The sequence below is a fragment of the Aquila chrysaetos genome, chromosome 15, assembly GCF_900496995.4.
Source record: "Aquila chrysaetos chrysaetos chromosome 15, bAquChr1.4, whole genome shotgun sequence".
NCBI lineage: Eukaryota > Metazoa > Chordata > Aves > Accipitriformes > Accipitridae > Aquila > Aquila chrysaetos.
Genome location: NC_044018.1, coordinates 18,721,177 through 18,865,355, shown reverse-complemented (window position 1 = coordinate 18,865,355; position 144,179 = coordinate 18,721,177). Strand labels below are relative to the sequence as shown.

The window sequence follows — 144,179 nt, the reverse complement described above, 5'->3', positions numbered from 1 at the left end:
TTTACATGGTTGAAAAACAGACAGACAATGTAACACAAAAAAAGTAAAGTGATCATGCCAGCAGTAGGATAATTCACTTTTTTCTTAGGATTTTATTCCGCACGATGTTTGGGATCATACCTAAACAACTGTCAGTCATTAAGCTCTATACTCTAACCCAATTATACTAAGGCAAACCTGAACAAGAGGCTCAGGCGTTAGGTAACTTGGCAACCTGTTTCTTTTTCCTCTATTCTCGAAGTCTTTTTTACAGACTCATGCTGCTCAATACTGGTCTTAAAGCTCATCACTTCCATCACTTTCCCTCCACTTCAGGAGTGTGTTTTCAAAGCAAATTACCTGCACTTACTGTACTTTGGCTTATAATGTGGGAAAATCTTTGAGCACAAAACCGGCCCCCCTTTTACATAAAATAAAACAAACCTGGAAGATGTGGCGAAGAAGCATACCTCAGGTGCTGTGAGAGCCAGGAAGTATTCATTCAACCCGATTAGAGCTAGTACAAAGTAACCACCCCCAAAATGTATATGGGACAGATGCGGGGTCCTCTGCACCATCTGTTTTGCTCTGCAAATACTGTCCTGCTTGGCTGCAACACTTGGTAATGACTGAAGAAGTCAACATTTTATGTGCTTTGGTGTCCAGCTGTAGATGCCAAAATTAGATATTAAAAAAAAAAAAAAAAATCACCCTGGCTTTGCAGATGTGGCTACTAAAGATGTGAAAAAAATAAAGTATGAAAAATATGCTTTGTCCACACACAAGTGACTAAGCTCAACAAAGGGAATTTTATGGGAAAAACATTATGGCTTCTAATGCATAAGAAATCAGACCCTATAACCTTACAATCCCTCTGGTCTTAAAAGTTATGAATCTATTTAAAATACCACTTCTCATTATACTATTGTTGTTAACACACATGTGCCTGGGGTTCTACAGGTGGGCCAAAAAAATCCAGGGCGAATAATAACTATTTCCAGAGAACAGTCAAAACTGTCCTCGTATCAACAGAAATGTATTGGCGGGTAGTGCTTGCAACATTGACTCTGGCTGGGTACTTTGAAAGCATTATGATATTTTCTATTGCTGTCGAAGATACTACTTACAGGGATACACAAATACCTTGGCCAGAGCCTTGTTATGGCAGAGACTCCCAAATGCACAGTCCCTGCCTCAAAGATCCTCCAATTCAAGAAAGAAGATGTGGTCAGACTGGACAAAGGCCACGGTAGATATTTCAGCAGCTGTCCAAAATGCCACAAGTCTTTGGAGAAAAAGCTTCCAGGACTTTTTTTAGGCTGTACTTCATGCCTTCTCTGTAACCTGCTAATCCTTCCTTCTTGAAGGATTTGAGGCAAGCTGGGATATCAAGAAGAAAATGAAAATACATTGCATTTATATACACACCAGTATCCTTAATTATGTAGCATTTGGTATTCATCCCTCCTTGCTGTCTTGCTAAAAATAGTTCTAGTTATCCTCTCAAAACCCAGAAGCAGGGTCATGAAGCTTGGGACCTAAGCACACAAAAAGATTAACCAATATGAACAAATTCTAATACACTACTCGCTAATTTGAGTAGTATTTTATCCAACAAATAATTTCTCTGATCAATAAGGCATATTTTTTTTAATGAATAATGAACCAGCATGAAAAGTGAAAGGACTAAAGACCCCAGACTCTACCAGTGATGCTATTTATGGAATAGATATTATTAATCAGGACTAACAGCGATGGAATGGATCTTGGAGTGAATACTTGAAGTAATTACTCTGTTACCCAGAAAATTATTCCCCAAAGCATAGGAAGGACAAAAGATATGTTGATTTTTATTTTAAATTTTAATTATGTGTATTTTAGCTGTCTTTTCTCTGCCAGGTGAATCTCTGTCTTCTTCCTATGAAAGCTATGATATCATGTAGCAGCTATTACACAGTAGTTGCTATTTTTCACAAAATCCCAGCTGTTTCATTGTAAGAATAAAAAGATATTGGGTACCTACCAATTAAATAAATGGAATTGCCATTTTCATTTATTGCAATAGCCAGTTTGACTTGTATTCATAATGTTTTTTGTTAATGTAGATAAAATTACAGTACTGGCAAGCAAGAGTAGAGTGTTTTTATGAGCAGAATATGTGTGTTAAAATATTCAGTCTTTTCAGCAGATTTACAGCTGTTTTGGTTTCAAAATGCAAGTTTTGAATAATCGGTAATGTGCTGGTGTCTCCTACCTGTCCACAGACATAAGATCCCCTACCCCTCTGCTTATCTTCTGGGTTTTGGTGCATAATGATCAATAAGAGGGAGGGTTCTATGGGCATATTTTCCCACCTACTTCCTATTCCTGCTCTCCAGTTAAAATGTTGAATACAATTATAAACCCATTAAGCAGTGTTAAAATGCACTAATATCAGAGTGCTCTTTTTCAAAACTGTATCACTTTACAGCAGAGCCACATCTTTCTTTAGTGTACGTCAGGAAGGCTTACAGAAAGCAGATATAATCAGCTACAGCATTTTTAAAAAAAATACTTCCTGCAGAGAATGAAACGCATCACAGTTTCTGTTACCTACACAAATTCTACCATAAGAAAAAGAAAGATGTAAAATAGTTTTTAATTTGTTGCATTTAGTATCAAAATGTGATGCTATCTCAAAGAGGCCATAAATGTCTTAATGCCAAGCTCAGAGACTCCATGCACGGAGGTTTGGGACAGATGCATCGGTTCCTGGCAGAGGACGTGTTTGGAGAGTAAGGCAAGCAAGTCTGTGAATGGGTCAGCGGGTCTTGAAGCAGGAAGGAAGGTGCAAACATGGCCTTGTGCTCAGTCATGTGCTTGATGTCCAGTCCAGGAGCCTCGACAGCTTAAGGATGGCTTTTAAGGAAAGGACAATATTCAAAAACCAAAGGCCCTTTCAACAGAGCATCCCAAAACTGAGTCTCCTGTACCTTTGAATATATATGCCCTTGAGGAAGGTAAGCGTGACTAGCAAGGAGGAGTGGGGCAGAGAGACTGTGGTGAGAACATCCTCCTCCCCAAGGCGATGCTGACCCGGTGCGAGAGCGCTCCACGCACCCGGCGGTGGCACCTGGGTGCCGGGGTGCTTGCCTTGCTACACGCCAAGCCCTTCTCATGAAGAAATGACCAAAATGCGTTAAGCTAAAATGAACTCTATCTGAACTGACTATTTAAAGTCTGAATTAGACTTTCCCCAAGGGGCTGTAGTGTGCTTCTGAACAACAATAGTAAGAGCAACAGTTAGGCTTACAATGCTGAGCCACAACCAGAAAACTCAGCTTTTCGTTAATTAGAAACATACCCCTTCAGCAAAATTGCAGACAGAGGCAAGAAGCAAACACAAAGAAAGTAAAACTATAAAGCAAAGAAGCAACTAATAATTTAATGCACTTTAGCTTTGTGTTGTCTGTTTGCCCCCCTCTGAAATGTTTATACAGGTTCATTGCACTAATATCCAAATATCCTTGAATGCAGATTGCCTCAGAGTACCTCATGTCAGGCAAAGAAAAGATGGTTATCTCCATTTCACAGGTTGAGAACTGAGGCGGGAGAAGCCCATGATCCAAACAAGAATGAGTGCCCCAGAAAGGCAAAATCTCCCAAAAGTGCCCTAGACACTGACTGGCTTTGTTATGCTTCATGACTATCACTGGTAGAGATAAAATAAATCCTACTTGGGTACTGAATTGGTTTAAGGTCACAGAATTTGGGTGAATTCTGTAAATAATAAATAATGGATTTTTATTTGCCCTCTCACTTTTACAGCCCTTAAAATGCATTCACTTTCCATTTTCAATATTTTCTATGCAATTCTGAAAACTAGGAGAGAGAGACATATAATGCATATAATATATATTATACATAATATATATCATATGTATTTAATGAAAGATTATATTCTTATGCAAGAATGCAATGCAAGCAACTAGAAATTAAAATAATGTAATTGTACATCTACATATATAAATAGTATAAGTAGAAATGAATTAATTTTTATCTATTCCTCTGTGTGTTTATATATGCATGCATATGTGTATTCTGACCTTGTAAAAAAGAAATCTATGAAAGTTGGCAGCAGTCTTTTGGATACAGGTGAATGAAATGACATTTGAGGTAATTAGAGAAAAAAACCCCAACTAATCAGCAACTCATCATAAAAATGAGTTTGCATTAATGTAAAGATAATGTAAAAAATGGGAAAAAAATAAAGCCAATGCACAAAAAAAAAAAAAAAAATCCCGCCTCCCTTTCTGTGCCTCCGCCTCTCTCTCTGCAGATGCGCCATTCCCACCCCTCCTGCCATGCCCTTGGCGGGCAGGCTGGGCAGCACAGCTCCCTGCCCAGGACCTCCTGCCCTCCCAGCTCTCCCCGGCCCCTCTCCCGGGACCGCGGGGCTCTGGAAGTTGCCCCTCGCAGGCTGAGGGAGGCAGGAGGCACTAGGAGGAGCAGAAGGGGCTTCAGATCTCCGTCCTCTGCTCTCCAGACTCTCTGGCCAATCCCTCGACAAGAGACCCTTACTTCAAACAGATTTAAATAGCCGCTTTCCAGGTGTCTCCCAGCTGGCTGGTAACCCAATATCCTAAGGGTTCATGTACCTATTTTTCTTAAATTTCCTCAACTTCCCTTTCCTCTGCATCAACATCTGGCATCAACCTAACCACAAGCTCGAATACCTCTTCGACTCTGTTTAGGCCTATTTTTCATTAGCAGTCAGGCTGTTTTTTAAAATCACAGTCATTGTAAGCATATTTTCATAGCAGTCAAATCTCATAGGCCTTGCTGAAGGCAGGATTTTATTACTCTTTCTACATGATTAAGATTGCTTATGTCATTCATGGATCACCAAAGAAAAAAAATCAAAACTTTGCTTCTGCATTAATTTCAGTAGACTTAAACTGAAACTGGGATAAACATAGCTTGTTATGTCACGACATCTCAGAGAAGTGCGCTAATTTCAAAGTACTGCGAGTAGTGAATAGGCACAAATGCCAACCAGAAGCAGTAACCTAACTGCAGTTTCTATTCTTCCATTTCAGCATAACTTTGACAGTGCAGATTTCTGTAACTAATGCAATCATTTCTGATGGCAGGTGATAGCAAAATATCCTAGCAAATACTTAGCTTATTTTTATTTTTTTTCTAAGAGAGCTTTGACGGGTTGCAGACTACAGACAGTTGGTTTAACAACACTATTGAAAAGTCTGGGGTGATGCACACAGCTTCTGTGGGAGGAGGATATAAAGGAGAAAAACATCCTGATAGTTGATGGTAACAAATCTGGACTCGATTCTAACAGTACGAGCTAGGGGCAAAGCATCTCTGTTAATTGTACCTCAGTTACCCAGATGTTAAAACATATTACTCCTCTTCGGGTAAGATACATCCACTTACGATGGGAAGCATACAGTGACTGTCTCAGAATTAAATAGAAGTGTATTAACATAGACACAGCATGACATCATTAGTGTAAATTGGTAAAACAAATGCTTTTGCCAAGATTTTTAGAAGTGATTAATGGTTCTGGATGACTTCTAAGCGCTTTGCTTTAAATCCTTTTAAAAAGACTCATTTTCTAAAGGTGAGAGCTCAGTGTGAGAGTAAGTCCCTTTTAACATATCTGAAGATGAGCACTGTGCTTGAGCTGAGTTTTCCAGAGCCACTATCTGTGAAAATGCTGATGTTACTCCTGGTTCTTCCTGAAAAGTATTATATGAATGTTTGCTGTTATTTAGTTACACAGATTCAAACTTACTATATTCAAACAAGAAGTAAGTCAAGTTTTCCAATTTGTTTGAAGATCTCAAAAACAATTAATATGAGGTTATCATCAATAAAATTCAGTGATGCTTTCAAGACATATTTTAGGGCCGCTGATCTTACGTGTTCAAGTCAGACAATTATTTCTTTCCCATGAATTGAAGAGTCTGTTATTGCTCTTCTTTGAAGTCAACGGGAGTTTTATCACCATCTTCAAGGATGGGCAAATTAGAGCCCAAATTTGCATCTGGAACTATGTACAGTAGGGTGTTCAAGTGGCATACAACTTGTCACCACAATTATAGTAATTTTAATCAACCTTATTTACTGTTTGCTTCTCTGAGACTTCCAGGAGAATTTGTTCAACTGCACTTCAGTGTTAATATCTCTCTACCCTTTCTGTTTTACAAGTCATGCTTTTATTCTGTCATTCCTGCTGCAGCTGAACCAGAGCATTTTAATAAACCTCTTGTTACCCACATCTTCTATCCATATGTCATTGACTTAAGCAGAGCAGTTTGTCAGGTTAATATTTTATACATTTTGTATTTAGACTATTACTTAGCTGATCCATAACAGGGGATTATAGTCAGGGATAGGAATATTGAGTGGCTTTTTTTTTTTTTCCCACGTGCCTGTCTCCAAGACAACTAGATGGCTGTATTTAAAAGAGCACAAAGACCAGAACGAGTAGCTCATCCAAGTCTTTTAGCAAGTGAATGCTCTGTGGTTTTGCATTTTCAGGCAGGCCTTTCACTCTATCCCCCTGACATCTTTTAGCTCGGGCTCCAATGGGTGGGAACTCCAACTGGTAGCCCAGCTGATAATTGCAGATATTAAGCTGCTGCTAGTGTAACTCCAGTTCCCTTTTGTTTCTGGTTTTATCTAGTCTAGCTGGAGAGTTTCACTACTGACAGTCATATTTAAAAGACACTTTTCCTTTTTCCCCTTTCAGTCGGGGATGGTGATTATTAGGTACATCCTCCCTCCAGTTCAGCCTGCTTGCAGTGATTTTGCAAAGTACACACTAGCTTATGCTTTCCTCCTGGATTTTACAAAAAAATAAAATAAGCATAAATAAATAACATGTGGCCATAACAAAAGATCCCTGGCAAGCATAAATTAGCAATAGAAAATGCCCGCCAGCCCTGCAGGCAGTCCTCATGCTGTAGTCTCAGACAGACCACTAGCAGCTAAGCAGGGGCTGCAGCTCACTTTTAACCAACCATGATCCAGCATTAATCTGAATCTGCTTCTGAAGTTCGGCTCAGCACTCCCTAGGTTTCCTCTCCCTCCTTGGCTCTGTCGGGAATAACACCGTGCACTGGAAATGCAATGTCTGAGTGGTCAAGCTTCATTGCTTCCATGTATATTTTTTGGCCTGATAATTACATTAAGGATGTAAAATATGTAACGTAAGGTTCCTGTGAGAATTTGCCCCTGAGCAAAGTGCTATCATGTGTCGGGGGGGTTTCAAAGTGTGTTCAATGTAAAACCCCAAACCTGTCCAAACAACATATTTAGATGGGCACTCTAAGAAAGATTGTGCTGTTCAGCTTTAGGCAAAGCTTGCTGCAGCTCCTGCAGATAGCTGGTTGCAATGTATGTGCGGGTGCCAATTTTTATTAAGACTGTTTCATTCCTTTGAACATGAGAGGCACAAACTTTTATGATTCAGATAACCTTTCAGGGGTTTCATATTCCAGAAGGATAATATCTTTGTATGGACTCAAAAAAAACCAGCAAGCCATTTCCATCCTCTCCCTAAAATGATTTATCTTGCTTCATTTCAGACAACTCCTTCTGTACTTAACCTCTTTGTGAGCTCCACATTACCAAATTCCTCGAAGGGGAGAGCAGAGTACTCCAGTCAAAATTCAAACAAGATTTCATGTCCTGGCACTTCTGAAATTACACATCCACTTCATATCAGTTAATCTAGCTGTGAAGGTAAACTCCTGCTGTTGGATCCAGATTGCAGACACCTTACCGGTATGAATCTTGACTGTAAATATTCCTATAAAAGGAATTGTTGTCTTAATGTGATTTGCAGGGAAAGTGAAGTAGTGGCAAGCCTCAGTCCAGTATTTTGGTGCAGCAAACTGAAAGACTGAGTCCTTTTTAAGGCTCAGATGGTGTTCTTCAGAAAGTCTTAGAAAGCTAAAACACATTAATTAAATTGCCAATAAATTAATTAATAAATGTAAATGTATGAAAAGTGTGTCCTACCAGCCATTCTCCCAAGCTTTTCTTTCTTTTCACAGCTAACATTAGCAGATATAAATCAGCACCATTTAAGTGCACTAGCAGCAATAAAATGGTTTTGGGTGGTTAAGATGAAACAATGAAATTGTCCCATCAGAATCTGGTTTTGACAGAAAATACATTTTGTAAATAGGTATCTTCCATCCTGTTTTCCATAGAAGTATTGTTTTTTCTCACATATATGCAGTAAAATCTGCATATCAAAAAGATGTTCCTTCAAACAAAATCTTTCAACCTCACTTTAAAGGGGAACAAAGATTTTAAGGAAATCCTGGGAATAATAAACAAACATCAAAAAAATACAAAATTCCTCCCATTTCTCTGACATCATTCAGTTTGGGAATAAAAATATCCCCAACCTTTAGGCTGGTTCATTAAAAAATAAGCATATGAAAGCAGGCCAATTTTTCCCATTTCCACCAGCTTCTGTTTCAGACTCTTATCCAAAGGAATGCAGTTCTCTTCTGGTTCAGCAGAAAATAGGGAAGCTGAAACCAAACCAGAAAATAACCTGAGGCAGGGAAAAAGGAGATAAAACTGATGCAGAAAATAAATTAAAAAAAAAATTTAAAAGACAGGAAAAGATTGTGCCTGCCTTTTCCATCTTCACTCAAGATATAAAATAGGGAAAGTGAGTAAAATAAAGGAGATGAAGGGAAATAATGGGGGAGGCTTTAGTTAAGTTTTCTCAATGATCCCTAGTGCACACAATGGACAGGGCTGAGCTCAGCAATTCAGAATCAGGATGGGGCAGGAGATGGGCTGTTCCTTAGAGAGTCACGGTCCTTTGGGGGTGTTCTTGGACTTGGACAGAAAACAAAAATTTTGAGGTGCAGCCTCATCCAGCCTCATCCACTTTCTCATCCAGTGGAGGATGAGAAAGGCTGGGAGATCTTTTTTCCCCACCACTGTTGCTCACCATTTGTCCATGGTGATGACCTATGGAGCTGCCTGAAATTGCCATGGACCACAAGGATTACAAGCATGACAGACTTCCAGATGAATCTTGCAGTAAAGGAGATCTTCTCTGCACTGCTTATTATTTTTCCAAATTCTAAGCATCTCTAGGGACATGGCCTTCATCATCTACACAAGAAAATATTTTGAAGCCCTTTCCCTCTTTTACGTGGAGCTCTGAATATATATGTCATTAAACTTGGCCCAATTTAAGTCAATGGACAAAATCCCTTGTTTTTCAGAACAGTTGGGATATAAAGATATATGCATACGCACACATCTTTTTTCTTCCAGATCAGCAGTAAGAAAATATTTTTGGTATCAAGCACCACCATTTTTATTACCCTGTTTTCCTTTTTCTCACTTTTACAAAGAGGTGGAAGGATTGTTTTTTTCGTTACAAGATTTTACAGCTGGGATCAAGCTGAGTAAGGGAAAATTCAGACTGAATACTAAGTAAAACTTCCTGAAAGCAGAAGCTATTAGGCTGTGTAATAATATCCCAAGGGAAATGGAACAGCTCCATCAGTTGTGACATTTAAAACTAGACTGGGCAATGCACTAATAAATACTCTGTGGGGACGAGTCTGCATTGTCATAGGGGTGGATGAGGGGACCTACAAGGTCTTTTCCACATCTAATTTCTCCAACTCTGTGAAGCAGAAAAATGTGATGCAGTTGAAGAAGCTCAGAACTGGAACAGTGCTGAGAAACACAAAACATCAATTTCTTCTAGGACGAGCCTTTGCTGGTATAAACTGTTTTATAGTTCTGGAGCCCTGATCTCCAAATTCATTGTGGACAAAAATAAGGTTTCTGGTTTCACAAACTTGCATCACTGATATAGTCAATTCAGACCAAAAAGGTCTTTAGTGACATTTGCACTGCTCCCTTTTTTCCAGCTAGAATCTGCTCACATTGATCAATGGATCTGAACTTCTGCTATTCATATATACAGTGATTCACTGTATTATTTTAAATTAATTTATATTTTATGTGTAGAATTTTCCAATTGTGATATTAAATAACCATTACAGGGAGGAACACACTAAACCCTGGTGTTTTAAGTGCTAAGAGTCCCTTAAATATGGTAATTCTTGTTGTTTATCATATGACATATTCAATTGTTACTGTTCAACTTCAGCCTGAAAAAACTGTTTTGCTCCATGACCACTTTATGCAGCAACTTCTGCAGCTGTGACAGTTAAAAGCCTGGGAAGGATGCGACCAATGCACTGCCTTCTTTAGAGCTACCAGCCCTAACTACTTGCCAGCAAATTCATTCTACCCCAGTGACCCGCTGGTCAGAGTGGTGCTGAAGCACATCGCTCTGAATGACAAATGAGGAGAAACAAGGGTAGAGATGTAGCCAGTGGGTACACACCAAAAAAAGCTGCTCATTTATCATGAGATCTACTAGTCAACTCTTCTGCAAAGTATTTGAAGAAATGTGGCTGTAAGCTTGTTTCAATGATCAAAATTAAATAGCATCTTGAAATGGGAATGAAGTTTCCTCTAAAATAATAAATTATTCAAGATGATCTGCAATTCCTGCGTTCTGTGCATTCACACCTATTGAAAACATGAATGCAAAGAAATGACTGTTTCTATAGAGAAAATTAAGTATCTTACCTACCTTTAGAAGACATGGAAATAAAAAAGATCCCAGTAGTTTTTCTGTAAATTAGTTTCTGTCTTAAATCCTCCAGCTTTAAGATCTTCAGGTAGGCCTCTTTTAATCATTCATTAATACAGAAAAGTGTTTTATTCTAGTTCCTATTTAGGTGTAATAAATCTAAACTGTAACAGAAAAAGATTGAGAGATTGATTGATTTTGCTGTATTTATCAAAACAGTCAATCTAGTGCTGCAAGCACAGAGCATTAATCATCTGAGGGAACATAACCACAGCTTTGCCAGATCTGAACAGGCTGAAGCAGGGACAGCACTATTCCCAGTCCTTCCAGTGTAACAAATGTCACTCTGGAAAACTTGCTTCTTGCTAACTCTTTGCTAGGGATTAAGTTCCTTCTGTGCCTTGGAACTAATCGCTCACCAGTTTCAAGAAGTGTCCCAAAATACAGGATGACCTTACAAGCTTGATGGCAGAGTATCTTTCCTTTCTATGCCATTTTTTAGAGAGGTCTACCTGCACTTGAAATGTTCATGTTAACTGCAACGGATGCTGCTCAGGTCAAACTCAGACTTCTGGAAAGTCAAGTTCTCCAACAGCAGGTTCAAATATCTGTGAAGGACCTGATCCCACCACCACGTAAGCTTCCCTTTTTCCTTTTGTCATAAAGACTCATATTCAACATTCTCCCCATAAGAATACATAAAAGCTTCTGATCACCCACAAAGTGCTCTATCGGAATGCAGCAAAGAAAGCACCCCAGCCTTCAGGACCCTGACTGAAGAATATTTCTCATTTAAACTAAGGGGTGTAACTGCAGGTACATTGGTGACTATACTAGCAATGGAAGTATTGCACAGGAATAAATTAATCTTTCAGATAGTCAGGACTGCATGCAACAGACAAAAACTGTCATCTTAAACTGTACCCAAAAATCATCTTGATGGCAGTACATATCGTGGAGCAGAGATAAAACATGTTGTCCCTGTACAGGAGCCTTATCCAACAAGAAATGCCATTTTCAAATGTTCTTGCACTAAGCACCAGGGCAGCATATTATAGTAATCCATATTTGAGGTAATAAAAACATGTCACAAGCTCTACATCTTACAAGAAAAGCTCCAGTTTTCATGAAGTAACACATAATTAAAAGAAAAAAACTTGTCAACACTTACTACCTGAATATCCATGAAGCCGATAAAGGAGGTGGACAGACTGTATTTTTCCTTCAAGGAAACTTAACTGTAGTTGCACTCTTACCTATTTGGAAAAAATATGTCACTTCATATTTGAGTTCAGCTGTTCAGTGTAACTGGTGGCGGTAGTAGTAATATAGTAGGAACTGAATAATAATAATGCACAGGAAAAAAGAAATTAATCTTATCCAGAACTAGGGGGAGAGAGAGAAATGGAAATAGATGGAGAGATTTTTGAAAGAATATGTAATTAATTATCCATAATTTTTCTCACTATTTTACAGTACAAATAGCCAAAAAGGTTTATATAACCATACGATCAATGCTAATAAGCTTGTAAACTTGAGCACTGTAAAACATGGATTTGAATACATTAAATTCTACTTACATGTTTGACAGGATGCTAAAGTCTGGCTGTACTACATCTTGTTATGAATTCACACATTACTGTCGGTCAGAAAACCCTGACACTAACCTCCATTGCTAATTGTAATGGGTATGGGTTATGTTAATAATAAAATGTGCATGCTCGTTATTTTTCAGAGACAGACTGTGGAAAACAATTCCAAATCTAAAAATATGGCATCAAATGAATACATTTGCATTAGGAAAATATAACATCCAGGAAGGTTGAAGGAAACAGTTTCCAAAGCATTTGAAAGAAATTACAACTTCCACAACTGTAAATGTGAACTGCAATACAAAAGATCAAAGATTTCAGTGCTGTGTATTACCCACAGCTACACTGAACTTTTCACCTAGTAGCTGAATGACAATAAACCTGTTCTGAAGTCAGGTGTTCTTCCCAAAGCTTTCAAGCCAAAAGTTGCACAGAGCCGAAGTCTCACCTGAAAGCTGCAGTATCAAGTTAAGCTTTCAAGGCTCCTTTCCCGAAGAGGGAAGTGAAGCAGGGAATGTTGGTTTAGCCCTGTTTGTTTACAACATACAGAAGTTAAAAGATCAGGACTTAAAACCAAAACCTCACACTTTTCAGGTCTCATGATAAAAACAACCTGGAAAATGTTACATGTGTGCCAGAGGATTTTCATTCTACAGCATTTGTGGCTTATATTGTAAATGCTGCTACACTAATGCTGTCACCTTTCTGGTGATTATATTTTGGACTGCAGCTAGAGCAAAAGACATTAGCACTTGATAGAGGAAATAGCAAACATTGATTACAGCAGGCTTAAGGAAAAGAGTCAAGAAAAGATACAATAGTAGACTGATTCTGCAGACGGTCTCGAGAAATCATCTAGCCAATTCACCTGTCCCAAGGCAGGAGGTCATTCTCTTGTCACTCCTAGCCTATGCTTGCCTAACACATTCTTAAAAACCTTTGCTGGGTGCATATTCTTCAATCTTTCCAGCCCATTGCTTTTAATGCTGCACTGTTCCTAGAAAGTTTTTCCAAATGCTTAACCTTATCTCCCTTTTACTGTGTTTGCCAAAGACACAAAAAAATTGTTTTTTCTCTTTCTTTTTACAGCAACCTATTACACAGCTGAAAATTGTTAGCAGGCCTTTTTCAGATTAAGCAATCCCATTTATTTCAGGAAACTGCTGTATATCATGCAACATAGTCATAACTCTCATAATTTCTACTGCTCCCACCTGAACTCTCTGTGATGGGTACCTGTCTTTCTTGCGGTCCTGCTGCCAAATCTGAATAGTTCCTTGGCTGAAGTCTTAGCAGTTCTGCAGAGAGTACCAAGAGGATTTCATCGGTCTTACAGACTATGGATGCTTCTGTGTACTTTTACCCAAGATGATAGGTGAGCAGTTTAATCTAAGCTGAAATTAAAAAACGAAGCTGAAAGTTTTCTATCTGAAGTTAGAATCTGGATCTGATTTATCTCAGTGGATAACACTATCACTAAGAGAATGACCCTTTTTATTCTTCTGACATACAGAAAAAAATAAATGACACCATGGGTTATAAAAATCACATTAATTTTTTTTTCCAAGATGTGAACTCTCTGCTACACTTCATGAATGAGCTTTGAAAGACTGACGGATTACAACTGATCAGATTTGCCAAACCTGGTGATTTTCAGCGCAGGCTAAGTTTTAATACTCTAAGGTTTTATCTGTATTTGTATGCATTTCAGCACAATAAAAGCAGATCAGTGGATCAAAGCCCTTGCTGCTGAGGCCTCTGCATCTGCACCACATGTGGTCCAGGGCCTTTACTTTGGACTAAATTTAGTCTAGACTGAATATCACCACTACACATATGGTTTGAAGCTGTCCAAAGGCCCAGTCACTACTTTGGACCTTTATGACCCATCAGAGGTTGGAGCAGGCTTGGTGCATACCTTCAGCAGAGCTCCTTGTGTCCTTTCCTCCTGAAGGAATCTCATGAGCTTGCCCTGGAAACAGAACCAGTGTGCACTACGTGGAGCTGACCCGGGGTTTCACTTCAAAACCTCACTGCTCCACACCAGCTTGTTACTGGGGATGCAGCCCAGTCAGCTGAATCTGCAGTTAGGCAATTTCAATGTGTTTATTTCCAGAAATCTGAAAAAAGACACAGTAACAGCCAAATTTTCAAAGTACCTGTTTGTTCAGAAGGACTGCATGCCACTGAAAACTTGCTGCAAATTGCGTTTCTAATTTTGCTGCTGCTGAAGGCGAGGTAGCAGCTGAGGGGGAATCTTCCTGCCAGAGTTACCCTGGAATTGTAAACTTTGGAAGACTGACCCAAGATTTCCACATGTGGGAAGGAGTCTGAAAATCATGAAAAAAGCAGAGGTTACAAGCTCCTGACTGTGTGTGTGAGACTACAAGCTCCCAACAGCCCTAATTCAGCCTGGGGGTTCCTGGGGGTCTAACCTTCTTGCTAAAGATCCAGGAGCTACAGTCAAGTCAGATCTGGGGCTCATAAATTATCGAGTTTGCATCACATGCTGCCTCAAGGTCCTGGGTGTAGAGAGGATTTACCAGTGACCCAGTTGCAAGTCCTTGTCACAACACTGCAGATTTTTGAGCGAAGGAGTCCTTTGTGGGAAGGAAAAGTGAAAAAGCCCTTGCTCTACAGGCTCTACAGCTTCGGAAAAAATCACATTGAATGTAGGAGGTCTCAATGAAGAGTATCAGGTTGTCATTTTATAACAGAACATACCTTTCCAATTTTTTTTTTTTTAATTTGTGATTCTTTATGGGCTTCTAGAAGTATAGTAATAGTGGGAAAAAAAATTAAACAAAAATCACAGTCAGGCTCTGCATTTAAAACTGTTACTCTGGAATATTCCTAAAAGGACCCGAATTGTATATTCATACCATCCCTTTGCTACTTTAACTCCCCACCCGCATACAGTATGCCAAGCTGTTCCTGTGTAGTGATGTGTGCCTGCCTGTGTGCTGTATGTCTATATTAATACACAGGCACATATATATAAGAAATGGCTGTGACGGTTGCAGCCAGGGAAGGGAAGTTTTGTGCCTCCACAGAGCTCTGCGGGGAGGGACTGCTGAGAAATGGTCCAGAAGGTTCCTTATGACAGTCAAGTTCAGGAACTGAAATTAGCAAACTGCCATTTATGTAGTAGCAAAATGAATTATTCAATCTGCTGTGTGGACTGAAAGTCTAATTTTAAAAGTCTAGCTTGCCTAAGAAGCCCCATGTAAAACGTTCGTTAAATGTAAGGCGTAAGGCACTACTAAGTGTTAATGCATGGCTGGATATCTTGGGAAGGGTTGTCTGATACTAACTGCAGTGGCTAATCTTTCCCATAAATTATGGGTAACAGCTGAATGAGAATCCATTTCCTTGTTTTATAAATATTGTGGAAAACTTGCGGGTTTCCTCCTTATGCCTCATCCAGGACATTTTTGCGTGGACACCGCCGGGCTTCCCAGCCAGGTCAGTGCCTGGGGTGAAGGAGGCTGCCGCGGCCCTGGGGCCACATCCAGCTGCCCTGCAAGGAGGAAGAAATGCCCTGGAAATGCCCTCGACTGGACGCTGCGGACCGAAGGAGGAGGTATAGCCCCGCTCCGTCCTGGGGCCCCGCTCCATCCCTGTTCCCAGTGGCCAGGGCAGGCACAGGGGTCGCAGGTGTGAACCCATGGCCTGAGGGCGAGGGAGGCTGAGGGGACAAAGCTTCTCCCTCCCTCTAGGTTTGACTTTGACAAGACTTTACTGAGTGCACCTCAGCATCCCTTCTCACCGAAACTTCTCTCTAGCTCAGCATTTCCCCCTAAGACGCTCCACCTCGGTGCATCAGCATTTTTCTGACAGAAAAATATTTCCCTGAAAAATTTCTGACCGGCCAGTTACTAGCATGATCATCAGTAACAAGCCTCTCCAAGCCAGCGGTGATTATCTTTGTGCTTATCGGCTAGAGAAAGGGCTAATTTGTACATTGCATGGCAGTTTGTCCTCCAGACACTGAATATATGAAGCAGGACTTCAGTGGTTAGCAAAGCACCCTAGCTTGAAATTAAGGAAAGGTGACTTGTTTTAATGCACCTCTGTGACATAGGGGCCTTTTCATGTCATACTGTTGTCCTGTGGGAAATGCTGCGCAGGTCACCCACGAGCTCCTTCCCAGGCTAAAATCAGATTCAGCACTGTAAGAAAAAAGTGAAAGAAAAGAATAAAATACTGTACAGTACCTTCTGTTCTGGTTGGCTCTTTTTCAGTATGTAATGCCAATCTGAAATTACTAAAACCAAAATACTGTCATATGTCCACAGAATACAACTGATTCAGTCAATCAATTATTTTTCAAGTACATATATGCACATGTAAATAAACATTTAGATTATCCAGATGAGTAGCAGGCTCTGAAAGAATTTTGAAGACCTTAACTAAGAAACGTCCGCTGCAGTAAAAGCCACCAGATGTATGTGTGAGGTGCCCCGGTGAGATCAGGTTCAACCATCTTTAGTCTATTTGCTCATGAATAGCAAAGGAAGGAGATTTAAATCTTCATTGTTACTTCAGTAGAGTCTAATTAACTTCCCTGCTTCCTCCGAGAAAAACAACCACCCCCAGACAAACACACATGGATAACATCACCCAATATCCTGAAGAGCTTTGGGGATTTTCAATGATTTCAAAAGTGGGGTCGATTCTCTCTTTCCCTGCTCTCATCCCGCATCATGCATCTTAGGCAAACACCACAGGAAAAAAACAAGCAGGATGACATTCAGAGATGTTTGCAATGCTCGCAACTGCGAGGCGCAGAAGATAACTGTCAGAGATACACAATACTGCAGTGTGTGGTGGGTCATTAATTCTCTGGTCCTTAAGGTGAACGCTTTTCTTCCGTGATACGCTGCTGGCTCTGCTAACGAATTCCTGACTTCATTGCTGGCTGCCACTTACCACCGCCTTGTGCCAGCATCTGCTGTGCCAATTGAAAATACATCTCCATTTGAAGAGAACCAAACTGGGAGCTGAAAATACTTGCCTGAAAGCACAGTTTGGCACATTTAACTGTGCAGCTCAACACACGGGCCATGCTCCTTAAATCTGTTTTCTTTCTAATCTACTTTTGTGCCAGAAAGTATTCACCTGGAAGTCAGTGGTGCGTGAAAACATTCAAATCAGGCTGCTGCAAGGGATTTATAGACTGTTGCGTAGGGCAACTCATCAGAGAACTTGACCTCAGGCGTTACCACTGCAACTCCTCTTTCCTGCTCTCCACTGCTTCTTGTGCCCCAATAAGATCAGAAATCTTTGAGTTTTCAGTAGGGAAGGCCTCACATGTGGTCTTATATTTTACTGCTGTTAAGATCCTTGGCTGCCATAGAAAGAGCAGAGCTACATGAATGAAGCTAATTTTTAAAATATGATGAGTTTCATATTCCAGACCTAAAAAATAGCAATTCTGCTCATAGTGCTGGCTTAAACTTTACCATAGAAGTAGTTCTACAAGAAAAAAACAGCTCAGAAAGCAGAGTTTGTTGTATGATGATTCACAGAGGTGAATCTTAGGTTTTGTTTTTTTTTAAAATTCCACCCAGTTAAATTATCTTGACCTCAATATTCAAGCCTTTGCAGTTCCAGCAGGCTTTGACTATATGACTGATGTTTCGTTGTTACTCCCTTTTTATACTGCACAGCCACTATTAAAAACCAGAAGCAATCAAATGTCCAGTTCAGTAAAGCCTTGCTTCAACAAATTGGACATGCCCTTGTACCTGGTTATTCTGGTATTCTTCAAAATATATCTGCCTTAAGTCCCATCATGTTAGGCAGGGCCCAAAAGCCATACATGGGTACGTCTTGGCTGCAAAATCAATCCACATAACTATTGCACAAAAAGTGGGCCTGGGTCGAAATGACCACAGGGCTGTCAGCAGGAATTCGGCATGCTGAGAGCACGGCTGGTGGGCTGCGTCCCTCGGGGAACCTGTGCTGCGATTGCCTCCCATGGCAAAACCTGTTCACTATGTTTACATCCCTCCCGCCATCTCGTTCCTGCTTTAGCATCACAGATTTTTGCCTCCTCAGTTTTTCTGATGTAATTGCACATGGAGAAAAGCTGTAAGCTGGACCACAAGAGTGAGCTGCATTGAAACACAGTTATTTTCTAAAGTTTTTTCCAAAGAGGAGTAATTTTAAAAGTCCCATTTCCAGCAAAGCCCCACAGACAGTTGCAATAGCACAAATTACAATGTGGGGGTGGGAACGACAGATGGGGGAGGAATCTCGTCAGCCAGCTGCACCACCAAATTAAACAAAAAACTATACAAAGCTGCAGCCCCAGGCGCTTCTCCACCTGAACTTTTCATCACAGTGGCCCTGGAGCAGGAGTCAGTGCCAACTCCCCAGCCAGGTGCTCCTAACAACATGTAGGAACACAAGCTGAGGCACTTTGGGAATTTTCGGGCTGATCAGGAAGGTCCTAATAAGTTTCAGGCATCTCCAGGGTTAGGTAATACCAGAGAGAAGCTTTTGGCTTTCTGTGACATTAACTGGAGACAGGTGCCTACATTACGTGGGTGGAACGGGGAGATCTGGACCTTGATTTTTACCAGGCTGCCACTGAAATCAGTATTGAAACTTTTCATGATATCTCTCGAGCAGGATTATACCCTCGTTTTCATGGAAGGCCACATACCAGATGCCATGTAACACCCTTCTGATACATCAAGCACCCTCTTGACTGTTTTAAAAATTCCAGCTATAACTCCTAAAATTTCCTGGCAGCATGGTCCATTTCTTCTTTCCTTTTATTTTCTAATGGGTTTTTCGTTTGGTTTGGTATGTTTAGTTGGTTTGCTTGGGTTTTTTTCCTGAGAGAGGTGATTCTATACTTTTCTAGCAGAAACAGAAGGTTTTGTGATATGGACTGATATTTAAAAAAAAATAAAATTATCGTATTGGACTCTTTTTTTGCTGCATTTTCCAGGAGGTCCTTTGCGCAGGTGTTTCTATTTGGCTTCAGATATTTTCTAATAAGATATCTTTTGGAAGGGGTTATTTCTGTTGAAGTACATATTGAAATATTGTGAGCACTGACATCCTTCCTTCCTACTACCTAAATCTACCTAAACTTTTCCAATGACTTTAAGGGAAACCATTGATTGCCACTTCTGACAGTGAGAGTTGACCAGCCTTTCTCTGTAACTTAGTTTTTCACCTGTCATAGCAATGCCAAGTGTGGCTTTGACATATCAGAAAAGTGTGGAGAATGCCTCTGAAGCGCTGCTCACTTTCCTTCTAGAAAAACAAGCCCCCAAACAAGCCTGTGTGCCCACAGCAGCCTCCACAAGGCTTAGTGGAGTGCTCTGCTTGTGCTTTTCATAACTCCCCGTTTCTGCATTTCAGTCTGCTGATGGGGTGGTCTCCCTGCAGAACTTTCCTCCTCCCCTACCTTCAAACAACCACCATTTCTTGTTAGTGGCATTTCATCTACGTTTTGAATTCTTGTCTTTCTAATCCTTACCCTCATTGGAGTCAAAGCACAGACGTGTCTATAAAGATAAGAATTTCAAAACTTGAGTTACGCAAAGAGAACATTTTTGAAAGTCTAACTCTTGTGTTTCATGATTAAATGAGCTCTGAACTCTTTTGAGGACATGGGTAATTACATTGGTGGGTAAACGCTGAGTGCCTTTAAGAACTTGGACGAAGACTGGCGTAGAGGAAAAGAAACAATAATTTCTACATGAACAAATTTCTGTCAGTTGATTCTGGTCTCTACTTAGCAGTAGCCAGGAAAAAAAAAAAAAAGTTAAAAACAACTGAAAAAGAGAAGACAAGACAGGCAGAAAATTGTCAACCAACTCATGAATGTAAATCCTGTGCAACACATTGACTCACGCTTTTCCTGATATCCTCAATTCCTCTAAGATCATACCATTATGAAGGAGTAACTTTGATAAGTATAGACTAGCAGCTGCACATGTAATGAAAATCAGAGATAATTAATCATATCATTATTGCGTACCATGTATAATGCTTGATGCATTATTTAGGCAGGTAGAGATAGATTTTTAAGGCCAGAGGTGTCATTATAATTATGTAGTTTGACCTCCTGCTTGACTCAGTCAATACGATTTCACCCAGTAACTCCTTCTTTAGCACCAATGCCTGCTTGAACTGCAGTCTGTCTTTCAGCGAAGTCTCCGATCTGGTTGCAAAATCTCCATGTGATGGGCAGCCTACCTCATCCCAGCAAAAATCTCTTCCGTTTTCAGAGAGTAGCAAAAAAGTGTAAGACAAATCAAAAAGAAATCTGTGTTGAAAAAATGCAATGGCAATTGTTTTTTTTTTTTAAACAATGTTGAACACTACAGTTTTACCTGGAAAAACTTTTAAAGATAGTTTCATCTCGTTGGATTTTGTTAAGTAACCCTAAATTATTTCCTACATATCATTTAGAAAAAAAAAAAAAAATTTCCTTCTTTTGACTATTTGTCCATTTTGTCAGAGCTTTTGTGACTAAGTTTTTTTCTTTTGAATTTATTTTTTCCCTCACAAGACAGAAAACAATTTTTTGAGAACCTAGTTCTAGTGATTATTAATAGAATAATTAATCACAGAATAATTTCTTTTGGTAGGGACCTCAGGAAGTCATGAACAACCCACTGCTGTGATTAAAGAAAAAAAAGTAACAAACAAACCCTTTGTCTTTTTAGAATACAAATATATTTCATGACTGACGAAGTATTTCTTTTCATGTCTGTCTGCTACCATGCCTCCAAATTCAGAAGGTCAGAGTGGTTGTGGGACTACCTATGGAAATATAGGTCTGGAATCATTACATTAGAATTTGTGCCCTTCAATGGGGTGGATTATGGGAAATAATGGGAAATGGTCAGTTCAGTCTCTCTGTCTCATACTTGAAGAAACAGGCTCTCCCAGAAGGCTATGCAGAACCACAGCTGACCTATGGCTTCCAGAAAGCCATGGTTGACTGTCACAGTAACACAAGTGCCTGAGCCTTTATCCTCAGTTTTGATGGGATGAATCTAATCTATGTCCATAGCCTTTCTCCTGGAGCTGCAAGCATCTTGCCAGCTTGTGTTCCAAGTGAGGTACAAATGAATGAGACCCATGAGATTTTCCCCATGAGGGAAATTTTCCTGATGGTCAGGAAAATTCAGGTTTTAAATTTTAAATTTCAAAGTCCATTTTTTAAATTTCCTTCAAATTTCTGACCAGGCATCAGCTGAAATGTCTCTCAAATCATCTTAGATTTGAATGATCAGTTTAAAGGCAAAAGTTTCCCCAAAATTGTTATGATTCTACATGCATAGTATTTAAGTCGGTAAGGTCAAATAATTAATGTTTTTCACGTGTGCAATGCAAGAAAGCTATCAGAGACATCTATCTTCAATTCAGTAAAGTTATTACAAAGGATTATGTCATTGAATATATGAACATGCGTATGGCTTTCCAGCTGCATTGTGGGTAGCTTCTTTTGGTTAGCAGTGACTATTATAACATTGCCTTGATTATTAAAAATGGTGTTAACTCTATATTCACAGAACCGTATATAAATGCACTACCTCCTATCCAAGTATTCTTAAAAACAAATGGCTAAGCTTTGTTTTTCTCCTCGAGACAGATATCCCTACTTCAGCAAGGGATAAATGAAGCATGTTAGGGTTAACTGCAAAAGGTTAGCAGTGTCTCAAGAAGACAGAGGCAGGATTCTTCTGACCAAATATCAGAGATACAGTCACCTCTTGGGGGTGAGTCATTGCCTCCCAATACACATATCTGAGTTAAATCAAATGAATCACAATCAAAAAATACCTATTTCTTTCCATTGCTAAGATAACAAACTCAGATGCCTCCATTGTGGATAACAATGCTCAGTCAGATAAACCCCTCAGAAAAGACAGAATTTAATTTTTCTGGATCCTTGAAAAATACAATACCCACTGTGTCATTCTGCATTTTACAGTCATACATTTCCCGATGGTTACTTACACGTTTTTAAAAATTCAGCCAGATCACTTCCAATCCCCCTGGCACACCTCCCCTCTATGCTTCCTATGCATACCATGTAGAAGGCTTTAAGGTTTTCATCTGGTTTTTACATTTCAGCCGGCACTGCTTGAAATACCATGTTTGCATTTTTTTTTTCATTCGTATTCCTTTAATGTGCTGTCTTCATGTATGAGCTGGATGAGGAGCTGGGAGGCAGCACGCTTGCTTTCCTCTGCAGCTGCTCTTTGACTGGCTCCACAATGAGATGCCAGTCATGTGCGAGAGCACTGCAAGCCCCACGCTTCTCCTCTCTTGCTGATGCTTCTGTCCTGCTGCTGAGGTGACTCAAGGAACAGAAATGCCTGGCAAAAGCCTCAACCTCCAATATTATGCCTGTGCATTAGTATAGAGAAAAAAATATCTCTAGAATGCTGCTTACACATTTCAAAACTGATTTCATTTACTATTGCTTTTTTCCATCCTTTGGTTTCTGATCTACTGAATTTCACGATAAGATTGAAGCTTGCTTTTCAGAAACAGTGTGTATATGTTATTCGCTGCATTTGAAAAGCAGGTGTTCTCAAGCCAATCTGAATATTTTGAGCAAATCCCTGCTTTGAAATGCAAATGAATTTGCAATGTCTGCATAGTTTGAGATAAAGCAGTTAACAATGAAATAATCCTTGTTTTATGCAGTTCATTATTAAGAGACTACGACCAGGCCAACAATGTATTTGGAACATAATAGGGTCTTGCCAAACAGGTAGAGACTCATTATTCAAACTGAACACTTACAGTTACAGTGAGTCTGTTTTTTGAGGACTGCATAAAGTAGCACAATAAGCTGGGTATAATTTTTTGTGTTTGCCCCAAAACCTGGTGCGTAGGTACAGTCTAGCCTTATTCTAGAACCGAAGTCTCCCAGAAGGTGCTAAAATATTGTCGTGTGGAGAGTTTCTAGTAAATTTAGTTTTAAATGGGAAAAGGCTGCATTTCAGGGGAAGGTGACATTTTTAAATGAAAAGGAAGTTCCAAAACCATGCTATTTTCATGAGAAATTCTCTTGCTCTGAAAATTGGAGTCATTGACAATAAACACATAAGAAATACTCTCTAACTCTGCTAAGGTTTGCTTCTTTCATTCCGCCAGGCAATGTTTTTGGTTCGGGTTTAGCCTCCTGTGCTTAATGGGACCACGCTGATGTAGTAACTGCACACAAGTTCCCATGGCAGTTGGCATGGATGATGGGAGAAACAGGCCTGGAGTGCAAAATTAGTAGTTCACCAGTATAACAATACTGTGCAGTCCTTCACCTAAACAAAAATTGTGGCTAATGATCTTCTGCCATGCTGCTCTGTCTCTGCTGGGACTCCAGTGAAAGGGATAGCACTGAGCACCTTCAACACCCCTGTGCGCAGAGGAGACCGCCCCGCTGCGGGGTGCAGCCTTGCTCTGCAGGCGTGGGAATGACTTGGTGAGCTTCAGGCTGCGGGATGAGCTGTGGTGCGGAAAAAGAGGAGGCGTGTATTCCCAGAAAACAGACCCTTAGCCAGGGAACCCCACCGTTAGTAGCGCAACTGAAAAATAACTGAGGGGAGAAACCTGACTGTGGGCTACCCCTTCCCTTGTCTGAAATTTAAATTAGAAATGCACCCATTCTCCCATCCAGATATATCACATGTTAATTAACAGAGAACTAAGTCTAGATGAATAGGTGAGGGGAAAACTTTCTGAGTAGTTTGCAGGAAATGAAACTTTTTAACTTTTTTTTTTTTTTTTAACAGTAGATTGCTGTTATACCTCCTCATAACTCTACCGTAATTCTGTATGGCACTGTCATAAGTGAAGGGTTTGTTCGTTAGATTCTGTTTTATATTCTGGAGCTGTTTAGTCTTAGCTACTCAGTGTTGAGATGCTATACAATTATTTACTTGAACATAGCAGTTTACTTCCCATTAATGCATTTTTTTTGCTCAGTATGTTTTGATAACTTATATTCATGATCTCCAGACTGCTGAAAAGGAGGACTTCAGTTTTGCCTGTCTCTAATCACTGTAGTACATAATAACAGATGGCAGTATTCCTAAACTGCCTTATTCAACAAATGGTATGAGATCAGACATCTCAATGATTTCATTATCCCAAATAATAATAATTATTATTATCAGGCACTAAGAATGAATCTTCAACTTCATATGCTATAAACATCTTGACCTACATTTTCGGGATTGCTAGCAATTCTGGTTGCCTCCATTTATGAGTCTACAAAGAACAGACTCTAAAGACACCTGAGTTTCAGACCAGACTTAGGAACATATATTTGAAGATTAGATTGCTTTAAGGGATATTATGTTAGACTAGCAAAATTGCTAGTTGCTTTTTAACATGTAGGCTCTCATCGCTTAGCCTGGATCTTGTTCAGTTCAGGTATTGGTGGTTTTTTTCCTTACAGCTGCTAGAGATAGAAATATAAAATGAAAAATTTGCATAATGTTTCAGAAGAGCAAACAATCATTTTGTTCATGCTTTTATCATGATATATCTGAACTAGTTATGCTTAAAATGGAGGGGCTCATTTCTGTGCTCTCTCAAGACACAACCGAGCAGAGCAGCAGTGACAGAAGGAGAGGGAACACTTCCTCTCTGTGCTGACTCTTTCATTCTACTCCAGTAATATACTGTATTGCTGACCTGAGGAGACTTTGGGAGTCCAAAGGTTATTGGACTGCCATCAATATTGGATTTGAGGTCTCCTTCCCGGCTAAGAAACCAGGATTCAATAAAAGTTGAGCTCAGACCAGGTCTCTACTACGGCCTCTTGGGCTGGCAGACCAATTATTCTAGTTTAAATTGCAAAGCAGTCTCCTATTCTAATATTGATACATTTTGTGAGAGACAGAGTTTGCATTTTCTTTGTTCAGAATAACCTTTAAAATATGAAACAAAGGAATTACTTTAAAAAGATTCCCATTCATGAGCCACTTCTCAAATCATTATCTTGCTTCCTGACAGTACTAATGAGACCTAACATTCAATTTTTTTCAAGGTCTTGAAGACAGTGTCCTCATGTATTGCAGAAGGAAATAATCCCTTTTTTAAAAATTAATAAAGAAAAATTAACTTAACTTGTACAGGTGCTGTGTCAAAGTCCTTGTCTAGCTTTCAAGAATTTCAAAGCCAATCTTTTTAAATTTTATTTTAGCATATTTTCATCACTGATAGCAGAAGGAAAATAATTACATAGATATAGGAAAAAAGAGAGCTCAACGATGCTTCAAAAACATTTAAACCCAAGGTTTCTATCAATATTTCTTAAAGATGCTGCATATCCATGGAGCACACTGAGACAAGTAAGATCAGGTGAAAGGGTAGCATAACTGTCTGTAAACAACACTCTGATTAAAAAATCTTGAAGTCCATTCACCGTGCTGAATATGAAGATGGCTGTAAGGTGCTGGAAAAGCTTCAGGCATAATTCAGTTCCTGAAGGTTTATAATTAAGGCAGTCTACCAAACGAAGTCATGGTGCTGCCACGATTGCTGCATTGCATGCTAGGAATCATTCATGTTGGTCTTCTTATACAATATACATATAACAAAAGGAACAGGACTACCTAAATCATCAAATTTCAAATGAGTCATGCATGAGTAGTTTCAGATACTGTCAGTTTTGAGTGGTTTCTTTTTCCCTTCATTCAAGGAAGCCCTGGTGTCAGCTCTTTGCTCCACAGGTAGCAGACCCATGGCACTCCTCACTGAGGAGTGCTGTGGATGCAGGTAGCTCACAGGCTTTCAAGAGGAAACTGAACAACTGCTTGGAAGAGAGATCCATTGAGGGTAAGACAACAGACAAACTATAATGGGCTCAAGATACTCCCCAAATTTAAGAGTAGTCAGAAACTAGGAGAATATTAACAGACAGATTTATGTAGGCTCAGTCATTCTTATTCTTATTCTTATTCTTATTCTTATTCTTATTCTTATTCTTATTCTTATTCTTATTCTTATTCTTTCTTATTCTTATTCTTATTCTTATTCTTATTCTTTCCTTTTCTTGTTCTTATTCTTACTCTTCCTCAGGCATGTTTGTAGTCATTATTATTTTGTTATAATTATTCTAGTTTACAAACTGTAACTGATCACTTTTGTTATGTTGTCTACAAGCCTAGGAATACAATACATGGGTACCCATAAATAAAGACCATATTTTTTTGATCTTTGGATTAAGCTCTTCATTCTCTGAAAATCAGACACCCACTCCCTCTAGTGCAGTTGATGTTAAGGAAAGTATTAGTATTAGTAGGGATACCTGGTCTTGTAAAATCTAGCCAATGGGCATCTTCACAGTGTTAGTTGTCCAAACATGAGAAGGTTGGTTGTGTCCTCTCTATGTCATGACAAGTTCCTATGTAGCCCACCTCCACTTTGAGACAAGCAGGTTCATATCGACTCACAGTGCCAAGACTAGAGTCTACTCTGCTTTCCAAGCAGCCGTGCTCTGAGATGCTTTGAACACATGGTACCAACCTGGCACCTCAGAGGCTTCACATGCAAGATGATCCCTGGCAATAGCTGGGTACTGCTTCCAGCACTGCCTTCTTAGGGACAACCCCTTTGGCCACACAACAACTAAGCCTATAACACTTTCTGAGTTCTGCACGGTGCTCTTGACCAACATTCTTCTGCCCCTGCATTCAACAGCCTCTTCAAGTACAGGCAAGGTTCAAGTGTTGCATCCTGAACTTCTTCACTCTGTATATTTGAGTGGCCAGGCCCTGGAGCCACTCCTGAAGCTCCCCATGGCTCCCCCAACAACGCAGCCCGAGGAGCTCAGCTGCGCACAGGGGCGTGCAGCAACTAGAGCAGCTCCCCTGCCAAAAGGCTGCATGCCCCAGACGTGGGGGTGCCTGCAGTCAATAGCCACCATGGCACTGTTGTCTTCTGAGATTCAGACAGGACATGGGATTCAGCGAGCCCTTGGTCTGTAGCAGTACAACCATCCTAATATTTTTGTGGGTTTAGCTTCTGTTAGGCTTTGGCAATGGTTGACTCTGTTTTACCTTTCTTCTAACTCAGACAGAGTGTAAGACCATCCATTAGGAATCATGCCGCCCTACCAGTTCTCCAAATTTGCATCTGTCCCTGGCTTTTTAAAAGTCCCTTATGCTCTTCTGCACCTTACTATCAGCATGTGTTGGCACAGGAATTTAGGAGGGAACCCTTGGAGACAGTTTTTTGGAGTGTATGTGCCACAGAGGTTCCAACTGTAAACTGCTAGGGCCTCTATGGCTATCAGGCTTTCCTAAAAGGCACGGAAAGACCAAAGATGAAGATTGCATCCTTCAGTGTTTTTATGAATACACTAGCTTCTTTAAATGACAGAAGTTGTAATAAACATCCGGACAATAGATCTGTATTCTTTAATTGCCAGAGATCTTGTGAAAATCAGAAACAACAGGCAAAATACAATTTAAAAGTAGAATAATTGTGTAACATAATCAATCTTTGAAAAACCCTGCAGGGTAGCTGCTTACCAGAATTTTGTGTGTTCTTGATAAAAATGATAATTTTGGCATCTACTGCGTTAGCTATGTTTCTAATGTCACAGTAAAGAATGGAGTTTTCTAATTTGATAGTCTCTAGAACAATGGAGTGTTCGTCTTAGTTTTAAATATGTATCATATTCCAATGCTCCATAAAAGTCTATAGGCATCTCATCAGGTTAACTTATTACTATGTGTGCTGGTTTTGGCTGGCATAGAGTTAATTTTCTTCATAGTAGGTAGTATGAGGCTATGTTTTAGGTTTGTGCTGAAAACAGTGTTGATAACACAGGGATGTTTTCGTTACTGCTGAGCAGCGCTCACACAGAGCCAAGGGCTTTTCTGCTTCTCACCCCACCCCACCAGCGAGGAGGCTGGGGGGGCACAAGGAGTTGTGAGGGGACACAGCCGGGACAGCCGACCCCGACTGACCAAAGGGATATCCCACACCATAGGAGACCATGCTCAGCGTATAAAGCTGGGGGAAGAAGAAGGAAGGGGGGGACGTTCAGAGTGATGGCATTTGTCTTCCCAAGCCACCATTAGGCGTGATGGAGCCCTGCTTTCCTGGAGGTGGCTGAACACCTGCCTGCCCATGGGAAGCGGTGAATGAATTCCTGGGTTTGCTTCACTTGGGTGTGTGGCTTTTGCTTTACCTATTCAACTGTCTTTATCTCAACACATGAGTTTTCTCACCTTTACTCTTCTGATTCTCTCCCCCATCCCGCTGTGGGGAGGTGAGTGAGCAGCTGTGTGGGGCTTAGTTGCCGGCTGGGGTTAAACTATGACACTATGCTGTTATTGATTTGGATATTTTTACCTGGTCCCACTGTGGATCTTGATACTCTCTGAGATTTTAATGATGGAGTTTATGGTCACGCTTAGATTTATACAATTTTATAATTGTTGAGAGGCCTGGAAATGCTTACAGTATGTGAAGGTAAGCTCATGCATAAGTATTTGTAAACTGATGATATTTTGGAGTCAAAATATATCAGATTAGTTACATATTGCTTTGGTAACTTAGCTGAGATTCTGATCTAAAGATCATAAACTCCTGTTGACTGCCCTGAGCTGTGGCTCAGGTAAGGAGCTTGCAGACTTTTGCCAATAAAAATCACCTGCATAAACAAGCACAGAGAAACATAATGTAAGTCCAATTTAAGATGGTAAAGAATGTCTGTGAACAGTTTTAGGCTATGTTTCCATTCTTTTGGCAGAAGATCTGACTAAAAGGGTTTTGGTCTACCCGTCCCAGCTGTTTATTCTCATCTCCAAGGATGGCCACTTCTGCCCATGGAAAAGGTTGCCAAGGAGAGGAAAATACGGACCCTTTAGACTTGATCTGTCATCTACAAAGTGGAGTTTCAGAACACATCTGAAATTGTTTAGACAGATACAATTTTAGGTATGATTGATCAACCTTCTGAGATTTATTGTGTTTATGGAAATATTAGAACATCTTTTCTGATTTCCTGTACATTATAAGCTGCTATGGTTTACTTCTACACTTAATCCAGGAAGAGGTATTTGCCTAACATACTTCTCTTGGCCATTTATTTCAATGGTAATCAACCTGACTACTGAAAGTCTCTGCCTAATTTTTCTAATTTGAATTTACTTGACTTAAAATGTTCTATCATTGATTTTTGCTTTACCCTCCTTTCCCAGATTAAACTGTCTTTTAGGATTTATCATCTTCCCATGAAGATTTGTTTGCAATGAAATCAACCCACCTTGAGTCTTCCTTTCAATAAGCTAATCAGAATCATGGGTCTTGCAGAGCAAATGTCTCTGTTTGAATGCCTTGTTCTCATTGTTATTTATTATTCCACTAATCTTTGTGGAAAACTTTATCATTAGTAACTATATTTAGAATCACTGGCAAAGTTGTTCCATAGAACCAGCTTTGACACTGATCCTGGCAGAAGTCTACCAGTAAGGTCTCTCTTTGATGATGGTTTGCCATAGACAGCTACTTTTTCAAATGTCAACCAATTATTAATTCATTTACTGTGTGCCTTCTTGACATAATTTAATGCTATATTTCTTTTACCCAAGAAGTAAAAAATCCTGGCATAACTCTAAGCACATTATGTCTACATAGGTTCTTTGTCAACCAAACTTGTAATCTCATCAAAGAATGGATTCAGGTTTTTGTGACAAGACCTATTTTCCATTAGATCATGTTGGCTGGCATTAAATATATTCTGATCCTTTGATTCTTTATTAATTGAATTCCATACAACCCTTTCCATTATTCTGCTCTCACTGGTATCAGCGAACAGACTAGTAGTCACCTGAGCTATCCTGCTCACTGTCTTTGATAAAATACTGACTGTTTTTCGTACTTTTCATGAGAAACCTTCTGATATTTCTTCACTGAGACTCTTGCCAATTTTTCCTTCAATTTCAAGCTACTTAAACTCACTTTCTCTCTCCTAAGCGCTTGGTTGAAATCTGTTCAGCAATGTAAAGCAAAATGTAGTAAAAACACATTATATCTGACATTGCGTAAAAGCCACAAGAAATTGCAAACACTGCTTGACTTGCAAGGCAAAACAGAAGGTGGCAAGGTTGACCCGTAATGCCACCAACACTAGGAAAACTGTTGGCAGCACAGGCCTATTTTTTTGACTTCATAATGAAATCCCAAAAGAGGTCAATTTTGTGCTGTCTGGCTTCATTGCAAATGCTTCACACAACTCTATTGCTAATTCTCTACATGCCATTTCCATACTGCAAAGGATTTTCCAGGTTATGGACAGTGACCTCCATCAAATCTCCAATCCTAAAAGTAGGAAATCCATTTAGGTCTGGCCTACGTGAAGAAATTGGCCATCACAGTGATTTTATTCCAGAACAATTATTTATTCTGTTCACAACGCAGAGCAGAACAAAAATGATTTTTAGTCCAGAAGACAGCACTGTCCAAGAGCTGTAAGAGTGGCGCTTCCTTGCAAGAGCAGGGGCACCAGGAGCCGGGGAGGACAGTGAGGCCAGTGGGGTAGGGTATGCCCTGACCCTGGCCCCATCTCACAGCCCTCGGACAAGGTGGGCTGTCACAGTAACCCTGGTCACCCGAGAGCCCGGTGACATCCCGGCAAATCTGCAGTGGCAGGACTGGTCCAAGACCAAGCCAGGAAGCCAGGTGAGCAAGGCCAGGTCTAAATGAAGAAGGTGCCCACCGAGGCACAGCACGCCTCCACCATTCCTCAGGCAAGGACCAAGGTGAGGCCTGGGCAGCTCCTGAGCCGAGGCGGAGTGGCTCCAGACAAAGCTCCCCATAACCCTTTCTCTCGCTTAGCTTTTTTTTTTTTCCAGTGTTACGCAGCTGCATGGTATCGGAGCTGACCGTGCCAGAGGGTGTGAGGACGCGGGGCCTCCTGGTGAGCTCAGTGCTCTGGCGAATATTTGTACACCAGGCTATGCTATAACAGCCGTTGTGGAATATCTTGTTGTATGACAGACAGTTTCAATATCAAGGCAAAGTCTTACTTATTAGCTAGCTGACCTTCTTCTAATACTTTACTTCTGCCACTCTTTCAACGCAGATGTCTCAGTGAAGAAGAAGATTCTTTAGGTCAGTGCCCGTAGTTGTCTAATACTAGAAGAATTTAATGTGCCATGTCTAACTCTTGCTTGTGTAACGTGTGGCTGTGTCACTGGATTTCAGCCGAAACAAGGAACTATGTACTAGGGTCCAGAGCATCTCACCTAATAGTTTGTTGTAATGTATGTTGCGAAGGGAAGTTTTGATTGGGATTGCGAAATTTCACTACATTTTCTAAATCTGTTTTCTTAAGCATTCTGAGAAGCTCTGTTTTCATGTGAAACAGAAAAAGCAGTACTTAGCATGCTTCCAACAGGTTAAAAGTCCTTCTATCTTTCTCACTGGAAGATTCCAATTTCAGGAAATTAGTTCTCTACTAAAAAAAAAAAAAGTAAATATAACTTTGTAGCATAAAAGGATTTGTTAGAGACATACTGGGACGTGTTCAAGCCATTGTGAGTGATCCAGTTGTCAGAACTTAACAAGTTACCACTTGTCGTCTGAGCTACAATAATGGCTCATCTGCATGCTTCTTTTCCTTGCAAAAACCAAAGTGAAACCAAAGAGAAGTTTATGCTAATAGGTTTTATTTCACAAGTGCAGCAGGCACAAGGCAAGCAGCTCACATAGACTCATGTACTGTGGATGTCTGATAAGCAATAATTTGCTAACCTGCGGTAACTGAATTACTTGTAATTGTAAGAACATATGATATTATGTACATTTGATTTTATCAGTATATTGGAGTGTTATACTTATTCCAAACTCAGCAAGGTGACTTTAAGACAACCTAATTATTCAAAAGCTTCTGAACATGAGAGTTCAAAAGTGCTTTGGCATATTTCACATTTTACTGTGGTGAAAATTCTCATAAGCAGATGGTTCACTAACTTAAGATTCAGGGATATGTAGTAAAGCTTAGTGCTCCCAAACTCAAGTGACTGCATGAAGAAGTAGTGTTCTCTTGTGCCAATAGTAAATATTTTTCAGCAGCAGATTAGTTTTAACTCCATCAATTTTGGATTATCTGATTTGCTGGCAGTGACTTTCTAAATGTTTTTAGTGAGAAAATACACAAACACCTACTGAAGTCCTTCAAAAAGGCTCTAAATGCATATGAATTGTCCATTTGCCTTTCCTAAGGTCCTGTGTTTTCATTCAAATGGACTAGATACAGGCTTGTTTGTTTACTTAGATATGTGCCAAAACCTTGAAATTTGAGTCTATCAAGGTGAGAGCTTCTAAATACCAAAGAATCAACATTGCAGCAGGCTGCTTTCACGGTTCATGTATCTCCATGCAAGAGGAACAGGACACTTTAACAGCAGGCTATTCATTGAAGACCAAAAATATTTTCCGGAAAACAAATATTTTATAGATGTTTATACTGGGATGCTGAAGGGTCAATATCTTTCCCTCCTCATTCCATTGAGAATTCAAGTTCAGTCTGTCATGTTTAAAAGCCGTAATACAATTTGTCATTCCTAAACAGTACCCACCTGCATCTGCCTTTTTTCCTTTTTTTTTTTTTTTTTACTTGGAAACTCTAGAGCTAGTATAATACAATAATAATGTTCCTAATGATATTGTTCCTGGCTGTAATAGATAAGTGGTGAGCTAACCACTTTAGAACGGCTGTGTTGTATCACTGACACTGTCAAATCTGATTCTAACAGCTTAAATATACATGTCTTTTTCTTGCTGCATGTACATATATATATGCATATGTATATGTACATATATATACATAGTCACGTATATAAGTCAACATATATTAACTGAGGTACCATACTCTGTACATCTTTATCTACATATACATTACACGGGCACACAAAGTGAAACATATGTGTGATGAACAGATATATTCCTTCTACACACACAGCTTTGTTAATGCTGAGATAATGTTGATAAGGTCATACCTCATCACCAATACAAACTCACAAATAAGTAATCACTTAAAACATTCAACACCTCATCAGTTTTCTGCTTATCCCTTTTTTCTTTTTCCCTTCCGCTGCCAACAGCTCACATATCTATATTAGGCTTGACCACACCTCAAAAGTTTTGCCTTCACAACTGTGGAAGACAGAAGGATGATTTTTAATTTTTTAAATTTTTTACTAATATAAGCCATAGGCAACTCTCATTTTTCAAAGATCTGTGCCTCTTTTCTAGGTTTGAGGAGAGTAGGAGCTAAATGGTCTGTAGGAGCTAAATGGTCTGACTTTGTTTGATGTGATTCTTTCACTAGGAAGAGTCTATTAACAGCACCACCTTCAACTGTACAGCTAGGTATAAAAGAGGACAGCTCTCCATAGCCACAGCTACACCAGTAGAAACCGTAACAAAAGTGTGATTGTAACTGCATAAGTCACATCACACTAGTTTTCTTGTTTGGAGGTTGTTCTGGGGGTTTTGTCTGCTTTTTTTTTAAAACTGTATAAGAACTTATAGCTGCATAAATATGTCTATGTCAAAGGAGTAAAGCAAAAAGAAGTGTCAGTAAAATATTAAGACTTCATACAACTGCCTAAAATATTGTTCACATAATACCAATCACAGTATCAGAATCTCTGGCTATTTTCTTTGGGAGGGGAACACCATATTTAAATGAATATGGGGTTTAGACTTGTATGAGACTTCCTGGAGTCTAACACAGCCTTAAAAGTGTACTGGTATCAGAAGCCCTTGGGTTCTTTAAGAAAGAAAATAATATAGCTTCTCCTTCTCTCTCAGTAACCAGCATATAACACTAATTCAGCTAATAAACAAAACTGATGCCTAAGCTTTGATGAAGCTTATTTCTATGATTTCTTCATAGAAGAAGAGTGCAATTTTTACATCCCTGACGTAGATCATGTATTCACTATTTTTTTCCTTCTACATCACATCAATACACTGATTTAGAGCAGTGTGCACTACTCCAAACAGTAATTTGTTTGGAGCAACTACATCCTATATTATTATCAAGTCCCATGATTTCTAATCATTATGCATATGCAGTGATTAAGCGTGCCTGTTGGGAGGAAGGCATAACATAAGTTAGTATCTGTGGAAAAGAAGTTGACGGGGCTATGTGACATAGCCTGGGTGTGCAATAGGGTTCAGGATGAGCAGACTGACCCGCTTATTTCCTTGCTGTTTACACGTTGCTCTGATGAACAGAAAGTGTAAGTTAGCTGAGTTTTCTTATAAGTACTATATTAGGTGACCCACACATATACAAGCTAATAGAAAGCAGAATAGACCTACTGAATTCAAGGAAGATGAGGAAGTTATATCAGTTTTCACGTACAAAACATTACATACACACACACTTTGTAGGTTACTCAGAACTCCAGTGAAACATCCACTTGGGAGTCTGTACTATACCACTCTGAGGGAATAAAAGCCTTAAACAGGGATGTAGAACTTTTCTTTATTATTATTTATATAAAAAAACCATTTCCTAAGCAAGTGACTTCTTGAGTTAATACTTTACCATAAATATTGTGTCCCTGAAATCTTCATTTTTCTCCTTGCATCAGCTCCTTCTCCCCGCCCCCCTCGCGAAACAGTCAGCAGCGCAGGCTACAGCACATACCCAGCTGAACTTCTGCACTTCCTTTTAATAAGGACAGATATGCAGGGAACCAGAAACTGAGTAATCAGTTTACCCAGCTAGAGACAGGCACTCTTCTTGTCTGAGAAAAGCATGTTATTTGCTGAGGTAGGTATGGTATATCATCATTACCAGCATTATTTTAGACACAAATTTTTTACTTCCCTGGTGTTCCCATTTCTCATATATTTCACACAGCAAAGTCTCATATTTACAACGGTAAGCATTACACCCTACTTTAGAATACTTCTTACACTTTGTGCTTATCAATATTTTAAAATTATGTAGTCTGACTTTAGTGTAAAGATCACCAATGGTGAGTCACCTTGACTTGTAAGCAGCATTTTAAACAATATTCCAAGTGCAATAATGGGATCAGTGGGATAAATATAAAAATTTTTCACCATTTCCAGTAAGGATTTCATAAAGGCCTCTCTATGAATAAGTGATTAAGTCAATTTAAATTCATTAGCTGTATTTACGCTGTCTGTTTCCTTAATATTGAAAGAAAAATGCGTGGTGTAGAAGTCTATCTTTACGCCGAGAGTCAAGCCCCAGGCATTCCTTAGAGACTTTTTCTGGTATCTTGAGAAGACAGCACAGAAGGGTGTATCCGTGGCAGCAATTTGAAATTTGCACCCTCTGGCAGATCTCTTTCCATCCACCCACACTGGAATCATCATTTCCCAAAGTAGACATGCCATCGTACAAAGTATGATAAAGACACAGCAGCAAGACCAACAGCAGGGGTGGGGGGTGGGGGAAGACAAGAGAGCAAAAAACCCCACACAACATCCTCTGCCATTCACCATCAGAAATGTTGTCTGGGAAATTAATTGCTCAAATGCCACAAATGTTCATTGCTTGGTATTTAGGTGTGGCCTGAGCTATTTCTTATGAAAAGAATAGCAGCATAGTCTGCTCTCAGATAAGCTCATGCATATTCCTTAGTGGGAGGAAATTTGGGCTTGGTTTTCTCTTGATTTATATTGAGAAAGGCCAAGCTATAGAAGCAGGAAATTACACATAAGGGCACTGTATTTCGGTTTCCACATCCTGCCACAGGCTGAAAAGTCAAACTGTGTCTGAGTTTCTGGACCTTGGCTTACCACCCCTTGAAATGATGACATTATTATCTTTCTATACCATAAAATGGACAAAGTTTGAGATGCCCAGATGGTGAATGTCGGAGAACTGAGAAGTTGTTTTATGAAATTCCAGTGGCAGCTTACCTCTGTAAGAACAGAAAGGGCTCAGATTTTCCAAACTGAAAGCTGCCTACCATTCTATCTTAATTTCCATTTACTTTCCTTTATTTACACTTTAAGTGTGGTCAAAGATTGTCTCAAGTAATCTATTTTCTATACATCATCCAAAGGTGGCAGTTTTCCCCTGTGAGCTGAAAAACCCTTATTTATGTGGCTAGAAACATCTCCCCCAGAGCTGGTTATTGAGCAGGTATAGAAGAGTGATACTGACATTTTATTTGCAAAACTGTAGCTCAAGTATCTACTCAGATGCAAATGCCTGTGTTTGTGGTATTTTCCCCATGGTGCTAACCACCCAGCTGTGGAAGCAGTAGTGTTTGCCAGTTTGGATGCTGGTTTGCCCTGGCATGAAGAGCAGAGCCTGCACTCCTCTAGCTAATTTTAAACCCACAAGGTCCACTGAGATTGTAGTATTGATTCTTGGGTGTTAAAATAGAGTAGGATTAGAAGACTTTTTCTTTTGTCGGAATCTGAAAAATCAAAGTTTGAAATTACTTCCATGCTGAATTCTCATTACCTACATCTATTTTCACTTGTTGCATTTAACACAATTTATTTCCATCACATATATGAAAAAAAAAATGCTCTCTTAGGCATGCTTATGTGCTTATTCATGACTGAGGAATGACTTTATTCAGAATCTTTAGAATATTTTACATTGTTCTATCTAATCTCCTACTGAGATCAGTCAGGGTTTTAGACCACATCCTTAAAAAGCAGCACAGAAATAATCCCAGTTTCAAATGTCTGATAACTCATTACTGTGGTTGTCCATGCTTATAAATTCAAGGAAAGAAATAATGATTTGTCATGGGCATAGAGGCCACATTTCTTTTCAAGAGGCTTTCAGTGACTGAAACTTGCAACTCTTGCTGTAAATATAGCACACTAATTTAAGCAGTGTGTATGCTCTCCTGTTGACCCTTACTCCGAGATAGCCTATTAATACCTTTTCCGGAGTTCCCGTCAGGCCCTCGCAATGTGGTGGGCGGACAGCAGGTGGGCAGGGGTCGGGAATGCAGCCTCCTTCCCCAAAGCCCCCATCAGCCCAGCCCAGTGCAGCCCAGCTCAGCCCACTGGGGCGAAGCAAAGCAGGAGCGACCCGGGCGGCACCAGGCAGCGACACAGAGATGCTGGGCTCCCCTTCCCATGCTGCTGCTGCAGGAAGCAGAGCTCGTTTCTCTAGGTGCATCCAGGATGCTTTGGTACTAAATTAGTGAGCCCATCGGAGCCGACAAGCTATAGATTAATATTTCAATATAGGCTGAAAAGTTTACTTCCTTAAACTTCCCTCTTCTTTCTCCTGTCTCAGAGAAAGGTGGTGGTATGGATCAAACCCTAGCTGGGTTTTGTGTGGTTATGGAGGCTCCTCACTCAAGCTGAATAGTAGAGTTAAAACGTACCTCTGACAAGCTAAGGAACTGACTGTCCTTTAGGCTTGGGTGCTGACCAGGCGAGTATAGCAGAGAGTTCACAGTTTAGGCTAAAGAAGTCTTTCTGGCTCTCTAAAATGGGGTTTCTAAAAATAATGCGAAAAGAGACAGTGAGACAGTGTCATGTTGCTTGTTACTCTAGCCAGCTTACCAAGCTTTTCTACTTAAAAGTAATATTTTCACAATACCTTGAGTTAGTGTGTTACCATGCCAAAGCAGAGGAGTTCAGAGTGGCTGACAGCATTTCTGATTCCAGCTCTCACTTTGGCTCAGCATAGCTGTGAAGATGAAATCTCACTTTTCCAGAGAGCTGTAGCCCATTACGGCACATTGGGAATGCCTGCCAGTCGCTACCCTTGGCTAGGGGCATGTGTTACAAATGTTCTTGTATGTGACTTGCAGTAGGGATGTACAGAGGAGGGGTGTACGGTAGGGGTGTACAGAGGATCACTGAACACTCTCTGCTGGATTCTTCTTTTGTTGGTATTGCCTTTTTTTCAATGTTTTCACTAACGAGGCAGGGAGAAGGACAAGGAGGTCCTGATCTGACATCTGGAGCCTTGCTTTATACTCCTACCCAATAAACAGGGTATATGCTTTAGACAACAGAACCAATTATTTATGCTAAGAGCCAAACAAAAGAAGCCGGAGAGAGGGAGGAGGGAGGGCAAAATTTTAATATGAACAAATACTATCAATTATTTCCCTGTATTTAAGTCATCACTGTATCATTACTGCAAATTAATAATGATCAGGATATCTTTCCTGAGGCCTCTAATGATTGTTTTATGCAGGTAGGGAAACTAGCTGAGGCAAACGATGACATTTTCTCCTTGACTAATTCTGTTTGCAAGAATCATAACTATAAATATATTTCAACTCAGTGGTTTGCGCCAGAGATGCTGGAGGATGGCTAGGCTCCGGACTAGGAGGGAGAGCCCCAGCTGGTCGGCCGAGCTCCCAGCTGGCCGGCTGTGTGATCTTGGGAAAGGCACTTCACATCTGTTTTCTTCCCCCATTTCCTTTGCTTATCTAAGCACTAGTCTCACTGTATGTAACAGGGTGCCTCCTGTTCGGCCTCCCGTCGTTACAACAGAACAAACTTCAGCTTCCTCTCTCCAACCCCTCGCTTTCATTTGTATCTCTGTTTTCATGTTTAGGAAAACGTGCCCCCCCCGATCGCCAAGGGCGCGTGCTTCTGGCTGGGCGCCCACGCGATGCCCGTCGGTGGGCAGGGTGAAGAAGAACGGCAGGTCTCCTATTTACATGTGAACCTGGGACAAACGTAGGCACCCCGGAATGCCGTTCTGCCTGGAAGGTCCCGGTGACATCTGGCAACACCAGCAGTGGTGGGGCTGCTGGAGGAGCAGTGTACCCTGCGGCTTGTGCAGAGGCTCAGGCGTAAAGGGATTCCCTGTAAAACTGCTGCAGGCCTCTCACATCCGTCATTTCTCTGCGTGCGAGCCCAGAGGGACGCACTCTAACCTCAGTACTCTGAAGCCACTGAGTTTCATCCTCTTATCCCTATCTGCTCAGGCCTGAGAACCTGAGTAAGATGAAAGCATTTCAGAGGAACAAGACAGACGAAAGTTTCCATTAATGCCTCGTATCCTTGCAATAACAAGGAATCCATTAGAGAGCCTGTAGCAAATACATATACCAGTCCTCTCTCTTCAACATTTCCCACAGGCTGCGCAATTTCTTTCAGAAGCTGGATTAATGTGTGCCTGGTTTACAACAGTGTTTAAACTAATGGTGAATTCACCATCTTCATGGGAAGCAACAGCATGTTCTAATCTTTAATTACTTTCTCTGTTAAGAAATTGCTTCTTATTTCAAGATTGAATTTATTTAACTTCAGCTTCCAATCACTGGAAAGCTTCTGACTTACAAAAGGAAAAGCTTCCAGACACTGGCTGAAAGTTGAGGTTAGATAAATATACATTTGTCAGTAAGGCTGAAAGGCCCTTGCCTAATTATTTTCAGTTTCCAAGCATAAGTACGTATACACTGTGATCAAGTTACTTTTCATCCTTCTCTTCATCTAGCTGAACAGGCTGAGTTTATTTACCTCCTTATTTTCCAGTCTCTAATTTATTTGCCCATCCGTTGCCGAATTCATTATAGTATTTCCAGTGGACATCATATTTTGGTACTGGTGTAATGCAGTAGCTACAACTTAAGTGTAATGACCTATTTACACAAAATAATGATGCATTATTGTAACTGCTGATACCTAGACAACATCAACTTTTAGGTCAGTGATTAGCTTTTCAATGTTTGTCAATACCTAGATGTTTTAAAATATACTCTCTATGCCTTATCTTCTGCTTCCTTGTTCTCTCAACAAGAGACAGGACTGAGTTTGGAGGAAGACTTTTGGTTCTTGAGCTTTGAAAGTCTTCTACCGAGGGATGACTGCTATTTTACTTTCTGTTAAAGAAATTTTTTTAAGGCTATATACTGCTTGTATTGAGACTGATGTTATGAAGAATCTTATTCCTGAAGTGAATGTGTGCCACATAGTTTGGAAAATAAAATGGCCTTTTCAAGGTTGTTGGAATCACGTGCCCAAATGCAACTCTGATAAACTGCTGAAAATGGTTCCTTTATGTGGTACACTCTTATAAACAACTTCAATTTCTCATTCTTTTTTTTTTTTTTGCAATGGAGGATTAAGTCAGTTACAGGTAGGCATCACCAAAAGATTCCTAGAAGTGACATTAGTTATGCAGTGAGTTTGTGTACCAGCTTTTGGTTTCTAAAGTATTTGCCTTTTTTCTAATTTATAGTAGAAATGTTGTAAATGAAGACTTTTACCAGTTAAAATATTAATATTGGTACCCTCAATTCATTAGAGGTGAAAGCAAATGCAGACATTAATGGAAAAGTGGAAATACAGCCCCAAATGTATTATAAATTCTAAAAACTGGGCATAAGAGATTAATTTGGCAAAGCTCAGTGAATATTTTCAGTGAACACTGTGGATTAGTTAGTGCATGCAACAACTCTGCTAAAAAAATTGAGAAGCAACACCAGTCACTCTATAGGAAAGAAAATTTCCACATGGCCTTTTTTACCTTAATTCCACACTGTTGCTGTATCTCACACCATGGAATATTTAAGTATATGAACCCACCCCTGGAAGATTTCAAAACTTTTAGGGACTCTGGACTAAAAGTAGAACTGGACCCTACTTCAGAGCTCCATCTACAGAATTGAGCTACTTTTCTTATCTCCTAAGTAATTTACTCTTTATTAGTAGCATAATTTTTTAATGAAATAAAGGCCGTGTTCTGCTCGGCGCAGACCATACTGAGTGGAAATTAGGCAGAAGACTCAATTTATGTTTAGGGATTTTTTGCAAATTCTCTCTGCGTTCTTTTTCCAATATAATTTCTCCTCTTTTAAATAAGTGACAGTCTTTTGGGTTGGATTCACTATGCCTATCTTTAGCTGTCTAAAAATTAGTCCCCTAGTCTAAGTTTGATGTCTAAACTTCTTCTTACAACATTATTGTTAGATGATTAAAATTAGTTTTCAGCTAAGTGATCAAACACCCACCCTTCAAAGCCACCAGCAGAATCTTTTGGAATTGAGGAGTATCTTCAAGGGGGTCTTCTGTCTTCTCTTGCTCTCCAATACTGAGATGATCCTCTAAGAAGCAGTCAGATCCCTGCACAAGAAATCCAGTGACTTGAGGACTTGAAACACCAAAATCTATTCAGAAATAACAAAGGAAAAATGCAGTAGCAGTTCGGCTTAACAGTGCTGCAAAACACAAAATATCAAGTTTCTGATGCAATGTGAGCATGGCTATGAACAGCCAACTCTCCAGCATGTGCTCTGTAGACTATTTGCAGTAGTATTTGCTGTGTGAAATGAAGATGAATCATGGCAGCGAGTGAATTTATGTATGTTGCTGCTTAAAGGATAGGGCACCTTGAATGTGTTGCTACGTAAAAAGTTAGTCCATCAAGTAGTTAAATCATTTTCTTCCCCTTATTTAGTGCCTCTTACACACAAGAGAGCTCTTGCTCCTTCACCTTCTCCCCATACAGAACTTATTATGCACACATAGGCCCCTCATTCACTCCATATGCTCCATAGTGCTTTCCAAGAGAATTATAATAACGTGGTTCCAACTGTCATGCCAGTATAATTAACCCCTGGTCTTTTTACTGTATTTTGATACACTTGAAATATTACCTACACTTTAAAATCTCTGCACATTAAACAGGCCCTTCCTACAAGCATTTTTCCTTTCACTTTCTCTCGTTCATTTCAAAATAATCACCAACTTACCAATATGCTCAATTTGCAGAGTTAATGGAATCTCCAAGGACTCTTGAGGATCATCCCTTTCATTATTTTTCATCAAATAAATAAATCAAGGAGAGACATCAGAACGTCCTAGCACCTGCCCAGCGTGCCCATGCTGCGGAAGAGGGAGGGAATAAGCTTCTCCTAACACAGCTCCACAGTTCAAGAGGCTCCTCACTGGGTTTCTGGACACTGCTGCTCATAAATCTCCTGAAGCTGAATTTCCTGCTGCTGCTTGCAGTCTGCTCTTTTCTCTGATAATTCACTTCCAGAGTGCCATGCTCCCTGCCCTCTTCTCAGGTGGATCTGGGGGTCCTTCCCACCTTTCACTGGCGAGGACTTTAGCAATGCAAAAGGTGAATGCCAATTTCTCTTGGTCTGCTCAGTTTTTGCTTCTATTTTCATCTCATTCAGTCCTGTACTTTGGTAAATAGCGCATCTGCTGGAAGGGTAGTCAATGGTGCATGGTATTGGCATGTCTCCAAGTGGCAGCTTGGTGCCCACCACCAAGCAGTGGTAAGAAAAACGATGGCTCTTTTAATTGCACTGAATAAAGGAGCTCTGCTAAGTGCGGATTTGCTGTGTTAGGACCTCATTTCTTGTTACCACTTTTTCAGCTAGGCTTCTGTGCCGATAAAATTGCGTAGTGTAACACAAGGGTTCCCATATAGTGATTAGCAAAAATAGAAAAATAAAATACTTTTTAAAAAGCTAAAGAAGAAATAAACATGTTTCACTAGAGAAAAAAGAGGTGAAAAATAAGGAAAATCTAGTTTAATAACTCCATTCGTTAATTAAAGTAATAAATTTTTCATTTCTTTAAGTGAACAAAAATTATGCCAGATTACTTTATTCCAGTTGAGACAGCATTTAAAAGCACTAGTGAAAATGAGAATTTTAATAAACTGATGTACAAGTAACACAATTCCTGCCCTCAATTCCTCCTTTTAATTTGAAACATTACACAATGGGTGTATGTGACAAATAGTGAGAGGGGCAGGGGAAAGAGGAAATACATGCAACTTATTGAATGAGTTACAACTTGATGGCTCTAAGCCATTAAATAATTTTCACTGGAATAAATGGCATTGATTATTGACTTAGAATAATTCTGAGTAATTATGAAGCATGGACAGAAAATAGAGCAAGCGTTTTGCTGTTGCTTTTCTAAGATTGGCTCTTGGATGTTATCTCACTGCTTTTAGATGCCATTGAAGAAAACTAAAGCATCCTTGTCCTTAGAGCTCTGGAAGAAGGATGAGGTTGCCCTTTTGGTCTGACGACACTCTTAAAGAAGGAGATAAAAGGTTCCCCTATACCATCCATTATTTTGTTTTGTAAAGCTGGTTTGCTGGCTTCTATATAATAACACATTGAAAACAGCCTTTTGAATATAAAATCTTTTCTGGGAAAAGTTCAATTTTATTTTATTTTTTTTAAGGCAAAACTGTAAAACAAAATACTTTGGTTTTGGAGGCTTTCATTTTTATAAGTTGCCTGCTTTTCTCCTTTCGTGGTGTGCCATTTGCATTTGTCTTCTGCACTTTATTTTTGAGGCCAAGATGAAAAAGCAGAGAAAGAATTAATTAGAAAAAAACCTTTAGAAAGGGAAATTTTGAAAGCCAAACATGTAAACAGAAGCATGTTTACAGTTATTAGGTGGAAGATCTTTCCGTTGTTGCTCCTTGTATTGGGTGTTGGTGCCCAGGAGGAGGAGGAGTGCCGTGGCAGGTATTTCCCTGAAGCCTGTGGACGACCATGGTGGAACAGATATCCACACTATGGACCACAGAGGACCTCATGCCACAGCAGGTGGATGTGCCCCAAAGGAAGCTGCAGCCCATGGAGAACCTACACGGGAGCAGGTTTTTCCTGAAGGACTGCAGCCCACAGGGAACACCTGGACAGGAGCAGAGGAAAGGTGCGAGAGGGAAGGAGCAGCAGAGTGGAAGTGCTGTATACTGACTGTAACTCCTTGCACCCACCCTGTGCCCTTGGGGAAGGGAGAGGAGTCTGGACTTGAACCTGAGAAAGGAGGGAGAAAAGGTGTTGGTTTAATGCTTGCCTTTTTTTCTCACTACTGGCATCTATTTTAATTAACAATAAATTAACTTATTTTTCCCCAAGTTGAGTCTGGTTTGCCCATCATGGCAAATGTTAAGTGATCCCCCTGTCTTTATCTGGATTGAAGGACTTTCTCATCTTGTTTTCTCCTCCTATCCTGTTGAGGAGGGGGAGTGCTAGAGTGGCTGGATGGTTGTCTGGCCCTTGGCCAAGGTTAACCCGCCACACTCTGGTTTTTTTAAACAGTTTTGTTACTAAGTTTATATGTAAGACCATCCTGTGTGACAGGGAGGTGCCTGGTGCATCAGCATAGACACCCGTTTTTATGTCTCCCTTTTCATCCAGTCTTTTAATCTGCTCTAAGACTTCCTAGGCCCTGTTTGTTTAGTATTTAGAGATAAATCCACCAAAGGGCATAGATCTCTCAGGGCTCAGAACTGCCACTAGATTCTCAGTCCTAAGTAAGATGCTGGTTTTCCTACAATGCAAGGAAAGACTTAGCTATTAACAAACAGAAGTCACCGCAATGATGTGATGAATGGGGACACACCTAACCTAGATAACAAATCATGCCAAGAGGGATATGTCTTAAAATCTCAAACACAGTAGGATTGACCTGCCCAGACTTTAACTAAACAAATCCTGACAACATCTGCTCTGAGAAGGCCATTTATACTCTCTTTGTATTCCCAAAGGAGGGCAATTGGCACCTGTCAATGACAATCCATACCACCTATCCCAATCGCGTTTTACTCTCTCCACTAACTATTGAGAAAGTCCAGGTGACAAGCTTAGATTTGATGCCTAACATTTAGACTGCAAAAATAAGGTCAGAAGAATCCCAGCCCCACAGCTGTGAATATGCAATATGCTTAAATAGGCAAGAGGCTTCTTAGGGAAGACAGAGAGTCTTTGAAGATATGTCCAAAATCAGAAATATTGGCACTGGGGTGGGGACCTCTAAGTGTGAAGTACCCAGAAACTACTGACATAGAACGGCAAAGAAAGTAAGCCAAGGGTACCCTGGATTCCTCCCTAAGTGCTGATGGCCAGGGCAGAGTGGCAGTCAGATGTGAGGTTGTCTTTCCACCTATGCCTAACCAAGAGACTTTTTTTCCAAAGATGTCTTTTTTGTCACAGACATGTCTAAGTTTCATTACCCACAATGTAGTTTATTCAGGTCTACATCTGATGGAGGCCCAAACTTCAGCTGCCACAAAATGCAGCTGCATCCCCATGCGGAGGAGTCCCTTTGTGATATGGCTCCCTGCTCTTCTGGTCAATCTTTAGGTGCAGTCAAAAATGTTGGCCTTTAATTTGTAAATCCTTATAAAGTTTGAATCCTGACTTTTTGTCCCTTCAGCACTACAACTGAAAGCAAGTAAGGGATCATTGCCAAAATAGTGTAATGCAATTGGATCCAGCGTTTAGCAAACGAGCTAATGGCCTCAAGTCTAGGCTTGTTTTTGGAACCTGCCAGTGGTTCCTCTGAACAAGAAATCATACTAAGTTCCTACTATTTGGTAGTGTAAACAGGCCTTTAGAAACTTCAGGCCAAGTCCTCAGCTGGCAACATCAGCAAAGCATGGCTGAGCTCTCCTTTCAATGCAGACGAGATCCTCTACTAATGTCTCTCAAATTTAATTTTTTTTTCCTCCCTTGAAATTTCTGTCATGACTCCAATAGCAACACGTTCACTGAAACTTACAGTTCTCCAGCATCTGATACCAGCTGTCAGGCTGTGTTTCATCAGACTGAACTCTTTGTCCAAGTGCTACCAGCTGGCGTTGCTTCAGCCATCTGGGATCGCAGTACTCTAACCTACGGACTAATGCAGCTCCAGCCGAGTCAGGGCTCCCTATCCTTTCCACCAAGAGAATTTATTAGGAAAGTGAAGCGAAGCAAAAGCCGCTGCCCCTAATCAAAGCTTAAATCTTTCTAGTGTTCACAACCTTGGAACGTCCACTCCTATCAGAGGGAATTCAGTGCTTTGCAGTTCTCAGATGCTGGCTGCTAACTGTTGGCATCTTTTTGATTCCCAGACTCTGTTGTTGGGAAACACACTGTATAATGTACTCTGAGGACAGTGCAGCAAGGTTTCCTCTTTTTCCTGCCTCCCCATTTGTGGCTTCTTATGTAATTCAGTGTTATCCGTCACTTCCCAATCTGCACACTTCCACCCTGCAAACTTTCACAAACTCTCTACTCCTTCCTCCCACTTCTCCCTCACTTCCATTAATTATATGTCACACTCCTTCTCGAGCTTTATTTTATGCAACCACCGATCTCACTAAAATTATGTTAGGAGGCTCCAAAAGAGGAAACTTTGAAAAGCTGTATTTAAAATTACCACTGGCGGGGGGGGGGGGGAGGATAATCCTTTGATTCAGTATGTTTTGGACATCTGGCAATACGACAGACCTTCCCTTCCCCACCAAATTTTGATTCTTTATTTGATCTCATTAGTTAAATTCCTCTCGGTAATCTTACTATTGTTATTGACTGCCAGTAATATAATTGGCACTGTAGAAGAGCCTGGGAATTGCCATACTGGATCAAACCAGTGATCCATCTCTCCTAGTACCCTATCTCCAAGAGTGGTCAGTACCAGCTGCTTCAGACAAAGAAACACTACAGCTGGCAGTTGGGAGATAATCTGCCTGGAAGCTAAGTTTCCCTTGTTTAGCATTACAGGCTGGCTTATGCCCTGAAGCCTAGAGATTTATATCCCTCCCAGAATACTTGCTTATGAAGTCAGGTACTGTCCTTGCCTCGTACACTTATGTATTGGGATAAAAACTGAAAAGGCAAGAAAGGAATACAAACGCTTAGGTCAATGAGGCAACAGCTCAGTAATCATTATACCCCATGCTGTAAACTTTCTCAAGGCTACACAGTGGGCTGGTAGTGGGGGCTGGAATAAAACTTGGGAACTCCTGGCTTCTCGCCCTGAGCTCGTCTTAGTAGATGATGTTACGTCTCAAAGCATTTAAGATGTGGTAAATGTTAACTTTGTAGGACTGACCACTTACCCAATCTTTTTTTTTTTTTCTTTCCAGAGTACTTTGCAGAGGTCAGTACATTCCTGAATAAGTACCTATGCTTTCATCCAAGAACACTAAACTTCCAAAAAATGATAGATGTTAATTTTGGTAGTAATAAATCCAAACTGTAGGACTTCTCAGTTAAAATCTATGTTAACTTTGGGCTAGGACACTGTGGAAGACCAGCTCTTCCTGTAGAAATTGCTTTGGATATATAGGGAAACTCCTGATTTCCACACAACTATCATAAGGCTATAAATAATAGACCTCCTATACATCTTGTACAACCTGAGAAAAGATTTTTGTTACATGTTTTTTAATTAAAAACTCAAGACTTTTTTGGTTGTAATTTTTGCCTGAAAAAAATCCATTAAAACAGAGTTAGCAAAATTACCTTTCTCCTGCTAGCACAATGAAAATACATGTATTTGAACTTCAGCAGATCAATTTGAAAACTAGCGATCTTATTGTCAAAACAATTTCCAGTGTCATTGGTGTCTGATCATGGGAAGAACAGGGCCTTATTCTTATTCACTGTACACTTACAGCACATCCCTATTCACCACCTGCCCCCCCCCTAGATTCTATCTATTTTTCAGAATTAAATGCTACTGCATTTATGCTTCTGTTACATACATTTAATGGTATATACATTGCCTTTTGTTAAAGAACACATATTAAATAACCATTCATTTCCAATATATAAAAGACCTCATCATCGTTATGGTATATAAATACAGGATGCATTTTTTGCCTTTCTCAGCCTTTTCTCTTCTGCACCAGCATGTCCTGTAAATTAAGGACATGTTCAATTAAAAACATTTTCTAGCTTTCATGAGGTGGAAGATGTAGAAATCAATTCAATACAAGCTGGCTGATTCAGCAAGAAATCAGCCAGCCTGCAGGAGTCCCTTTTTAAATGTTTCCCTCTCTAATAAGGTAGGAAGCCAGAGAAAGGTACAAAACGGACAGGGAGGTAGGGAGAGCTTATGCAGATTAGTTGCTCCGCTCCTGCAGGCTGCAACCCTTGATTTGACGCAATTTTTATCTTGCACCCATGGTTGCCCAGCTAATTTGTCGTTAACATATTCTATGTGCTCAGTACTATTCATACAATGCAGCAAGGCCTTTAAATTTTCTATGTGCCACAATGGAAAGCGCATTCAATTTTATTCAATTCTTTTCAGTTTACAGTTCCATTTGTGTGAGTCTTCATTCTCTACAGTTCATTCACCACTTTGAAAAACAGGCACTGCTAATTTTTAAGAACTGATTAAAAAAAAAAAAATTTGTGGATATGAGAATACAGAAAAATTATTTCTGGAGATCATTCTGACAGTTGAAGAATACAATGTATTTTCTCTGTTTCCTTCTTTTCATCCTCCATGTATGTTATATCCAGAAAAGAAGGAATACTAAAAGTAATAAAAATTATGTAATATTAAAATACTTACACTAAAAGAGAATAAATACAGGACTATATCACTGAAATCATGACAACTGGAGGGTTTTGTTTAGTACAGTCTTGTTTACACCAGTATGTTTTACTAGTTAAAAGGAATTATTTATTCCTCTTTTGCAACATTTGTTTCCTTACTCAGTAAGGTGAGCTCCTAGCATCCATCTTGTTAGCCTGCTTTTCATTAGTCTTCTCTTCTTATTTTATTTAATATAAAAATCCCACAACAGTTAAAGATATGAGATAAAATTTAGTCAATTTTGTGTTTTCCTTTTGATTTAGTGAAGCAGGGGTGTCTGTATTACATCTAGCACTGCCATTAAAATTTAACAGAGCCTCAAATGAGAGAGATCCATTTTCTGGCTTTTGATTCATTTCTCATTTGCCTAAAAAGTTACAAGCCTTCGTTGAAGCTGTAAATCTGGCTAGAAGTGGTACTACATTTTTTTCTCTTTTAGTCCATGCAATAGCTGTGCCTCCTTTCACCTAAGTGTGTGCTTCAGCCATTGTGTTTTCCTGAATTTGGAGCCATTTGGTACAGTGCTAATTTATTTTACTGTCTGAGCACATGAATCCCTGCTTCAGAGGAGCACGGATGGTGCTTTGGCTCAGAGGGGAGCTTGCATAGCAAGTGGAAAAGGGGTATCACTCTGAATGATTAATTGTAGTCCTCAGAAGGGTCTCAGAACATGATCATTCTTTATAGAAAATTGGATTAAAATTTGACACTTCTACAATTTTTTTTCTTTGTAGTGAAATTTTCATTTTTCATCTGTTGGCCAAATAATTCCATGTGCAGTCATCCCTAAATTAATCTTGAATTAATTTTTAAATCCACTGTCCTCTAATATATAATTCACCATAAGAAAACCCAGAGCAGTCAATCTTTCATTAGACATGGGGTGAGAAAGGGTCAGCAGACACTCCTGCAGTACTAAAAATAAAGGCACCACATCTGGTATGGAATGATGTCTGGAATTGTAATGCATATGCATCCACTTACTTGTTCTGCTGAAAACACAAACTACAGAGTGGCTGCATGTTGAAACATGAACCAGTGTAATAGGAGCTTAAACCCTGGAACAGACTGTTTGTATATGTAGTCAGTTTATTAGCAAATGTGCAGGCCTGTAGAGTACAAGAACCATCGTTTCAAGCCGATCTGTCACACATTTAACAAGCTGTTTGTAATACAGTCCATTTCATGTATAAGAGAAAAATCTTTCCCACAGGTATAAGAAATATATGATACTTTTAGCATATGGTGAGCTCTAGTTTTGCAGGTATCCTACATTAGAAACTGCTGTAACACGTTGGGTTTATTTTTTGTTTGTTTCCAAAAATCCTCCTTTCCTTTATTGAACACGCTACGATAACGCATGTTATAGCGGATGTTAAAAATGAGATTCTGCGCAAGATGTGTTTCTAATGTCAGGCACAACCGGGCTCACCGAGAATAAATCTAGCTCTGGTGCAAACAGCTCACGCTAAGCCTACTTTATATACCGCAGCAGGGCTGAATGGGTAGAAATCAATAGCAGAGGGGCCTCTACTACTCGAGAACAGCTGTGCCTCCGTGCCTTTCCATCGAGGAGCGGCAAGATGCTGGGGTACCTCCCCAAAATGGTACCCGCCGGCAGCGGCCAGCGGGGCGGTGGCGGGGAATAAACATCCTGCAGTGCCCGCGCCGTGCCTCAGCTTCTGGCAGGATTTGCAAACGCTGCGTGGGATTCAGGGATTTCGTTTAAAGCAAGCTGCTGATGCGCCGGTGCTTCCCGATCTCGCCTCCCCACCGGAGGGTCTGCCATGGCCCCGGGGCCGGCGGGGGGCCGGGGGTCGCGGCCGCTTGCCCCGCAGGTCGCTGCCCCGCTCTGCCGGCACCCGACGCACCCCGGAGAGGAAAAGCGCAGAGTCCCGATGGCGAGGAAGAGGAGGGGAGGCTGCTTCCCCGACGCTGCCCGGCCTCGCCGTGGTGCCCAGCGGAGCCAGCCCCGCTGACCGCCGCGTGGTTTTTTGGGAGGAGGCGGTAGCCGGGCTCTACACTGTCCTTACTCCAGCATTTTCCCAGGCAGCTGCAGGGCTCGCTTCAGTGCAGCGACTTTAAGCCTTTCTAGCCGTCACGGACAAACGCCTAGCAAAGAGGGCTGCAGTTTGCAGGCTGTACCCAAACTGGGTTATAATTCAAACCAGACTCGGTAATTGCGTTGCATTTCACCTCCAAGTCAGAAATTAAATCTAGTGCGCGTCAGGTGCTAGTGATTATGGGCTGGCTTCCCCAGCCGGTGCCAGCCCCTCAGTGGGGTGCGAGGGGACCACAGCTGCCGCGCATCACCCGGAGGACTTCGCTCCCCCAGGAGCAAAGGGAAACTCCGTATCCGAACTGGCAGGGCCCAAAGCCACTTCCAGCACCAGCTGTACCCTGTTCCCTGCATCTCTCCTCAGCGAAATCAGTGAAATTATTTCAGCTTTAACTGCAGACTCCAGAGTAACTACTGGCCCTTTTCAACAGACTTAGAGGAGTAGCCAAAGGCTACTCAGCATGACTGGGTTAGTGGGACTATTTCCATGTATTTGAATGGGTATTGTCTCGGACCAGGAATGAACAAGACTGTTGTGCTCCAAGTCTGTCTGTACGAAGACAGTGGGGCAGCTCCAGAAAACTCCCGCTCCTGACGTTGCAGAGCTGCTCCTCTTCTCCGGAGTCATTCACTTTGTTGGCCGACGTCCTCCTCCAGGTCCAGCCATGCAAGGGAAAGAGATTTCTTCTCCCCGTACCTCCTAGTTACTCTTGTCTTTCAGCCTGCCAAAGTTATTGCCCCAATAGTTCAGAGCAGTTGGGTTTAGTATTCCTTAATCTATTTCAGGTGAAATCGAAGGGTTTAGCTCCCACAGCTTCTACGGGTGATCTGAGCGAGCCCAGCTGATCTTCCCTCACACAAAGGGTAATCTCTACCACTTGTGTGGCTGGATCCAGAAGAGAAGTTCTGCTCCCACCGCAGATTATAGATGATGCAAGTTTTGCTCCTTCGCTATGATAATTCCAACCAGGTGAAAACAGGCAGGTATCCCAGTGAAAATTGCCAAGCAGTGGAAATATTTAGAAAAACATGTTTGCACGATCTCATGCTGAGTAATATCAACACAGATCATGCGAATTGACCCAGTAATCTGTTGCCATCTGCGTGTCACAGAACTTGAAGGCTTCATACAGCTTTGATTACAAAAATGTGCATTTTCTCTCATCATGGTGATTGAATGCAGAGGGAATAGTTTTGTCTCTAGGTTTGTTTATTTTTCTTTTTCAGGCATAATGGAGTTTTGAACAGTAAAATTGCTTTCTGCCTTTTCATAGCTGTTTGGCTATTTGAGAGAAAAAAAGACACACCAGACAGTGCGGCACTGCTAAAGGGAGAGGTATAAACACAGTAAAAAGCAAGTTTAATGAGCATGTTTTAATATTTAAGGAAAAATGTGTTTTCACTTAAACTACCTGAAAATCCACAATGAATCCATTCAAGTTAGTGGCATTATTTACCATATGTTAAAGGTGGAGAACCTACTCCTGAAATGTCATTCGAACTTTGTACTTTAAAAATAAGTAAATAACAACATTGTCCTGTGCCTCTCTCAATTCTTCAATACATCTTTCATTGCTTGAAGATGCCTAATTATGAAAATTATACTTTCCCTTAATACTGAAATCACACAATGAGTGAGAGACCTGAGGCACCCTCAGAGCAATTTTTGGTCTTGATAAATTTTTTTCTTATATATTTGCTTTGGGTACACAACCTCAACAAAATGAATCGAAGCAATCATGAAAGGAGAACAACTGAGGCAGAGGAGATTATAAATAAAGCTGGTTTTTAGGAGGGTTGCCAAGGCATGGGGAGGAGTCTGTATTCTTCAATTTGTTTATTTATATTAGTAGCCACAATTTGACACTTGGGAATTTTTCTGTGCAAGCTGGCAGCTATGACAATAACGAGCTATCATTCATGGTGGGGTCTTACTGATGGCAAAGTAAAACCATCCATATGTTTCTGAGTCCCAAATACAGAAAAGAGAAAAAGTATTGGTGCTAGCAATTGAAAAGGGCAGCTCATGAGAGGTCCTGATCTTGCACTGAGAGCTCCGTAAACTTTGAGGGCCCATGGGAGTGGATAGGCAGAAGGCTGGAGCCATAACAAAAACTAGAGTTTTTCGTGGTGTCATCACAAGTTCTCTCCTTCTTTTATTCACATAAGTAAACAATGTTGGGTTTTTGTTTTTTTAATTGCAGAGCTGTTTGGGGATGATGAAGAGGAACACTCTGACAGGGCAATTCATCTTATCTGCCTGTATGTTTAACTAGCCCATGTCATCTTTCATTTTAGCTCTAAGTGTCAAGCAACCATTATGTAGAAGTCATAAAAAGGTCCTAGAAGGCATAACACTGCCTTTTCCTAGTCTGCTTTTATTATTTGTGCTGAAAATGTTTAAAAATATATTACGCTCCAAAAATACCTGCAGGTTCTGGCTCTTAAAACAACTGTGATTTCTATAGCATTTACCTTTTTCAGTGAGGGTGCCATTTGTTATGTGACTTTCTCCCAAAACTGCCACAACAAGACTGAATCCTTTTACATCACAGTCAAGTCAATCAGGGATCCGAGAGTGAGGGGAAAAAAAAAAGCAGCAGCCAAATAGCACGTTACTTCTTGCTTTTGCTAGTCTGACCAGAAAGCTAGAACAGACAGCAGGGGCTAAGCTAAAGGCTCTAGGTCTGGTTGAAACAATGATCATCTTGTTTTGCTTTGCCATGGCCCCATAACTGCATGGCAAATAAACAACAATGTAAGTACAGCCAATTCATTTGCTGTCTAGTTTTGATTTATGAAGGCAATAACCAAGTGAACAAGGGGATTCAAACCTTTTGGTTGCTTTTTAATTTTAGTTCCTTTCAGTTCTATTTTAAGTTTAATTTGAAATAGTTTTGAGGGGGAAAGCAGTGGGGGGCCCTTTTACATCTTCATAAGGGGTATAATACCTAGCTTTTACTTTTTGCCTTGTGTGAGGAAATATTTCTGCTTCTCCCTATTGCTTTATTAATACATTCTCCTAACCATTATGTTAATACTTTAATTTGGATCTTTACCTTTTAGATATTTAAAACATAGAAGTTGAGGGACTGACTTTTCAGACTAAGAACCCATGGCTCCAATTATAACTTACAGGAGCTATCTGTACTCAATGCTTGTGTAAATCAGCCTTATGACTGATCTGTGAAGCTAATTGAAGCTCTAAAATTCAAAACTACTTTGCCATTTTTCAAAGGAGCTTTGGTAAACCCTGAATTTCTCAAGGAACTGCTTATGCTATTTTACTGTTAATGAAAGGGCTTACCAAAAAGAAAGAAAAAGTATTAATATTGTCCAGTCAAACTAATATCTGTGAATGTAGCAGGCGTGCATTGAAAGAGTACAGACTGGATTTGTCATTGCCCTCAATCTTGTGTGCTCATTTATATTACCGCAGAATTTAAAATGCTATTGAAAGATAAAGAGGAGCATTCCTCATCCACCCTGCACTGGTATAAGCAAGCACACGAGATGTAAAGCAGCAGAAAACCTGCCTCCATACATGTACATGCAGTGCTCCGAACAACGTGGTATGACGCCGATCTCAGCAAGAAGCAGGCTACCGAAGAGCTCAGAGGAACGGAGGAGGTAGGATAGCCCCTCAGAAAAGGTCTAGTGTCTGTAGTTGGTACAAGGCTCTGATAACTCCCCGAGTAGCCACAATTCCAGTCTTACGTCAGACTGAGCTATCGGAGATCAGTATCTGCTGCCTCGCCGCGATGCCTCCAAGTCAGCTGAGCAGCTTTATCTTCAGCCGTGGGGGCAACAGCCAGTGGGGGTCAGTTCCCTCCCGGTCCAGTAGTTAGTTAGAGCTAAATGGGGGCCTGGTTTACCCCCCAGTACAAGGGGGTCTCACAGCTCCTGCTGGTTCGGGAACCCTGACTTTTATAGAAACAAAATGCAACCAGCCAGCAACGTGTTTCAGCTCTGAGAAGCCACTTGTAAGGCAGGCCTGCCTGCTCCCAAGAACTAGAGGAACCGGGCAGCAATTGTGATGGGCTGGTAGTGTGCCCACCTTGTAAAAAAAAAAATGACCCCAAAACCATGTCTTTTTGTGCCCTACCATGATAGTGAATCCTGTTGTACTAGCTACAGCAGGCAATTTGCAAACAAGCCCATTGCAAATATTTGCTGGATAATTTCAACAGCTTTAAAATTGTTTTTCTCAAATTGCAACTATGGAATGGGTAAAAATATATGTGAGAAAGACCTGGTTTTTAGTTACAAAGGAAAATATGCCAAACTGCAAGGACTGTGCAACAGTAAGCGAACCTAAAATCAATAGGGTTAAATAAAGGTAGAATGTGGCAAATCATTGCACAACAAATCCATTTCCGCGGAGGCAACTGATACAAACCTCATTGTATAAGAAAGGACGTAAATCAGCTCTTTGTGAACTCCTAGCTCTTATGTGAAATTGAACATACAGTTCAAACTCTGTATCTATTTAATGTATGTAGAAATAAAAAATCAAAATGTTAAGATATGGACACAACCAGCAGTTTTTTAATGATAACATTATGTATCAGTATTGTAATTTCAAACATTCAAAAATTATTAATTAGGTCTCCAAAATTTCTGGTGGCTTTAAATTGTTTTTCTTCTCTTTCAAGTTTTATCACCTTGTAACATTTGATCACCTAGAGCATGCTTGTTCCAGCTTTTCTCTTCGACTTTGATAAACACAACTTATTTTTTTATAAATATGCAGTGTAAGATTCTTATATAGATCCCAAGTGGAAGCCCCACTTCCAAACATCACAAGACAGAATAAAATCATGAAATTTGGCAATATTATTTTATGTACAAGATATAGGTAGGCAAATGTACTTAAGGTGTACTCATTTGTGGCTGTGGACAGTACAATACAATCAGTTTTGTGCATGACCACAGGAGCCGGATTTTCATGAGGCCCCTGCTGACGCCCCATCAAGTCAGGCTGCACAGATGATTTCTGAAAAGTGTCTCATTTAGGGCAGCCTGTGACTTAACACAGGCTCCCTCCTAATCTGTTTCAGGGGCTCAGTTCCTTGCTCAACACAGACCATTAATTTACAATCTAGTCTATCATTGCTATTAAAGTCAACATTTATCAGCAGTTATTGCTTGTATCACCCCATCGCAGTAACAGTTATTTTCTGTTCTCAGCTGAATGAAATATCAGGACACCCAAAATACCTCAGTGTGAATGATTAAATGGAAATTGCTGTATCAATTAGTGAATTCAGGTTTCATGAATATAAGACTCAGACTAAGACCCAGATCAAAAAAGGTTCTAAGGAGCCGTGGCACTCCATTGATAAATAGCAAGCCCAATGGCAGCATCTGCAGCCCTGGGTGAAAGCCTTGGCTCCTAGGCAATGCCTGAGAAAAATCAAACACCTCAAAGCAAAATTCATAAAGCCAAAACTTAAGAACTAGAGTTTGTCTTACCCCCTCAGCTTTCAAGCAGAAAATACCCCCTTCCTCTTAGGTTTCATTCCACCTTTAGTACTGCTGACCGTTTATTTCAAATGAATTGTGGGGCTCTCATTTTTCTTTCAGAGAGGGATCCACCATCTTATGCAGTAGTGAGCGCACTCTCAAAATGTAGGAAACCTCCATTCTGTTCTGCCCTCTGCCTGAGGAGTGTCGAACCTCTACCTTCCAAGTTAGGGCCAAATCCATCAAAATCCGGGATCTTCTGCTGGAGACAAAAGCTCTGCTCCTCACAATGAAGCTGTCTACTTGGAATGGTGGATTTAAAGCCTAGTACTGTCAGAGAAAATGTGCACACAAGGGAAAGTGTGAGTATCCCTAACCACAAAACTCATGGAAGCAGAGAAAGTGTGGGTCCCAGCCCAATGCTTATGAAGCAGTTTATGTATTTCAACTGAAGATTAAGAAGCTCAACCAGAGGGAGCCCCTGAGGGGAGCTGGGAAAAAAGACACCTAGCTGCTGGATCCAGAGGTGGCTTAGTGTTGACAGAGGTCTCAAACCAGTCAGTCCTGTCAAAAATGAGCAGCTTTCGAGGATATTTAGAAAAAGTAAATGTCAGCGGAACCTTACTGCTAACAGCATAACGGCCACTTCCACACTGATCCATTTGGCTGCTCCCAAAGACTGCCCTGGCCATACCCACAGTGCGTACCGAATAGGGGTCCTGTGGCAACAGCAGGCAGCCTGCAAGCCCTTGCGGTGGCACCGCGAGGCCCTGCCTGTGCCCCTTACCTATCCTGTGACCTGCCACCACAGTGCCTTTCGGCATCCACCTTGGTTTTTCTGCAGCATTTCTGCCAGGTTGTGGAATCAGTGGTCTGGGAAAGGCTAGACAGCAATAGCTGGCTCTACTGGTACCAACTGGTATCATCACCAGCCACCTCTGAGAACAAAAATGGGTTCCCACAGGCCATCTCCATTCATCTTAGACTTGTTCTGGTTTGGTGCATACTGCAGATGACCATTGGTGAGCTCAGATCATCCTCAGCATCAGGTCGCTAGTTTTGGGATGACAGAAGATAACGCTGTGACAGCCTTGGGCATTGCTTCTTCGCGGGTAGCATCCACGTCTTTAGAGGTGACCTGAGCTGTCCTCCTGCCAGCACTGACATTTTTGGTACGAGAGTGCATGTACGCTGTCCGTGATGTCTTTACTACTGCTGCCACAGCACATGTGGCCTCATGCAACCATTACGGCCTCCACAGAGAGTTCAGCCACATCCTCGGCTACAGCCCGGCGCCTGCCAGGAGCGTGTGTGGCAACTCCAGGGTCCATCGTCGCTGTCTGCAAGATCAGCTAAACACTATATGAGAAATGTAATTAAGAGCACTTGTTGTGCTTCCTGCTGCTAATGAGAGAAGCGGCAGCCTGTCCGGTCCGTTTAGCTGAGTCCCCTGAGGACATGGCTCCCGCAGGGAGCAGGCCATGCCCAATGCTGTCTGAGCAAAGCAGTCATCTCTCCACCATCACGGCCATTTTGACTTCCCAATTTTCTACCCCATTCTCTTTTTGCACTCTTTGAACCCCTATTATGCTTCTTTCCACTATTCATCAGAAATATCTTCATATTGGGGAAAATAGAAAACCTACTTCATTAGGAAACAGGAGGCTGGCCTCTCCCACTACACATTCTGACTTACTTCCACATTAGTTTTAGTTGTCATATCTAAATGTGGTAATTATTTGAGTATTTTGATGTAAATCACAAGAGATATTTCTTGTACTTCAGCAGCCAAACATAGGGAGCTAGTACTAATCTGGCAGAGCTCATTATCTGCAACATCATATTAATAAAGTCTAAGACAGATCTGAAAGCTGAATATCCTTTTTTAATTTGCAGTTACAGCTACCATAGAACTAAAAGTATCAAATTACAAATGCCAAGGCTTCATTTTTCAAAGTGGGAATCTGTGTTCAGAATAACCAAATCATGTTGTAAGATCATATTTTAAACTTTGGAGATAGTTTTCAATACTATTCACAGTGAGCCTACGGTTCAAAGTTAAATATGACTCTGAAATCATATATTTAGTCAGGATGCCTAAAACAGCCCCCTGGCTTACACCTCAGGTTCAGGTGTTGAGTGAAGCAATCCTTCTGAAGTGTCTACTTTAGTGTCTGGTATTATCAATAGAAAGAGGTGGAGGCCCTGGAAGGCCTCTGGAAAAATAAAAATTTTTAAAAAATCATATTTGTTCAGCTTTGCTTAAACTTTGGCAGATTATAAATCTTCAAAGACATGTAACAAGCCTCATTAACTACATAAGAATAATAGACATTAATTTAAAAGGATTACTTTAATAGATGCTTAGGTTTAGGTGCCAGTGAGGTGTCTCCAGCCTTACAATATAAAGAAAGGGCATCTTTCCTTGGTTATAAAGTATAAGACTATTCATGCTATGGTTGGAGCTGGGCTATAACCACTTCTGCTGAGGCTACGTGATGGACGAACTAGCTTTTCCTTTATTTAGTGACCACTGAAATAATGGAAAACTACTTTCCAAGGACCAAATGCAGGCAAGAACAGGCTATGCTATGCAAGTGATCTATCACTGAATGGACAAACGGTGAGACTAAGTTGACTCCAACTATGTATCTGTGTACCAGAACAACCAAAGGAAGTCAAAGAAGACCAGAGAGCGTCTAGGAGATGCCTGTGATATGATGCTGAAGAGCAGTTGTGTTGGGATTTGGGGGCAAACGGCCAGTTAGAAGAAGTTTAGAAATTTGATTACAGAAAATGCTATCTGCTGTTTGATTCTTGCCATGTCTGAGGGCAAAGAGTCATTCTTAATATTACTGATAAATAAAAAAGAGGCCTTTTAAACAAAAGAAACGAGGGATTATTCAACTCCATCACCAGCTTCTGATCTTGATTGATACAACTAGATCAAAATGGAATATTATCGTGAACTGGAAAATGACATATTTTCATTAAAAAGAAGAAATGGAAATGTTTCAGGATGACCCCATCTTTCAGATGTCTTAGTTTTCTATAAATAAATCAGATTTTTTTTTTCTCCTTATAGAAATTTCTTCCATGTAGCCATATCTAGAATACAGTTAATTTTCGTTTAACTTACTCCTTTCTCTGGCAAAATGCATGTCTTATGAAACTACATGAAATCATCACCTGGTGAATTTCTTCCTGGCATTCCTTTTCTCTTCCCTTTTTGCTCCAAATCTTCTGAATATCTTTCTTTTATAGTTATATATATAAGCTACAATAAAAAGTATAAAGAGGACCACAAAGAGGACTTCATTATCTTTTTTTCCATGTTCACAGTAATCTGTTCTTATTGCCAGCCTAATTGCCAGGCTTGTAGTGCTAGTTCATTCCTACTTACAGAGAGAAGCTGAGCAGGTAAGGCTAAGAAAGATACATTAACATGATCCTGGTACATAAATATTATAATAGCAGTAATAATGTATTACACATCTACTGTGTTTTTCATTCGAGGATCAATTGTGAAAAAAAAGAGAGAACCTGGGTATTGTACTTTGCCTATGAGGACCCAATTTTTGTGTCACAGATTCAGGACGTGTTTGCTAAATAACATAAACTAATGCAGGATTGCACCATATTCTGCACCGGTTCTGCTCTAGCCCTGGATCTGTGTCAGGGTCACTAACCTTCTGTGTTGTGTAAATAATTGATTTTTCACTATGGCTATTGAATGAAAAAAAAAAAAATCAGATCAAAACAATTGTTGTCTTCTTAACTCCCACCTCCCCCTAAAAGCACATTCAAGAAAAATGTTCCAGACTACCTAAAACAGAAAGGATCAAGTATGGTTCAGAAAAGCAAAAGAAGTAATAGTTCAAAATCATAAAACTAAACAGAAAACAGAGAGAAGACAGAGAGTGCTTCCCTGTGTCAACTCCATGACACAAAAGATTCAGGCTAAACTTTTCCATTGGCTCCTAGTGAAATTTGAATATCCATCTCCCACCACTGCGACTGTGCTCTATTCCCTGGCCTGGCGAGGGCTGTGCAGTAGCAGGACGTTCTCCGCCTCCTTCCCTGATGCTGTTACGCTTGGAGTAAGCTCACGAATGCATGGACTGGCACCCAAACAGCCCACGTGGAGGTGACAGACCTTCTCGTGGTATTTTTAATTTGTCTCGGAGACCCTTTCGGTGTATTATAAGCAGCAGAAAAGTGCCGGGGGAAGAATTATTGTTGTAGCATGCAGTGGTTTAGAAGATGCTCCAAGCCGCAGCCAGGGAAGGAGATGACCCGAGCTCCTACGTCCTCCATGAGCTGACACTTCCACTTCTGTGAGTCAGCCGGCCAAGCTTCGGCCAGCTGGAGCCGTGCTGAGAGCTTGACTCACGTTCATAGGGGACAATCAATTTTTGGCTGAATTTGCTATTTTCTAAAAATGTTACACAGTTCTATTAATATGCCAAAACCATACTTGTTTTGTTCACCACACAGACTAGTTCTTGCTTCGTGCTCCACTGTGAGAGGTCTGGCTGCTACAGACTGAAAGCCGTGCGGTTAAGGAGCCTCAGCAGGAGAATACTGTAATGACAAAACTTTGAAAGAGTCCAGCAGACAGTTTTAATGTAGCTATTCAACCTGCAACAGTTCAGCTTAGTAACACTGACTTTTGGGGGGAATAATATGACAGTTCTCCCCCTTTTCTAAATCTTTATTCAGTTTTGGAATGCACACAATAACTTGCACTCATTGAAAATGATTAAATTAAATTAACTGCTGGTATAACTCTAATACAACCATAGTATTTACACGAGTGATTAATTTGGTTCACTAAGAATGGACATTGGCTGACCTGTAAGCTTCATCTAAGAATTATATTTAACAATATGTATCTTCAAAGCTGCTTTGCCAATATTGAGAAAAACTTAAATATGATGGCTATGCCACTGAATCCTGAATGAATTGCATTGAATTTCATCAGCTTGGACCTATTTGCATGCAGCCTGGATCTGATTCCTTAATACCTATAATGCATGGATGTTCAGAACATGTGGATGCAATCCACTGTATTATAAAAAACATTTATGAACAAAGAGGAGAAACAACCTGGTCACAGTTCCAGGGAACGTCAGCACAAGAAAAAAAAAGCCCTCAAGAATTAGTGACTCCTGATGCTGTACTCAGATAACTGAACCGTGTCTTGGTTCAATTTCTTAGCAGGAAATCAGAGATTTTCTAAATTATTCTGTAGTTGAATGTGAAAAAAATAATTTGTTACTGATATTGCTTTTTTTAGTATTAAAACTTTTCTTCCTGTTAAATATACTGTGCTGTTATTAGTTGAAATCTAAAATTAAAATAAAACAGAGAAGAAAAATATGGTTAAAAATGTGTTTTGTTGGTATGAAGACAAATTATCACACACAGTTTTTGTAAACAGAGTAAGATGTGTGCACGGCTTTCTGTATGTGTTGCGCATTAGCCTGGAGCCCTTCACTCTGCAGCCATTATGCTGACAAAGCTCCCCTCATCTATAACAGAAGTTTTACCTTTCCACATGTGTGCTTAGTGTGTGCACATCTGCATCCAGTGTGAATGATTCAATGTGCTTTGGGATTCATGTTGTAAGTAGTAAATTAGATTGAAATAAGAAGCTACCCAAAAAAGAATTCAGTGTAAGTGTGTATATTCACAATATGGAACAGCAGCTTTTCTTTTCAGTGCTAGGCTTATCTTCTATCTGCGACTAGTTACATTAAGGCATGAACATTCATTCACATGAGATGTCTGACGCCATAAATCTCAAATTCTCTCCTTGCTTCCACTCTTGCCTCCATTGTGCTGGCTATGCTAATGAAAAGCAGGTTTTCGGTTTCATATGTACGTGCATGTGTGCAAAAGAAGGAGGGGTTTTGTCATATAGGCACTCACACTGCTCAGCACAGAGATAGAAGCCCATTGAATTAGAAAAAATATAATATATGCAATAAATCTGGAGAAAATCACCAGCATGTAGATGCTTTTTTCTGGCCTCATAACTATTTTTATAAACACATAGAAACCAATATATCATTGAAAATAAAGCAGTGCATTGTGTTGTATTTCATGGTGTTTACAGAGAAAAGCAAGCTTTTTAACCACCTGGCAAGTATTTCAGAAGGAAAAAAAAAAAAAAAGATTTGAAAAAGCAAGGACAAGCATTATAAAGAGAGGGGGAGGGGAAGCTGAGGACACCTCATTTGCACATGTAAAAATGCAAATTTGGTCCATGTCTTTCTTATCTAGTGGTAACAGACTTGGCTCATAGAGCACAATGGCACCTACAGTTCTATGGCCAAAAATAATGAAGTTTAAAAAGAATTGATTGGATTATGGAAACACTTCTATAACGCCACGTGTTCATTAGCAGATGCCCGCCACCTACCTAGGAACTGATGGCATGAAAAGCCTGAAAGTAGGATGTAACCCCTTGATACTGGGACACAGACACATTTAGGGGCAATAAGACTCCTTGTTGTGCAACTGCTAGCTAACACAGAAAAGCATGGGGACTTTGACAGTAGCTACCAATTTCCTGCTTCTCCTATTATCGTGTAGGTCCACAGTCTCCTTTAAAGCAAAGCTCATTCCTTCGGCTTGTGCCAGATTAGTTTACCTCTGTGATAGCCGGGACTTAAATAATGTTGACATAGCTGCAGAGCTGGACCTGGTAGATTTGTTTTCCCTGAATGTCCATAAAAAACAAGCACGGTATTAACAAATCAGATCGAGTTCCTCTGAATTATCTGAAGAGGGTTTGTCTCCAAATTAGGAGGGAGTTTGCCTTGCGTAAGGGTTTTAAGAATTAGACTATTGCAATCAAGGGCTGCTGAATTAGAGGCAATGGTACGTGGGCTCTCCGGTACAGATTCATCTGTCAAAACTTTTTCTTTGCACAAAAAACAGTGGAGCTTTTATAAAACTGGGAGAATGTGTTTGCCTTTCCTGTCTCACAAGCAAGTGTGCTGAGGAAAGCGAGGGTTGGAAGTGAGTACAAAATCAGAGTTGGGGGTGGAGATGACAGTGAGGAATATACGCAGCTGTAGTTTTCTACAAAAAAAAAAAACAAAAAAGCAACCACAAGGTCTCTGCTTTTGCACGGATAAATCTTCAGCTGGGTAGCAGAGCTGGGCAAAAAAAAGCATTCACAGAGCCTACGAACCACTTGCAAGTAATTTGCTATCCCTCTACCCTTCCATATGAGCTGAAATCAGATACAAACCAATTACCGCAAAGGCAAACATGAGTGCAGCCGCTGCAGCAGCAAGCTGCCAGGCGCAGCCTCAGGCTTTGCCAGATGGGCACAGTGTGACTTCGTACCTCAAAGAGGGACTGGGAGCCTGGCCGGGCTGGGGGAGGCAATTTGTAAAGAGCACAGCATATGCCACCTGATATTCAGAGGGGTACGTTGCAGTTTACCTGTCATATTTGTCGGTCTTTCTACCACGTGGCCCAGTAACTCCATGCTGTGGGGATTCGGCAGCGGATCGGCTGCATGAAGCTCTTGTGCATCACATGCTTCCACATAATTATCCTCCCATGTGCTCTTTTTTATACCCATTCAAGGAAAGCACTCATTAGAAAAACACAGCCTGCTCCTCTGCCTGTGGCCAGCCTGCTCCACCAAGAAAGTTGTGACCACGACTCCAGTTCTCCCCCCCACCTACCCCAGTGCTCCCCCAAGCTGCAATCTCTGCACACTCGTCTCTGCACGCGCGCTGGCAGAGGGGGTGCGATTATATTTTGCCCTCGTGCAGAAGTGGGGATTCTTGACCTCGCTATGCACTGAATCATCATGAAAGATACTTTTGACCTTACAACTGCAGAAAACATGAGGCAGGGGTCAGCTTGCAGCTCTGTGGATGAGATCAAAATTCCCCTTGATATATCAGCAGAATTTCTCTTTGGGGATCACATCAGAAGTAGGTAATGGGGCCCACTGTGCAGTTAACAATGGGGCAACAGGAGATGATTTTGTCCTGTGATTATAGTTTTGCCTTTTAAAACTCAAATAAACCCCATAGCTTTTAATGAACAATCTTTTTCTTTTTTTCTTTTTTAATTCTTTGGACATTTTGGACTAAAATGTACATATTGCTAATCCCATCTTTTAAAAGGAGCTTTCCCTGTTCCCCCAACCAAACATTCTTCAACAAATCAAGTCCCCTATATACTTGAGCATGTCTGAGGTATTACAGTGCCGTGTTCACTTTTGAGTTTGTAGAAGCAGACTGAAAGCTTAGTGTAATGGAAAAGACTGCTGAAAACTTTGCTAAACAGATGATCACATTCCTGAGTTTGTTTTACTTAGTTAGCATTTTTGCCTGCTGTGAGGTGTTTTCCTTGGATGGTTACCTACAAATACAGCACTGACCTCAGTGTGCATGAAGCAGGCCAGCACAGACAAACAGAGCCAATTGGACATGCTCTATAAATCATCACCCACATCCTTCCAGCAGCAAAAATAAAAAGGAAAGGAAGAGGGGGTAAAACAACTGGTGAGTGTTCCACATGAGGAAATGGAGGCTATTTGGTGTCACCAGCTGGAAATACTCAGAGTGCTAAAGAGAAAGGTACCGGCATGAGCTAGCTCTGTGCTGGATAAAGCATTAACATTATAAATAAATGCTATCATCTTGCAGATGTCTTGTATGGGCAAAAATGCTCGCTGCTTTAAAAGGCACCCATCTCAAAGGACAAGCACAGAAATGCAATACTATGACTTATGAAACAAGATGTAAGTCCAACATAAAAGGCTGTCTCAGCATAATTCACTCTAGTTCTTCAACTCCAAATGTGCCTGAGGTAATTTCGACTTCTGTGCTGGGCCAAACCCCAGGCAAGCACCTAAGTTATCTCTTCCTTTCCCCATTATCCACAGAGGAAAACCCATCATGGGATGAAGCAGGTGAAGGAGTCCTGCTGCCCTTCTACCACATCTTCAGTCTGGATAAGCTGCAGAGCAGGATCTTAGCACACTCCACTGCACTGGTGAGCTTACATTTTGGCTAAGACACTTTGCATTATCTGATTTAGGTAGGATAGATTATTTTCTCAGAAAAAAAAAGTTTGAGGAAAACCAAGATTTTTTTCCAGTGTGCCAGTTCTCTTGACCCTTTGCATTAGTGCATTTGAGGAGGGACTGAAATTTTACTTTCCTGTGTACCTAGTGATTTTTCTAACTGCCAAGTTACAGCATCAAACTTGTTCTGACTCTAGTTCAGTCAAAGCTTCTACATTCTGTATAAATGAGTATTAATTAAGAACTGAGATACTAATCTGAATTCTCAGTCTTCTTCCTGGTTCAGCTGTTATTTTGAGTTAAATTGTTGCTTGAAAGTATTCAGCATGACCCTTTGTAGGAAAAGATCTATCCTAAGGGGCCTATCTCAGCAAGAGGGATCATAGCTGAAAATCCCAAGTGAAAACATACATCTAATTACTTTTGGAGATCTGGCCCAAGTCCTACTCTGCTCCTTAGCATGTCCTGCTGTATAGCTCTAGGAGTTCTTTGATCATTCTCTTTTCTAACACTCCTTTCGCTTTGAAGAGAGAGCCTTACTGTTTTCCACTTGGTGATAGAGCACATGTAATTAAGGGTTGCAACACTTAAGTCCTTTTGGCTACATCTGCCTTAGCAAATACAATGGGCCAGTGACTGTTCTCCAGCCCCGAGGCCAGCTGCCATGTCATCACTCACATCCATACAGTTAAATTGTCTTGTCTGTTCCCCACCAGCACCTTCATCCAAAACAGGGAGACTGTGTTCAAATTGCCCACTGAAAGCAGCCCCTGGCTTGTGCTAACCCCTGAACTGTGCCCAGGCACTGGCTGGGACTCCTAGCTGGCCATTGCCAAAACTGTATCAGGGACGATGCTAAAAGGTAAACTGTACAGACGGCTAGGTGCCAGGGCACGGACCCATATCCTCGTTCATTTTAGTTCGCTAATGTAGGCATGGTCTTTGTGGATATACCCTTCACAAACAGTCTCAACATGTTAGATTCAGCTTCCGCGATTTTAGGCTCTCAAGTTAAAAGTATAACTATGCTAGGCTCCCCATGCAGTCAATGGAAAGACATTTCCAGAGAAGAATTCAGATCTCCTTATACACACAACATACCCATTCATTCACACCAAGACAAACAAGCAGACAAAACCCAGCTAAACAAAAAATGTGTGATGTAATGATGGGAAGGGGCAGTAAAAATATTAAGAGACATAAAGAATCTACCACATAAATACAGCGTTTCTGCTTGAAAAAGATGACGGATACTCATGATCCACTTGTTTTTTGTAGGGCTGAAATGCCTTCAGTGGGTAAGCATTTCTGACTCTGTTCTGGGCAGATCACCACATCATAGTTGCCAGGTGGCTCTAACCTAGAGGAAAGATTACAGCCTTGTTGTCTTCATAAATCACTAGGTATAACATTCCAATGCATTCACCTCATCAGCTGGTACAAGCTGACTATAAAGCTGTCCAAAGAATTTTGGTGCAGGTCATTGGCAAACTCCTCCTAGATACTCATGTGAGTTGACTGGAGGGAACTTGTAAACACTGAAAATAATTCTTGTCCATCAGCAAAATGGCTAATGTCCAGAAAGCCTCTCCTAGAGCCATTTGTGCCTGTGCCTGGTTTGCCAATGACTGTCTTTGGTTTCACAAATCCATGGCTTCTGTCAAACTGGAGTGATTTACAGAGCGAGAACCCTACTGTACGCCTGCTGGCAGGGCTGCAGGGAAGTGCTCTCACCAGAAGCCTCTAAGTTGGTATTCTGCTAGGTTCAGCATAACAAGAAGTATGCTAGAGGGGAAACTGCTTTGGCCAACAATGATACAGTAGCTGATTTCATAATAGAAATCATGTCTCAAATCAAAATGTTTGGGAAATTTTAATTTCCAGCTTAACAAAGAATGAGATTGCTTTGCCTTTTTAGTTTTTTCTTCCAAGAGAAGAAGTAACGAGCAAGGAACAAAACCTAAAAAAAAAATAGTCTGTGAGCAAAACACATATTTGCTGCTTTCGTTCTTTTTTTTTTTTCTTACCCAAATTGTAAGTATAATTCTCTACATAGTACTAGTTTAGGCTTTTTCTCAGTAACATACTAAAATCAGTTCCATTCATTATTTTGCTATTGCAACTTCAAAATCAAAACCTTGCCTTGAAACCTGACATTTGCTATTTCAAAATATAGCTTTTCTGCATGAATCTCTCAGATTCACTTCTGTTTTTCTCTTTCTTGAATCACCATCTGTATATTGTTTGCACATCAAGCTTGCATCAAACATTGGTACTGTGTATTCTGTTAAAAATGGTAATGATTTTCCCACATAACTCCCAAAATGAAGAAAGCAGTAGTTGATTTCACTAACCTAGCTGACAATGAAAAGTTAAAACTGTTAAATTTATTACCACTTTTACAACAAAAGCCTGGCCAACTGGAAATATTATCATGTTTATATATGTATAAGTTTGTATACATATTTTATATATATAACTCATTTATAAGTACGAGTAAAATTGATGTATTGTTTCAAAACTGATTAAGCGTTAAACAAAAATGACAAATTATTTCAAATAAAGAGGAAACTAAGAAGTCAGGCATAACTATTTTATGTAAAGGATAATAAACATACGGAATAAGTTAACAGGAAGGGTGACTGCAGCAAAGCACAGAAATGAGTTGAAGAGACCACTCTGCAGACTTTTTCCTCTCTTTTCTCCTTTTTTTCTTTTATTTTCATAGAGGAGAAAGGGATTAAGAAGCATGGTGAAAAAGCAGGGAAGAAGGCTTAAGATATACTAAAAAAAATGCACGCGTGTGAGGCCAGATGGCTTTTTCCTGTTCCTTAAAACATCTTATGTTTTTGACATGGGCCTCCTTTTTAAACTGAGCTACAGGCCAGCAAAAACAATTTTCACTAGGGAAATCATCCACGTCCTACTTGTAGAGACGGCGCCTTGTTCAGCTGAATCCCTGTCTTCAGGTAAGGCAGCCCTGGCCGGCAGCCTGACTCAGCTCGTCTTTGCCTTCCCCAGCACCTCCGCTGGGCTCCTGGCACCGCTCACAACCTACACCCGCAACACGGAGCTCTGTTGCATAGCAAAGTGCCTCCAAATGCTCCTTGCGTGGGTGCTGTGCTGATTCCCTGAACTCCCACGCATCGCTGCTCATTTATATCTCCTCTCTGTGTTGGGATTTATCAGCTTGTTCACAGATCCTCCCTGAGATGTCCCTGCTTGTGGCATCTCCCTCCCCAACAGGGTTGATGTGGGGGACTTTCCCATTTTGGTGCTTCACTTAGTAAACTTATTTATTGGATTCGGTGCCGTGTGGAGCTGAAGGTTTCTGAAATGCGTGAACAGACCATCTCCTTTCTCACAGGACTCTTCGCACTTACATTGGTTGAAAATCTCGTGGCAAATCTCGAAACCATGTAGCCAAGGCAGGTTTGCATCGCTCAGAGGGACAGGTTCCGTTGACTAAGCTGAGGTACCTGTTATTGTTTAACACAGTCATTTGTATTTGCTTACACGGGTATTCCTTTAGGGATGTATAAATGAAACTGTGTCACAAACTGGTCTGCTGCTATTTTACTAGCTAACGTGCTATGCACGTTACAGCTGTCGACCACGGGATCGGCAATCTCCATGGCAAGAGATGTTCCCCATACACATTGGATTCCCAGCTATGAACAAGTATGTTTGGCTAAATCATATAAAGGAGTTGCAGTCTGAGTCACATTTTTTAAATAGCTGAAAGATTTTATCTTTACCACAGGAGAATTTTCACTTCTGGTAAGTTATGAATAATGATATTAAAATACACATTGGTGTAATCCTTATCCCAGATAAGAAGATCTTGCCCATCACATGGCTGCTTCATTCAAGTCAATCTTCATTCCTCAGGAAATCTTAATATAGACAACGCTGAAAATCTTTTAAAAATATCAAAGTGATTACAGACGTCTCCAAACAGATTTGAACAATAACACCAAAACCAAAAATTGAAGGGTCCAAATTTTCAGCTGGGGTAAGCTAAGGTATTTAACATATACAGCAATTGAAAAGTATATTTTAGGGACTACATATGCTCCAGAAAGGGTGGGACACACCAAACAGACCTTTCTGTAAAATAGTTTCCATCCCAAATGACCTTTGAGATTCTCATTTAGAGAGGACTACTCAGAGTAAGAGTCACAAAGTAACAGATGAAATGTCCTTTTTATCCGTGCTAGGTAAGGTAAAGATTTACAACTATAGAATTTGTAAGTATAATCAACAATGATGCCAATACTGTTTTTCTTTGATTGAGAAATTATAAGTAATTTTAGATGGAATGATGTTCTGAATGAAATGTCTCCTTATTTCAGAAAGGTAGTGGTAGCACCTCAATCCTTGCAACAACAAATAAAAAAAGGTTGACCCCATAGCCACACATTTAACTCCAGCACCACTCAGCCAGTGGCTATGAGAAAACTGAAAATGAAAACTATGGTAGTGCCAAGCAATTGTAAACCCAGTCTGAAGTATTAAATTAGCATTTATTCTGCTGAATACAAAGCAGAGATAAAAAAATAAAACGCGGTCTCCAGTTCTCTGTAACATTTACTAGTCTATCCCTCCTTTCACTGATGCCTGTCACTCTTTTTGTCTTAAAAAGTTTAATTAAAAAAAATTCATAGGCAGATTAACAAACAGCAGTTCCTAACCTGTACTTGAAGTTTGACAAATCCTTTTCAGATCTAAAGAAGAGGTTCTGTTTGTCTGGTTTTCCAACCATACACCAGACTAAAAATGATAAATTACTACCTCCCTGCCTCAGGTGAACTTGTTTAATCCAGAGTCCAATATGATTCCTACTGAAGTGAATAGAAAACTTGCCATTGCCTTCATTATAGCAGGACCTGGCCATTAAATTGCAAAGACAGCTGTTCCTAGTGAACAAGATTATTGATTACTCAGCAGCTTCATTTCTGAGTTGGGAAATAGGAAGTTGATAGAAAAATTTAAATGAAAAAATATTTGTGCATTCAAACCAGTTTACCCTAATTTTAAGATTAATGGTGACTCCAAGAGCAAACATGCAGCCCTAGAAAGTAAACAGATGACCACAGAGAAGTAAAATGAGCTAAAATATTATTTACATTGTGATGCAACTGCTCAGTGGAATTTCGGTGGATGAAATCATCCCATAAAGAGGAGAAGGGGAAGGTTTCCCTCCCTTCTCCCAGGAGGAGAAGACAGGAACCAGGCCTTGCATTTTTATATGACATGGTGTGTTCTTATACAGGGACTAAAGACAAAGAAACAGTAAAAAAAAAAAAAAAAACAAACCAGAAATAAACCCCCAAAACAAGGCAAGGCTACCTGTAGCCCTCCAGAGCATTCACTAGGTCAGCAGAGTGCTTCTTGAAGCTTTATTTCTCTCCTGGGCCTCATAACTATAACTGTGGGGTAGGATGAGTAGGTGTCACACATCCACTAGCTGCCGTATTTCCAAAGGTCTTATGCTGTTTTCTCCATCCCATGAGGTGAATGCTGCAGGATGGAAGTGCCCAAATTGTTTTGCCAAATCAGTCTCATACCAACAGCTTCTCACACCCATGCAAGGAAAAGTTATCCTGTTTGATATTTCGGTCTGGAAAACTGTGAAGTTACACCAGTGCTTAATCTATCCAAAGCATCATTTCACTCATTTTACACACTGCAGTCCCATTTGCACATTAGGTGTTACCTGTTGCAGTTTTGGTCTGTTTTCTTCTGTTCTTTTCACAACTGTAGGACATTGGTGGTCCCTATCTTGTATTTGTGTAGTTGAGTACCTGCCTTTGGTGAAGTATTTTGCACTTAGTCTTCAGTGACTTTTATCCACATTTTCCCAGTCTCGCTTTCTAGTTTATAGGGATCAGTTTGAATTCTGACACCATCCTGTTCCATGTATGGAGCTATTTCCATTACAGTCACCCTGACAATATAGTACCAGCCTCTAATTTCCATCATCCCCGTTACTAATGAAGGTACTAAACAGGACAGATCTTTACTGACGTCCTCTTGATGCATCCTTTCAGTTTAATGACAAGCAATAGAGAACTACTATTAAAAGACAGCTTTTCAAGCAGTCGTCCACTCACTTCAGAGTAGTTTTAGTCAAGAGTCAGTGGGGTCTAGGGCACAATTTGTAACATCCTTAAGTCAGTGTCTAAAACAGGCCAAATGAATCTCACCATCAAGGTGCCAATTTCTTTCCACTGACTATTCAGATATAGATATCCACTCTGTAGATGTCTAAAACTAGATAAGGTGAATTTCAGCTGTTTGCTCCTTTTCGGTTTTTCTTAACCTTATCTGTGCTGTATAAAATGGTCTCAAGCAGCCCCCTATGATTTCATTAGGCCCAAAGCAACCAACTTATCTAGGTACTCTCTCACTTATTTTTCTTTATTGTGGCTTGAATTCTTACCCTTTGAGTGCAAATGAGGATCATGTTACCCAGCTGAAACAAAACAGCATTAAATATTTTTGTGTCTTTGCAACTGTCATTAAATATTTTTGCGTCTTTGCAACTGTCATTCTTGTCCCCTTGAATAGTGGACCCATTGTTTTCTTCATTTTCCACTTGCTGCTAATGTGCTTATGAAATGTTTCATTGTTACACATTGTATTGCTTTTTAGTTTAACTCCATTCTGTGTCTGGCTTTTTTTGATTTTCTGATCTTTTCTAATATTTCAGGAACTAACAATTGCTGCAGTGGTTGGTCCTTGCAAAAAGGCTCTAGAGGCCGACCTAGTACACATCAGAAGCTAGACTTTGAAAAGCCTGTAGGATATAAAGGTGACAGTTAGCTGCTACAGACTGGATGGAAAAAAAATTATTTAGATAATAGAATATAATTTATTGTAGTTACAAACTGATGACATGTCACAGTCCCAAGCGCTGAGAACCTCCAGCTCCTGTGGAGCACCATGGAGGACAGCATCATGAGAACTAATTCCGGTCCTTGCAGTGAGATTGCCATTTGGCAATGGAGATTTTCTTGCAAGAAATCAAGAGTAAAGACTATTTCAGCTGCTGATATAAGCATTTTCTTAAGCTCCCGGGGCAGGCTGAAGTCTAAGCAACAGTATAGCATAAGTAGCTAATACCACTGATACCTCTCTCTAAGAGTTGTAAAGGTCTTCAGGAAAGAGTGTTGTTTTGGCAAGTAGAGACAAATACCAACCTGCATTGGATTGCTGAGAAGTAGAAAGGCAACTATCTAGATAATGATTCTCAAAATAGTAATGGACGAATAATAATGACCTAACACATCTTTTGCTTATAATAAAATCTATAAAAGCTTCTGTATTTGTAAAAATCTTAGCTGTAACCAACAAAGAGCAAAACATCAGTTGCTTCAGTTTGACATTATCTACAACTGTCAAGGTTCTCTTCTGGATAATGTACCAGTGCTCCTCCTAATTAATAACTGCAATTACTCTAAATCTGTCATAAAACTGTAGAGTTTAACTAGACTATAAGGGGACATGTTATAACATTTAAAATATATTTTACGAGATATTTCATGATAAATTGTAACTGTGGGATTCTCATCATTTCTGCTGTGTTTGCAATCACAGTAAGATCAATATTGCATTTAATTATACACCTGAAAATGCAAATAAACTGGAAGCAGCCAAAGGGACTTTGATTCAGATCAAATCAGAAGTACACTAAGGCCTAGAAGTCAAAACAATAAAGAGAAAGTAATAGACAAGCAAAGGGAACAATTAAAAGCACTCATCTTCATCATTTTGTTAATTGTAGTTACAAGTGCCCTTCTTCTGGACAGTATTCAGTGACCTTTTCAAGTCACAAATCCCATCTTCCTCCAGTCAGATTTACCCTAAATATAAAATTCTGTCACTTCTCTTTTTACAAGTTTAGATCAGTAAATAAGTGCATTTGTTTCTATTCACAGACTTCCATTAAGCAAAGAGGTTTTCTTAAATAAAAATATACTCTTGATTTGGGAACTCTCTGAATGCATCATTAGGTGCCAGAAAACACTGTTCCAGCTCTGGGACTATTTACCAATGCAGACCAGTTACAGTGACAATAACAGTTGCTGTCCATTATACAAGAAACTACCTAAAACAAATGGCATGATCCATTGACTTCAAACTTGATACATGTCAGAAAACCACCACAAAAGATCTTATGCTTCCTATCACAAAAGATAAGGCCAGACTTGAACTGGCATAGGTATAGAAGAAGTCTTGTCTTTTTTTATAAGAAATCCATGCAGTTCAGCACCCTTGGGCAGAGCCGTATAAAAAGATCTTGAGCTACTCACAGCTAGTCCGTTCTCTGCTGTTAAATAAAGGGTTCAGTCTGTGAGACAAATAAGCAGTTTCATTAATGTTTAGCTCTCCTGAATGCAAATAAAATAAAAATAAATCAAAACATAAGTTTAATATTCAGTTTGCTTCTCCTGCCTTTCTTGGTAGGTTTGCTTATGCTCATTTTGTTCTGTATGTGCTTACCATGCTCCTGAGCAAGTGCCTTTTACTGGCAGCAGGTACTATTTACTGGTATTTATAACAAACCTGGCTTTCTAACAGTGAAAAATGGACAACTGCCTAAGGAAGCTACCATATCTGATCATCTGCTACTTGATGCCTACCACATGTATCCTATTGATACACACTGAGGAGGTGAATGCACAATGATTCACAGACGTCTGACAACAGACATGGGAACAAATCCCAGCCCTGAAGTGTTTCAAGGGAATGCTTCAAGAGTTGTGACTGAAGGAGGACTCAGAGATTGATGGCGGAGGTGCGTCCTGAAGCAAGTGGTACAGTATTCTAGGTGTCATATTTTTGCATTGAAAACATACAGGGAAGAGCTGCACAGGTGGGGATCGTAGCTGTAGTCCTAGTAATGGGGTGAGTTCTGAAAAGATCTTCCTGGGAGTCAGCCTGGCTGTAAAAAAGTCAGCTCCTTCACATGTGAGTGCTACCTCTTGCAGGAAAGGATCACAATATTCTTCTTCATGCATACCTCCAGGAGGCACTCGGAGGCTCTGCAACATTCATTTCAGTGTTCTGTGACAGTGGGGATGCTCACTCACAGTCTCTATCTCTTCTAGCAAACGAAGGCTTGCAAAGCCATTCCCTGACTCAGCTAGCACAGCCTGGCCACATCCACACTCTTAAACCCTACAGCCTTCCGAATCGGGGTGGCCGTATGCAAACTTTCTTGCATGTGCGGGGTCTGCTGCCACAGGCTGAAAGGCTGCCAGAGACTCTTCTGTCGATTTTGCAGTACAGGCAGGTGCTTTCCAGAGCAGGTACCAATGCACTGGTGCCAGTACAGACATTGCTATACTATCTATCCAACACCAAGTTCCCGATGAAGCCAACAGGGAAAGGTGATTAACATCCTTCAGTATAAGAGCCTTCTTCTCATGTACTATGTAAATGATGTCAAAAGAGAATAGGTAAGAATTGAGGCCTTCTTTTTACTCTTTTCTAGGAAGAGGCATATACAGTAGATGCAAATTTTCATTAAATACTAAAAATTACTTTTGGTGAGCACAAAATACATAACTCAGATCATGGTCAATTTTGATGAAATGGCAGCAGAGCCCCAGCATCTCACAAGGCGATGCCTAATAGAGATGTGTGCTGTCTCCAGTTTATAGAGAAATCACCAAGGTTATGTTACAAAAAAGCAACATAAAGGGAAGTGATCAGAGGGCAAGAAAATAGTCAGGCAAAAGCAAAAGAAAAAAAGGAAATGTAGTATCCTGTAAAAATCAAAACAAAACAAAAAAAACCTTTCCAAGGAAAGAAAAGAAAGCACAAGGGGAAAGCACAAGAATAAACAAAAAGGAGGGAAGACAGTACGGATTAACAGAAAATGATCAGGAAGGAGAAAACAAATGAGACTACACCTTGAGGAAAGGAAAGAAAAAATATGTCATAAAAAAGTCTGTATTTAGACTCATGGAATTGATTTTACTTGCACACCTAACAGCTAAATATACAGTATTTCTCTGAAAAACTTTCATGAGTCAGTGTAGAATGAGAACAGAGTGGAAGATGATAACTTAAAATAATGAATGCTGATGTCATTTGAGAATAATCTTTGCTTATTCCTCTGCACAAAATTCAGCCACTGGGCTGTTGTGGTTAAATTAAAAATACTTTCCACTAGACTTTTTTTATAGTGAATTATAAACTCTACAAGAAGAAGAACCGAAGCCAGTGTCTTTTATGCAAGACTGGATGATGTGTGTTGCTCTGCAACTGCTGTTGTGTTTTTAATTTGCTTGAATTGATTTGTCTTTACTTGTTCATTTCCCCATGTATATGATCTTTCAAAAATCTACTGACATCAGCCACGGGCTAACCAAGAACAGAGCCACTGTTATCAGTAAGGAAAATAGATTGTATAAAAAAGAGCCTTTTACAAACACAGAAAATATCATTGCGAAATATATGACCCAAAAGAGCTTACAGCTGTCTTACAAAGGAGTAGGTGGATGGCCTAAATCAACCATATCCAAATCCATATTGTGGTAGAATTAAGAGATGATCTTTATGAAGTGAGGACTGACAGGGGATCATGGGATTTAGCAAATAATCCAACTTCTGGACCGTAGGAGATACTCACAGATTTGAAGAACTCATAGAGGAAAAAAATCTCAAGAAGGGTGATAGAAGGTTTCAGTTCCTGCCTGCTTTTTGTGAACACTTGAACAGTGTCAAGGGCACTGTTCCCAACACAGTGAAACCTGCCATATGTTAGCACCCCCTAAATGTGTAAAGATATTCACCTCTGGCATGAAACATCTTGGGACAATGGGAGGTGTTATAATATCAACTCGTCTTGAGTAAAGAAGATTTTCGTGTTACCATCTGCATTTGAAATGCAGTAGTGCTTAAGATTTGCAAAGAAGATGAAATAGTAATGGCATGTATGGACCAGAAACAGCACGGGGCCCACGGTGCCAGCTGCGTCCTTGTACCATTGCAGTCTAGAACCAGTATGAATGGTCGAAATCCCAGCAAAATGAGCTTTGTGCTGTAGAGAGAGAGCATACTCCTTGAGTGTCTGGATGCAGAGGGAAGGATGTATACGTATTTAAGGACCAAGATTAATTCCAGGCTGTAGTTCACAATACCTGGAAATAAGTCTGATACAAGCGTTACTACCCTCAATGTTTATATGCCAGCGGTTACCAAGTCCCTAGGAGAGACTACATACTGCATGGAGTGTCCACTCTTGAAAAATTCCCTAATAAATCAGAAAACACCCGCAATGGGGCAAATGTACAGATCTTCACCTCCTGAATCTGTCTGGATGTTAGTCAGTGTCCTCCGAATCGGGGTGAGCAAGGGCTAGCTTCTAAGAAAGAGCTGTGTCTCTTTCAGAGACAAAGCCCTCTCAGAGCCTGGCTTTGACTTCTTATCCAGCACTGGAAGACCTCTGCAGCTTGCCTGAGTGAAGGCTGACTTGGGAGTTCCAGTAAAACCCTTCAGAAGTATTTCACGTTAAGGGACAGATTGGCTGTTTCGAGGAAAGGCACAGCAGCAGTGGGAGTGTTCCAAGAGCAAAGTTCCACCGGCCCACCTGAGCCCAGCTCACGACCTCCCCCACGCAGCTCCGCAGTTTGACCCAGCGCGCTCTCAGCCCAAACACTTTCTGTTGAACTCACCCTTCCTTTTCCTGCTTCTCTGTGGTGACGTTCTTGCAGCATCTGGATCTGTTCTTAGTTAAGGACAGGAAAAGAGTGGAGGGAAGCTGCTGTTATTAGCCTTACACATCAGTGCCACGGAAGATCACAGAGAGTTTGCCTATATTTTTACGTTGTCAGTCTGCATTTTCACTGTTTTCTGTCTCTTCCAGTTCCTGCAGATCCCCCAGCTGCAAATAGGTTCACAATAAATTGAGCTTTTCCATCAGCCACAGAACTTTGAAACTTATAAAACTTCTCAGACTCTCCATTTCCATATAAGCTACAATAATTCTTGCTAACTTTGTATTTAAAATAACTGTACTGTGTATGTATATTTCCCTGCATTATGTAATGGGAAGAGAGATCTGGTATCTAACACAGGGCTGAGTGGGTTTTTTTTTCAGTGAGCTACAATAACTCCATATGCGAAAACATTAAAATAGCTCCAGTTTTTTGTAAGTGGGAATAAGGCATATGCAACTTTCTCCATATGAATTTTTAACCTGCTATCTCCCAAGTTCCTTATAAGCAATGTGAGGATGTAAAACTTACTTTTGTTCAAACAGAAATTAATCTTAAGATGATCTCATGAATATTTACCAAAAATAGATGTTTAACTGGTAACATATATCATACCACCTTACTATCATATTTTTAATAACAAGATACCTGAACAAATCTTGATATGGGAAAATGTTAAAAAAGGGCTGGTTGATTTAGGTAACTGACAACACAATGATGTGTTTTGCCACACCATTTTTCATAATGAAAGCAAATTAGCATACTCCTAGCTAGTATGTTTGGTTATTAGATTTTTCCCCTTAACCTTGTGCTAAAATACTCCACGTGGAAAATGCTGCAACTCTTTAGCCAGCAATTCTTAGTTTAGTTTACTTGAGGAAGCGTGCCTGCTTACAGTTACAATTACTACAGTTGTTTTGGCAATAAAACACAATGGAAAGCCTGCTTATAATTTAGTAAGCATATTCCTCACCCACACCATCCCAGATTTCAGATCCCTTCTCTGACTTTCTGTGGTCCTGCCTACTGTGAATTCAAAGTTCTTGGTTTTCCATTTAAGATTTTGTCCAGTTCATTCTCCGGACAAATTTTGCTTCTGACCTCACCCACATACACTCACTCAGTATGTGAAGCCAGCCAGGAAGCATAAGGACGACCAAACAGGTTATTAAGAAGCAGCTATGGGGCTGAGACTTGGAAGAAGGGCCAAGACAGAGATTTACAGCCCCTAAGCCCGATCAGAGGGAGGAGGTGGAGGGTAAAAAGGAGCAGCAACCTGCTGAGAAGAGTGCAGGCAAACATTTCCCAGAGGAGAGGAAGCCAAATTTTCTGAAATGCTTTTAGCAGTGGGGTTTACTGCCCTAGATACACCTCTCCGTTAGTGTCCGCATAGTTTACTCCTCCTGCATACGTGCCTTCTCCAAGCTGCCCTCCCACAGCCCGTTCCCCAAGTGGCCACTTTCACCTCATTTTCAGCAGAAAGTCAGTTAGTTCAAAACAGCAAATGACAAAAAAAAAAATATTTATAAAATATCACAATGTATCCGTAAAATATCCCCAGTCCAAAGCTGAGTCACCATGGCGAGATGCAGCCAGACTGGCTTCCACCTCAGCTCCTGGGCTTAATTTCCCATTGGCCAAGTGCCTTTGCAGCTCTGAGTCAGTTAACAAGAAAATACGGGGAGAAGAGACGCACACGGACAGAAGCCCAGTCGAATTTGGACAAGCTGCAGTTTTATTACGCTGTCTTCCTACTTCTCCACTCTTCTTGGCTTTTCCTTGCCATTTGGTTAGCTTTTTGTTGTGTCACCTCTGCATACACTTTGGCTCCTCTCCGCTGGCATGAAATGCTCTGCTGCCATAGCTGAAAATGCTGAGCCAGCCTCAGGGGTCTCGTGAAGAATGTTACTCCATTGCTCCATACAATTTAGCTCAGTGTTATTGCTTGTAAAATAATCCTCTTTTAAATACAACCACCTTACAACCACTTTACAGCCTCCTGTGGCAATGAATTCCACATGCTCCTTAAGGACCCCATACTTTATTTCATTTACCACTCATCATATTCTTTGTATAGTTGTGCTGGAACAGCCAAACTGGGAGAGAGACACACACATTTATTTTAGCATTTTACTGTATCTTCCACATTCTTAACCCCTTCAGTCAGCCACCTTTTACCAAAGATAAGGAGAACTGCTATTCCTATTACGATTTTAAAATTAACAAACAGTCTTACAATCATTTAATTAACACAAAGGTTTTCCACAGCCTCCTTCATGGCGTTCATACGATATGTTATGTATCTTATGTGCATGCAGTTGTGATAACTGCATTCACTGATTAAATCAAGATTCTGCATTTCGCTTTACTGGCAGATTTAAATTACTGGCTTATTTTAAATAATCCAAATTTTTCTTTTGAGAAATACACATTTGAATTAGCAGGGTGTGAAACTAATAGATGGCTCACCAATCTCTAATAAATGTGCGATAGTCCCTTCCCCATTGTATTTCAGTTGTCTAATTCGAATATGAAACCACTGTAATTAATTTTCTGGGGGATTTGTTCCACTAAGAATTTCAGAACAGTTTTTTCTACCAGAAAATCCACCTTGACCTACCTTGCCAAGACCCCTGTTGAGTCAATTTGAATAAATTACTTTAACAGCTTGAGTTTTCATAAAAAAGAGAATTGAAATAACTTCTAATTTGACAGTATGTATTTACACTTATTTATTTAGACTTACTCTCATCATGTCCAAGCTCTTCTTCATCTCCCTCACTTTAACACAACTCATTTTGAGCAGAAAAAAAAGAGCATAGGAGAGCCACTAAGTATGAAATCTGCCAAAATGGAAAGTTCCAGAATTTTGGCTCCTCCCTTTAAGCAACCGGAGCTGTGACCCTCTGGTGAACGTGTGCCAGAAGTCTCTGACTTGGCCAGTGGGCAGACACCAGACCACGCAGCCCTACTCACCAACAAGATGGTCTGAGCATTGGAAGCAGAAGGTGACAGTTTAAGGCAGAGTCCTGTGGCAACAAGGATGTATGTGCGCTGGGTGGCACCAAGAGGAGGTCATGATCCTCCTAGACACGTCATGAAAAGTGTTAGAGAAGTGCTTTGCCAGGGCTCAATTTAGGAACAGATTGTATGTGAAAAATAGGACCACAAAAAAAGGGATCAAAATTATCATGTATGAAAAGCAGACCGTGATTTCTCTCTTTAAATATACCCATGTGCTGCACTAAAAATCTCAGACTCCTGACCATTGGCTTTATAATCTCCTACTCTTTCCATAGAGAAGTCTTCATGTTTCTTCTTCTTGAATTCTCAATGCTGTTTGGTGTTGATCTTCCTTTTAAGATTGATTACCTTAAACTCAATAAAAAAACATAGTTCCTTCAGAGGAAGAAAATCGTACATCTCTGTACCATACTGTGCAACTTCAATTATAGCAACAACAACAAAAAGCAATGGACAGCTCACAGTCATCTAGAGTACATTTTTTTCCTATTAAAAACACATTAAAAATATTAATTCCCCACATTCTCAGTTTGGTTTCCAATGAAATGTACAGTTGATTGAAATGTTAATGAGGGAAAAAAAAGAGAAGAGCAAGGAAGATATACTATGAATCTACAAAGATGGCTTTGCAAAGACACGGAAAAAGCTAATTATTAGAATGTCTGTCATCAGACATTATCATGTCTGTCATCTGGTGGTACCAGAAATGCTGTGTGGTGACCTCCTGGTGTATACTAGAAATTGTTCACTTGCCTGTACAGGAACTCATCTTAATTTCATAAAGATGATTAAACTGCTGTAAGGATTTTTTTTTTTAAATTTACTCTTTTCTTCTTGAATTCTTCCATAGTAAAAAAATAGGGTTTAAAATATTTATTTATTTAACATCATCACTATTTTTAGGCTGTGAGGACTCTCTGTTAATGTAAAATGTAAACACAAGCCATACAGTCACCCTGACCTTATAATTTGAATTTTATACCTGGCTAGAGTCTTTTTGGTAGTAACATGGATTCAGCAGGGTTTTTCTTTGTGGCTGTATTTGCAGGGCTGGGGCCCTGATAATGTTACAGCTGATTGTCCTAATGACAACCTACTTCAGCAGCAAACCCTGCCGTTTCCTCTTAGCTCACCTCCTCCTTCTCCAGACACCTGGAGATGTGTAAAACACTGTTCTTGTTTACTGGCAATGCAGCCATACAAAGAGCCAGCCTTTTCTGAGATTTCAGTGGGAAATACAGGAACAGAGACCTTAACTCTGTAAGGGTAATGGTCTATAGGCTGGCAGTATAATTTAGCAGAAGGCAAAGTTAAATGTTGTAAGCATGCAATTAATGAATCGCAGCTTTATTCAAATTCTTCAGAAGGACAGTTGGAAGTGTTATTATTTGAAAACAAAATGAAAGACTAAGTGCCTACCATTTGCCTTTGCTAAGATGGAATAAAGAGTTTGAATAGAAGTACAAGCAAATCAAATTGATCTAACATGACTCTGGAAAAAAATATATCTTTAATTCAACAAGTATGATAAAATTTGGAAGAAAAAATCCACCCTCTCTAATAAATCTTAGATGTGAAATATTTCCTGTGTTGCAGCAAAGAATTAACATTTTCCTGGAAAGCTTAATCTTGCAAAGATATGTTTTTGTATGCCTCATGAGTTTTTGATTTAGACAGCAAACTTCCATAAGAAGGAGAAAATCTTCATTCAAGGACAAATCAGCCAAGAAACTCTTGTTGACTTCAAAAATGTTGGATCAAAACCGACAGTGGTTATATATGCCCATTTGATAAAATTGCATTCCAGTTTACATTAAGTAGTATGATTCATCTATCAAATTTAATAATGAGCAATGGCCACTTTGGCAACCTCCTGGGATCCTATAGTATTGATTAAGGTAGCAGGGAGTTGTGAACCTAATAATAATAGAGGCTTCAAGTCTTAACTCCCCGCTGGGCATGGACATACAGCTTCCCTGTAAAGGGTTCGTGCTGTTAACAACCACCTCTTGGACAGAGCGGAACTGTAACCCCCACCATCAGCCAGGGCCACCACACGATGGTGGAAGACAAAGAAAGAGTGACATGGGTTTTTCCCCGCCGTGTGCAGCTTCAGAAAAGCTTTAAACAGCTTAGAGGTAATAAACCATGAAACTTTGAAAAACATGTAAGTTAACCTAAAAATAAGAAAATGTGCAAATGTGAGAAAAGGGCAAATGAAAGCTGATTTGCACGTGGCCGGTGTTAAGTAATACTGATGCTAAGCCCAGTTTGAGGGACTTAATGTGTTTGTTTGCTTGCATTATATCTTTCACGTCAGCTAATCACATCCTTATGCTTGCAGAGGCGGAATTTCTCATAATTAGTGGAAAATATAACAGCTTTATATAAAACAGGCTTGCAATAAAAAGCGTTTTGACACTTCCACACAGGTTACAATCCTGATAACTTTATATGGAAACAATCCAAGCCTGGCAAAGAAAAAAAAATCCCACAAAAAAACTGTTAGATTTTTTTTTTTTCTTGGTATTTAGATGCTTTTCTATGGCTTTTCATGAGACGTGATTTTATAGCCTTCTTCCAGCTGATTCTCCATACACTTTAAGTATTGGCAAATGCTGAACATATGTAGGTCAAAGTCACTCTTTTCAATCATGTTTCATTTTTATATGCAATGGCTTAATATTAAAGTAACAGCAAAGAAGTAGCTTAGGCCCATAGAAACAAGGCTGCTCTTGGCCCCACAGAAGAACCCTGTGTCCACCGGCCTTACAGGAGAGAGCTATACCCTAATACAGACTGTGAACAACTTATCTGGGGAGAGGCTTTTATTAAACACCCAGAGGTGTGGGTTTTAGACCTGTATTCTTGTATATATCCAGTCCTGATTCTTACAGGGCCTCAGTTTCCTATCTGCAAGTGAGAAATATTGCAACTATTGCAAAACTTACAAACATCATTTAAATGTTAATTAACATCAGCTCTGAGAGAGTGTTGCAAAGGTTGTGTAACTATCCATGCAGAGAGACCTGTAAATTAAATGTATTCAATGCCTTATAGGAAGCGTTCATCACTTTCCAAGATCAGGGCTTTGATACCATTTTCTTTCCCTGCTTTTACCTTGCACAAATAGCCTCTGAAAGCAGCCAGCCACTCCCTCCCTTTTCCCTTCGGGCTGTTCAAATCCATCTAAGAGCAGTGCTCATGCATCTGGCTAAAAGTGGAAAATTATTTCCTCTGGCGGAAGCCTATCCCAATGTGGGGAGGACATGCCTTGTCATCACATGGGCAGGACAGCAACTACAATCCCATTTGTACAGCAGAGATCAGGAATCGATGACTTACCACAGCCCCTGCCCCAAGCAGCACCGATGCAGAATTCACTCAAAATGACTAAGGTGGAGTACATCTTACTCCATAACTCCAGACACTTTGCATCAGCACAGTTATTGCTAACGGTCTGCTAGGGAGACAGAGTTTGACATGGTCTTCTAGCAATGCGATGTTAGAGTTGATCGACAATTTACATACATCGCTTTTCTCTTTCCTTTAGAAATGGCCTTTCAAAAGAAAATTAGCCGCTAGAGTTTCTACAACTCTTTTCTGCAGCATTTGCTTTCAAACTAATTACAAAAAAATGGGTTTGGCACAAAGAATGTTTAGGACAAGCAACAAATTTTACAGAGTAGTTATTTAAAAATTTCAACTTAAAAAGTCAAAAGCAAAATAGACCCATCCCCCTCCCCCCCCAACATGCCAGACCAGTAGGAAACCCTGTGCTTAAAAAAGAAATCCACCCTTTACAATGTGGAATGATTTTCATCTGGTAGATAAATGTACTTGGCTTTTTTGTAATAAGGCCATTTCTCCTTCCCTCAGTGAAAATAGGACTAATTATATTTTCTTGCTTTTCACAATAACTAAACTCTATGAATAGGTGTATGAAAATAGACAACTATAACAGACAAATGTAGAAGTCACACGCTAAACCCCATTCACTTCACTAATTGCAGATGATTATTATAAAAATGTGTTGGTGCTTACTATGACCTGCAAAGGGGAAAATAGGGAATCAATCAAGATTGCAATTATGCTCTGAATGCCCTTAATAACCAGACTAAGATGGGCATTCAGCAGATAATTAACTTAAAACATGCAAGTTTGTGGCGGTGTTTTTAAACAGACCCCACAGCAGTTTTCCATCCTGTAGTTCATCACCCTTGTGTGAGCTCCCCCCGAGCATTTCTCCAGTAATGCAATACCACCCCAGAGAAGTATGAAGCCAGTGAAGAGAACGGATTTTTCCAGACACCTCCCCAAAGCAAAGAAGTTAGTAGTGGTTTGCTTGTTTGAGCATGTTCTCTTCAAATAAGCCAGACAAGAAGTAACAACCTGTGAAGACACTCATCCTCTGCAAAAGAGAACAGGCAGCTGTGCAAAATGGCCAGCAATGACCTTGAAAATGCCCGGAAGCTTCATCCTCCTAATAATCCTTGTGAAGGCCCTAAAGCTAAATTTAAACCTGGCCTCATCAGTGAAACACTGAACGGAGTGGTGTTTTGCCCCAGTCAGCAAAACTGCACTTGCATCAACATAATGGTCTCTTCTGCAAAAGAGTGCTGAATAACTGACCTCTGTGGATCTGTTCTTTCCTGATGAATTTGCTCCTTTTCACAACTTGATTTCAAGTTAGAAGCAGTTTAAATTGTCATACACATTTTCCCTTTTGTTTTTTCCTTTTCATTTAGTACTCTTAGGTTGCCGTCGAGGAACTGTATTTCACCATGTTCTTGTTAAGTTGTGGCTAGGTTCTCCCACCTCACTTCTCATTTTTATTTCCTTTAACCACTCTCAGCTGTTCACAAGCTTCCTTTGCTTACAAAAAGTTATGGAAAAGAAAAAAAAAACAAAACAAAACACTGTAAATTGGCCAATCTACCTTTCCAAAAGCTAATGGAATTCTGAAAAATTAGAGATCTTCAGTTACTGCTTTGTTTCTTTCTTCACTTCACACCCCCCTGCATGTTTAGAAAATTTTGAATAGATATTCAATAGTACAAAGAGAACAGAAAAAATGGGAAAAACCCCAAACATATAAAGGTCCCTCTCAAAAAATGACAGGCATGATTCATATGAATAGATTCAATACAAAAAGGAAAAAAAAACCCCAACTTTAAAAACATTTTCTGAAAAATGTTTGAAAAAATTAGCGTGTTATGAATTATTTTTTTTTTACATGTCAATGTTCATTGTTAAAATCATTAAAATCGGACAATTGTGAATTGTTGACATTTTGTGTCACTGGAAACAGAATTACAAATGACCTAACAGTCTTGAGGCAAACATAGTGACTTTACTGTGCCTAAATAGGTAAATAGAAGATGCAAAAACATAGCTATGCACATGTAAATAATCTATTTTGTTTATTTTGCTTTTTGTTTATACACATACATGAAGATGAGCTAAGTTCTTGAAAATACCTTCGCTTTTGGGACAGTGTACAGAAAAATTAATCCTGAAACTCATCCATGCACAGGTTGAACAAATCGGCAGCTCTGTTCTTTCTGCAGTATGCAGCAGCTAAGAGCTCTGGTAGGTTTCCCAGCCAACGCGATGGGGCCACGTCTGTCCTTATTCAAGTGGGAAAAATTCCTACAATGTCTGAATTCCAGTTGTGCCTGTCTCTTTTGCAGGTAACAGAGAATGGGTAGACTTTCCCACCTTCCATATACCTACAAAGTTGGTGGACACAACAGGTGAGATCGTCTTACTTCACTATTTACAGTGAAGTTTACTTTCTGCTGAACTTTAGTGATGATGCCCTCCTGTTACCAAAAGCTTGCCACATAAATTTAATGCAATACTCAAGAGAGAGAGTCGCTTGACACAAATCATCCAATGTATTTTAGATATTTATTTTAACACAAAAACTTTAGGGTTTGAAAAATAATCTCCCAGAAGCATCTACTGCTTTCTACTGACTATTAAAAAACCCTCAGTAAATATTCAGTTGGAGACATTTATACTGTGAATCTCTAAAATAATTGAAAGATATTCTCAGAAGTCAAGCACTTTCTACTGAAACATTATTTTCTTGCTTCAACTAATTCATCCCTTTCCAATGGACTATTCTGGACAGTATACTCCTAGATGCTTTGTGATGCTTAATTATAAATGAGAGGATAGAAGTTTAATCAATTCCATTAAGAAGCTATTTCACACTCAGATTGGTATCATGTTAAGATTTGCCTTGTAAGATCTGAGCTAAATAGTCACGGCTTGTTTTCCACCCTGCTGTGAGCATTTTCTTTGTGTAGTTTGCACAGTTCCTTTCTTGAAGCTGCTGAGGGCTTTCAGGTCTTTATAGACCAAGAGGCCTAGAGAACTAAAAGGAAAGTAGTCAGTCTGCTTTCTGTTTCTTTGTAATTCAATACTGCACTAAAATGACTATTTAAAACTTCTTCAGAATGTGAGAATGATGGGTCAGGACTTCAGGAAAACAAGTTTTTTGAGTCAATTTGGAGCACCGTAGCAAGGGTCAATGTACTGCTGGAGCTATCACCTTCATGAGACATAAAACTGGGGTCCTGGTTTCCTGTGGCTGTTGAAGACTCCAGGGCCTTTTTTCCAAAAGTGAAAAAGCTAACAGCAGTTTTCTATAATGCCCAAGTAAAGCAATAGCATTTTGTTACAGCACACACCTGAAACATCTAAAGTGACAATCAGTGTAAGCAAATAAGGGATTGTGATTCTGTATTAAAAATAGGATGGCAGAGAATTTGTGTCTTAACAGCAGCAGGAAGAAGATTCAAGTAGGGTGCATGTAGCTAAGTGATTTCTTTGAATGCTGAGTTACATGTACCTCTACCGTTCTGCAGTCAACGCACGCTCAGTGCTCACACAAGCTTCTGCCACCTTCCACTCTCGCGTGTAGGACAGTCTGAGCTGCACACAAGGGGTGGCTTTCTTCAGTGGAGAGGCATGATTTTGCAGTGGGTTTTTTAAGGTGTGTATGTATCTAAAACTGCTCACAGGCACCAGGTGAGAGACTCCATAGAAAAAAATTCGGTTAAGATTGCTTTCAATTAGTTACCTTGGAGTTACACTTTTAGAAAGTAAGATCTTTGGCTGAGACACGAAAAAATTGTTTTGTACCTAAATAGTGGAGTTAAGATATTTCTGAAGGTCACTTCTTTTTATTTACTTGAGTCATCACTAACTTTCTGAGGAAAATATTTGCAGACTAAGAATTATTGCTCTTATGATGAATCATTATTCTGGATTACAGCATACTCTGAAGGACTGTCAAGCACATGACAATATCCATGGTGAGTTAAATCCTTCTGTATTTAACCCTTTAGTAGTAATTTGCTGTAGCTGTAATGGTGTAAGACCAGTGGGTTGTATATACATGTACTATCTTGGGTTAGACCAGATAATATTAAAACAGGCTTTCTGGTACACAGCCTCTGAGAACTGAATATGATGTGAACATTTAGTTAAATCCTGAGAGTCAATATAATTTACACAGCTACACTGGCTGAAGCATCTGCATTGCCTGTTCTACAGCATATTTTGGGGACTTCTTTCCGACAATGGCACTGGCCAGAATAACTGTTGTGCAATACTTTATGCTACAATATCTATTTGGAATAGTTTGTTGCAATGTCATCTATGGACAATCTATATTGTATTACCAGGTCTTTTTTTTTTTTCTTTTTCCTCATCACTTAGTGAATGTTGTAAATGTCACAATTATTATTCTAGAATAAAATAATTTGTATTTTAAAATACATTGCCCCTGAAAGGAGGTATTCCAATGTAACTACTGCTGACTAATTTATTCCACTAGAGCTATCCCAGTCCATTTCCTTGCAGAGACAAATTCAGAGACATCAGGAACAAGTTCAAAATATTGTACCCAAATGTGTTAAATATATTTTATAGCTTTAATGAAAGTCTCTTTTCTGTCTTTATATTTTTACCTTTTTTTTTTTTTTAAATGAGGCATAAGATCAGGTATTTGTCCTGGGATCGCTTCCCTTGGGCTAGCAACTTGTTATTAAATATTTCATGACATTTCACAAGAGTTGGTGTTAATGCCAATGTTTTGGCCAGATTCCAATTCATGTAATTATATTCTACTTTTGTAAATTCCTCATGAAGTTTCAATTTTATGTCATCCATTTTTCTTCATTACTTTAAAATACTGAGCTTTGTTTCTATGTACCATTATACAGCTGAAGTTACCTGTCCTGGATTCTAGTAGCGGGTGAGGTGGTTTTAATAAATGCAACCTGTCTCAAAAGAGCAATGTAGAGATTAATTATTAGACTTTCACTTCAAAGTCATCAGATGAAACATGCAATTGTAGTATAAAGTATAAACTGTTGCTATGTTGCTCTCCATCACACTTTTCTACTGAAGCAAAGCCGACAAAAGTTTACCTCTTTCTTGAGAAAATGCCTTTCTGCCTAAAACATTAACCAAAATGTTACAGCAATAAGATATAGACAGAAGAAGGCCAATATCAATTAGAATTTAACAGCTTTTCTTGCAGAAACATTTTTAATGCGGAATCAGAGCTGCTGTAAGTCATGCTGATGATTGTAGGTTGTATTGTGGTTGACTCTTTTTGCTGTTTCCTAGGAATTTCTAGACTAATACCAACAGGAAAAGAGAATCTTCCCCATGAATACTAGGAATCATCTCAACTGAGAAGTTAGATTTCTTTCATTATAAACTGAGATGTATTTACCTGAGAAAGAAGAAATGGACTTGCTTGAGCCTTTGCAAATCACACTGGTTTTCTGCAGAGTTGGACCAGTGTTTTGTAAATAGGTCATTTCAGTTTAGTCTTCCAAATTTGTTTCATCATCTTTTCCATGACAATTTTTTGTATTGATCAATGTAGTAGCTGCAAAAGAAATTTGGACCTGGGTTTCTGGGTTTAAAACTACATCTGAAAAAGACTTGCAGTGGCACAGTGTATCATCCCTGTTGGTTGCCCCAGTGGAATATAAGAACCAAAGGTGAAATTTATCCTTTGCAGAAGCCTAGATATTTAAGTATCATTTAAGTCTGCCTTTGGTGCATTGGCCCTCATTGCACAACAGTGAATTTTACCTTAACCAAGGAGACTAAATGACTCCTTAGAGAGCCTTTGCAGAGCACAGTTGATGCTGTAGCCAGAAAGGGAGGAAACATGCACTGTGGCGATCAGCACTGTATCTCTTCTGGAAAGATGTCAGTCACCAAACCTGCCCTCAAACACAAAATCCATTAATGAAAATAAGTTCCAGCCAGCAAATAATGTCTTCTGTGGGCAAAGGAGTTAAGGGAATTACAATCATAACTTGTGTTTTCTCTTGTTTTTATCTCATATCTACGCCATCCAAGGGGGAGTAAACAGTCTCCTCGGAGAGTGATCAGCTGCTAGAGAGCCTTGCGTTAGCAAGGTGGAACCGAGCGAATTACCTCTGCGGTGTTTTCCATTCCAACAACAGCAGGACAGAGGTCCTGAATTCATTCCCACTCTTTAGGCTCCCCTCGGTTACTATGTGAGCAAAGCAGTGATGAGGAGAAGATTTTCATTCAAGATTAGGAATTTCATGCATTAACATAATGGTTCTTCAATTTGCTGTTCAAAACACGAGTAAATGGAGAACTGAGGGAAAAACAGACCTTTAAATTAGGTCTCAAGAGGAAGAAAAATTTAATCCCTGCACATTGTAAATAAAGCAGTCTATTCCAGCCATTATATTTGCTAAACAAAGAAAATGATAACACACACTTCATACACAACCAACTGAGACATCATGACTGACTCTTCAGAGCAAATGCTTTGGGTCTGTGCACAGACGCTTGATGAGTGATAAGGTTTTCTCCTTAGCTGTGGTACTGTTGAGTTTCATGAACTTGAATGAACTTGGCAATAGTATCCCTGAGGTTTGTTTAGGGCTGGAGGCAATTACATCCCCCCCCCCCCCCCCCAAAAAGAATTTTGTATTGACTGTGCAGTTAGCAACCGGGATGTCTGCACTGTTCTGGTTCATTTTCTAATTACAGCTCAAGATGAGAGAATTTAAGAGAATTTGAACTGCACTTCAGAGAGGAGTGATATGAAAGCTGCTGATTTTACTCTGTAAATTTTCTCCAAGCAAAAGAATGAGAAAATTACAACAAATCCAAGCAGTTTATTTGGTGTGGCTCGAATTACAATATCCATGAATATCTACATTATAATCCTTTTTGGGTTTCTTGTTGTTTGTGGCTTCCTGTTCATCTTTTTTCCCCTCAAATTTTCGTCATTGCTTGTAATTTCCTGGCTTCATCACGACTCTTTCTGACAAACCTTCTGGTGCTACAAGGTGCACAAACATGCATATGCAAGGACTGAGCAAGGAAGAGGCAAGTGGTTGTCAGAAGTATGCTAATTGCTCTTCTCTAATGTATGCATTATCTGCTTTCACATTAAAAGCATAGTGCCAATCATTTAAATTCAGGTAATCAGTAGGATTGTGAGAAAAAAAATAAACACCTGGCAAGGTAGTCCGTCAATTTTTTATTTTTTTTTAAATTGTTTTCCAAAACAAGAAGATGAAGGAGGGGAATCCCTTCAAGGTCACCTGCTTAGGAAGAGCTTATAAAATTTAATGACAAAATCCACAAGAAGAAAAGATTAAACACTTAAATACACTAATTTTGTTCCAGGATCGCAACCTTTTCCTTTCTTGGCTGTTGGTCTCACTCAGCTAAAACAACTGTGTCAAACACATATCTCAGTGCTGGCAATTTGGAGGCTGGGTTTGCCTCCCACGACTAAGTGAGTGAACGAATGGAAGAGAGTCTGTGACCCTTCCCCAGTGGGAAAAAAAGAGACGCTGACTTACCACATTGTGAATCAATGGTGAATCGCTTACTGCAGCTCTGTTAATTATTCTGAACACATTTATGGACTTCACGAATAAGAAAAGAATATAATTTTCTTGACAAATCTGAATGGGATCAGTTACTGATGCTCGCTCTCCCTCTTTCTTTCTCTCTCTCTGTATGTGTATATGTATGCATGTTTATATAATTGCATGCCCTGAAGAGGGCTTCTTAAATACACAGTTAAAAGCTTGAAAGACAGAAATGAAAATAAGTGAAAACTTTTTCACAGCAATTTTAACTTTGATAGGAAGCTTGACAGCTACTTTCAAAAAGTGAATTTTAAAAAAGAATTATTTAAGCAAAAAGGTATCTTCCTTTTAGGGAAGGCAGCACGGTTAAGCATTTCCTTCAAGGTTCTGTTCTTGCACATTTTAATTATAACCTATTTCAATTTATGTCTACTGAAAAATGTCTCAAACTCTGAGAAATACTCTTTCTTCTATGCAGATTTAATATACTAATGTATAGTAGGGTTACATTTCTCTAGAACTGGAGAGGGGTAGGAGGAAGGGAGAGGGGAATTTGTGGAGGAAGAAATACTAAAATGAGATCTTTAAAATCAAATACTAAACATGACTGTATCTTGATACAGACTCGCTATCCTTAAATTTCATATACTTCCATCCTTCCAAGATAATCACACAGTAAGATAATTTCTTTTTGTCCCCACTGTAGAACAACTGACATAACAAACCATAGTGGGAAATGCTAAAAATAGATACTGACCAAAAATGTAACTTAGTGCTTTTTTTTTCTTCTCTCATCTTGCACGCACATGCCCTTTTCAATTGCTTGATTATTTTTCCTTGTTGCTTTTTGCTTGTTTATTTTTGCATTGTTGTTTTTAAACAGCACTGATATCAAAATGTTTCTGTGGCCTTCCTTTACATATACACATGTACAAACATACAGATATGTATACAATGCAAATAAATCACTGCTAGTATCTCATTATCCTCATCACAGCCCTACAATAATACGTATTCATTCAGAAGGAGAATAATGCACTGACAAAAACAAACCAAGAAGAATCTCTAGTATTCAATCTGAAGGGATCAGTTGCTTGTTATAAAGAAAGGCAAGATTGAAACAAATATTACCATTGTGATAACCTCTTTATATCTGCAAATGCCAGCACTGGGCTTGGTCTCCAAAGGGTATTTCAGGATCTTACAGGTTTTGCATAAAACTGATGCGGAAGACAGGGTGTGCAATGGCATTTAACAGAAAGACCATCCTAAATATGCAGCTGCCTACAGAATCAGGGTGGGACTTGACTGTCAGTATATATGAGAAAAATGTCATACATGGGCAAAGCCATTATGGTTTTTGGCCATAGAATGCAAATGAATGGGATTTTATACTGTGGCGAGGAAATATCTGATACCTTCTCTCAGCCCTGTGGAGTAAGAGTTGCCCACTCCATCGTAATCATATGAGAGTTTTGGAAGCAGATCAAATACAACTTATCTGGCAAGGGTGTAAAGATCTAGAGAGTTTGTTTTCATCATAGATCAAATTTATGTCATTACAGAGCCATGATTCTGGAACAGCTGATAGGACACCACCATCCGTAATTAATTTGTTGTTTTCATACCCTATAGAGAAGCACAGTCTGACCTACCCGCCCACAGAAATGACTCCAAAAACCCACAGGTTTGAGCCCAGCTCCGAGGCGCTGGCCACCTCCGAGGGGCCGTGGCGTTTGCCCCTGCACCTCCCGGCTCCGGGCACAGCCCGTGCTGCCCCCAGCAGCAGCGGGGTGTCCGTCCCCCCTCCCCGTACCCAGGGCAAGGAGCCGCGCCTGCGCTAACCTCCCGACAGCGGAGCAGAGCCCATTTCCAGGCCAAACCAACGCAGCTGGTAATTGGGAAGGTACATACACCAGTATGAGTGCCGAAAAGCATCCGTTGGATTTTGGGACGTGCTGAAGAGGCTTTCCTCTGATTTATGTGGCGTGCATCTTTAGCTGCCCTTCCCCTGACAGATGAGTACTTTTAAAACTAAACAAACACACAGTGTGTCCAAGTATGTCATCAAATGACCTCCTGCTACCATTATTGATGAGTTACACCTGTTTGCCAACAAATACGCTCCTTATCACTGTCATGTGAGTAATCAGGTAAATGCTTGAGTAAACAAGTCTGCCCAGCGTGAGGCCCTGGCAGCTATCTCAGCCGGATGCGCACGAAGACCCTCCATGGCTAACACGGAGGTAAGGCTCCCCGGAGGCTTCCAGTGGCAGAGAAGTTCATCGCTGGTGGTTTTACCACATTTCCAAAGGGCTACCGTAAGAACTAAACTAAATTTAGAAACTAGACTCAACAGATCACAGTTATCTGTAATTCAGATGCCGGCATGGCACAAAAGAAGAGACATCCCCCACCCCCCGGCAATGATATTCATGGACACCCCAGCAATGCAGTCCCTACCTAGCTGGGTCAGGCTGTGAGCAGCCCAAACAGCAAGCTGGCTTCAGAGCAAGCTGGGGTGCCCCCCAGGCTGCTCTATGAGTACTCCGTGCCAGCATAGATGGTGTTAGGGCAACGATAAATTAGCCCTTCTGCCTCCACGGGAAAAAGGCTCTCGTGTCTGATAGTCACCCACCTGTGAGGGTACCTGAGACACAGGGGCTCTACGGCTGCCAGGGCATTCCCTGGAAACACACAGCGACCGGAGACTGCGGTATTTGCTAAAGGACTGGCTTAGGTAGTGCCAGAACTAGGGGGCTAAATACTGCTTGTATCCTGATGGTGTATGTTTGTCACGGATGCACAGAATAAAGAAAGGACTTGAGAGCCCAACTGAGCAGAGAGAGGAGTCAGGGTTTGGCAGCTTCAAGGAAACACACTCAGAAAGAGGGTGGCAAGAAAAAGGGAGCAGTGGGACTCCTTCCCCACCCATCCCAAAGCATGTCAAGAACACACAAAGGAGCAATCTCTGTCATCATAGGCACTCTGTGCGGTCTTTTTCCAAATGTTCCCAGAGGAAGTATGGCTCTGCCCTGCCCCTGCTTTAGCCCCTGTCTAAATAGCACCATTTAGCATAGTATAAGCAGAGTCAAGGCTGCTCTTTTTTTTTTCTTTCTTTCTCTCTCTCTGCAAATTATTGCTGAGTTCACTACTGAAAATGATGGAGTGAAGTGTTTGTTTTGCTTACCTGCTCAAAGAACAGGTAAAATATTATCTGAAGTTCATGCCACAAATATATTTTGTTCTTATCTTTAGTAAACATTTAGTAACAGTGAAGCTCTCATTATCAACAAGAGCTGTATACGTAAATCCCTTCCCTCCCACCCCCATGTCTTTTACTCCAGAGCTGATAAAATGCTTTCAGTTACAGAGCAATACTCACAAGAAAAGACATAGAAACGTGAAAAACGTGTGTGTCGATTGTGTGGCAGAGACACTGTACGTTACATTGCATTAGAGTGCTCATAATAAAAATTGGTATGAATGATTGGAATACCAGAATGAGAACAGCTTAGAGGCTAGTGTTCATTATTGCAGCATCTGCTAGTGCTGCTATAAATAAAGCTTTCTAAACAATTCCATATTATGAACGCCTAATTTCAGGAATTTATAACCTGGACGTAAAAAAATCCCTCTCAGCTAACATTTAGAAAAATACTAAATTTGGATATAAATGCCTTTACTGAGTACATACTTAGATATATGTACAAAATCTTTATTTGTAAATCCATAGTTTTCTATCTATCTATTAAAAATATAGGTCATACTGGCTTCAGAAAGTCTTTCTAAAATCAGAGAGAAGACATTTGAATTGTTAACTGATGTCTTTAATAGGAAAATTCAGTATTGGAGATTTGGTTTGTTTACATATTAAGTCATGGTGTCATATTTTAAAAACCAAAACATTTTCTCACGCCTGAAAACCTGGAACTCCTTGGTACTTGCCTTGTAGGTTACAAGTGAAAATGAGCCTGTCCACTCTGTTTCTACGTTAATGTTGGAAAAGAGCTGCACGGCATGTAACTGGGTCTTCTCCTCCTTGCAAGAGAGGCTCAGGAGTGCAGTCGTTCTCTACACTTCGAGATTTGGTGCTACAGAAAAGGTACGAAAATTCAAACCAAACCACTGTTTTTAAAGGGAAGGGCCATACTTGAATCTCTGGACTTGTGTATCTTTATCTGCTCCAGATTAGTCAGAATATCTACCGTAAGGGACACGGTGGCGTTCTCTCTCTCTCCACTGACCGCAGAGAAAGCCGAGGTCTGGCAGCGCGGAGAGCGGCGGGGACGAGCCCTTCACCACAGCCGCTGGCGCAGGAGTAACACCCGCTGCGGCGGGGGCTGCAGGAGCAGGGCGCTCGACATCTGCTCAGCTTTCAGACCGAGAAGCCCTTAGTCATCGTGTGGATTGCAGGAAGATCTCCCGAGAGCAGCACGCATCCGCGGAGATCTCTGGAGGCGGTAGCTACCACGCTCGTGTTTTCTCCTGTTCCTGCCCGAGCTCCTGTTTGTGTAACTGAATCTTCGCCACTGATTTCACAGGGACCAGCATTTCGTCCCCTCTTACTGTTGCCCTCTCAGCCTACTATCTGCACCCTGCTCAGTAAATTCAATGTAAATAAAAAGGGAAAAAGGGACATATTAAAAGGTCATTTAATGGCATTTTCATTTGTTAGGTGCGACAAAGGATGCAATGGATTATATTATAAAATGGTGCAAAAGGCAAACGGGTCTCTACAATGTTCACTTCCCAAATGTAATGAGATTTTTCTCTGTTTATGACTTGTCTTGACACTGGAATCCAAAAACTGCAGGGAACAAGTGTTTGTAGTCTGAATAACCTGACCCTCAGGAAGAGAATATCAGCAAATGTAGCCAGGTATGAGAGCCATTTCTAAAATCAACAGAGGAATTCAGACAAGTTACATCGAAATTGCATTGTTTCAGACAAATGATATGACATTTCTTTGCTGGGAATTCTGTGAGTATTTTGGGTGACATGTTTTTAACATATCAATTATTCAGAACTATTATTTAGTGTAAAATATATTTGGCTTCATGCAACCTTTTAAATAACAGTAAGCAAACCAGGAAAACATTTGCAGTAAAAACTAAGAAAATAGGATAGGCTTAATAATTCTCTTTAGACTGTCAAATGGCAACAAATCAATGGGGGAAGAAAAAAAAACAGTAGACTAATTTGAAAAAAAAAAAAAAGCTATATCAATACAACTTCGTTGTTGAAATCCACAGGGAAAAAATGTTGTTCAGCTACTAGAATTAGAAGTACCCTTCAGATCCCATGTGGAAGGAAATACCTGTGACCCATCAGGATGTGGAGGGTCAGGCACTCTGATTGCAGGTAAGGCTGAGCGAGCCAGCGCAGGGGGCATAAGGTCAAAAGAAAGAGGCGTACTTAGCTCTGCCCGCTGGTTTGAAGAGCTGCTTGGAGAGGTGTTGATATAAATAGTCCCTTGCTTTTCACACACCATCTCCATATCCTGCACCGATGCTGGGAGTAGCAGAATGAATGATTTCGTGGGAGGGGAAAAAATGGGAATTGAAGCACTTTCTATTAAAGTCTATTAAACAATGCAAAGCTGCTTCACAAGAAAAAAAATTCTGTGTATTTTACCCACAGATGTCCAACTGCAGCTTTAGTCACACAGTCAAGCAGTATAAAAAATGATCAGCTGACCATCCCAGAGAGTCTGAACAGTATGCAATTCAGTCAGGAATGCCATATAAGCAAAAAAAGTTAGCAAATACTAAAAAATTGCAGATAAGTGGAATGTTTCCTGGCCAAATCACAAATTCCTCAAATGCTAACATTTATCCAATTTTTGGTTCAGAAAATAATATTGCTTGACCAACTCTACTTTTGATGCTTAGCTTTCAGAGTTTTAAAACACTTTTCAAAAGACAGTTACTTTCCTGTACCTCTAGCAGGGCCTATCCATATTTTGAGCATATGCTTTCCTAGATAACACAGAAAAAAACCCTCAAAACACTCAAAGCATTGTGTTTTCCTGAAAAATGGTTAAAATTAGGAATTGTTCCACAGAAATTAATACAGCTACACAGATCGAGCCACAGGTCACATCTTTGTATTCAGACTACATTACTTACTACGTTAAACAGTTCTGCCTTTTTCCTCTTCCTACTAGGGGAAGGCTCAAACTGGACATATATCTACAAATTTCATGCAATAAAGATGGAAAATTTAGGGGAGCAGATACTAAACTGCAGTGTTTTTTCAGTGGGAGTTATGATAGCTTCTCAATTTCATAAGCAAAGAGGTACAGAGCCTCTCAAGTATTAAGTCCTGCTCCTTGTAAGTGCTGTTCATCTTCTAAGAAAACAATTTGTAGAAGAGTGTATTTGGTTCAATGATCATGAATTTTGTATCAAAGTTATCAGTTCATAGCTTTAATGCTCAAACAGTTGTTCTTAGTGTTCTCAGCTAATTGGAGAAATATTTTCCATTTAATTTAGAAAACTCGTGATTTCTATGACAGCCTCAGAAATATTCTTTTGAGAAACAGGGCTCTTTTCCCAGCATCAGAGGTAAGGGAAACCCTATGGCCCAGCAGCTACGGAAACAATTTTGGGCTGGATAGCATTCCCACTTGTTGGCAACTTTCTGTGTGCTTTGCAACAGGGAATTCCTAAAAAAAACTCCAAAAGTAGTGTATGCTCATATGTACTCCACATGCAAATAGGAAATAAATTGGTGAAAAGAAAAGACAAAAGATAGGGGAATTCAGAGAAAGGGTTGAAACTCCCTCTCCATCAAGTAGAGTAAAGTTACTACAACCCCAGGTGAGCATTATTGCAAAAGAGGTGATGAAAGTGTCCCTGTCTCTGACGCCTCTCTTTGCCACAGCGTCCCCGTTGCTGTGCTGGATGGGGCTCTGTGACTGCTCCACACGTACATGCTCCAGCCTACACAAAGACGCCCGAGCATCCCGTGGTACCATCCCGTACCATCTTTGTGACTCAAGCTGAACGGACGAGAATTACTAAGGCACTTGGCTTGAGGCTGTGGCGATGGGAAGCTCAGTCTGAACCAGTCGCACCGTCCTCCCGCTTTGCTGGGGTCATTGGTTGCTCGCTCTGGGTGTGCTGGGGGAGCCTGGTCCTGAGCGGGAGCCGGAGCTCAGCAAGCAATTTGGCAGTCTGCGCATGCCCTGCGAGAGTTTGAATTTGGTGTCTGGTCGTTTGGCTAGCAGAGTTAATGTTATTGCAAAATAGTGCAGCATGAAAAAAGGGCTGTGAAAATATATGACTATTGATTTGGTAAAGGAAAGCGAGCGGATTCGTTAAATACATACTCTGGTATGCATACTTTTGTGATAACAATCATTACTTATCCCTTAGACATTTATGGCTGCTTTAGAAATTTTATTGTTGTATAAATTCATACTTGGGCACCTTATAAAAGTAGAGTTTTGACAGTGTAATAGTCCATAAAGAAAACACGGTTTCAAGAACTGGACTACAGATTTTGTGGTTTGCCATCATAATGCAGTGCCACTCAAAAAAAACCCAAAACCAGGTTTTGAGACCTTGAATGGCCTTTCATGATATGAAACCAGGCCTTCTTCCTTCCTAAAAGCACTCTTTGAAAGTGGATCATTAATTTGATATCAGGTTAATCCAGCTGCTTCCTCTCCATATATACATTCGGTGAATTTGAAAGCCTTTCTAAAACATTACCAACAGAAAATGCACTGTGAAATTCAGCAGGTTTCCAGTACACAGAATTTCAGCTCTGCAATTTTTCCCCTCAAAGTGCCACAAGAGGTAATGTATTAATCATTTGCCAAATTCCTATTTTCAAATCCAAGCTGTTTATTTTTTTTAGTTATTTAGTTGCATGAGGACAGAAAATGTCTTTTATCACTTTCTAATATATTTCATACATGTTCAAGATAAAAAGCAGATCAGGCCAAATGTTCAGCAAATTAGAAGAAAAACATTCACTTTCATGTTGTTTACAAGGTGAAGTTCAAACCTGCAAAACTACTTTAAGGTAAAAATACTGTCATTCACTTATATCTAAATAGTCCAGGCAGACTACTGTAACAAGATGGTTGCATATCATTTTGAATAACGTATTAATAAAGCCAGTTGTAAATTGTGACGGTGGCTGTGCAGGATAACTATGAATCTTAGGCACTAATACAGTAATTAGTATTAAAAGGAGCTGTGGCTCAGAAGGTTTACTACTGTACTTCTAATTTGTAGGTAGAGTCTATAACAAAATAATAATAACTTGAACTGAAAATCCACAACAGTCTTCATACTTAATCAAATAATGCTGCACTAATTATGTTTGTCACAAAAAGTTAATGCCTTGGAAAAGCTGTTTAATGTTTATAAAAAAGCCTTAGGAAGACAACTTCTTAACCTTATAGCATTTTAGTCACCACTAATTGTTGAGTTTTGCGTGAAACAAATATTGGATATTTATGGGAATTTCTTATGCCTTTTCCACAGCGCTCCAAAGTGAAATTGCTGCTGGTAAGATCCTATTAAGCTTATCTGAAATACAGCGGCGCCAGCAAAAAAAAAATGTGTTTGTGAGTTTTTAGGTACGTGTAGTTGTTGTGTTAGGATCCTTCAAAGAAATTTTTTTCTTTTTTTTGCTTATGCTCCATTTACAAAGGGGCAAATGATTGAATTTGCTTCACTGAATTGAACTTATACAGCTTCCTGCTGGGTTCTGGGGAGCATTTATGGAACACCACCTGGAGGGCAGCTGCTCTTTTCTCCTAGCCCTGAATATCATTAAATTTCAGCAGCAACATGACACACTGTAGAAAATTTTGTTTTAAGGCTGCACTCTTCTGTGCTGTTGTTGTCAAGAGTAGAGAGAAGCGGGGGGGCATTTCTGGAAAGAGAGAGTGATAGATTTCATTCCTTGTCAGCAAGTGCCCACAACCAGGAAAAGCAGGACTGGAAGTATAAAAAGGACTCTTTTTTTTTTTTTTTTTTTTTTGGGGGGGTGGGGAAGCCACTAGAAAGTCATGTATTTCAAAACAGTACATTGTCTTTGTGTAAATATAAGTACTTATGCCCTGTGCTGAAGCACTCACAATTTAACTTCGTATTTGAGCTGTAGAATGTCTTCACTTAAAAAAGGAGAGCAATTGCTAACCTTATCTTGCACATGGAGGTGACATTGGAGCTGCCCTAAGAACTCATTTTCTTGTAACTATTTGCTTAAGCATTTCACTACCAGATTAAGCCTGAAGACAACACTGCAGTGAAATGCTGTGAGACACTGCTCTATGCCTGTGCCTTCCAAAGGGGCAAGAAACTGTGGCTCAGACCCTTTGTGGGGTTTACACATTTTGAACAGGTTTTTTTTTTCATTACAGTTAAGAAACCTTTTGTATTAAGAGCAGAGGTAAGATGGGACCAGCTTATGGCAGTTCACTGTGCTTCAGGGTTTTTTCCCTCCTCTAGTTTCCAGCCTTTAAGTGCCAAACCCAATATGAAGAGCGGACTGCATTCCCCTGGGAATTGCAGCATATGGCCCAGCTATCTGTGTGCTTCTCGTATTCCCTGAAGTCTACATCAGTCATCTTGCTGATGCTAACAGGAAGCTTGGCACAATGATCAGAAACAACACACTATATACAGTAAATGTTATCAATGTGATTTACATCTGCTCAGTGCCGTGTTATAAAAAATCAGTGTTTTTCAGTGGAATATGACAATTAACTCCTACTTCTGCACATTTCAACCTCTGCATTTCCCTCCTGCTTTCCGTGTTGCACCTTTTCTCCTCACCCTCTTCGCCATGTGCATCGGCTCCTGATTCCCCTCTCTTTCCTCCTTAGCTTACCATTAAAATGCCTAATAGCAACACTAGTGTGGTCTCCAAAATGAGCTGGAGTGTTGTACAACTGGGCACCAACTAATATTGTTAGGTAATACAAATGATTGACATTTTCTCCTCAACGCAAAATCCAGAAATATGCAACTTTGTCAAAATCATAATGTTACGGGAAAAACATCACTTTCAACAGCAGTGAGAAATTAGTGTTACAAATGAGAAAATCTCAATAAAGAGAATATGAATAAACTTAAAATTCACATTTCTTGTTGATTTAATTTAAAGGTCTGTTTCAAATAGAACAGTTGACAGAAAGTTCTATCACTTACTTTCAAATTGAAATATCTGTGCTCTCTTTCCTACAGCAAGAAAATTTTATTTTCGAAATAACTTTAACTCTTGAGTATTAGTTGAAGGACCTGATGAGGATCAATGCTGGCAAAGCAGCTCTCATCACTGAGATTACACTGAGTAGGAGCTGGAGGACCAGCACTTCCAGTTGATTCAGAATCCTAGACTTAAATACAGAATTATTTTATTTTCTCAGGGGAGCCAATATTAGCCGATCTGAAAGCCAGGAGGGGCCTAGGTAGGAGAGAGGCAGATTCCGAGCGGGAAGTGAGGATGCTAAACGGTTCCCCAAAAGCAAATGATATTTTCTGGAATCGGGCCCACATTTTCCAAGCTCAGTGCTCGGGGAAACTAGAAAGGTTTTTTCTATATTACAAGAAAACTCATACTTAGTGAAGCCATTGAGTTTCTCTATATTTCTTCTGCCACAGCAATCTTGCTGGAAATGAAAACCTGTATACGATGAACACCAAATAATGGATTTTCAAACTAGCACTGAAATGAAAAAGATCTTTCCGGGTAAGACTGTTGTCTAGATAAAATGTAAATTCAATCTCTCTGCGAAGCAATTCTGAATAATCAGAAATGCATACAGTCACCAAAATACATTACCAGAATAACGCAGAAATGGAACAACATGACAATCTTTTTTTTTTCTTCTGATTGAGAATAGAAGTAGATGGTTCTCCCAAATAATTATCTGTTTCAAGAGAAAACTGTTCACGTGCAAAAAAAAGCGTGCTTCCATTTCATATATCTTGCTCCTTGAGTTGGCTCCAATTCTGATCTTTACCCTGGCCCCAAATGGGAGCGATTGCATTGTAGAAGCTGTCTTTTCAGACGTGACTTCTCAGCGTACTTACTCATTTAGTCTCAAGACTGTGTGGTGAAGAGTCCACAGGACTGTAATGGGGAGGATTTCAGGGTATTCCTGTTCTGCCAGGCTCACTGTGTAGCCATAGATAAATTATCTTAGCACTGGCTCAGATCTTCCTTTCCTGCTTTGGTTTGCTTATGCCTAAATTGCCAGACGAAGAGCTTGGAGAGCACTCTGAATGTGTGTGCAGCTGGTCAGCTGCCCCCTTCTTCTCTTGCAGTTTGGGAAGCGAAGAAGAAAGGAGATGCAAAGGTATGCGGAAAGGGTTGAGCAGACCTCTCTTAATCTTATTCACGAGAGATATGATTCTTTATAGTGCATTTACCCTGCAAGGTGAGGAATATACTGGACTAAGTTTGTACCTGAATGATGGTTTTGGGCATGCACTCAGGATTTGGGGCAGGTCTCTGCTTAAAAAATGGTTCCCTCCATACACTGCTTAACTGGCAGCGCAGATATTCCTCTGGCTTGCACAGCCAGCCAGATAAATTAGTCCCTTCCAGGTAAAGCACAAAACAGAAATCGGGAAGAGGTTTCTAGCTCCCTGTACCATCCTTTTCTGACTAGTACTGGTGGTGCAGGGAGAACCCCAAAACTGCAGCTCCCTTCTATAAATGGCTGATAAAAATTCCTTACCTCAGACTTCGCCTTGTTGTGAGATATCAACAGCTGTGCAAATTGCAAGTACAATTAATTATTAATTTCTGGTTTCTCATTGATTGACCATTTTGTCAAACAAACTATATGATAAGCTGTAATAAACTCTTTCTATTTGCTGCTCTGACATACAATTCCTAGTGCAGCAAAACTGAAAAAATAGGATCAAGTCTCAGCTGACTTACAAAGATCATTAGTAACCATGTCTTGTATGCAAGAACTGGATTCGGGCCATGCTGACACAAGACAATCAGTTTTCTATACTTGCAGGATGCTGTAATGAAATGCCTGATTTGATGAAGTTAGTGGCGTTATGATATTTTCATCATTGTGTAATAAAGCATCAGGAAACCTTCAAGCCTCTAATGTTATTGAATATCTTGGTGGTGTTAATACTAACAGTGTACAGTTTGCAACGTAAGGGAAGGCTAAGGGAAAGGGGAGGGAGAAAGACGGACAGTTTGGGCTTTTGGTTTAAGGTGAAGAATCTTTTCCAAATGAATGTGTTCTCCACCATCATTAAATGACTGGTACAGTCAGGGTTTTGTATGCACCTGGAACCTCCTAGCATATTCATAAATAAGAAATAGTGGATGGAATAAGTAAATGTTTCCCATTTTTACTACAAAGCAAGGGTTATTAGAAGGAACGGTATGCTGGTTTTTTGCAGTTACTTATTTTCGGTGAATATTTAGTAGTATTGCTGGATATTCTTTTAGCAACTGAAAGAACACAAGGTGATTTTCATAGGAATTAGTAATGTACTTTTATACGCATATACATTTGTAGTTCCGTAGTGGCTTTTATTTTAAAGTTATTATCCAAATTTACAACAAATTAATAAAAATGGAAAATTAAAACCAGTATTAACTGAAGTGTTGCTTTCCCAGAGTCCCAGTCACACTCAGCATATTTAATTCATTCCTGTGAATTCAGCGGGGCTTTGTGTAGAAATAAAACAAACAGCATTTCTATGTGCCTTCATTGTTTAGCTACTGTACAATTTCTTGTGACTGCTGATATTATTTATAACTAGGAGGTTTGTTTGTTTGTTTTCCATTTGGAAAAAAAATAGGCAATGAAACATTTGTTAAATTTATTTCTTTTTGAAACAATGGTAATAGAAAGATTTACATGGACGTAACAAAACAAGGACATAAAGAGCTTTGTAAAGATCTCCATATAACCTTTTTTCTCTAAGTATATACAACCAATAGCAATATTATGTGGTTTGCTGCTTTGTTCAGTAATGAAGCTCTAATTTCCATTTCCGCTGTACAGCTGTTGCACTTCTCTCACTCGGATTTTGCCAGCGCAAGCCCAAGCTCAGGACTGCCAGCGAGAGAAGTCCGCCTGGAGGGAGAAGCCAGGGCAGCCCAAGAAGCCCGCATCCCCAGCTTTTCCAAGCTGAGCTCCCCCAAAAGCGGGCAGAGGTAGCTCGGAGGGGAACACAGCCAGGGCACCTGGCAGATGTGCTGACTCGATGCTCCAAGTAGCTCCTGCCCACGCCATAAAGCTCCGCAGCTCTCTAAGAAGGAGATTACCTTGCACACCGCCGAGCTCATCGGCCTGGGCTTCGCACGTCACGCGCAGCGCTTTCACGGCTCGCAGACGGGAAAGCCCGGCTAAAGCACGCCTCTGAGTTGTTCCCTGGTGGGTGACACCTGGCTGATCTCCTTATGGCCGTGCCCTTGGCTATCTTCAACTTTGGGATTAGGAAAAGACACGGGACGAGGTGGCATTTAGGGCAAGGCCCTTCTTAGCAAAACTTCTGCAGAATTTTGCAGAATCCTGCTCACTCCGTGAGTCCTGTAAGTTAAAAATCTTTCAGACGTATGCTGCGGAGCAGCTTTTCACTTGCTCTCTAACGGTACGTACAAAGGGCAGCTGATGAGCAGATCCCAATCAGGCGAGCAGGTGGGACACGAGACTTGGTAAGTGTCTTTCCCGCAGGTCATGTTGCTGCCTCCTTCGAGGCAGCAGAGCCAACGAACACACCCTGTGTCCATTTTATAGGTTCAAATGTTATTTGGTTGTAAGTGAGGGTGAGGCCAGCTGTAGCCCTCCACTGTTCTTTAGGAGGAAGGAAAAGGTAAATGATAAATCTGTGTGTCTGCATCTATTCAACTGTGAACATGCTTGATATCTCTAACGGGCATCTTGGTATGATGTCTAATGCATACATTCTGTTATGCATTTTTGTCATGTCCTTGCTAAATTTTCACATTCTGTAAGAAGCCTGCTGGACTAAATAGACTTCCCCCCTCAAAAAAAAAAAAAAAAAGCAAATCCAATGCAATAACTATGATTATCATTCTAGACTTGGTAAAGAAAAGCTTTAAGCATATTGCATAAATTAAGTACATAATGTAACAAATCCTAAATGAGTCGTAAATAGTCTCCACCTAAGCAGGTTAACTGGCACACATGTGAGTGTGAAATATTATACAGTGAAACCTGTGTGCCCTAAGAGACTACCCTAGGGTACCGACAAATACTTTACAACATCAAATTACCCATATTAAGCGAACTGGCTCTGCAATTTAACCAGAGATGGTCTATAATTGGTTCAAGATACAACACTTTTTCCTGAGACCTGCTAAAACGCTATGGATTTCAACGTCTATAGGCCAACAATATAAATGTATAGTATTATGAATAAACTGTCACTTTGAATTGTTTTGAATTTTGTGGAAGATTTCATATCAATCAACATAAAACCTGTTAAAAGTAATTGTTTTCTTTTTAATTTCATGTAACTGGCTACTGAATATTTAATTAAAATTAAGCTAAAATTAAATTCTTGTGTTAAATTCACACATTGAATGTACACATTTCAAGTTTTCAGTACAAACAAGTAAACATTCCCATTTAAACAAGCTTAGAAACAGCCATTTCTGATATCAAATAACTGCAATATAATCTCTTATGGGATTCCCTTCACTTTTTTTCAACTATAATTTTCAGACACTTTTAATAAGAGACACATCTCTTCTAAATTGTTCTCCTGCCCTAAAAAGTGATTTGGTAAAAATGGCACTGGGGGCTCTGGATTCATTATCACACTGATTTTCCTACCCAATGAGCTCAGTTTGCAAGTAAATTTCTAACTGCCAGCTGCACAAACTCAGCCTGAGTCCTGGATCCCTTCCATCTCATGCATCACCACCAGTAATAAATATCCTGTATGCCAGAATATGCCCTCCATGGCATCTGTGCAATCCCAGTGCCATCCGTGAATTTGCACAGGTGTTGCTGGGGGCAGACGTTCAAATCAATAGGGTTACACACAAGTGGCTGAGGAAATTATCTGCCAAACAGGACTACTAGTACTACAATGATCTGTGGGATGGAAGGGACCCCGCCTGACTTGCAGAGACGGGTTTTAGTCTCCCAACCAGGAAGAAAAAAAGCGTTTCGTCTTGCAAACAAAATTTCTTGGAGGTTTGCAATGTCCGTGGAACATCCCAACACTACTTTTTATGCTGCTGCTTAGAGCATAAAATGGTTTTGCAGTGTGCATGATGCCCAAAGAACACATTTGGAATTTTTTTTGGTAAGTTGTACTTTGCAATCAGGATTATATTATGAAAAATGGTCAGTGATACATCTTGGTGTCTTAAAACATCTCCTTGTGCAAGATCAGTGTGTTGGGACTGAGAGGAAATGGCCCATCCATATCGGGGCAGTGAGACAGCGCTGTCGTCCAACGATACCTTAGGGGAGGATGGTGGAGCAATAACACACTCCAGCATGCCAGACTTGGACATGGAACATAGCTGCAAGAATAAGGTTACTTTCTGCTCGATTTTTAACTCCTGGATTGTTTCAATCAACGTACACAATCTCTTTGTCTCAAGATGTCTTTGCTGATCATGTTTTTACCAACAGTGGACAAACATCATTTCTGGAGCTACCTACGAGCAGTTCAAAGGCAGCTCCTTTGTCAGGTTTCTGTTAACGTGACCGGGAGTTGAACATCGGCTGACGAATAAGTTGAATGCTCAGCTCTGGCAGGAGGTGGGCTAGGAGGAGCTGCTCCTGCTCCCACTGACAGCTTCCCTGAGCTCCGGCTGGCCCCCTCCAGCAGCAGCGTGCCGCACCGCCGGGCAAGGGGCTACACTCTGCGCTGGCCAGCCACCAAACCACCCCCCGCGCTGCCCTCGCCACCGCTGTATCTGACGCACATACTTTTGGCGAAAAAAAAGATTTCGGCACACAAAATCAAGGTTAAGTACGTCTGGATACCTTTGTCTACGTTTAGATTCAAATCGGATGTAAATTGAGTTTTTCTGGATTTTGACTAAACTAGTTTATCCTCTCGAATGATTACTGTCTTTCGGTTAAATGACTGCACTTCACCTCTCCGTCCAAAATTCAGTTGTTACACGTGTCAGCTGCGGGTGCTTACGTACTTTCATTTTCAAAACAAAGGCTTTGTGGAAGCCAGTCTTACGCACTCTCAACTCCAAGGGCGTGCGGTAGCTAGCGTACGGTAGCTGAAAAGACAGGAGAGGATGCTATTTTCCTAGCGATGACAAGGAAGTTGAATTTTTCATGTGAATTAGCAGCTTAAGATAAAAACTCTAGGGAAGGGTAGATTCACCAAATCTTAAAAAGCACAGCCGGTGTGCCTTTTCACTATTTTACCCTGCGTTAGCTAACAGGAGGTAAGACCACAGCTTATTTTTGCCTTGTGAATGCGAGACTCAAGGAATTTATGTTTATTGCAGAAAAGATCCCTAGGAAATGTGTCTGTGATCTAACCTCAGGTGTGACCCCTCCGTTCAGAATTCATCACATGTTTCCCATTAAGACAAAACTCTCTTGACACTGTAATTCTTTCTTCCTCCATTTTGAATCTACAGCTTGAGATTGAAACCACTTCCCACACCTTGCAGAAGGTGCGTAACTCCAGTTTTCCCACACGTTCCCCATGCAAAGTCATTTTGGGCTCTCCAGACAAAAATCTGCAGCACAATTCAGAACAGGCATGAAATAAATAACTGAAAGAACACTGCACTCATAGTACTATTTGTCTTCAGAGTTAGCACAGTAAAAATCTTGGCTTTCAGTTTACTTAAATCTAACAGAGAGAGCAGGCACTGTAAGGAGAGGGAATATCCTCCGCTTTTTCTAAAACAGTTTCTTCAACAACAACTTTTTTTGCCCATATTTAACTCTTGTTTGGTAGTCAAAATCTTGCAAGAACAGCATGAGGTCAGTCTCAAAAAGATGGATCACTTCACCTTTTCAAGCACTGATGGGGGCAGATGTAAGCACATAGGGCCACATTCGGAGGCCCCGCGTTCCTGCGTGAAGCATTTTCTGCTGGCTAGCTCGAGGCCTTTGGAGGCATCTCGCCAGCTTCTTGATTCAGAGACTTCAGTGCTTTCACTGGCATTATATATTCACGCTACACTGCGCTCAGGATAACACATCCCATTCCCCTCCACCCCCCCCCAAACTGGAGCACTAGGAAGGAAGCCCAGTATAGACGCAGACCCGCAAAACCAGCCTCCATCCGAGGGGGTAAACTTTAAGCTTTCTAGTGAATCACATTTCACCTGTTTTCTCCCACTTTCTGGGATAGCCCAGCCTTCTATTGACCTAGATAATGGAAAGATGATTATTCATTTGAATTCCAAAAGAACGAGTAGTGGGCTGTTAGCTCTAACTGCTGCGCTGTAATAGGAATATACACGCACGCACACATACAATTATTGAACTGCTTTTAGAATGGTAAATTATTTCATTTTAACAGTAATATCTACTTATTCATGCACATGTCTTAATCAGATTTCTAAAATCCTCAGGATAATTTTTTCTTGAGTGTGGCTATTATTTATCAGTCTGTTTTCAGCTTCATTATCTTCCTAGCACTACCCTTCAAAATAAAAAACAATCAGAACATAACATTAACAAGCATGAGAAAACAGTAATGCTGTTTATATTTAAAATATCACTTTGAGGAAAAATTGAAATGCTGCCAAGACACTTCAGAAAATGAGATATACCAGAAAAAATAGAAAAAATGGGATTTACAGAAGTTATGTGATGCCCATAGTATTAATACGCTTCTTCACAGGAACACACGTGAAGGAGAAGAAACATCCCAGACAAAGTCTGTTGTGACGACGGCAGCTTCAATCTACACCAAAGCTTTATTAAAAATGATCTCTCCTGATCCTAATGTGTTAAATGTCAGATTCTGTCACCCTGGTGGATGGAGTCCTAGTCATCAGAATGTCTTATCAATATTGATTATATGGTTTCCATTGCAATTGACTGAAAATTTTCCAAAATAGTTCATGGCTGTTGGAAAATGATGATTCAACAAAATAACAGTATTTTATGAAAATTCATTGTTTTGTTTCATTTCACGGGAAATTGAGGAAACATTCAATTTTCATTTCATCACATTGAATTTTATGCAATTATATGACATAATAAAATCTCCCATAAAAGCTGAAACACTGACGACAAATTGAAACATTTTGACGTGTTTAATTTTGCAACACTGCACCATTACTTCTATCTGGATTCAAAACGCATGTAAAAACCTCAGAATTTCTCACGGGCAAATTTTTTTTTTTGTAATCTGAATGCTGGTATTTACAGAAAAATACTAAGAAACAGGATTAACTGAGACGCTTGGTATCCTGGTATCGTTTTAGTAAAAGTCCCAGCAGCAGTAAAGCTGCCTTCCCTGGAGGCAGCCAGCCAGCTACATATCTCCGGAGACTCCTGTCCACGCCATCACTGTGAGAAATACACTCTCACCCTTCCTGAAACCCTTGTGACACAGGTGGCTCTACAGCGTGCCCGATCTGAGCGAGTCCTCACCCAGACGGAGCAGAAAGTGCCAAACTCACAGCCCTCTCGGAAGGAATGCCCTGCCCTGCCAACAGCCGTCCTCGGAGAGACCACAGCTGACCACAGCTGCGGCACGAACTTGGGCACTCCCAAAGGTACTGCACCCTTTCCTCATGTGGTTTCTCTAAATTGTAACATCTCATGACAGGTTGAGAGCCCTGCCAGGCAAATTTTCCATTTTACCTCCTATCTCTCAAAGGATAAGCATTATTATGGGGCTAGGTCGTACCACCAGGTGCAATCACAAGGAGAGAGAGAGGTGGCAGCAAGTCTCAGAGGAAAAATCCCTCCTGGGGGCACTCATGGAGAGGCAGAGCAGTATTTCTGAAAATCCATCTTTACGATGAAGTAACTGAACCTTCTTAAGCTATGCCCTTTCCTTTCCCTCTACTCTGTACACCCGGCTGGGGTCAGGCAGGGGAAGCCACACGATACTACGTATCTGCCTCTCGTCTACTTCAAACCCCTCCTGACTCCTGACGAGCGCAGCTGAGACCTGGTATCCCCGATGTATCCATAAAGCTAGAAGAGGTGAGTGACTTTTTTTTTTTTTGTTCCTGTAATAGTGCTAGTCACTCTGCAGCCCTATGATATCATAGTCACATCATCCAAACACAGCAATTTTGCTGTGGTCTGAGGAAAATGAACCACTGTGCTAATTAGAGGATGATGTACCACGGGACCTGCTGCCCCATTAGCACCAGTTCATAGGATGCGCTCTGACAGAGGAGAGGCTGTGCCAGGGCTCATCCCTCTCACTGTCATCATGTCTGCATCCAGCCAGCAGCCATCACAAAACTTATTAAACTTTTGTCTTGCTAATAACTGTAAACGGTAGCTAGAAAAACACAAAGGGACCCACAGAACAGTATGCGAATTCATTTTCAGCACACGTTTTGCAAAGCAAAATGACCACAGATGAGTAGACCGTCGGCTTTGGATTTCATAAATTCTGCAATGAAAACAAACATGGGATTATCCGGAATAGCTGGATCCGCTACCGGCGTTCTCCAATAATCACAACACTGTTGAATAACTGGAGGCTTTCTGGAAAACAAACAAAAAAATCAGCACTGTTAGACGCTCTGTGTAAGTTTTCACCCCTTACTTAGGAGAAACCGCCTTTATCCTCTGCCTACACCACGCGGGAAACGCCTCCAGGTGGGTGCGATGACCTCCCTTTTTTCGGCTCACCTCCCGCGGGCAGCCCGCGCCTTCCCGGGGAAGGAGGGGGGGGGGGTGGCAGGGGGACGTCCCCCCCGCCCCGGGCAGGCCGCCCGCCGCGGCCCGGCCCCGAGGAGCAGCGGGCAGCGCCGCTCGGCAGGCGGGGGCCGCCGCGGCACCGCCCGCAGCCGCGGGCAACCGGACCCCCCCCGCCCCAGGAGCGTGCCAGGCCCTGCCCTGCGGCCCCGCAGCCCCGTCCGCTCCCGACGAGCCCCCGAGACGAGCCCGGGGGAGCCGGGGCGGGGGGGTAAGGCAGGGAACCGAGGCGCCTGGCGCCTTCCTCCGGGGGTTCGCGGCCCCGGCGGGGGCAGAGGGCCGCGGGCGGACCCGCGCCGCCGACCACCGCGGCCGCGCGGCGGGAGGCGCTCTCCCCCGGCGAGGGCCGCCCCGCGCACCCGCGGCGGAGGCGCAGGGGCAGGCGGCGGAGCCCGGCGCGGCGGGAAGGCGGCGAGGACGGCACCGGCCGCCCGGCCCCTCGCCCGCCACAGCGGCGGCCGCGGAGCGCCAGCGCCCCCTGCCGCCCCGAGCCGCGCGGGGCTCCGCCGCCGCCTGAGGGGAGCGGGCCGCGGCGGGGCGGGTGCGGGCCGGGTGCGGGGCGGGGGGGTGCGCCGCCGACCCGCTCCCCTCGCCACCTCGTACCGTTCCGCGCCCGGCGGCAGCCAGCGGGCGAGGCCCCCCGTGGCGCCGCTGCCTGCCGGGCGGAGGGACGAGCCGGCGAGAGCCGCCGGCCCCCTCCTCCTCCTCCTCGTCCTCCTCGGCAGGCCGCCCCCCGCGCAGGGGGTGTGTTAGCGGGGGGGCGGGGGAGGAGGGGGCGGGGGGGGGCACGCTGATAAAAGCGGTGGGCGTGCCGGTGGGCGCGGCCCCGCGCCGCCATTGGCCGGCGGCGGGAGTGATGTCACCCATATGAAACGCTGATAACTAGTTGGGCGAGGAGCCGGGAGTTTTGCAGAAGGGGGAGCGCGCGCGGCGCGGCGGGGCAGGGCGGGCGGCGGCGGCGCGAGGCCGGGGCACGGGCAGAGCGCGGCGCCGAGCGCACGAGCCCAGCCGCGCCCCAGCCCGGCCCGGCCGCAGCGGGGCCGCCGGGGCTGCGGGCGGCAGCGAGCGCCCGCCCGCCGGTCGGTCGGTCGGTCGCCCCGCGGGGGGGGCTGCGCCTCGCAGCGCGGCGGAGAGAGCTCGGCTCGGCTCGCAGCAGGGGCAAGGTGCGGCGGCGGCGGCGGCGGGAGGGGGCGGCGGCGGCGGAGCGGCTTTGTTGGCTCGGAGGGGAGCGGCGCGGCGGGAAGAGCGGCGCTTCGGCGAGAGCCCACCATGGTGCAGCAAGCGGAAAGTACGGAGGCGGAGAGCAACCTGCCCCGGGAGGCGATGGACACCGAAGAGGGCGAGTTCATGGCTTGCAGCCCGGTCGCGTTGGACGAGAGCGATCCGGACTGGTGCAAAACGGCGTCGGGGCACATAAAGAGACCGATGAACGCGTTCATGGTGTGGTCTAAGATCGAGAGGAGAAAAATCATGGAGCAGTCGCCGGACATGCACAACGCGGAGATCTCCAAGCGCCTGGGCAAGCGGTGGAAAATGCTGAAGGACAGCGAGAAGATCCCTTTCATCCGGGAGGCGGAGAGGCTGCGGCTCAAGCACATGGCCGACTACCCCGACTACAAATACCGGCCCAGGAAAAAGCCCAAAATGGACCCGTCGGCCAAGCCCAACGCCAGCCAAAGTCCCGAGAAAAACGCGCCCGCCGGCAGCGGCGGCAGCAAGAGCGCCAAGAGCTCCAGCAAGAAGTGCAGCAAGCTGAAAGCCTCCTCCGCCTCCTCGCCCCCCAAGCCGGGAGCCAAAGCCGCCCACCACGGGGACTACGCGGGGGACGAGTACGTCTTCGGCACCCTGAAAGTGAGCAGCAAGACGGTCAAGTGCGTCTTCATGGACGAGGAGGAGGAGGACGACGACGACGAGGACGAGCTGCAGCTGCGGATCAAGCAGGAGGCGGAGGAGGAGGAGGAGGACGAGGAGCCGGGGCCGCAGCAGCTGCGGCGGTACAACGTGGCCAAAGTGCCGGCCAGCCCCACCTTGAGCTCCTCGGCGGAGTCCACCGAGGGGGCGAGCCTCTACGAGGAGGTGCGGGGCGGCTCCGCGGCGGCGGGCGGCGGCAGCAGACTCTACTACAGCTTCAAGAACATCACCAAGCAGGGCCCGCCGCCGCCGCAGCAGCAGCCGCCCGGCCTCTCGCCGGCCTCCTCCCGCTCCATCTCCACCTCGTCGGCCGGCAGCGAGGAGGCGGACGACCTGCTCTTCGACCTCAGCCTCAACTTCTCCCAGAACGGCCACGCCGCCGCCGAGCTGGGGGCGGGCGCCGCCGCCGGCAACCTCTCCCTCTCGCTGGTGGACAAGGACCTGGACTCCTTCAGCGAGGGCAGCCTCGGCTCCCACTTCGAGTTCCCCGACTACTGCACCCCGGAGCTGAGCGAGATGATCGCGGGCGACTGGCTGGAGGCGAACTTCTCCGACCTGGTCTTCACGTACTGAGCGGGGGCGGCGGCGGCGGCCAGGGCGGGCGGCGAGGCGGCGGCGGAGCTGGAGCTGGAGCGGCGCGACGCCGGTGATGCTGATGATGATGATGATGCTGATGATGATGCTGATGATGATTAAAAAAAAAGTCTTGTTTTCTTTTTAAAAAAAAAAAAATCTCGCAGTTAGTTCCGAGCCCGGGAGTTGTGATTTTATTTTATTTTTTTTTAAATTTTTGTGTTTTTTTAATTTTTATTGCATTTGGTGATCACAACAACAACAGCAAAGGCAAATGGGACTGGGGGAAAAAAAAATGATACAGAAGGCGCTGTTTGAAGCTTGTCGGTCTCCGATTGAAGTCTGGAAGATGGTCTGCAAAGAAGTCTTTTGGCAGCACAACTGTTACTCAAGGGGGTTTGTGGATTTTTTTTTCTTTTCCCGTGAGAGATCTTAAAGAACTGTTCTGATTATTGTTATTTTTTTTTTTTTTTTTTTCCGAAAGGGACCATTGCAACTTTTTTTGGAGGGAGAAAACTGATGTCTTCTATGCATCCGATTCTTAACAAAGCTGCAGGGAGCTTGAAAAAATGCAGACTGTACAAACGCTTACAAATAACTGAACTGACTTAAGATCAGAGTTTACTTTTCAGATCAAATTGTTTATGGTTTTACAAATGTGATTTCTACTTGCCAACTTTTTTTTTTGTAACTTGTTCCCTTATACCTCCTTGATTGAATACCAGACAGCCTAGACCTCAGTACAAAAAGGTATTGAAACATTTTTGATACATAACAGACCTCAGTCTTTTTTAAAAATTAATATATTTTCAGGCGTATTTTTGTACAGTGAAAAGGGAACATTCTTGCTGTGTTTTTTCAGTAAGACTTTTCAGGCACTTCTTCCCTTTTATTTTCTTTTTTTTTCTCTGTTTTTAGCATGCAAGTTTGTTGGTACGTTACGTCCTGGTTTTAAAAGGATTAAAATTTTAAAAAAATAATCCTTGCATCTAAAGGCCTTGTGGTTTTAAAAAAAAAAAAAAGAAACAAACACTTTTTTTGTACAGCTATAGTTCAGATTTGTTCAATATTTGTAGGTAAAGATTTATTGAAAATGGTGATATAGACCTCAGAGCTGTTATCTTAGTTTAAAAGATTGTATATGTACTGTACTATAGTAGGACTTTATGTATCTCATACGCTGTGATATGTGGATGGGGCCCCAGATGGAAGGTATGAAACTGGATTCTCGATTTTAGCAAAAAAAAAAAAAAAAAAAAAAAGAAAAAAGGCACATAGTTAAAAAAGTTTCTCATGTTGTGCAATATAATCTAAAGTACAGACCATCTGCATATTTTGTAGCAAATGATGGCAAAAGCAGACTTGTGCACTGTCAACATCATAGCCTGTTTTTTTTTTTTTTTTTTTTTTTTAAATGCTGAAAGTCTGTATCTTGACAATTTTAATAAATCAGCTGGAACTGATAGAAACTCGTATCGCTATTAGTGTCTGTAGAAGTAACGCTGGAGATGCCATGTTGTCACCCCTCGCCCGCGGAGGAGCGGTAGCTGTAGGCTGTTGTGCGTGCCCGTAGCTAGAGGGGAAGGAGAGCGAGGGCTGCTGCTTTTCTTTTCCTGGCCTTTTTTTCCCACCCCCCGTCGCCCTTTTTCCCCCCCGGTTTAGCTCCGCGGGGCGGCGGGGGTCGCCGTCAGGCGGGGCCGGGGCTCGCCCGGGCCGGGCCGGGAGGCAGCAGGTTGGCTCGGCCCGGGGATTTTCGGCTCTCCCGCCTTTCCCCCCTCCCCGCCCCGCTCCAGCCGGCGGCGACCGAGCCCAGGTCCCGGGGGCGGCCCCCCGCATCCCGTTGCGCGGCAGACGGGGGGCGCGGCGGGGCCGGGTGCCCGCTCCCACCGCCGCCGCGGGGGCCGGGGCTCTCCCCCGCCTCCGCTTGCCCCCCGCTTCCTCTCCCCGCTGCTCTTTTTTTTTTTTTCTTTTTTTTTTTTTTTTTTTTTTCCCCTCCCCCTCTCCCTGTTTTTGATGGCTAGCCTGGGCGAGACTCGAGGCGGAGATGCTGGGAGCAGCGGTGCTGCATCTCCTCCGCCCCGGGGCAGCGCCCGGCCCGGCCCGGCCCGGCGGGAGAGCCGCCCCGGGCGGGGGCGTGGGAAGGAAGGGGGGGTACGAGCTTCTGCTGTAGGTGAGCAGACTTTGTCAGTGTGCTTTTTTTTTTTTTTTTTTTTTTTTTTACCGTAGGAGCCATCAGATTTCAGTTGCGCGCTCTGAAAGAACTGCTGATGGCAATAAACAGACTCACAAGGTAGAAGTTTGTTTCTCGAGAAGTTTACTTTTTATCTGATAGGCATTGGTAAATTTATTATTTTTTTTTTCTCCACTAAGTAATGATCCAGCTGTTTACAGGGACAATTCACTGTGCTGGTATTTTGGTGGCAACCACTGCTACAGGCTTTCAGACTTGCTGAAATGAAAATCCTGCATACACATTTGTAAGGCATAATAAAACATAACATTAAAACCTGCATGCATGTTATGTTTAATCAAAGACAACTCTTAGGCATTTAAGTGGTGAGATATCTTACTTTAGGTTAGTTAAACTGGTAGTAAAATGATTAATATAATCTGATCTCTTTCTAATAATAATAATAATAATAATAAAACACTCATGATTCTAAATAAAAGTTGTTTGGCCTAAATCTTTGCTATCAGAAAAGAGATATAGCATATCTGGGAACTCAAATTTATGTCTTGCATTGTGATAATTCTTTATGAGAAACTGTGTTTTAAAACAAACTTAATTACCATATACAAGATATCCTTGGCAATGGATAGTCCTCAATAAAACAGAGTTTCTTGAATTTTCAGTTTTTGGTCTCAAATGATTAGTGTGTTCTCCATGTAATAACTTAGAAATCAGATTGAAAACAAATGACATTTATCTCTTCTAAGGCAAAAGAGTGAAAGAAAGTAGATACACTGAAGTGCTCTAGCCTAGCTATTCACTATCCTGCTATCGAAAATCCGTTCTTGGGCTAGGGTGATGGAGTAAGTTGATCAGGTTCTAAGTCTTAAAACTGAGCCAAAATTCTCTTAGTAATTCTTCAAGCTATCATGAGAGTATGGGGACTTGTACTTCCAGTCCCTTCCTTCTGATATGCATCCTTGTTTATTAAAGTGATAATAGGCAGTGTCATTAAACATTTGTGCTTTACAGATGTTCAATGAGTTATGAACGATTATGGTCAAATATAGGCTGCATTTAGTTTGCATTGTAATAAGGTCTGTGTCTCAGCCTACAAAAGTTTCGACTTGCGTATGTTTTTGGAAGCTGTTTTTAAAATTACCATTTAAAATATTAGTCGAGGATAACTGATTGAAAGGATCCGAGTATAGAGCAGTCAGGCATATTTTAAAAGAGCAACAGGTCTACTTTAGTCAAAGAATATAATACCCACTCAGAAGTATACCTTTTCTTTCTTCTAGATGGGAATTATACAATACTGTATCAGAGGAATATTTTGAGTGAGGGTATATGGTGCAGGGAAACAACTTTTTGTCCAGACAGTTGAGTTTCTTTTATTTCAGAGTTTATTGTTGCATATTGCTCAAGGGAAAATTAGGTAGTGTTCTATTTAAGCCACTACATTGTTAGGGCTGAAGTTTGATGCTGTTGAATGCCTAAGCTCCTGCTGATCTCAGAGTTAAAAACCAATCTTCTAACCATGAAAAATAGCATCTGCTAAGCTACTCTCGTATTTTTTTGCTTTGGTCATATCTAATAATATTCATACCTTCCGTTTCTCTTTCCTTTTGTTTTTTAGTGTACATAGGAATCCTTGTTGACCTGCTAGAGCAGTCCTGTTGCAGGCTTAGTATCTCCCGTGGCCTTTTTTTCCACACTCTTTGCATTTATCTCCGTACAATACTACTCTAAGTGTAATGGGACTCAGTGACAGAAGGGAGAAAAATGAGCTTTTTTTTATGTGGAAAGACAATTTACTTGCTAACACTGAGGATGTCAACTCAATGTAAAACCTAATCAAACATGCTGATTCTTTGCAATTTTAAAGTGAACATTTTTGTAAACTTACCATTTTTCCCCTTTTGTTGTTTTTATTATGTTTTTCCTCTCTTCCTTTTAAAAGAACCACAACTAAAATATTTTCTTCCTTTAAGTGCAGTCTTTCACCAATGTGGTAGAAAGACTCATTCCAAGCATCCTTGAAGTGCTACATGCTCTTTAGCATTCACTGTCATTCAGATGAAACTTCTTCAAGTCTATTGAATGTGATTTGCATGTGTGCAGTCTGATCCTTCTTCGCTCATGCCTGTTTGAGGAAAGTGCAACTCTGTTGTTACACCAAGGTAAAACTGGTGTGGGGTCAAAGTCAGGGCCATATAATTTTTAGGTGTTTGATATTCAACACAGTTCATTAAGTTCCAGTTCCTTTTTACATCTTCACAATTGTTGCCTAGAAAGGCCTTAAACCTGCACTGGTTAAAAAAACCCAAAATTCTCATTGAGCTTAATGGGAGTTTTCGCCTCAAGGGCTGCTGGCAGGATAGGTGTCTTAGTTCCTCCTAACCTTCATTTGTAAGCATGGCCAGGAAAAAAACAACCAACAAAAACTTAATACAAAGAGTTGCCTTACATTTCCCCTACTACACAGTTGTATTTCTTTGATTTATTTCCTTTCCCCTCACCCACATCGAAGGCTGTGATTGATTGTTTTTGTTTTGTCTTAATTTTTTTGCACACTACCTATACCAATTAACTGCCTAATTAGTTTTATCTTCTCTACATGGATGCAGTGAATTTGTAAGAGAATTTCACAAGCAAGTAGTTTTTTAGTGAGTTTAAAGTAAACAGAGTTTTAAAGACCTATTTTTATATTCAATATAAAGCACAAATGTGCAGAAAGTGTAGAATGACTTACAAAAAGGGAAACAAAAGTTCGTAATATTTCATGTATAAAAGTAATACCTTCTTTGGGTTGAGATTCTCTTAGAAAACCCAATACTTATGCCAGTGCAAAGATAGGAATATTTTAAAAACTCTTAGAAAATTGTGATTGACAGCAATTTCAAAGGAATGACTTCTGTAGATACAAGGAAACCCCTAAAGCAATATGGATAAGAAGGGGTGAATGGTTTTCAATGATGAACAACAACCTGGAAGTGTGAGAATGGAGGTTTCAATCCTTATTAATTAATCAAATTTCTTCTTTTGTGGTTAGCTACAACATCTGGATTTTCTGTGAAGTGCAATCTTGCAGGATGAAAAAGCGCAAGCGCGCCAAAATTCTAAGACTTGCGAATGCTCAGAAGCAGGTTTGATTTAGAATTATATGTTATTAATTAGGGCTTTAGGTTTTGGTAATTCCCACCTCCCAGAAAATCAAGACATCGATTCACCCCTTGAAGAAATTTGATCAAATAATAATGATTAATCCAGGAACTCCCATTGTCACAATTTGTTTTTGTTTCCATCGTCCTGCTTATCTCCAAAACCAACTTGCCTCAACTCCTGGTGAAGCCAGGGAGAAGAGTTATATGCCATTGTTAGTTCATTTACAATTTGTATCTGGTTTTGCTCTTGTACATATGTTGGCGTTTTGGAGTCTTTACATAAATGCTGTGATACTTTTTTTCTTCTTTCCTTTTTTTTTTTTTAATTTTTTTTTTTTTTTTTTTTTTGGTGGGCTGTTTTAAAATGGAGGCCTGTTTTCCAGTGTGGGACTTTTGATGGTTACAACATTTCAATGATGTTGCATGATGGCCACAGGTGGGGGAAATTGAATGTTTTAGAGCAGTTTTTCAAGCATGACACTTTTAAAATATGTAATTTCAAAGACTTTTCAAGGCCACATGAAATTAGTTTTCATAGCCACTCCAGGTCTTGGGGGGAAAAGCTGAAAAGTACTTTTGTTTAGAAGTCTGAGTGATGGTGGGGGGGAAACCTTTTCTTGAGGTTTTTGCATGCCAGTGCACGGCCTATTGCTGTGAGAGAAGGAAGATGGTAAGGCTGCTTGAGGCAATGCACTGGAGGACAAAGTGTTTTCTAGCACTAGGAAAAGAAAATGCATGGCAAAGTTTTGTCTTCTAGTAGACTATATAGCATGCAGAGTTTAGTATGTGTCAAAACAGTGTATGACATTGCTGTATCAAAGTTGTAAAATTAAGCATTATTTATTGAAAACTATGTATTTTTTTTGTAAAAACCTGATCACCTAGAGGATTAATATCAGTGACTTGTGCTAGTGCTACAAACTTAACCAGCTTCTTTACTACAGTACTTGATATGCAGTGTTAATGCTCAGGGTTGAAACCAGTCCACTCCAATGTCTTTTTTTGCAAGAGTTTTTAAGTAAAGGAACAACATAATGCAATTGTTCAAAAGACTCTAATAAAATTGTGTGATCAATCTTCCTATGTGTTTTTATGTGGATTTTTTTTTTTTTTTCCCAGTGTTGCATTTGGTAAACGCAGTTCAGCTATTATAGTGAATCCACTCTTCATTCTGTGGGCACCCAAAGCTTAAAGTCAATGGGAATGTTAATGTCTTTCAAAAAAACCCTCGACAGGTAGTTATGGTCAAGGTAGGATGTACAGAGGGTAAGTGCTGTTCTGGGCACGCCTGAGAGACACTGAAACAGAGAATAAGCCAATTAACTTCCTTTTTTTTTTTTCTGGTTAAGACTCTGGATAAAACAATAAAGTATTTTATGATAAACATTTTAGATATTGCTTTAAAGTTGACCATGAAAGAATGAAATAAGATGGATTACATGCCAGCAAACCCCATTTCTCTCTGTATCTTTTTCTACAGACAATTTACCATCTAAATGTATTTTGGCATAGAAAAAAAATCATTCTGTATTAAGATTCTAGTTATGAAAATGTTTTTATGAGAACCCTGTAATCAATTCTTGGAACTATAAAAAGGTGTTTTTAATGTGTTTATGTGGTGAAAGTTTGTTGTATATTAAATATTGTTTTATAGAAATGATGGAGTTATATTGTTACAAATTCAAAATTTGTAATTAACACAAGCCATCTATTGCTGAAATTAACCTTCTAGAGCTCCTGCCAGTAGGCATATTCCCATATTCCAAAAAGTGTACAAGGCACATCTCTCTCTTGCTTGTATTTAATGTCTCTACTTTTGCAAGTTCACATAGGGATGAAAATATCAACTGATAACACCCTCCTTCCCACCGGGGGATTGTTGGTTACTCCTAATATCCAGGAAATAATAGAAAAATTCTAATCAACTTCTGCTGTAGCCGATACAAGCCTTTAGACATGGGCAAGAGTCAATTCACCAAATAAAAGGTTCCAGGTAATTTTGTATGACTCTTCAGCACAGCTCTTCCCATTGTTCCTGTTCTTTCCTTTTCCCAACAGAGTTAGCTGAATAGCTCCTTTCTCCAAAAAACACTTCTTGGATGATAAATAATGATTTCTGTTTAACTTATCAAACCTACTGAGGACACTGAAAGCAATCTCTATAATTTCAAAAGTCTGTTGTAGTAGTATTTTTTGTGTGAATGGAGATGTGTAACTGATGTGAAGTAAGGGTTTGAATGTGACATGTCATAGTAAAAATAGGAAGTTTAAGCTGGTCATTGTAAATCAGTGAAATAAAATCTTTATATACAGCCACCATACCACTATCCTTTCTGTACATATCAAAAAAAGTTTCAGAAAACATTGTTAAGGTACTTTAGAAGGTTTTGAAACAATGCGCTGAGAATATTCCATGGTGTTTTGTCGTTTTGTTTTTGGTTTGTTTTTTTTTTTTAATTCCCATAGACTTTGTTTATTCAAGTCCCATTGTATATAACCAAAGACAAACTAGAAACCTTGTAGAACAGACTAAGGTCATCTCCATACTATCTCAAATGTCTCTAGCTGAAGTCTTCTGTTTGGTTCTTCCTGAGTGAGAATTGTCATTACCATGTTGGAAAGTTGAGTTTCAGTTCTGCTACATCAGGTCTCACTATTGCCAGAGGGAATTTCTGCATGACACATTGGGAATATTTCCTATCCAGTATTTGGAAGTGGTTTTGGATTGGTAAACAAGTTATCACATCTTAAAACTACCATTGTGAAGGTGTTGTGTGGCCTGGGTGTTGGCTCATTTTCATATGAAAGAAAGGGTAGAAGCACGTGTTTTGAGGAAAGAAGAAAAACATTAGCATTTCAGTTTTCATTAGTATGTTCCCAAGTTTGAATGTTAGGTCTAACCCTAGAAGAAATGCATGAAAACATGGAGCGTAGGTAACATAGATCCACACAGATATCCAAACATAATTGCGTCATTACGGAGTTAACACAAGCACATATGTATACAGTTGTGTTTTCATTAAAATGCTTGCTGGACAGACCACTCTAAATGGCTGGAATGTAGTGTCCATTAAAATCTATAGTTTAAGGTCCTGAGAACAAAAGATTTTCATCCATTGGACTTAAAGTTTTAAGATGATCTTTTCAGAGCCTATTAAAATTTTGGTAGAACAGTTAAAAAAAAAAAAAAAAACCAAACCCAAAAAACCACACAAATATCCCCAGCTCTAGAAATGTCAATTCCCACCATAGTCAGAGCAAAAGGATCTTGGCCCTTTCCCTCGAAATCTGACATTTACATTTATTGGCGTTACTCTGACATCTACATAAGCTAAAGTGTCTATGATAGAGCACTTTTTCTACAACTCTGTAAATTCAATTAAAAGATTATGATTATCTTCAACCAAAATTGATTTATGTATATACTTGAAAATACAAGTCTTGCTTTCTCAAATTATAATGTTAACAAATACTGAATGGTACATAGGGAATGAGGCAGGATTCATCTGCACGCAAGCACAAGGCAGTCCAAGAAATGCAGACCAAAAAAGAAAATCTAGATCTCAGTTATAATTGTTCCATTAAGTTTCATATTAACGTGGCATTTTGGCATTTCATATGCATAACGAGGGGTTTTTTTTCTCTAAGACACCAAATATGCATCAAGTTAAAATTCTGCAATAAATTTATGTGTGTTCAAATTGCTTTTTCAAGTCAGTACTACTAACTAAGAGCTTCTACTTTATGTCTGATTGTTTGTAAAGTAGCTTACACTTGCACCTAGCCTTTACTTGATGAGACTTCATTTGTCTGCATAATCTTATTGTAATAATATTCCCTAAATCTCTGCAAAGCCTGCCTTTCATTCACCTAATTTCATTCACCTTGTTCATTGAGTTTCAGCACTCATACTCTTTAGAGAACAGAACCAAACTGCTCCCCTGACAGTAGCACTGCTGTGCGTTGCCTTTCATTCTCTTTTCAAGGGCAGAAAAAGGGTAGAACACTACTGAGAACTGCCCACCTTCCACCCATTTATGTCCTTGGGAACATCTACTACTACCTCTTTTCTAGGCTATGGCTGTCCATAGCCCAAGACCGGCTTTGCATTCCTCGGCTACGTGTGGTCATTCATCAGCTGTGGGTTATCAAAGCCAATAGTTCTGCAGGCAGAAAGATTCATCTGAAGTCAGCTATCTTTATGAAAACCACCTACTTAAACTGTTAAAACTATCCATCCTGATGTTGCCTGAAGTTGATGTGAATTGCTCCACAAACAGAACAATGGGGTATTAGTGTCTATAAAAGGGGAAATAACAACAGCAAAAATAACCCCCCACAGATAACTGCCTGTTTGAAATGTGAATCCTGATGTAGCCGTGATGACCTGAGACTTCTCCAGCCCCCCAAAAGAGCTTTTGTGACTAGACATTTTTGCGTATTTTCACTATATTAGTCATCCAAACGTAAAATATTGCATTTTTCCACAAACGTATTTTGCATTTGGAAGAGAAGCAAAGATATATACAAAGTAACATACAAATGGAAAATATTTACAATAATACTAAGGACATTTGAGAAGACTATGGCAATAGATTTTCAAAAGTACTTATCTTTGCTTTCCCTATGTCAATCTCTTGCACACGTTCTCCCTCCAGCCTTTTCCTGAGCATGTATTTTATATGTAAATGGACAGATATAAATATTGATGTATATCACAGTCTTTCATGCACAAATACAATTAAACAAACATTAAGGAACAAACGTAAGGAACAATGTAGGAAAAACTACATTTGCAACTTTATTCAAATCCTTTTCAATAAATATACTGACATGAGAACATGTGTACCAAGTGATACAGTACCTAGAAGTTAGGTACCTGGTATCAGCTGGCCATCCACGATAGATTTCTGAACTCAGCCTTCATGCTGGGTGAGGAGCTGTCTACAGCTTGACTGTAAAAATGGGATGTGTTTGGTGTCTCCAACACCTGGCTCAGGGTTTCACATTAGACATCTTTGTCCACTCAAGACCTCAAGTGAGTTCATAGTTTTATTCTGATGACAGATAACAAACTCTTTACACTGATACGGTATCCTGTAGGTAGAGCATGTGCGCAGGAAACAGAAAGCACAGGGAAGAGATAGAAAGCACATCTAGGCTGAGAAATTAAAAGAGAGTCAGCACATAGTCCAGGCACTGGAACTCAGCTGTCTGTATTGTTAAATTGTCAGAAAAAAAATCCCTGACACGGTTTTGGCTGGTGAATGCTAGCACTCTTCCAAAAAATCACTGGAACAATTTGGAAATTAGCATGGGCCAAAGATCATTCCCAATAGGCAGTTTGGATTCAGCCACTCTGTTTTGGAAAGTAAGAGAGTTTAATAGCGTAGATGTGGCCAGATCATGCCAGCTGGCCTCAGGGCCGGGGAACAGACCCTGGTTTAATTTACTAGCATAGATGTAGCTACAGGTTATAAACCCTAATTCTGCAGGACTTTGACCATAAAGCCCCTATAATTTTGGAGGATACCTTAGCCTCAATCTGTGGAATAGTCTCAGAGAGAAGCTGTCACCCCTTTCTATGACTGGAATGCAAAAGTCATGAGGCCAAAGGCAAAGCAAAAAGCAAGCTGTCCTAAAACCTTTTCTGCTGTATTACTGATCCATACTGCCTCTCGCTGCATACAGTGTCAGTTCTACAACTGTTGCATTCCTGTTACCGTGGGGGCTCTTCTTTATCAGGGGGCCCGCAGAAGGAGACTGTGGATACAATTTTTTTAAAACTGGGAAATTTCTTACAGAATTTGGGTTGAGGGGAGTGCTCCAGCTCATAAAGATGATAACAATTTACACCGCAGTGCCTTCACTCCCAAGAATCCAAAAGCACTTTACAAATACTGTTGGCCAATTTTGTTCTCCCCTTGTAGTCAAAACACCTACTGAAATCAATTGTAGAATCACTTCTGTTGAATCTCCTCCAACTGCAGAGCTGAGTGAGAATTTTATATGTTGAACAGCTGTAGAACTGGAGCCTTGAAATTGCTATTTAAATTATACATAAGAATCATAGAGTGTATGTTCTTCTAGCACTCTCACAGTTAGTTTAGACAATATTTTCATAAACTGCACTCTTAGGAAAAGAAATCAATCCATCTGGACTAGATAAGAGGGAATCATTAAGTATTTTTCCTGCTTAAATATTAACATAATTTAGTAAAATTGATTCAGTGTCCTGAGAAGGGAATGCTCCCTTGATCAGCACATCAGTGTTATGGTCTAACCTCAGTGATTACTGAATCATAGAAAGTCCCTTCTTCAAACATGAATGATTTTTTTTCTTTTTTCCTTTTTAAAAGCTAAGGATAAGAGGTGAAGCTAAAGCTTGAAAAGCATAAAGGAAGGACACAAGTTGCAGACTCATTTGGGTTATACTAGTATTGAAACAAAATGGTACTTCTGCAGTGCAACAGTTCTCGTGCTTTTTCTGATGTTCAATGGTTTCTCACTCCATGCATGTTCCACTGGTGTTAATGGTGTTATTCACAGAATAAGCGCCATCTGAGTTTGAACTTAGACACAGGCACTCCTGTGGATAGCAGGAAAAACAGAGTAGAGTAGGCTTGACTTGGGAAAAAGGGAAGAAAACCAACAAAGTTAAAAGAGAAAGGCAAGACAGAAAGCTTGCCTGCAAAGAGTTGCCACTGAGCTCTATACTTGCTGGCTTTTAGCACATATATGAAAAGGCTGCCCCACAGGATAATATCCAAAGGGCCCTGAACACCGAGGAGCTGCCTCTGCTGCTGGATCCATCAGGATCAGTCCTAGTTAAATGATGTTTCTGAGAACGGAACGTGCCCAGGGCACCAGCCAGCAAGATGTGCTGCGGCTGCCCGGTGTCATCCCCGGCTTCATATGGGGCGACTCCAGTCTCCACCAGTCTCTCATGGTGAGAGACTTGACCCCAAAGGGAGGACATGAAGTGGAAGTTAAAACCTGGATTCACAAAGGGTGAGGGCGAGGTTATGCAATCCCACATCCGTGCTGGCATTCGCAGACAACTCCTCTCCTAAACTACTGGCGGTGCTTGGAGGGCTGTGTGTCCACACTGCACTCACGGAGAATGAGATCTTGAGCTGAGGGGTATTCCTCCCGCCTGAGACCAGCCTTTTCCTTATTCGCCATTTCAAGAGAAAACTTAGTTATGAAAACTGATTAAAAATAAGTATGACATGGTTTTTTGGATGCATCTTGATACAGCTCTGTTTGATTCCCTGTGATCAGTTAACAGCAAAAAGTTAGAGCAGCAGATTTCTTCCATTGTATCCTAGAGTAAAGAATTCAATTAATGTGAAAATACCTTTCTCCAGTCACGCCCAGAAAGTCACTTTGTGTGATATTGGAGACAATATTTCTTCAATAATGACCTGATATTGAATGAAGATTCCCACTAGCGTAGGATTAGTAGGCTTAACCATTAGCAAGTTTCACAAAATGCTAATAAAATATTTATTTGGCTATTACTTTTCTTGACCTATCAGTTGAGTTCACTAATGGATTCAGGCTTCCCAGACAGAAATGTATACATTTATCTGAAGCTTAGCTAGCTATTTTCCTCAGTGATGATACATGCATTTTTCTGTCACATATATTGTTACTTTATAAAATTAGAAGTGTATATGTTAATATATATATATAATGTTATGAATTTTTAAGAAGTAAAACACTAATCAATTTTAACTCAAATATTTTCAGGTATAGGTGATTTAAAAGAGATATTCACCATTTGGTCCAACAATGATTTGTTTAGGATATTGTATTAAAAATCAGAAACTACTTACCGTATACTTTATATTAGGATACTGTCTAGTCAAATCCGTATCACTGAATAATTCTGTGATTTTTGTTCTCTGTTTTAAATTCTCCTCTAAGAACCTTTTAATGCATCTTGAGTCTGAGAGTCTCCTCTCTGTGAAAATCACTCTTAATCATATAAATGTCATTTTTGCATGTAAGAGAACTGGCATGTTGGAGGTGATATATATCAAAAAGTATTTTTGAGAAAAGATTCCCAGAATTCGAAATTCTTGTCCTTTGTGGGAAATATAAAGCAGCTACTTGAGGTGCCACATATAAATATATTATTATAAAAGTTATTTTCAATTTAATTTATATGAACTGTGGTTTAAAGCAGGCACTTACTTCCAGCTATACGTAATACCTTGTATGTTACAGCTGCAGAAAAAAAAAAAAATTAAAAGTTTGAGTCCATTGTAAGTTTTGACAAGCCTTGAAACAGAGGGAGTATCTGGTAAGGACTGGCAGGGTGGCAATGAAATAAGAAATATTTTCTCCAAGAGAAGCCATACTTTATCTGCTAAGGGCCAGGCACCAATTCCCAGCTCACAAAAGTTAGCAAGGACTGGAAGTTCTCCTTGCCTCCCGAGAGGTGCCTGTAATCTGCTCAGCTGGGAGGTTAATGCGTGGGATGGATTTCCCAGTGCACCGTGGAGAAATAGATTGCCTCCAAAATACAGAAAGGTATTCTAATTGCTTTTTGTCTTCCTCCTTTCTGGTAACTTTGCAATGTGATTCAAAGATTTACATGTTTCACATATGTAATAAATAAAATCAAAAGTAAATAAAGTGACCTTAAAGATGTAACCATTGTCCTCTTACTGAGAAAACCAGACAGATATTTAACCACCCTCCTTTCTCCTTTCTCTTTTCCTTTGGAAAAGTGGCAGCAGGAGAAGCTATCTTTTTTTTGTGATTGTCTTCTCTGGTCTTTTTGCCACTAGCTTTATTTCATGCTGTCACCATTTAGCCTTGGATTGATTAACCTCTCCAAAGCTAAGTGTTAGCCATCAGACATGTAAAGTACTATGGGAATATGTTGCAAACAAGGCTTAAGCGAATGACACAAACAGAACAGTTTGTCTGCTATCTGAAATGTCAGTAATAGAGAAAACAATCTTGAACAGGCATCTGTAATTTTCTTCTCTTTTTCTGTAAATGTATATTTTTTTAATAGATGCCTCAGTGACAGCTGAAACAAATATGTATATAAACTATATGCACTATCTAAGAGGAATGAGAAATAGTAGAAGGTGAGACATCTTGCTGCCTTTTTCCCTGGGGTACAGCATGTGTAATACATGAGAAAGATGACATCATCCACAGAAGGGACTGGATTCACAGACATGCTATAAATAAATCATTCAACAAAATGAAGAACCAGCAAAAGGGACAGCCGGAGTCATATTCTTAAACATGCATTATTTACCCAATAATCTGAATCATCTCCTACAGTCTTTCCAGTTTCACAGGTAAACGTAATAAACATTGTCATCTGAAAAACAAAAAAACCCTCCTTATTTGTATTTCTTCCTTTAGATTTACAGCTAATGTACAGAATGTTACTATGTACAGCTAGTGTACAGAATGAACTTAAATAAATCCAACTCTATAAAGTCGCTTTCATATATCATTTTTATAGAACCGTACATGACTATGGTTTGGGGTTTTTTTTTTCAAATATGAGATGGAAATACTCCCCTGGTCCCAGCAGGCATGGAATAACTTGTGGGCTGTAAGAACTCCGTGCGCAGAGGCTGAGTGTGGCCGGGCTCCAGCACTCCGAGAGGGAGGTTTCTGTACGAGACCACCACCTGCAACCCCCCAGGCCACAGGGCGAGCCTTGGGAAACCAGCCTTCCCGCCCCATGAACGCTATCCTGAGGCTGGTCTCAAAAATAATTTTGGGATTTAGATGCCTGCATCTCTCGGACTTTCCAGCTTTAGGGTGGGATTCAGACTATCTACACCCACCTAGGTCCCTGCTGAGGAGGTTAAGTGCTTTTGGTGTCAGGCAGCTCAGCCCTGCCTGACCTCTGCAGGGGTTTAAAATCCTGTGCTGGGGCAGGAGGTTCCCCCAACACCCGTGCAGGGGCCACACAACGTGCTCAGCTTTGGTCAAGGGACTGCCGTGGAAAGCAGGTGTCTGGGTTTTCTGCTAATTCAGAAAGGTTAAAAAGGGGCTCAGCCAGCCTCCAGCAACTGGGTCACTATGTTTAGCACAAAGTTACATCATTTATATAGTTCTTGCCTGGTAAGATTGCTTTTCTATGAGGGATCTTTCTCAGGCTGCAGCTCTCGAGTGGAGCCTCTGGAGATGCTCTGTGCCCGCGGCTGCGGCAGATCCGTCTCCCTGCCGCCGGAGCTGGACCATCAGCACCGGGCACAAGGTTCATGGGGGCAGACGAAGCAAAAAATATGTGCAGCAATGTTTACTGTCCTACAGTTATTTGTATAAATCATGGCAGCATCAAAGAAATGTGTCTTCCTCTTGGGGCAGAAGGGGCTGAGATTCCTGTTTAAATTTAGTGCCTGGGGAAGTGCGTTCACAGCCGAGGCCTCTGAGAATGCTCTGTCTCCTTCGCAAACGAGCTTCACTGCTATTTACAGCCTCCGACCAAGTGCCAGAGACTGCAAGCTGGTAAATGTAAAGATAAATTTGGATATGCACTTTTCTGAATTGGGACCCTGTAGACTGCTTTCGAGTTGGTTCACAGATCCTGGTCATAGTGGAGACTGAAGTTGTTAGGGAAAATACGTGAATAATGAAATAAGTGGAAATTTTATTTTTGTTGTTTTTGGGGGGGGGGGCCCCCACTTTATAGTGCACAACGTGATGCAATTTTCTTGAAATAGCTTCAGATCTGACTTTTCATCCTTTCTTTGCCCTATCTTTTTGCCCCTCAGCTTTCCCTTTCTACAAGACATGCATTAAAAATGGTGACCTCTGTTCTCCCTGTTCCTTATTTTTTCGTTTTCCTTTTTTTCACCTCTGTAAATTTTAAAACGTCTTTAGCTCTGGAAAAGTGTAAAGCAGCAGAAAACTGAAATTCTATAACTCTGTCTCTCTGTTACATTTTAAAAACATTTTTCATCTTTTTGAAAAGTTATAGAGTGACAAAGTTATTGAGTTTAATTTTACTTATTTTCTCTTTACTTTTTCCAAAGTTGAGGAAGTTTTGAAAAGTTACAGAGTGTCAGAAGGAAAAGGGAAAAAGTGAGAAAAAAACCCAGCCCCTTTCATTCATTCATTCACCCAGGAGAAAAATGAAGTAAATAAAGCAAAATTAAATAAAAGAGGGAAAATAGGAAAAAAACAAAAAAAAAATACTTAAAGTATCTTGACAAATAAGGGCATAATAACAGTACAAGAGTTTTATTTTAAGAACAAGTAGTTTTTTTCTCTGTAAAATATTTAAATGAAAATATTTGTCAAGCTTTAACTGGTCTCTGTGGTGTTAGGCAATGCTCATAAGGAAATACAGATATGACCTCTCCTGTAAAGAAATACTATCCTTTGGATTTTAAAGATATTAATATCTTTATCAATGATTTGGACAAGTGGATTGAGGGCACCCTTAGTAAGTTTGCAGACAACACCAAGTTGTGTGGGAGTGTTGACCTGCTGGAGGGTAGAAGGCTCTACAGAGGGATCTGGACAGGCTGGATCGATGGGCTGAAGATAACTGTATGAGGTTCAACAAGGCCACGTGCCGGGTCCTGCACTTGGGTCACAACAACCCCATGCAGTGCTACAGGCTTGGGGAAGAGTGGCTGGAAAGCTGCCTGGCGGAAAAGGACCTGGGGGTGCTGGTTGACAGCCGGCTGAATGTGAGCCAGCAGGGTGCCCAGGTGGCCAAGGCGGCCAACGGCATCCTGGTCTGCATCAGAAATAGTGTGGCCAGCAGGACTAGGGCAGTGATCGTCACTGGTGAGGCCGCACCTTGAGTGCTGTGTTCAGTTTTGGGCCCCTCACTGCAGGAAAGACATGGAGGTGCTGGAGCGTGTCCAGAGAAGGGCAACGAAGCTGGTGAAGGGTCTAGAGCACAAGTCTTATGAGGAGCGGCTGAGGGAACTGGGGTGGTTTAATCTGGAGAAAAGGAGGCTGAAGGGAGACCTTATCGCTCTCTACAACTACCTGAAAGGAGGCTGTAGTGAGGTGGGGGGTCAGTCTCTTCTCCCAGGTAACAAGCGATAGGACAAGAAGAAACCACCTCAAGTTGTGCCGGGGAGGTTTAGATTGGATATTAGGAAAAATTTCTTCACTGAAAGGCTTGTCAGGCATTGGAACAGGCTGCCCAGGGAAGTGGTTGAGTCACCATCCCTGGAGGTATTTAAAAGGTGTGTAGACGTGGTGCTCAGGGACATGGTTTAGTGGCGGACTTGGCAGTGTTAGGTTTACAGTTGGACTCGATGACCTTAAAGGTCTTTTCCAACCTAAACAATTTATGATTCTATGACACTATGACTTGATTCCTCTCATCCAGCCCTTTCTAAGTTTCCCTAATTCCACTTATAATGTACTAGTCTTTTTCATTTATTTTTTTTAAGCATGGCTAGAAAAACTAAGCAGAAGGATATGCATGAGGCAGACTTGCATATAAACTTAAAATTAATGAGAAGAAACATGAACCTCACATATAAGATGACTGGGAGGTAATGAATTAAATTTAAAAAAAAAAGTGAAAAAAATCAGGAGAATAACAAAATTTTTTTAAAGACAAGATGAAATACATGTATAACAACAAAAGCAAGACTGCAAGATTCAGCATGAGAAGAACAAAGCCACGGGCAAGGACTGTAGGAAGAGAGAAGAATAGGGTCTCAGAGCTCGTGCACGCTCAGGAGTCAGGACATTTGGAGAGAGTCTGGCAGCAGGAGAAGGATGAAGGTAAGGAGTTTGTGTGCTTGCCCTATATGCGATCTCCCTGGAGAAATCCTGGTTATAGGAATTCATGTATATCTATGATAGCTCTATGAAGGGACAGGAGCTCAACTGTAAGGCAAAGAATCCTTCCTTTAGAAGATCCCTGCTAATTTTCAGAGAAAATTAAAACAAATCAGGTTTTGATAGATTTCAAGGCTCACGTGACTCATAAGTACAGAAAAAAGAAAGGGAATGCACGTTACCATTCACTTGGGCAGGACTCAAAGAACCATTACACAGGCAAAAAATTAACATATTTAATACAGCCTGTTCCCTAAGGGATATCCCCTGCAGATTTTTTTCTGTGTACCAAGAAACAGCTAGCGTGAGGCACTCTGAGACTTGATGCCCTTCCCGTATGTCACACATACTTTTATCCTGTTGTCCCTTCTCTGAGTTGGACAGAGTAAAGACCGATGTAAGTGGTTTCTACACCATCAGTTTTGTGGCCTACAGTGGAAAGGAAATGTCTAAGGAAAAGGGTTAGAAAGGAATGGATGCAGGCAGGTGAGACGTAGAAGACTGATGTGACTCTCATGCTCTTTCCGTCAGGAGGATGTTCCAAGTAATGCAGCCACCAGGAAGGAGCTGGACCAGACTCTGAGTTGCCCTGATTCAGACTGGGCTTTGGTGGGGAACAGAGAACCATGAGAAGCACTCCCTGTTCATGGCAGTCCTCCTTTGAGTTTTGGAAGGCATGGTATCTATCTGTCAGATCAATGAATGATTCCTAAGCTCTTTTTTTTTTTTTTTTTTTTTTTTGGCACCCACCACCCTCCCCACTGCCTATCACATTTCCGTGGGGCTCATGAACCTACTAATCCTAATTGCTCACAGCTGTGACCTATAGTTTGGGAGTCACTGACTTGGACAGACATAAACATTTTTCTTGTATCATACTCAGGAAAATGACCTTATCTACCTATTCTGGGATAAATTATTGAACTAGGATAAAAATTAATTCTTTTCCATGATCATTTGTGTTATACATGTCTCCCTTATATATGTTACATACAAAAAAATCTCATTCTATTTGACATATGAACAATTTGTGGATCTTTTTTCTAGGTATGCCATTAATAAAAACTGTGTAAACCCTTGGGCAAACTTAATACTAGAATGATACTGATGAACTGTAAATAATTCACAAAAATGTAATGTAGAGGAAAAAGAAACTGGAAAAATTGCTTTACAAGGAAAGAGGTGAAGAAATTGAGATATATTTAGATTGACCAAATGAGACTTAAGATGGGTATGGTAACAGATCACAATTATTTGCAAAACGGAAATACCATGACTGAAAGGAATGGTTTATTTTGGCACAAAGATTATAAGTAAGCATGACAGGATGAAACTTAACACCAGACCTGTCAACCTACTAGATGAAGGGAGCTCCACAACCACTTCTATTAAAAGCTGGGGTTTGACAGAGAACTATTCTAGGAGAACATTCTCTGCTGGCATGAACCATGTCCAAATACATCTCTCTTTGCTTTAATTTCAACAGTTCAAATTGAAAAAAATGTTAGCATATTTATGCAATGCTATGTGTGTTAACATAGTACTGTATGGTAGCATGAATGAGACTGAACGGTCTGCTTAAGAATTTTATGTGACTACTTTTATTCTGAGTTTTAGCAAACCGAAGAGGGGTAATGAACCTCTCAAAGTTATCAGAAAGACAGAGAAATACTTGCTACCAATTTTTTTTAGAGCAGGGGAAGAGGTGCTGGGGGTCAGCGGGATTGCAAGTGGGATTCCCTGTGGTTTCCAGTGATCTCACAGTAATGTGTAAGCAGTATTTAAATCCTAAACGGAGTGCTGGTGGATGTGAGTGGGAATGGGAGGTTCTTGCTGCGCTCAAGCTTCCTTAGTTCTTCACAGTGTGAGCTGATGAAACCACACTATTGCTGTCAAAGGCCAGGTTAACATTTAATAGCCCTGTAAAACTTTAAACTTACTTTCAGAAAGTCTTAAAACATTGTTATAGCCTGGATTAAAATTCAGTGGAACTATTAGGTTTAACCACCACCTTTCATTTAAGATAACTTTAAAAAGTCATTAACCTCTGTTATAGAAGAAGGAAGCTGAAGTAATAGAGATCTCCAAGAGCAAAACATTCGATACAAAACTCTGTCCAAGCTGGAGGCAAATGCAAGGTGGCTCAGGAACCTGCTTTATCTGAAGAGATGTGGTTGGATTTTGAAAAGCAAGGAGAAGTCTCCAGGCAGAAGCAAGGAAGAGAGCTTGGCACAGCTTGAATGGTCACTGCTCTGTGGCCCTAGGGGCCATGCTTGCATTGATAGGATGTAGGATAAGGGGGTTTAGTAGGAAGCTGGCTAAAAACCATAATGACTGTGAATGGTGAAATTTGTGTTCTGATTTGTCATGCTTGAGGAAACAGGATTAAGTACATTTTTTGTAACTAATACTGTCTTCATTGCTAATTTCTCTTTCTACTTAAAACAAACTGTAAGATACCATATTTCTTCTAGTGAATAAGCCCACTAATAGCGATGACAATATGATAATCCTTCCTTCCCTTTTAATCTCTCTGTCCTTCTGTCTTAGCTGAGAATTAATCTATTCCAAATTAGACATACTGTACCAAGATGAAAATTCATTAAAATAATTTTAACAAATACCCATAAACCACATGTAATGCAATAATTATAGGTATGCTTTAGACCTCAGGTTAACTGAATAATTGGCAACGCTTGTTCGTTCTTTCTTTCCTTCTTTCTTTCTTTCCTGGGACACAAAACCGCTGGTACAAAACTCCTGACACAATTGGTTGAGAGAGACAAATTTTAAATACTGACTTTCAGATTTTCAATAATATGAATCTGATGTATGAATTTCCTCATAAGTAGGAATGATTTCCCTAGCCATAAGAGCTAAATAGCTTTTTATAGGTGCTGAGTGTTCCACAGTGCTCTATGCAGAGCCACAACAACAGGGTCCTGCTCACACGACCTTTAATTCTTCTGTTTAAGGCTACTCAGGAAAATGGGTCCTGAATGTGCAGTATTTCCAGGACTTGCTGCTATGACAGCTGGAAATCTCCTCTTTGAATTCAAGGCAAGGACAAAGTATCTTTATGGATCTGCTCACCACTGTTAAAAAATTGACCTGGCTGCTGGTTACAGTCCCTCACCTAAAGGTTACCACTTCCACTGCAACAATATTGCCATAGATCATTCTAGTATTCCTTGCCTTACCCAGCAAAAAAAAAAATCACTTGAATTCATTTAATTTGTCACCAAAAGAGATCTCCTTCCAGCAGAGGGAATAGGCACAACACAGCGGTTGGTATTTTATAGAGCCTCTCAGCTTGCGGTATTGACCAACGTGAAAATAATTTTATTACTTGTGAAGCATAGAAAACTGCTTTGGGATCTATCAAAAGAAAACAAAAAAGTAATCCCAATATGCAGAGCATATTTATTTAGGTATCTCATCCTAAAACATTATGAGTTCATGAGGCATCACTTGCATTCTTTTCACCCCCCCCAATTAAATTCCAAATCAAGTCCAGCATGAAGCTTTATGTCATCTACTAACACCCACTACAAGAGCTTATGCTTTTCTCTTATTTTGTCCCAGCAATGCAGTGTTCAGTATACTTTCTGTGTAGTTTTAATATCGTGACTGTATCTGCATTTACAGATGGAGGGTACATGAAAGCTATTAGGCTCAGGGAGGTCTCAGTCCTTACCACTGCTAATTCCACCATGCAGCCCAACTTCTACATTCATGACAAACTGCTGTTGCCAAAAACTGATCAAAAATTTGATTCCAGGATAATGTAGTGGATTCAGCAGTCACATTCCTCTTCATGTCTGATGCTGTTTTCAGGAAAAATGAGGAGTGTGTGATGGCCTTCTACAAGTGGTCATTCAGTTGAGGAACTAACACATAGAACTGCATTGATGTCATACAGAGGCTCAGGGTGACCTACTGTCTCCAGTGAGGATGATAGTAAAACTCCCAATGGTTTGGAAGGTACCAGTATTTATTTCATCCTTATTCTTTAAACCAGTCTAATGAGTTCTTTTTGTGGAGGTCACCTCATCTTCGCCTTCAAAGGATGAAGGGGTTGTCCCTGTGGGTAGCATTCATCTCACTTTAGCCATTTAAAAGTTAGGGGTCTATCAAAGTGCATCATTCAGGTTGCTTCATGTGAGAAAATGGTACCTAAAGCAGATAGCCTAAATTGTCCTCCAGAGAGTGATAATGAACTCTGAGGTGACACGAGTGGATGTCTAGATATTAGATCATTAAAGAAGGTGAGATGAATCCTGTCTTACATATATCATGATTAGCTCATAATTAACATTAAACCCAAGAAAAATACAGTGAGCAATGAGATCTGTATTGTGAAATATCAAACTGAAGGCTGATAAATAACTAACAATGTATTAATCAAAGGAAGGGAAACTATTAGAGCTTACCTTCTCAATTCAAACTCACTGATTAATCTAATCAGAATTTTAATATGACTATACCCTTTATTCTGTGGAAATCTTATCATTACTCTGTACAATGACTTCTGTTTGTTGAAGACTGTCTGCCTCTGACACACACCTTGCCATTGCATGATAAGGCAGCTGTCAATTATGCTTAAGTGTCTTATTGCTGGTGGCATGTGTCTAAATAATATGCACAATGTGTTTCTAAAACAATCTAATGGCTCAGCTGAATTAAAGCAAGCTTGCAAAGTAACACATGGGAATCTGACAGGCTGTCTTAATTTGTTGGACACGATATATTGCAGTAAGGATATTTTACATTTGCATATTTTCAAAACACAATGCCACACGGTGGATGAAAATCTGAAAATATCCGTGTGTGGTAGGTACAACTCATGAGTATTATGGTCATCAATAAACTTTTGGTAGCTACTACTTGAACTGGAAATGTGTCTTTGGCATTCCTACCTTTCAGTTATCTGTGAATGATTTGCATGATCTCTTCAAGTTTGGTTCTACAGAGCTTGGTTTATCTCTTCACCTCTAAATAATATTTGTGGTTGTCACTCAAAAGCTTTTCAGAGCTTCTCAGCCAGATAACATCACCTTAGAATCCACTACATGCCCAGTCTTTTTATAACCCAAGTATAATTTCACATATATACCTTCTTTGACTTTTATGTTGGGGGTTTTGTAATGTCTCTGGATTTGTCTTCCAAGGACAGCATGAGTTTGGGATGTTATGGCAGCTCTGGTCTATGGGAACTTTTCAATCAAAAAGCTGTGGAAAATGGCATAGAGGGATGAGAGAGAGAGGGTGGCAGGGAGGGAGAGATACATGCATATAGATAGATACAAATCAATGGGATATCCATACAAATTATGCTGTTTCCTGAACTTCCATTAAGTTATAGGCTGATTTTGCCACCTCTTTTAAGGTAATTAATTTCCTTTATTGCCCTACGACATCTATTTGGCCTCATGAACCATACAGCTTTAGAAGTATGAAGTCTCATAATACATAGACTTTTTTCTTCCTGTTTCAGCTGGGGAAAATATACAGGGTAACTAATGGTATTGGAAAACTCATCTCACAATAGGGATGTAGAGGTAAACAACTACATTTGCAGTATATAATCTCCTCTGCAAGATTTCTAATTATTGTTATGCTCGTGTAGTCAGGAAATCATGGTCTATAAAGCAAGCCTAATTTCCTGTGGCTTGCACCTGAACACGATAAAAGCTCTTGATCTCCTTTCCTTCTCCAGAGGCAAATCACAAAACTGTGACATTGCTGTTTAATCCTACAGTGAGTACATACTTCCACCCATGTAATCCTGAAAGTGTTACCTTGATGAATGCTAGACCAGGGTCTCTCTGGACTTTCTGTTACTGCCTTAGTATTTCTTTGTAATAAAATGAAGATATGCTACATCGATTTTTTTTGTAATCTCAGTAATTGCATGAGTTTGGCAAAGGACACTGATTAGTTTAGGCAAAAGTGTTTTTCCTCTTCTTCTTCAGACTTTTATGCCAGCTTGAGAGTGTGCTTGTGTTGGACAGAAAGTTAATTACTACTTCTTCCCACAACAAAGGGAAGACTATATTGATTAGATGTAGCTGTGAAAACATGTAAGAAAAAACAAAGCTCCAGGTTCGTCCTATGTAATGTGAGCTTTAGTGCTTGTGACAGGTGCCAGATTTACAGCACTGGAGTCTAAAATCCTCTCTACCCAAGGCAGGTACGGCTTTTTCCTTGCCTGTCACTCAGCCATGCTCCAGTGGGAGAAGCACCAGATGTGCAAAAGCACTTCATTGCTGTTTAATCCTTTGGTGCTGACTTAGTGGGATTGAATCAGGGACATCAACTTATTTCACACGGGCCAACAAATAACATTGACTTTGCAGCCTCAGTCCAACAAAGCTGTTAAGCACATACATAACTTTATGATCAGCCATAGCCCCAACTCCATCAATTCCAGCACTTTAGCTTCTTATTCACTTCTGCCCTGGAGAGGATTTGAACTAGTGACTTGCAGCTAAAATGTTTCATATCCTTTCACTAATCCCCCCCCAGTCACTTCCTAACAAACTGCCTTTGGAGGCATATAAACCATACCTTACACTGAATGTCTTGGCAGTACATTCATGTTTCACAGCGTCTGGCATCTAACATTATCCTGTATCAGAGGAATCACTTTTATTTTGCTGATGGCTGTCAAACTTCACATCATGAATTCAAGTCTAAACCCCTGACCTGCTCTGAACAGTATTTCCTTAAACATTTAATCCCATGAAAACTCATGACTTACTCAAGTGAATTAGGTCTGCATACTCATACCCAACCTAGAATGAATGCTTACTTATTATTTTGCTTATTTTTTTATTTTGCAAAAAACTAAATATCTTCAGTATCATGTCCAAACTTATGTGGTAAAGGGAAAAAAAAAAAAATATATATATAACAGTAAATATGAAGAAGGGATGGAAACACTGAAAGCAACACTAAAGTGTTGCTCTGAAAATATTTTGACCAGAGACCAGAATCACATTAATATACAATCATAATTGTTTCGATGCTATAAATTACTTGAAAACTAAGTATATGTGTAAAGTAGCCAGCAGAGTGGTCTGATTCACACCTTTGCAAGCACTTCACAGAAGTGAACACTTCTTTTCAGCTGCGCAGGGATTGTTTCCATCTGCATCCCGCGTGCAGAGGATTCCTCCTGCATTAGGACCTCTCCCTCCCTTTCGCAGCAGGAGTCTGCTCCTCCGTGGCACTGAGCCTTCTGGCTGCAGCCGCCGCAGACGACTTGTGGGTTTGTCCTGGGAGAGTGCCGGGCACGGGGCCATGGAGGTCTGCGTCACGTTACACCAACACTGCGTCTCAGTGTGCCCTGTCTCAGGAGCACAGGAAGGGAAGGCAGCTACTGCAGGTCTCACGAGGACTGCAGAAAAAGAAATCCGTCCAAGCTGAAGGCTGGAAAAGGCTTGCTGGGCTATCAGGTCCTGGTTCCTCATATTACAAATGACCTTATATGTCCATATCACATAAGTCTTTCCATTATTTGGTCAAATTCCATCTCAGCAGATCCTGCTACTGACAGAAATTGTTTGAGCACTTCACCGCTCTAGTGATTTTAAGTACATTTGAATTTTAACCTAAAGTTATGTCTGCTACTGCTTTTTTGTGTCGGCACTGTCTTTGAGCTGGATCCAGTTCCCTACTGCATGAACCTGCTCACCGCTCCCCGTTGCACATAGCCACGGGCTCTCTTCCCTACCACAGCCCCTTTGTGCCCACACTTTGGTCACAGTTTATCACTTAGAGTTGATCAGACCTGTATGCAGTATTCCCAGCTCGGAACTGACCATATCTCCATTCGTTCAATGGCACTCATTTTTCCTTATCCGTTCTAGAAATACTGCTCCTGTTAACGCTGCCCTTTTTTGCAGCTACATTACTTTGATAGTTAATAGTTATCCTGTGACTTGCTAATATACCCAGGTTTTTCTCTTTCTCAGTAATTTCTAACAAATGAGCTCTTAGCCTGTAGCAGAGGCTTTTGTTATTAGTCCGTAAGTGCATGACCTTGCATTTTGTAGTATTGAATTTCAATTACTCCAGCCTACAACGTCACGCAGTTCTTCCTGTGTGCTTCTTCCCAGCCATCCTTTAGAGTCGTATTCCCTCCCAGCACTGTATCACCAGGAAATATCAGAACCACACCAACTCTTTTCTACCAAGGGCATTAAAAAATGCGCACAAAATCAGTGACAAGATTCTATGCCTGGGAAGAGCAGTAGGAACCTCCCTGCAGTAAAATACTTTCCACCCTATGCTTAGGTCTTATGGCAGCACTACAACTTGGCTACACCCTTGTCCTGTTAGTGATCACCGTTTTCTCCAGGTTAACCAAAAATTTCTCATGCAACATAGTATCACACAGTTAATTACAGTATCACATGGTTAACTGAGATCAAGACAAAGTAACTGTGCCACATACATTTTTCTAAGGAGAAAGCTGCCTTTTCAAAGACAGGCTACATACATGAAATTAACAGATATATAGATCTAAATGTATGCATCTCTCTATCTAGCAGTCATTTATCATCTATCTCTACATGGTTATATATAGAATTTAATTTTTCCCCTCTTTTCCTCAACGCTTGTTTTCTTAAACCCTGCATATCAGTTAGATGACTAACAAGTCCTGTAGCCACATCAATTTTTCCTCTTCCTTCATACAGTACCCCTCATATGGCACCACTTCTGCTTTAGCTAGATAATTTACTGAAAAGACTGGAATATTTCTGTGCTTGTGCTCTCAGTGCATGCAGTAGTCTTCCAAAATTACCGATTTCCTTCAGTGGAGCAGTCCTGTTTTCTGCAGGGGCAGGGACTGCGTTCTTACAAACCACTCATTTCACTTACTGGCTTCTTACTTGCTTATCACTGCACTGTTAGTCCCAGCTACAAAGAATCCTTAAGATAAATTCACCTAAACCTCCAGCAGAGCAGGGGATACTTCCTCCCCATACACAACCTGGAACAGCCTCAGTAGAGCAGAGTGAGAGTTTTGCTTCCAGAGTACGCCGTAGGCTGGTGTCTGTACTTCAGTTATGTAGTTGTAGGCTGGATTATAGGAGAGTTTCTAAGGGTCTGCACTTTTAATGGCAGAAAAAATGACAACTAGATGTCTAAGTCTCTTTGGGAATCTAAAATTCCTTTATTTCTAAAACCGAATTGGCACCTAAAATGTATTTGTTGCAACTACGGATGCTGTATCTCTTTGTGCGTGTGTGGATCTAGCCCTTGCTGAAAAAGTGTCCAGATGGTACACAACAAGGAAAAAAAATCCAGTTCATCTTTCCCTACCCAGCCTTGCCTCCATGGGCTGTGTTACAGCACCCTATCCAGTTTGGTTTATGCCACAAATGAAGTAACGCTTATTTTTCTTACTTGTTTAAGCATAGACCTGTGTCACAAGACTGCTGCCTGGAGCCCTCTTTCATGCACAAGCATACATTGCATGCTGCTGCAGACACACACCCGGGAAAGTAGGCTGAAAAGTGTAACCTGAAAAGCTAAGCTTTGAGCAGGTGCACAGAGGTTATCTATGCTGCCAGACTGGATGTACTTAAGAGGAATGAACAGGTGAAGGAGTCTCCACATTTCAAGGATTGTTTGGGAAACAGTTCAATAGAAATGTCATCTTTTCTCTTTTTCTGAAAGCAGATATTAAACAGTAAGAAAGCATCAGTTTTTGAAAGCAGATATTAAACAGTAAGAAAGCATCATTTATGGTTTGGTTTTGGGTTTTGTTTTTTTTTTTTTTTTTGGGGTTTTTTTGTTTTTTTCTTTTTTTTTACATTTTATTCACAGCAAAATGACATTTTAAGACGTGTAAGCATGTTTTCTTACTCTTTGTGCAAACCAGTCCTTGCTAAGGCTTTAATGGTTCAGATCAAGCCCTTATAAAGACAGAAGAGATGACACACAGGCTATGGCATATATTGTTACAGATCTATGGTCCCAGCTTTGCATTTTCATTGCCTCTACCTAATTAGATCAACTGGCAGTTTTATGACAAGGAAAAGGTTATAACTGACTTATTTGAGCAAGAAATACTTATTTTGCCTACTTTCACTGACGCTCGCCAACACACTTGCCAACTCGGTTGTGATCTCCTGGCAGCAATCATCTTCTAAATATCACTGTGTCTGAACAGTGTTTAGATGAAACCTCTAACCCAAGTCTAACTTTAAATGATTCTCTAGACAATTCCTCCTCTCAGCCGTGCGTGCACAGGCACCTGCGCACGGATCATTTTGCTGTTTTCATTGTTGCCTTTCCAAAACGTGGCTGCATTCTCATGGTGGCTGGGCTCACCCCTGAAGGAACTGGGTGGATGGAAGGTGTGCTTTGGGACCTAACCAGGACCAATGCTGTGTGAGCAGCAGGCATGAGTGTTTTCCGAGGCATCCCTCCTGCATGCCAACTTTACTGTGGCGCAGAGCACATGCAATGGTCCAGGCAGCAGGACGGCAGCTGGGTGCAGTGTACAAGGCAGAAGTCATGTAAAGAACCAAGCAGGCAGTGTTTAACTAAGGAAGTAAGAGAGCTCATATTCAGCAAAGCTCTAAAAAAACTTGGGAGAAAAAAAAATATCTGTCAGGCTTAATATAGCTACTGCTTATATTTGCACTTTATGTCCCTTCCTTGCTGGTTTAATGGGACTCCAAAGCATTTTTTGGCTTTTAGGTTTTCTTACTTTTTCCTTATTTTTCACTGAAATTAAAAGTGGCAAACTAGGAGAAAAGATTTAAGAGACAACTAAAATCTTTTACAGTAGGACTTTAAAAAGACTGTAAAAAGCAGAAAGAGGCTTGTTTATATTAAAGTGACTTCATTTATAATAACAAATTTTACTAAGGAACTCCCACAGAAATAAAGTATTTGTATCCAAGCACATCCCAACATATGAGTGGGACAGCCATAGCATGCTTATTCATTTCAAACAACACACGATAAATAACATGGCAAAATAGCATGTGTGAAAATTGCAGTTTCCTTTAGACTTAGTTCTGTTGCAAAGGAATCATAAAATTCCTGTAAATATTTTTTTTTAATGTTCCAAATCTAAATCCAAGACACTAAAATCAAATAATTAAACGTATCCATCTTCAATCACAAAAACGTGCATGCATATTCAGACCTATAGAGTGAAAAATATAATTCAGTGATGTCAGAAGAGGTGTAAGAGACAAAACCTCTGAGTTCCATCCCTGGTGGGGAACTGTCTCGTTTCTCTAAATCCAGTCAAGTTACTTTGCTTTGGTCAGGCTTGGCAACTACAAAAATGTGGATAAGATAACTCATCTTCTTTATAAGAATTTTATAGGAATGTAGTTAACATTTTAAAACTGCTTAAAGTATGACAATTGCTAAGTGTTGTGATGCCCTGCGGCAGGAGGTGATCACGATGAGTATTAGCATGTACTCCAGCTCTGCGACTGAAGCAGTGACCAAATTATTAATCTGGAGAGGGAATACTATCGATGGATTCTCAAAGAAGCTTTGCACCTTTTTTTTCTTGTTCAAAGAAAGATGATGGTTAAAGTTATGATTTTGTGAGAAATTTAGTAAGAGAAAGGGTGGGTTCTTTGCTTCTTGAGGACTCCTTGGCATAAAATACAACAGAGCAGACAAGGCCAAGCACTTAATAAGTATCCTTATAATGTAGCCCACACATGTACGTATCTCTGCATCACACTAGACTTCTAACTTTCAAGGCCTTATGTTTTTTTGCGTTGATCTGGATTTTCATGTTTACTCTATCTACTTTGATTTCCTCAGCCTCTTTTATTTCTTTCTTCACAGAGGTAAGATTATCCATACCCTCTGCTCCTGCAAACTGGCACGCTTCCTTTGAAGTCTGTGAAACTGTGCCAATTTACACCACTGCAGACTTGTTCAATATTGTGTTGTAACTACAGATGGGTCCCAGCTGCAAATGTTGGTTTGGATCCAAGCTCACCCCAAACCAGGGAGTGTTTGGATTCATGGCTGTGGTTCAGACCCCTCTGTATGGGTGTGTTAGAAAGAGAAAAATAACTTTCTGAACAGGGTAGAGGGCCAGCACCTGTCAGGGAGGCTCCTTCATTATAGTTAATCTGCATGAACCTGGAGAGCAATTTTTGTAGAAGCCTCCTGTATAACAGTGCTGTCAAAGAATAGAAGAGACAGTCAGAAAGAAGAAAATATACCATAAGCTAAAATTTGTGTCTGATCTAATGCAATCTCAAAATAAATCTCAATAGTCTTGAATCATTGGCTTATTGAATGAGGTTATATGCTGCATATCACTGTCCAGTACGAGAGGCAAAGAAAGAAAATCCCTATTAAAGTCCAGCAGAGCAATGAAAAATACATAAAAGCTTAGACAAATTAGCATATAGTTCATTCTATCAAAGGAACACTCTTAAATCCCACATTGTCTTAGCTTTTCCCCTCCTGTTAAGACAGAAACAGGCATGTTTTTTTCTATTTAATTTAGCACATCTACAGCTAATTTAAATAAATTCATAATATTTAATTCATGCTTGTTGAAGCTTTGTTGTACTTCAGTTTTGACCTTGGAAGCTGATTAAAAGTATGTGGGATGTCATTGCCAGTAAAGCAGCGAATTCCTGGAAAGCAACTTTGATTCAAGGGATGAACAGGGCAAAAGGGACTTCCTTAAAATGCTGAAACAATTTAGAGGTGTTTCAAATATAAGTTTTCTTTTGACAGTTAACTCCCCCTCTCCCCATGTTGATTAGTATTGTGTACGACCATTATTGTCAAAGATCAGATGAAATATCATCAAATAAAAATTTCAGATCAGACCTTCAGAAGGGTTGCCCAGTTGACATGGCTGATAAGTCAAGGTCCTCTACAGGTCAGA

The 144,179-nt window shown here is 40.7% G+C and overlaps 1 protein-coding gene across 1 annotated transcript; it reads left to right on the top strand.

The window, feature by feature from the left end:
- The first annotated feature begins 111,819 nt into the window (after positions 1-111,819).
- On the top strand, positions 111,820-114,597 carry SOX11 (SRY-box transcription factor 11). Its single transcript, XM_030038038.2, has one exon. The coding sequence runs from the start codon at positions 111,920-111,922 to the stop codon at positions 113,132-113,134; it is 1,215 nt and encodes a 404-aa protein (XP_029893898.1). The 5' UTR covers positions 111,820-111,919; the 3' UTR covers positions 113,135-114,597.
- Positions 114,598-144,179: the final 29,582 nt, after the last annotated feature.

What these genes read in the sequence shown, in the direction of transcription:
- SOX11 (XM_030038038.2), top strand. Translation starts at nt 111,920, where the DNA reads ATGGTGCAGCAAGCGGAAAGTACGGAGGCGGAGAGCAACCTGCCCCGG.